The sequence below is a fragment of the Apodemus sylvaticus genome, chromosome 2, assembly GCF_947179515.1.
Source record: "Apodemus sylvaticus chromosome 2, mApoSyl1.1, whole genome shotgun sequence".
Classification (NCBI taxonomy): Eukaryota; Metazoa; Chordata; class Mammalia; order Rodentia; family Muridae; genus Apodemus; species Apodemus sylvaticus.
The window spans coordinates 77,578,247-77,700,142 of NC_067473.1; the positions used below are offsets into that span (position 1 = coordinate 77,578,247).

The 121,896-nt window shown below is 40.4% G+C and overlaps 1 protein-coding gene across 3 annotated transcripts; it reads right to left on the bottom strand.

Annotated features, from left to right (window-relative positions):
• Window positions 1–11,665: 11,665 nt before the first annotated feature.
• Window positions 11,666–117,129, bottom strand: Hibadh (3-hydroxyisobutyrate dehydrogenase). Of its 3 annotated transcripts, XM_052173753.1 has the most exons (9): window positions 117,034–117,109; window positions 113,287–113,340; window positions 102,436–102,596; window positions 93,569–93,678; window positions 90,020–90,141; window positions 23,468–23,601; window positions 22,023–22,099; window positions 14,457–14,613; window positions 11,666–12,514 (listed from the first exon to the last, which is right to left on the bottom strand). In XM_052173753.1, exons 3-9 carry the CDS (start codon window positions 102,580–102,582, stop codon window positions 12,356–12,358), a joined length of 906 nt encoding a protein of 301 aa, XP_052029713.1. In that variant the 5' UTR covers window positions 102,583–102,596; window positions 113,287–113,340; window positions 117,034–117,109; the 3' UTR covers window positions 11,666–12,355. The 3 variants fall into 3 exon arrangements, with proteins under 3 accessions (XP_052029713.1, XP_052029712.1, XP_052029711.1); XM_052173752.1 differs by lacking the exon at window positions 113,287–113,340 and having other exon boundaries at window positions 117,034–117,129; XM_052173751.1 differs by lacking the exons at window positions 113,287–113,340; window positions 117,034–117,109 and adding an exon at window positions 111,769–111,964.
• Between the last annotated feature and the right edge of the window lie 4,767 nt (window positions 117,130–121,896).

The following is a 121,896-nucleotide window of genomic DNA, read 5'->3' on the forward strand; positions in this document are numbered from 1 at the left end:
TGATCCTTGTAAACTGCTTAGATTTATGGAGTGCTCGCCTTCCTCTTGGGGTCTCCCACCTCCTTCTTAATGGATGAGGGTCATCATGCAGCTCATTTGCATATCGCTCAGCAAACCTCAGTCATGAGAGCTGGCCTGTGGAGGAATGGGCGGATGTGGCCTGTGCAGCCCAGACCTCAGCTCTTGAGAACAGAGGAAAGCAGGGACTGATGGGACCTGAAACCAGAAGAAGGTGATGATGGAGAAGGCGGCGGGAAGAGCCATGATGGGCCACCTGGAAGTCACAGCCATAGATGGACATGGGGCAGCAGAAGCCCTGAGGTACAGCCAGAGGAGTGCATACATTTGTTTTTGTCACCTTGACACAAGCTAGCGTCACCTGGGAAGCAGAGCCATCATCTGAGAAATCACCTCCATCAGATTGGCCTAAAGGCAAGTCTATGGGAACATTTTCTTCAGTTATGATTAATATATGAGGATACAGCACACACTGTGGGCAATGCCACACATGGGAAGGTGGTATTGAGTTGTCTAAGAAAGAGGCAAGCCATGGGGAGTTAGCCAGTAAGCAGTATTTCTCCATGGTCTCTGCTTCAGTTCCTGCCATCAGGTTCCTGCCTCAAGTTTCTATTGGGCTTCTACTGGTGAGGAACTGCAACCTGTAATCCAATAAACCCTTTCCCCGCAACTGGCTTCATCACAGCAGTAAAAAGTAACCAAGATAGGAGAGTGAAGCAGGGAGAAAAGTTGGGACAGAAGACATCCAGTCCTAAGAGACACCTACTTTGTGAATCCTGTCATGGTGAAGCCTTAGGTCTCTGAGATTTCTTTTTGTTTTTGTTTTTGTTTTTGTTTTTATTTGGTTCCTTTCACCACTAAAGTCCATCCCTGCCAAGTCCCTAAAGGCTGGTCTCTACACACAGCACTAGCTGCCCATTGTCAGAAGCCAGCTGTCCCTGGAGCCCACCACGAAGGGACCATCTGGGGAGTGAACTGTATTAGACTCTGAACTAGCATGCTCCAGGCCACTCCAAGAGCAAGAGGTTTGGTGACACCTAGCAGTGCTGATGTTCAACCGGAAAGAACAAACTAACAAATAACTCCCCCCCACCCCCCCACCCCCCCACCCCCGCCAATGAGAACGAAGTTAACAATCTGTCAAAAAGGAATGTAGTGAGGAAGTAGAACAGGTGAAGCTGCCAAGCTGTTGTTCCCTTTCCACGGCATCCAGGAGAGTAGAGGCAGATGTCAAAGCCACCTGATCAGACTTCTGAAGCTTATGGAGTCTGCAGTGTCTGAAAGTGATTTTTTTCTTTCCTCCCTCCCCTCCCCTCCCTTCCCTTCCCTTCTCTCCCTTCCTCTTTCCTTCTCATTTCTTTTCCCTTGAGCAGAACTCTTAGGTGTTTAAATAACTATATTCTCATGGAACCGTATCAAACAAGGCATTAAAAAAATATATGGTAACCCCCCCCAAGAGTTTGGTTTTGGCTAATTTCTATGGCTCTAAGATTTCACTACCTGCCCGGTGGAATGGTGAAAACCCTGGCAAGCATCTTAACTCAGTCATGGGCTCCCCGATAAGCAGTTCCCAGCAAGCTGCTCCTCATTGTGGCTGAAACCTCTCCTTGAAGTTCCTGGTGCATACACTGCTATTAAAATGAGGAGGCTGCCGGGCGGTGGTGGCGCACACCTGTAATCCCAGCACTCTGGGAGGCAGAGGCAGGCAGATTTCTGAGTTCGAGGCTAGCCTGGTCTACAGAGTTAAGTTCCAGGACAGCCAGGGCTACACAGAGAAACCCTGTCTCAACAAAACCAAATCCAAAAAACCAAAAAAAAAAAAAAAAAAAAAAAAGAGGAGGCTGACCCATGGATGAGTGCGGGTGCTAACATCATTTTCCTTGCAAATAAGTATTTCCCCCTTCAGACTGTAAGAACAACTGCATACCCCCCGTAAGAGTCCTTGAGCCCCTGTGGGGCAGAGGTAACGGGAAGGTGGGCACACTCCTGCATGCAGCAGGACCAACCTTAGGTCTGACCTGAAGACATATGAAGTATCATATAAAAATGAAAGCTCTAAAGCCAAACCCAACTGCCGTCATCCTCAGGGAGAACTAATAACAAATACCTCTTGTCAATGGTATCTTCTAAGTTAACCTCTCCGAGGGCGGCTTTCTTAGTGCAGTCTAACTTGCTATTATTTATTGCCTGTGATAAATTAGGAGTCTGCCCCTCCCCGTACTCTTTAGTGCCTCAAGTAAGCTGATCGCAGCCTTCCCAACTGTAAATTACTTTAGCAACTACTTGGGACCCTAGTTTAGAGGGCCATATTTTACTCTCCCTTCACTCTGGTGCTTGTGGGCATATAACACATGGGGGGGGGGAAGCAAGCTTCACCACACCCTGGTTAATGGCAATAATAATAAGAACTCCCTTCTCTCCCAGAGCATTCATTTTGTGGCAGACACTGTGCTGTGCAATGCATACATCCAAGTGTCCTATGGGCCACACCTTGCCATCACCTCTGCTGTGTTTCTCTGCATTTAGTAGAATGCAGGCTACGAGTCTTTTATACATAATAGCTTTTATTATGTTGGGATACGTTCTTTCTATTCAAAGTTTCTTCAAAACTTTTATTGTGTGTGTAGGGGGGATGTTGGATTTCGCTAATGCTTTTTCCATGTCTATGGAGGTGACTGTGACACCCCTGTCCTTGAGTACATTTATACAACTGATAGAGCCTAGAAATGGTACAGTCTAGAGGGCCTTGAATGGATTCACTTTCTTTGCCAATGAACTAACTAAAAGACAGGAGACACTCAAGGAAGAAGATGGCCATCTTGAAAATTGGATACCTCTATAACCTAGCCCAGACCCTTCTTCCTATTCAGCTGCCTACCTGGGATTCTCTCTGACACCTAGCACAGTGGTTCTCAATCTTCCTAATGCTGCAACCCTTTAATACAGTTCATGTTGTGATGATTCCCAGCCATAAAATTATTTCATTGCTACTTCATAACTGTAATTTTGCCACTGTTATGAACCATAATGTAAATATCTATGCTTTCCAATGGTCCTAGATGAACCCTATGAAAGGGTCATTCGATCCCACAAAGGGGTCATGACCCACAGGTTGAGAATGGCTGACCTAGTCTCTCATAACCATTCATATATATTAACTTCAGAAGACAAGATGAAACAAAGCCTCTGTCCAGTCACTGTGGGAATCTGTGCTTGAGCTGGGCCAGCACAGCAGCATACCAGGCTGTGTGACTCTAGGCAGAGTCCACCTCCCAGCACTGAGACACAGTCACATTGGCAGCAACAACAGTTACCAAATACTCATTTTATCTCAGAGAACATGTTAGCAGCCTTGTCCAATTATTAGATATTTGGAGGGAATTATCCTGATGGGCCTCGAAGAATAGCAACCTTATTTCTATCTAAAGGGTTACTTTCAAAGACTGGGGTTAAGCTTCCTTAGAGCTGGTAAACCTCACACATGCAGAGTTAAGCTGCCCCGTCACAAACACTTCCCTTTCCATCTGGCCACTTCTTCTCCAGAGCCACTTTGGCTCTGGCTCTTTTTCCTGGTGAGACAAAGATAGATAGATAGATAGATAGATAGATAGATAGATAGATAGATAGATAGAGGGAAGAGTGCCAAAAATTACTAATAAAAATTGGAGCTGCTATATGCATCAGGCATTATGTAAGGTACTTGTGAAACTTCAGTGATAAGACCATTGTCCCCACCCTATTGGAGCTCATAACGGCTCAGGTAGTTGGCATGCTGCTCTGCCTGTGGTGAAGATGCAGGTACTGCCATGTGAAGGTAGGTTACAGATTTCTTGGAAGTACTCACCTAGAGGGCTCATCCCAGGAAATCAGGGGTGGGGTAGGGTGGGGGTGGGGCATGGTTACAGGGCCGGGGAAGCAGTAATAGGCCTATAGCAAACAGGAAGAATATGAGAAAGATGAACAACAGAAACCTTCTCCACTAAGAAGGGGTGGTGTCAGAGAAGGCTCACCATAGGAACTGCAAAGCTTATAATAAAGACAAACTGGGTTCACTCCTGTTCATGATTAAACCTCTGTTTCTCAAGGATTGAGCTATGCTCTACCTGTAATCTTAACTACAAATGGCTACTAAACTAAACTACAAATGGCTACTAAACTATTGCCTGTTCCAGGAAACAGCAACCTCGACTCTTTTTCAGAAAGTTATGACACCTTGGAACTCTACCTTTGTTTCAAAAGTTTGTTATTCCCACCTTGTTATGGCTACCTGTTGTTGCAACTGCCTTTTTATGACCACCTTGCAATCATGCCTTTCTACAGGAGATTGTTATAACTAACTTGTTATCCTATGTTCCTCTCCTATAGACCCACCTACTCTGCCCACCAAATCCATCATGTGGAACCTACCTGCCCACAAGCTATAAAAACCTTGTCTTCCTCACTCTGATGCTGATCTCTTGATTCCCACATTTAGGGAGAGATAGACTGTGTACATAAATAAGAAAGCTTGCTTTGATGAATTACTTGCTATAATGAATTTGGCCAAGTTGTGTGGTCTTTCTCTTTGAATCTTTGGGATTAACACTTGGGCTATATAGCAGACCCTGCCTCAAAACCAAAGACAAATGACAGGGTGGTGAGGTTAATAGTATGATATGTCCTGGAAATACAGGCCTTGCCCCCCAAGCAAGACCTTGCCACTGGACAGAGGCTTCAGAGCTGTGTTTAAATGGGTCAGCTTCCATCCTCCAGCAGCCCACTTCTCATTCTGCAGGCCCGGGTGACACACACGACAGGGCAGAGGGTTGTCTGTATGTAGTACCACAGGACTCTGGCCTCCTGAACACAGCGTGAGTCCAAGGACAAGCATTTGTGTATAAATATTTGTGGACTGGGTCTGCAGTCCATTTGGCTTTTTCACTGCAATTCAGATTAATCCCCCTTTCCTTCTCAAACAATGAAAATTGTAAAAAGCCCTTGTTTGTAACCAGGAAACCCTTGTTACTCTCATTTTCCTTTGCTCTTTAGAGAACCAGGTGAGTCTTCTGTCATCATTTTGCTACTGGCTGGGGACAGGGATTTCTTTCATATACATATTCTTTCCCCTGCCACAAGGTAATTATCCAAGATTTCTAGCTAAAAATAAAATAAAATAAATATGGCATTCTTTCCTGATCTGAAACCGGCATTGGTCATTAAGGTTGAAAAAGTGACCGGGGCTCGTGGACTCCTATGCAAATCAGTCCTGATGAGACCTTAACTAATCTGTTTACAAACCAGACCTGCTAGACAGGCCTCAGTGATTTTCTATCAAAGCGGAGCAGGGCCCTTTATGGGCATCTGGCTCCCCTGAATGGGCACTTTAAACATAGACCCTTGCTTCAAAGTAAGATCAAAGGCTTTATTACTCCTGAGTGAGTGTGGTGTTCCACTCACTACCGGCTTGTTTGCAATTTGTGTTTATTAACAGCACTGTCTCAGGTTTACTTTGTGAATTACTAGTTTCTGAAAACAGCGTGGCAGTTTTATGGACCACAGTATGCATTTGTGGAGATTATGTAGCATATAACAAACAGAATGGCCCATCAGATAGGACATTAGGCAGAGAAAATTCCCTGCAAAGATGGCAATACCTGACCATGCAGAATTCACTTAGAATTTTTAAAAAAATAAAATAAAATAGGAAACCATCTGGCAAAATAGAGCTATCACAAGAAAAGACCCCCAAACTGAAGGGCTAGAGTTTGATAATGGTTTTGATTGCCTTGGGAAGAATCTTCTTTGAAGTTGTGACTTTGTTTCTCCCTGAGAGTCAGAATGTAAAGCTGTACAAGGGATGTTAAAGGGACGGTTCAAGAAGCAGAAGCTGGCACTGTAGGCAGAGCTCAGTCTGAGGGCCAGAGGAGACAATTCTGTCTTTGGACTCCTATCCCTCCACGGGTTCGTCTTTCATGGTCTTTTGACAACAGTTTTCTTCTGTGAACACACAGGCTTCCACCTCCCACCACCCTAGCACGGAGATTATTAGAGCCATGTCCTTCATACACACCCTGCCATTCATCTTAGGAGGATGAAGCTGCCAAGAAAATTGCATCTTTTAAGATTTGTGGTGACACAGGTGTACAAGCTTCAGGGTGTCACTGACCTATATAAGGAAATGGATGAAACTGCTGTGAACAGATGCAATGCAGCGGACCCAGCCTCCGAAGGGGCAGCTTTTAATGTCGCTAGATGGAAACGGGGGAGCCAGGGAAGGCCATGATCAGGGATCACACCACTGTTCAGAAACTATCAGTTTTTAATGGTTCCTTTTTTGACAGGGAAGCAAGCATAAATTCATGAGGATAAAGATACATTTATCAGAGTCCACAGACAGATCTGCACCAAGCCAAACGGAACTGGCCTGAAAGCAGCAACCCCACAGCAGGGAGAGCAAACCCAAGCCCACCGCACACTGTCTCTGTAAGAGTCTCCTTCTGCTGTCACCTTCTAAACGTCCTTGATGGCCCAGTTCTGTCACTGTGTGTTGGAGGGGAGTCAAACTGAGTTTAAATTAAACCCAAGCTAGGAAGAAAGAAAGAGAGAGAGAGAGAGAGAGAGAGAGAGAGAGAGAGAGAGAGAGAGAGAGAGAGAGAGAGAGAGAGAGAGAGAGAAGAAAGAAAGAAAGAAAGAAAGAAAGAAAGAAAGAAAGAAAGAAAGAAAGAAAGAAGAAAGGAAGAAGAAAGGAAGGAAGAAAATATCATTTCTGCCTCCTCCGGACAGGATTTGAAACTGCCCCTGAAGCAGAAGAGATCAGACATTCGGATCCCAAGTTATAAACAGCAACCATCAACCCAGAGAAGGAACGATTCTTAGAAAGCACTGGCGGAAAATGGTTGGGAGAGTCACGCCTGGAACGTCAGGCCCCGTTATTCCATCTCAGCTGCTACTCTCCTGCTTCCCTGCACTGTTTTCATGTTTCTGTCTAAATTTCGGACTTCTCACCCTGAAACCGGTCAACTCTTGGTAAAAAATAAAAGCCAAAATAAATGAGTTAGGAGTTAACTTAGCAGAACGTGCTTTCATTAGCACAAATAAGCCATTGGGTCTCCCTGGTCTCCTTGGCTCATTAAAGGAACTAAACTAAACCAAGCAAGGAGAATGAATCATGTTTGGCACTTATAGAGAGCAGGCCTCGGGTCAGGGTTAGGGTCATCGGGGGAGACAGAGACAGGGAGCCACAAGATGAAAGGTACATTTGCTCATAGCATCTCTGGGATTGGAACTCTAAGGTGAAATCTCTGGATAGTCAAAGAGTCTAAGATTACCCAAGAAGGCTTCAGATTCTATCCATCAGTGGGATGCACTGAACTTTGAGAGGCACAAGGCAAGCATTGGAGAGCAGTGAACATGTATCCTCTGCTCGCTGCTGGGCAGGGGTGGGGGCTGCAGGCGCCATGCGGATAGGCGTTAACTGTTTCAGGGCATAAGGCTATCACTAACAAAGTTAGGAGATGTCTTTCACTCCCTCCACAACCCAGTCTGTTCATTTTTTTACAAGGAGGATGAACAACAATTATGTCCAATTTCATCTGGCTAAAGGGAGGCTAGTGAAAGAATTTTTTAATTTCCCGATTTGGCAATTTTAATTTGAAGTTTTCTGCTCTGAAATACTGTTTCCTACTGAAACAATATTTGTTCTAACCTCCAACAGCCCAAATGCTAAAGTCTTTTAGGCATTTATCATTTTTAATAACTGTGGCAAATGCCAAATTTTGTCCTTTTGAAGATAAAATGCTATACTCAAAAAGTCACAGGATTTGCATATGTAGCCAAGGCTGAGAAACAGGCCCCAAAGCTGCCCTTTGGTTTTATGAGTCTGGCTGTGAGGAAGGTTTGCACAGCCTCGCCTCTGCCAATGTCATCATCTCTCTACAGAGTGCAGCTCGGAGCTAAGCTCGCATGTCAGGTCTATTCAAGTGGCCCATTCTAGATGAGCTCTCTTGCTATCTCTGTCCCCGGCATGACAGAGTATCATTAATAAAAACGTATTGATCTCTGAATCTATTCCTGGCTATAAAAAAACTTCTAATAAATGAGATGGCTATATGAGCAATAAATAATAGGTAACGAGAGAGAGTCCAAAAACTGTCAAGAAGACATGCCTCATGTTTTCTCAAATTCGTAAGTAAGAGGAATCAGAGTTTGAGAGCTTAAATAAACCTCAGGGAGCAGTGCAGCAGTTCCCTCGGAAAAGAGATCCAAGCACTACACAGCTCAGCGGGACCCAGGACCAGCCCGGAGGTCTCTGGTCCTCTGGTACAGGTTCTTGGATCTAAGACATTCTAAAGCCCTCCCCACAGGCTGCTGCAAAATGCTTCTGTTTTGCTATACTTCCCTATGAACGTCTTGAAAGACTCTAATTTCAGTTTGAAGAGGTCTTTTTTTCCCTTTTAGGTATCCTTGAATTATTAAATGATGAATATAATTACATAGTAAAAGGTCATCTTCAATCTGTCTGCTGCCAACAAAAGACAATTCCGTGTGCATCCAGGACGACGGAAAAGCTAGTTTATGGGTCTGACACCTAGCATGGAACGCTACAAATCCCTATGTTGTCCTTACGCTCCTTCGTCAATTGAACTGAAAGATGCCTAAAAACCCCACTGAGGTTGATGACCCCCCCCCCCCCCCCCACCGCTGGGCTAGCCACTGGAGCCCGCTCCAGGGGGCAGTTTCTGCTGCTGGGGCTGTTTTCCTGAGCACAGGCAGTCTCTGACAGTAGCCCACTTAAAATTTATAGGCGTGGATCAGGCTGCTGGAATCACCTCTCCTTGCAGTGTGGACAGATCCTACACACTTCCGCCGCTTAGAAAGCAAGGCAAGACAATAGCATATACAGTGAGAACAGCCAAGAAGGAGGCCCGTCTGCGGTGTGTTCACTACCATCTATGTTGGCTTACACGATATCACATGGGTAGGGCAGAGTCCCCCAGACACAACCCTTTAGAGTCCCTTAGTGAATAATCCGTGCTACCCTGAGATTACCTGCCTAACTACGTGAAAATCAAAGACTGCACACCTTTCACTGTAAAAACTTTATTCAGTTTTTACAAGGGTCAAAGTTTACAAAAACTTTGTGAATGCTCTGAGTTCTATAATTCAGGGGTGGGAGAGTTGTGCGTAATGAACTGTAATCTTTAATAAAAAATAAACTTGGCACTAAACAAAAGTCTTTAAGAAAAATGGTTTGTGCAGTTGGCTTACTTAAGATAAACACAATGTTCATAATCTCTACTCATTCACCTTCCAACACTCACCTAAACTCTGCATTGATGCTCACGGATGCTCAAAGAGGAGAGGCCAGTCTGTTCCTTCAGGGAGCTCCCGGAAGGCAGCCAAGGAAGCAAACAGAATGTAACAGTAGCTCCCCTGACGGAGGTTAACATGAAGCTACCTGGGGAAGTGATGGCCTGAAGCAACTATGGAAAGCTATTTAAAAGCACACTTTAATCCCAGCACTCTGGGAGGCAGAGGCAGGCGGATTTCTGAGTTCGAGGCCAGCCTGGTCTACAGAGTGAGTTCCAGGACAGCCAGGGTTATACAGAGAAACCCTGTCTCGAATGCCACCCCCCAAACCCCACAAAAAAAAAAAAATACTGGCACATGAGCTGGTCAGCCAGGAGGGGAGGGCGGGGCATTGGGGACACTGGGCAGTGGTGGGGGATGGCATGAGGAAAGGAGCTAACTACTAACTTAAGTGTGAGAAGCATAGAAGATTGGGGAAACCGCAAGTACTAAGGGAGGCAGCGCTATAGGAGGAAACCGGAAGCCAGAGAGAGCGCCAGCAGCATCCCACTTAACCCGCACTAGACTTTCATCTGTCTTGAAGCAGTGTGAAGAAGGAACTGAGGAAGAACCAGACCAGCGGCCAAGACTCTAGAGGCAGACTAGTGGCTGCCAGTGGCTTCAGGGAAAGAGACCACTGGACCCACGGGACTTCAGCAGAGGGTGGGAGTGTTCTAAACCAGGACTGTGGTGGTGCCTGACTTTACTAAAAGGCACTTTTAGAAAACGTGTGCAAAGGGAGAGCTTTTTATTTTATGAAAGTTCTACAGCAATAAAAGAGGTTTTTTTTTTTTTTAAAAAAAACAAAAACAAAAACAAAAAAACAAGACATAATCTGCTAAGAATCTGCAACTGGCACCAGGGATTGAGAATCAGCCATAGGATTCGTCGGAGTAAGGAGTTCTGAGATCTGGATGGAACGAGGGCCAGAAGAGCCAGGTCAGTTAGGAAAGGTGGGGACCGCTATCCAGGCTTTGGTTGTGGCCCCTAGAGTAAGGTTCTCTGAGTTCTGTGTTATGTGTATCTTGGGTATTAACGTCCTGTATTGCAGGATGCTTAGCAGCTTCTTTGCCCTCTGTCTACTAAATCCTAGGAGTGTGACAACTGGAAGCATCTCCAGATACTGCCTTATGTCCTACTGGGGATGGGGAAGAGTTGTTACACTTGAGAACCAATTACCAAATGCACACACACACACAGCACTTAACTCTCCAGTCCCCTCCACCTCCATCCTTGACGACCCTTGACCTACCACAGATCTCTATGGACGTGCTTTCCCGACATTTCATATTGGTAGAATCACAAAACATGGCTGCGTCTTTGCGCCCGACCTTTCGGTTGGCCGGCCGTCAAGCTCGCCGTGCTGTGGCTCGTTTCAGCACGCTGCTCCTTTTCAGTGGAGCAAATAGGAGCTCGTGTGTTTACTCAGCTCACGTCCACGATTCCTCAAAACGTCACTAATGACCTCTAATGTGCCAAGTCCACGTGATTAATTTCCAGCTCCTGTACCATGCCACTGTGAGGAGCAATGCTGTGAGGCTGCCCTGTGCTCTTGCACTTCCGTTCGGGAGCACGGAGGCCAGGACAGCGCTGAGGTGCCCACTCTGAGCATACCTTCAGGGGAACTTCCGAGAACTGCTTTGTAAAGTGCTGGTTCCACACAACACTCCCAGCTGCAGGGTTTGAGTTTCATCGTCACCACATGTCACCGTCACTCTTGCCACTGTCCTTCCTTCATTGCCTTCTACTTTCAGTTAGGCATTTTGTATTTGGCTAAGCCAGGTGTGACAGTGTCAGAGTTGCCCAAGGCCACACTAGTCTATCCTGCACTAACATTTGTCATTCATGTTAAAAACTGCAGTAGTAAAATTCCACTCCATGTTCCATGGAGGCCACTGGCAGACTGTCCTCCCAACTGCTTAGCCGTGTCTTCTCAGCCATCACCTTCCTCCCACCCCATCCGTAGCTGCACTCTTAGAAACCTATCCAGGCTTCCCCATCCTGACGCCGAGGAACCTTTCCAGCCCACGTTCCCTGCCAGGTCCATCCTGTCTCTCTACAGCAAATCACAGAAGGGTTGAGAAATGAGGAAAGTGCTCCGCAGCAAGGCAAGTCGCATCCAGATGGTGAGCCCTACAGCACTAACCACCTAACACACAAGCACACGGCCACAGAGTCTTCAGAAGGCAGCAAGCTGCCGGCCTGACAATGGCTAGCTCTAAGCTCTGGACCCTTTGACCTTCCCTCCTTTGTTCTTTTCACCTTTCCTCCATTAGCTTGTTAAAAAAACTTAAAGAGACAAATAAAAAGTTCCAAAAAATGTTATCAGGATAGAAATTTATTTAAATCCAAAATAATATGACTATAGTTAGAATAATGTAATAATTATCTAAAGGAAATATCATCATTGGCTCTGAAACAGTCTATAGGTGTCATTTTTCTGAAGTCAAAAACATGTAGTAAGAATAGACAGGAAGCAAGAATACAGAAGCAAGTGGCTGAGTGTGGAAGCTGTAACAGGAGGGTGCACAAAGACACTGTAACAACCTGAACAGGACGACAAGTGTCAACAAGCTGTCTTACCTACGCAGCCCTGGACAGTAAGTCAGTAACCCAGAATGAAGGAATATAGCACATGGTTAACAGGACAAATTTCCCTCTAATTTGTCTTTGTAACCTATTTCTTTCCTTTTTACCATGGGTTCCATCATGTTGACAAAGTGGAATAAATAAAATATCCTGATCAGAGTGCTCAATTTTGTTGAAGGTGCTCAAGGTTCAAACTTTAAAAAGGTCAACTGGGTTAGTTAGTGGAAACTATCGGGTGTGTTTGCTAAACAGATGAAAGCAGCAGCATTTAAAATGGATACAAATTCCCAGGGATTGCTGTGATGTAGACAATCAGAAGCGGACAGACGACCTTTGATTAAACCCATTAGGTCTAGAGTGAGCTAGAGGAAGCTCAGGGCAGAGTTTGTTTCCTAACAGTGTCCATGTCCACAGGGCACAGTCAGAAGGTCTCCTCCTCCCGCAGATACTGGAACACAGATGAGAAGTCTTTCTTTGAGTAGCCCTTTGAACACATCATCCTGTATATCTGATGGGCCAGGCTTCCTAGGAGAATTGGCGTCTTGGTGCTGGTGGCAGAGTCTTGAGCCAATCCCAGATCCTAAATCAAAGGCAGAAGGAAGCACATTGAGACTTGTGGAAGACTCATCTTGGAATTGGCCTGGGCTAAAGGGAGAAGTGGGCAGGGAAGGAAAAATAGAATCTGAAAAAAAAAAAAGATTCTTATACTCATTGTGTACATGCACGTGTTTTGAGCTTTGATGCTGAGGATCAAACCAAGTACTCTGAACTGTAGGCAAGCATGCTCCCACTGAGCCGCAGGCTCCCACTGAGCCGCAGGCTCCCACTGAGCCGCAGGCTCCCACTGAGCCGCAGGCTCCCACTGAGCCGCACGCCCAGCCCCTGTTTTAAGCACTTTTACCTTCACATAACTGGAAAAATACTATAAACAGAATTCTTGATTTGTCAATGTCTGAACTCCTGTTTCCCCAGGAGATGTATTTATTTTGTTTTTAGAAAGAATTACTGTGCAGGCAGAATTACATGTTTTTCAAGCCAGGTGTGGTAGCACATGCCTTTAAGCCCAGTATCTGGGAGACAGAGGCAGGAGGTTCTCTGAGTTCAAGGCTAGCCTGATCTATAGAGTGAGTTCTAGGACAGCCAGGCCTACACAGAGAAACCCTGTCTCAAAACAAAAAACAAACAAACAAAAACTTAAAAACAAAACAAAAATACCCCCACAAAATCAATCAACCAAATAAAAGGAGAAATGTTTTTCAAATCTGGAAATCTGTGTGACTGGTATAGAAACATACTCTACATAATATACACAGTGATGAATATGACAGCCGCAGCCTGCAGAGAGTCTACTGAAGAAAGACAACAGGGCTAGTATAGTCTGGGAGGAACAGGGTCAGTATGGGAGGAGCCCAGGAGGCACAGTCCAGGTGCTGGGTGAAGCCTTTTGGTCAAAGAGATGGTTGAGCACAGAGCTAAGAGATGTGCTTGTTCGTTAGGTAAAAGCACTTGGGCTGGGGAAGAGCAGCAAAGAAGAACATTCCTGATGGAGGGACCCGGACGTGGAAAGGTGTGCAAGTAAGGGAGAAAGGCCAGTGAATTCAGCATGGCTGAAGTAGAGAGGAACAGAAAAGGGAAGGGAAGCAAAGGCCAAATGATCAAGGCCTTGTTAGACAAGCTGCCATTAACCTACAAGGAATGTGAGCTATTACAGGAAGGTACCAGGAGAAGAGACACATCGTAGCCTACTCTCATCATGTGGAAAGTAACCAAGAGATATCAGAAGGATCAGCAGGCAAATCTGGTGGTGTATGGAGACGAGGCGCTGCTAAGGGATTAATGGAGGAAGAGGAGGCCTCTGAATGAATTCAAGACATCCTTGGGAAACACAGAGGACAAATGTCACTGGGAATTCAGCATCTGGGCGAATGTGTGTAGTGGGGCAGAAGGTGGGGAGCTCTGGGAGACCTAAAGATGCTGGCCTAAGTATGCTCTAGAGTAGAGATAGCAAACAAAATGAGGGCAGTGATTTGCCTTTTAAATGACTAATTTACACACAAATCCCTTCACACACTTAGGCAGACAGGTATATGTGAAACCCAGGTATACTTAACACAAGAGCATTCACAACTTAGTCCCCCTAAGACCCACTGCTCCCATTCTAAGAAGCTGGTAAGTTAATGTAAGTTTATGATGAACAACATTTTAATAGCTTTTTCTATAAATAAACCCAAGCCTCTGAGAAAAATCTCAGCACATCCTTACCCAGAAATAAAATCATCAAGGTAAAGATTTTTTTTTAAATCAAAGCCAAATTTACACTATTTTTTAGTAGAAAAATGATGCACTGTTGTAAAAATTTTGCCTTCTAGGATAGAAGCAAGTTTTGTTGAAAGTGTGTGTGTGTGTGTGTGTGTGTGTGTGTGTGTGTGTGTAATGGGGGCAGGGAGGGAGAGGGAGAGGAAGAGAAAAAGCTTAGACTATTACACATCTCTTCTCTCCCCCCAGCTAATCTCTGCATTTACCTTAGCCATGAGTGTTGTTCCAAATCCACCTTGGTAGTTATTAGATGAGGGGACTCCATGCATAACCCCAGGTACAGGGTTGTAAGTGTCGCTGGACCAGCATCGTCCGGAGCTCATATTCAGGATTTTAGCCAATAGTTTTGGGTCAAGGCCTGATCTGTCAAAGGTCAAAGAGAAATATTAAATGTCAGGATGTACAGGTGAAGTGTGACTCATTAGTGTGTGAAGGGCTTCTACCTCTTGTTCCTTCACTATAAATCTAAAATCCACACAGAGTGGGAGGCAGAAGAGTCACTCATCTGAGACCAGCTTAGGGTAGAGGGGCGTCAGACCAACCTGGGCTAAAGAGCAGGAGACTACCTCAAAAATCTAAAATAAAGGCCTGGAGTGGAGACACCTGCCTTTAACCCCAGCACTCTGGAGGCAGGCAGGTCTCTGAGTTCAAGGCCAGTGAGGTCTACACAGTAAGTGCCAGGATAGCCAGGATTACAAAGAGATACCCTGTCCTAACCCCACCACAGCCTGCAGAAAAATCATCACACCAAAACAACAATAAAAACAACAACCCACAAACAAACAAATCCATAAAATCAAAGCCAGGTGAAGAATCCAACCCTCAATCTCGCAGCATTAAGAGCTGCTGATTAACAGGGCACCCCTGAGAAAGCCTGCGCTGTCCACTTCAGAGAAGAACACCCACAGCCTTGTCACAGTACGTGTGGCTTCTCACAGTCAAGGATCCCGTTGTCTCTCAGATAGTACTGCTTTGTCATTTATGAACTTTAAATCAACCTGATAATCTAGATTCTACACTCACATACAAATGATCTATTTCAAAAAGATATATGACAACGCCAAAAAGTCCCAGGAGTCTGGAGGAAGCACTTCAATGTATGTTTTTTTCCTTTAGTTTTTATGAGAGTAAATGCAAGAGATGAACGATGAGCTGTAAAATCTGCTTAGGAGAAGTTATCATTACAAAGAAGTCTTTCCTGCACACACTCGTCCTTATTTATTAAGCCTTCATTAGATAATCTTGCTTATGAAGCAAGTCTGCACAGAGTGGTGACATATGCTATCTACTCAGAGACATGAGCTGTAGTTCTGGGTCACCTGCTGATAAGGTTACTGATCCTGATAAAACAAAGCTTGCCCGAGCGGAAACATCATTTGTTCCTCACGGGGCTGACGGCGTGCTCAAGACAACCCTAGGAACAGCAGAGAATGCTCGTCAGCCTGAGTCAAAGGATCTAACACGGTTTGGGAAGCCCAGGCTTATTAAGTATCACTGAATCAAGTTTCAAATAAAATCTTATACCCAGCAATTTACTGGTTTCTTTTATGCAAAGGACCATTATAAAACAACTGTCATAAACACTTTCTACTGTGTCTTAAGATCAATCTCTACTAGAAAAAAAAAAGATTGAAAAGTGACACTTAGATAAATGTTAAACAACCTGCACCTCAGCATTTATTACTGTATAGTCTACTCACTGCAAAATCTCAACACCCAAACTGCAAAGTGTTTTTCCAATACTAGAGGAAGGAAGAGAGCCGACAGCCAAGACGTGCATGGAACCAGTGAAACACAACAGGATGTAACCAGGCTTCTGAGGTGGTAGTAATAAACTGCACACTATGTGCTAGCTCTGTGCTATACAGCTGAGTTTGTATGGTGGCTCATATTATGAGGATGGGTCTTTTATTAAAGATTCTATCAAATATAAAGATTCCATCTAAATCAGCTCTCACACTTTCTCTCCAGTAATAGACAGAAGCCCAACTATTTGGGTCTTTTTGAAATATCTGAGCTTGGCAGAACACATAGTGTATTCCTGATCTTAGCAAGTGGGAGGCAGAGGCAGGAAGATTAGGAGTTCTAGGCTAGCTTGGGCTACATAGCAAATTCCAGGCCAATCTCAGCTATATTAGTCAGACACTGTTTTAAAAAGCCAAAGGGGAAGAAAAAGATCTACCTTTGCTGTGTGTGTGTGTCACTGCAACAGACACTTAGTTTTTCAGTGTAAATAAAATGAAGCTATCAGTATGACAGTGAGACACATGACTTGGGAAAAGATAAAGATACTGTTTTTAAACATGTATCCACAAAGTACACATTTTCAAAGGCACCAAACATTCAGGAGAGTCCTACCATCTTTGATTCAAAGATGTCATCACATTTAGAGCAGGGCCTTACTCATCTCTTAAGACCCTTCCAGGCTCTGCTGGCTAGTACTTCACAAGAATCTTCACTGCGAAGGAGCACCACACTAGCATTTGCCCGAATGGTGAGGTAAGCCTATTTCCCTAACTTTCTAACACCTTCTGCTCTCCCTGAGGAGAACAACCCAGGGAAGATACTGACACTGACACACAGAAGTCTGTTTTGCTGAGCATGTCACTGTCTAGAGGCATCTGGAGGGCACATGAACACATATAAATTCAGGTGGTAGTCATTTCTCTGCTCACTTTCCAAACCAAAATGCTGCCTGCCCTGCAGATTCCCTTCAGGAGCCTCCTGCTCCCTCCCTGCCCCCACTCTGCAGCAAAGTGTATCATTAAAAAGAGCAAGTGAGGAGTGTTTTGCATTTCCTCCTTCTGAGGCTCCTTCAGCTGGCACATACAGAACTGACAGTTAGAATTAGACAGGATATTAAAATCAGTTACTGAAGTCCTCTGCCTTCCTCTGTGCCCAAGGCTTGTAATGGTCTGAAACCAGCTAGAATACACAGTAATTGTCATTCAGAGAGTCTACCCTAGAACGTCATGCTTCACTGGAGAAGACTGAGTTTCCATTTGAAATCAACAAATTAATCCAAGACAGGTATCTGAAAGGGCAAGTTTAATAGGAAGCAGCTACTGGGCTCTCAACCATGATAAAATGTTATTGCTGCTTCCCTGTAAATTGGCTGGGAACATATGATACTTCTGCATAAGAGCCCCATTGCTGCTCAGGAGATATACAGCTCAAGCCATCAAAAGGATGACAGTCTGTCAGTCCCCATAATAACTTGCCACTGGACGTGGTTGGAGAGTGTGTGCATGCATGCTTGGGGCCTTACAATTGCTGGGATGTTCTCTGATATAAACAGAATGAATTCATTGCTCTGACTGCATATATAATGCAACTCAAATAAACGTCACTATGTCAAACCCACTCACCTCTAAAACACAAGAACATTTAATGAACTTTTGGGAGAAGTAAAAAATGATGCATCATAAACTGTTTGTTTTTTTTTTTTTTTTAAAAGAAAAGTATAAAAACCCTTTGCCTTCACCATAAGCAAAATTTTAGGAGCTGAAAGTCTGTTCACTCTCTACCTTTTACATATCTGTGCTGGAGTTTGGTAAGAGCAACTGGGTGTTTGTATAACTGACCTAAAAAGAAAACATCTAAAGCTATGTCCATTTTAATCAGTCACATCCTGATTCACTCCTGCTCAATGAGACCAGCTAGTGTGTCAGTTCCAGACAGGAACCAAGGAGACAACAAAGAGCCAAGCACAGGCTGCGTCTGCCTGCCTAGGGCAGGAGATCCACACCCAGGGACCATGCAAAGTACAAGTGCCACATCCTAGTCTCTTACCCATCCCCTTCCCCCTCTCCTCTTCCTTTCGTCTATGTTCTTAAGAGTTGGCCATGCACAAAACAGGCAATAACTAAAGTGCATGCTTGCGTGAGTGCAAACACACACACACACACACACACATACACACCAGCTAGTGAGACAGATTATGAGGCAAAACTCCGAATATGAGTCAATCTAAATCCTAAACACCTCACTACAACCTCAGATATCATTAAGTACTAGGTGCCAGGAACTACTTTTAAAAAGCAACAAGGATTAACTCAACCAAGACTATAACCTAGAGGGGATTGATACTATTATCACTTTATAAATGAGAGGGGTGGAATCAGTGTACAGCTGGATGCAAGTTAGACAGATTTACCAGGCTGAGACTCACTGTGTGACTGTAGGTGGTGACATGAGTCAGCAAACATGTAGCATTTTATCAGTTAAGAAATCCTATCAACATTGTGATTATTAACACCCTGCAAATTTTCTGTTGTCTAAGGTATAAAAATTAGAGTTTTGCCAGACAGTGGGAGTGAACACCCTTGATCTTAGTGCTGGCTAGGCAGAGGCAGGGGGATCTCCAAGTTTGAGGTCAGCCTGGTATAAACAAATGATCTTTAACTTCTAGGTGCATTAACCAAGAAAGCAAAAGTGAACTATCAGGGAACGCTCTTTGTCAATAGCTTTCAACTGTCAGACAGAAGTAGTAGTGCTTGTAGTCACTTTTGGTGTTACGACAACATGGCGGCTACAGGAGGGACCTAGGCTCTATCGACCATACAAATCACTTGTTATATCATCCATGTTTCTTAAGAATCAACTCCCAATGGAGCAAAGTTAAAAATGAAATAACAAACGCACACTGACGATGTTGTTTGTATGTGATCACGGATATACAACCTCGCCCATGCAAGCAAGGTGCTTTCAAGGCAATAAAACGACCTCAGAGCCCTAACTAGGAATCCAATTAGGAAGGAAAAATATCTAATAAAAAGGAATCTCAAAGTATATCATGTACCAATATTTTTTGCACTTTTTTTACAACATTTTAAAAATTTCACTAACATCCATAAAGACTCACTGTAAAAGAGTAAGGGTCAATACAACTTTTAAACTGTATGATTTTATTCTCCTATTAAAGAGAAACCATATTCTAGAAACAAAAAACTTCTTATGAGAATGAAATTAATGAGAAATGATCACTTCACCGGACAGGCGACTCAATCTGTACATGTTGACAGTAGCCCTCCAGAGAGCCCCACTGTGGGTGGGCAGAGCGTGAGCGCCTTTGAGCCACTTTCTGCTATACTGCTCGGTGGGAATGGACTGCTGGGGAATTCATGCCTGCTGAGGCCTTTCACCTTTCCCCTTGCAAAGCTCGATAAACCGTGGCCACTCTCTCCGTTCTATTAGAGAACAATCCTGTCATTTTAAGCCATGTCTGTAACCCACGATGGAAGGACAGCAGCAGACACACTCAGGTGTCAGAGCATCACGACTCCTGCGAGGCGACATGGGAAACCACAAGTAGCAAGACCAGCTTCACTCCACGTGAGACGTTTAGAGGGTGTGGTCATCTTAACAGCCGAGGGAACTGAGCAAGCTTCTGCTCTGCTTTCAAACTTTATAATGCACATTTTATTTATATTTTTGTCACTCTCTCTTCTCTCTATATACTATATCACACTTATATGTATTATATATGTATGTATATATAGAAAGTTTTAGAAAAACTAAACATTTTAAATTTTCCTATTTTTCAGAGTCTAGAGTGCTAAGTTCTGTATTCCATGGAACCACAGAAAAATCTTTCTATATTCAAATATTGCTTTTTCCATACCAGGTCACAACTAAAATAAGATAAACTACTTTTCTGCTATTAATGTCCTTGTGTAAGTTTTATGCCACTTTTAATATTCTTCTTGAGACCCAATGCAGTAGCCAGTGGCTTTCAGCTCATTATACGCTTTGTCTAGTTGATAATCCGATTGTTCTGTATTAGCTGGCATCAGGTAAATTTCTACAAGCACTTAACCTAGATATAATTTTCATTTTATTTTTTAAAATTACGCCTATTTGTGTGTGCGCGCGCGCCCCCGCCATGGCATCTGTGTGATCAGAGGACACTATGTGGGAATCAGTACTTGCCTCCCTCTGTGTAGATTCTAGAGATCAAGCTTAGGTTTTCAGGCCTGGCAGCACATACTTCTACTCTTACCTATTAAGTTATCTTCCTACCCTCAAAGCTTCATCTTATCTATTTGTCTGGCCTGAAACTCATTATACACACCAGGTTGGTCTCCAACACACAGAGAGATGTGCCTACCTCTGCCTCCCAAGGTCTGGGATTAAAGGAGTACACCACCACGTGCAACCCAAAGCTTTGTTTTAGAAGAGCAACTAATTATTGCGTCAGAGTTTTGACAGGAAAATTATTCAAGAACTATCAGAAGACACGATTGTGCCTGTACCATCCTGTGCCATTGCTAGGCTGGGTGAAGAGTAAAGAGCTAACTAGTGAGAACAGGGCATGTCATAAATCTAGGTGTGAAACTATGTTCACACAGGCTCTTACTTTCATGGTCTAGTCCCTTATTCCAGAAAAATAGTAATAAAATCATACATATAAATTTAAATGGATATGAATTCTGTTATAAGCAACAATTAACTTTACATGCAACTTGAGTGCCGGAAAGTTTTGTTTTCCTCTTTCATGAAACTGGTCTAGAGAACTAAGTGAAAATAAATAACAAGGTTTTCATTATGACAACCACCCACAGCCTGAAACTGGCCATAGCACAAATATGCCGCTCTGAAGGGCTCCCATGCACAGGAGTTTTATTAAGGTCTTGTACAGACATGCCTCACCATCTTATAGACATTTGCTTCTAAAATGTAAATGGTATGGGATATTGATAAACCAATTAGCGCTGATGCAAAGCAAATTCCTCTTTTATCTCAATTACAACATGACAACTTAATAGGTCAAGATAGTTTAACATCTGAGACGGGCAATTCAATAAAACAACAGCATCTTGATATGGTAATTAAGAGGAAATGTGAATCCATTACCATGTTTTAAAAAATATCTCAAGCACTTTGGCTCTTTTTATTGCTTTTATCAAAAGCTTGGGTCCAAGCCACTCTTCTCCTTTGTGCTGTGTCTGATACGCAGCCCAGGGTATGAAAAAAAGCTATGAATAAAGCAACTTGCACACACTAAGCAGTTCTCTAAAATTAAAAAATATGTATTTATTATATTCATGAAATGCAGACCATTAAAAATATTAACTAGGTGATTAATCATATGTAGCATTCCAAATCCAAAAGATTAAAGACTAAAATTAAGGCATTAACCTTAAGCACTCTAGAGAGTGATCATTGGAAAGAAAAACAGAATTTTGAATAGTAAACAATTAGTGAACATTGTATATTTAAAAGATACATCCTAATCTAGAATAACAAAGCAAGCTAAAAAAAAGTTATATGCATGAATTGTACCTTTAGGAATGGAAGCCTGGTTGTCCTGACAACAGACCACCTAGACCTTACTAGTACAGATTCTGAGAAATATGTTTAAAACAGGCATATAAAACTAGTCACATGGCAGCATAGCACTTGAATTCCTAACTCACTTGAAGTATGTTTCATTCAAATCTGTCCTAAAATTGCCAAAATAGATTTGAATTTTACAGTTTTTCCATTTCAGTATATAATAGAAGATATGGGGCTTCCATATAAAAAGCATAATATAACTTCAGTGCACAGCACAATACATTTTATGGCTGTGGCAAAGAGTGTTGATGTTCCCTAGAGTCCTATTGCTTGTCCAATAAGCAAAGTCTATCACAATTCAATAATGAAGCACTTTCAACATGCTCCTGAGCCAATTCATTTACTCTCATGAACATCATTCTTTTCACATAAAGAAATCAAATAGGGAAGACAATGAAAATTATTAGTATATGAAAATGTTTTTTTCAACAAACCTGATTCCAAGGTTCATAGCTTCAGCGGTTCCAATCATACTTATAGCCAACAGCATGTTATTGCAGATCTTTGCAGACTGAAAACAGAGAGCATTAGTAAGGATTTTTATTTTCCAGTTATAACTTCTAAAAAGGTTTCTTTACCTGATTCTACAGGGTTCTCTCCTAAACCAACCAACCAGCCAACGGTGCCAACCAATATTCAGTTGTGGATTCTCTCCAAGAGGTAAGGTAATGTGGTTCAGTGTATTTCCCTCTGAACCTAACACACTGTCCTCAGCAGAACCGAGGGGTCTCTTTCACTTGGTAATAAATGACTTTACTACTGTGGCCTCAGCACTCTAAGGATGAATGCTCCATAAGCACTGTTCTCTAAGGAATGGACTTACATTCTAATTGGAAGCCACAGGAAAGGGAACAGATGAGCAAATGAGCAATAACAGTAAAGGCCGTGGTAGAGCAGACAGCATGGTTCAGGAAGGATGGAGGCAATGTGAGCATGTGTTAGGAGTGGGGCAAGAAGAACCGAGTCAATCAGAGTTCCGTACTAGTCATCTCATCACTAAAACAGGGAGCACGAGGAGGTAGAACCAGAAACCATCTCTCTGAAGGTTAGGACATGATGTAACAGGTAAGAAAAAAGATGGACATCAAGATAAATGGTAACTCTATAAGAGGATTAAACACAGAGCAGTAAGGAATGAGCCTAGGGGTATAAGAGCATTACTCATACCTGTGTTCTATGGAATGTGGGCAAGTTTGATAGCTAAGACTGTCAAGTGGGGGAGAAAAATAAAATCAGACATGGTAGAACATAGGGATCTACTGGTCTTCTGATCAGCAAACTAGGTACCTGAGGTAAGAGAAGATCAGACCCAGGTAACCTGTAAGATGATCAACAGTGGGACTACTGAATCAAACCGATACAGCTTTGAGAATGGTCAATTCAGCCCAATAAAGAAACCTAATATGAGAGTCTCAAGCCTAGTGACTGGGCAAAAACAAAATATGAAATCAATTTTAAAAATTAATGTGTTTAATATTGAGATGTCTTTGTTCATAATTTTTTAAGTTAGATTATATTGTTCAAAAAAAGTAAGTATGTAGATAAGCTATATTAGCACAACTTCTGTTTTTGAGACATGCATGTATTAGGAACTGGAGAGGGGCACTTAGTTCTATTAAGAGTTCAGTACTGAAAGCCACCGAATATTTTTAAAGGAAATTATTTGTTATTCAAAAAGATTAAAGTGCACAGGGTACTTCTCATGGTTTTGACATCTGCCCAGACCCAAAAATAATGATGAAAATCCAACTTATTCCAGGGTAACCTAGACTCCAAGCACAGAATTCTCAGCATGAACCAACTAAAGATGGGTAAGCATGTGGTCAGAAGAAAGAAAGGACATTTCATACTGAGTAACGTTACTGTGTGGCAACATTACCTGCCCAGTCCCAACAGCTCCACAGTACACCACATTGGAGCCCATGCATCCCAGCAACTCTTGGGCAGCAGCAAATTCATCTTCAACTCCTCCCACCATAAATGTAAGGTTTCCAGACCGAGCAGCTCCTACACCTAAGTCATTTGGGAAAGAGAGATTAAAGCAAAACCACTCAAGTAAAATACCAAAATGTGAGACAGACCTCAAAGTCAAATTTAAATCCCTTGCCTCAAGCTGGGCAGGGATGTCACACACCGTTAATCTCAGCATTTGGGAGGCAGAAGCAGGTGGATTTCTGAGTTTGAGGCCAGCCTAGTCTACAGAGTGAGTTCTAGGACAGCCAGGGCTATATAGAGAAACCCTGTCTCAAAAAACAAAAAACAAAAACAAACAAACAAAAAATCCCTTGCCTCAAAAATGTCTTTCTAGCAGGCATGTGTATGATTCTACAAATCTCTGAAGGAATGTTCCAATAACCAAGTATCATGGAGGTTAATCACAACCCCAAAGCCATCCATAGCCATCCATATATGCTTAGGTTACTGGGGCCCCAACCAGCAGCATGGCATGCTGAGGACAGCATTTGAGGTATATGGCTCACAAGCTCCTTCACAAGTTCACCTACTGATAAGATCCAGAGACCTGATTCTTGGGCCACAAGCAGGCATTCAGGTAGCAAGGCTCTTTTCGAAGGGAGACATGGTTGCTTATCTAGATTACTCTTAGATACATTTTCCAGTACCATCTGACTTTTCTCATCAGTGAAACAACTTTTAATTTATGCTTGTCTTTCTTCATAGAGGGAGAAAGGCCTCAACTTTTTAATTAAATATGAAATAAAATTTAAAAATTAATGTGTTTAATATTGAGATGTTTTTGTTCATAATTTTTAAGTTAGATTTTATTGTTCAAAAAAGTAAGAATGTGGATAATAAGCTACATTAGCACAGCTTCTGTTTTTGTAATTATTTTACAGATTATTTGCAACTAGACATAGAAACCCATAGCTGTACCACAATTAGACCCGGCCATTAGAACAGACAGCTATGAGTGAGGACCAGCTTTTCAATTTAACTTACTCCATGAAATGCGGTTTTTAAACATTAAAATTAAATTGTCAATATTTTGCTATTGCCAAATCAAGCACCTTCTCTTTTCTGGTTCATATTACTTTTAACCATCACTAAAACCAAAAGTCAGTATGATATAAGCCAAACAATCTTAGGAGTGTATTCCTTACATGTGGAAGACTTCAACACTCACAGGAAGTTAAATTACCTCATTTCATAACAGCATTAGATACACTTTGGAAAGGATTATGTACAAAATCCTAATTATTTTAACGTTTTGATATAACATTTGAATGACTGTCATTTCGCTAGTTTCTAATTTACTTCACCTAGATGGTGAACCATCAATGTTTTAGAATTATTTTGCTCAATTCATTACCCATTCTTATTCTAACCACATAACTGCCCTGTCTCCTAATTCTGTTGATCTGACCTGCAGAAATTAAGTAGACAATTTAAGTCAAAGCTTACAAACAAATCGAGCACTATCCATCACAGGTTCAGTAGCTCTGTATCTAGATTACAGACGGCTAAATAGCTTCAGAAAGTCATTTATTGAAGAAAAATTAATGCTGACAATGGTTCTCAGATGGTTAATCTTTTGACAGGTGCACTTTCTCACTTGTTCAAACACATATTTCAAAAAGAAGAAATAAGTTACTTAAGCAAGAAAAGCTCACAAGAAAAAATAATTTATCTTTGATTCAAAGTCCCTGGCAGCCCCACTCTTTCTCTCTGTGTGGCGGTGTTTTTATTTCTGACCTTATCACAATGTGTGCCCCAGTGTAGTATCTGATTAAACGGAATAATTCTGAAAGCTCAGCAATTCTTGGGACCAAATCCTATCACCCCACACACTCCTTACCACCACCAAGCCTACTTCCAGTATGGGGCAGAACTAAGGTCTAAGCTGCCCTAACGGAAGTGTGGCCGTCTACAGATGGAAAGGGAGCAGGGACTCCAAAGCTTCAAAAGGCCCTGACTTCTGAAGACACTCACAGGTCTTCACATCTACCTCTAAGAAGCACTAAGTTTATGGCTTTGATGGGTCACGTGAATTCAAGTCCATTGTCTAAAATAGACTGACTTTTATTAAATTTTGCTTTCTGAAACAGGGTTTCTCTGTGGGCTCATGGCTGTCCTGGAATTCTAACAGGATGACCTTGAATTTAGAGATTCGCCTGCTTCTGCCTCCTGAGTGCTGGGCTCAAAGACATGTGCCTAGACACTGTCTAGAGGTTGGCCATTATTTTTTTTAAGATTTATTTTATGTATATGAGTACACTGTAGCTGTACAGATGGTTGTGAGCCATTATGTGGCTGCTGGGAATTGAACTCAGGACCTCTGCTCGCTCTGGCCCTGCTCACTCTGGGCAGAAGATTTATTTATTGTTATATGTAAGTACACTGTAGCTGTCTTCAGACACCCCAGAAGAGGGCATCAGATCTCATTACAGATGATTGTGAGCCACCATGTGGTTGCTAGGATTTGAATTCCGGACTTTCAGAGCAGTCAGTTAATTGTTGAGCCATCTCTCCAGTCTGAGGTTGGCCATTCTTAATTCAACAGTCTGAAATCAGATGTTTCTTTTAAACCTAACCCTTTTTTTTTAATTTAATTTAATTTTTTTTTAATTTTTTTATTCAATGTATTCTTTATTTACATTACAAATGATTTCCCCTTTTCTGGGTCCCCACTCCCCGCAAGTCCCATAAGCCCTCTTCCCTCCCCGTTCCTCCATCTACTCCTTCCCACTTCCCTCTTCTGGTATTCCCCTATACTGATGCATTGAGTCTTTCCAGAACCAGGGGCCACTCCTCCATTCTTTTTGGACATCATTTAATATGTGGATTATTTCTTGGGTATTCCAAGTTTCTAGGTTAATATCCACTTATCAGTGAGTGCATACCATGATTGATCTTTTGAGACTGGGTTACCTCACTTAGTATGATGTTCTCCAGCTCCATCCATTTGTCTACGAATTTCATGAATTGTTTCTAATGGCTGAATAGTAGTACTCCATTGTGTAAATATACCACATTTTTTTGTATCCATTCCTCCGTTGAGGGACACCTGGGTTCTTTCCAGCTTCTGGCTACTACAAATAGGGCTGCTATGAACATAGTGGAGCATGTGTCCTTATTACATGCTGGGGAATCCTCTGGGTATATTCCCAGGAGTGATATAGCAGAGTCCTCCGGAAGTGCCATGCCCAGTTTTCTGAGGAACCTCCAGACTGATTTCCAAAGTGGCTGCACCATCTTACAATCCCACCAGCAGTGGAGGAGTGTTCCTCTTTCTCCACATCCTCACCAGCACCTGCTGTCTCCTGAGTTTTTGACCTTAGCCATTCTGACTGGTGTGAGGTGAAATTTCAGGGTTGTTTTGATTTACATTTCCCTAATGATTAATGATGTTGAACATTTCTGAAGGTGTTTCTCAGCCCTCCGAAGTTCTTCATGTGAAAATTCTTTGTTTAGCTCGGTACCCACTTTTTAATGGGGTTATTTGGTTCTCTGGGTTCTACTTTCTTGAGTTCTTTGTATATATTAGATATTAGCCCTCTGTCAGATTTAGGGTTGGTGAAGATCCTTTCCCAATCTGTTGGTTGACATTTTGTGTAAGGCAAAGGACCCCCCTTTTTTTTTTTAAATTTATTTATTTATTTTTATTTATATGAGTACACTGCAGCTGTCTTCAGACACAGCAGAAGAGGGCATCAGATCCCATTACAGATGGTTGTGAGCCACCATGTGGTTGCTGGGATTTGAACTCAGGACCTCTGGAAGAGCAGTCAACGCTCTTAACCACTGAGCCATCTCTCCAGCACCCCCCCTCTTTTTTTTTAACACCGAAAATACAGCAGAAAATTGAACATCTATCCTTAGGTGATAGGATGCAGTCAAAATACAGGCACATTAAAAGTTCTATGTAAAATAACCTTCAGCTTATATGTTGCAGAGGTGGGGGGAACAGAAATGAATCTTTTTTTTTTTTTTGGATTTTAAATAATTTCTTTTTTTTTTAAAGTTTTTGTTTTTGTTTTATTTTATTGAATATAATCTTCATAACATTTCAAATGGTAAAACCTTTCTCGGTTTCCCCCCTCCCCGAAAACCTCCAACCCCTCCTCTCATCCTCTGCCTCCAAGAATATGCCCGACACACTCCCACCTCCCCACCTTGATTTCCCTTTGTTGGGGCATCTATTAAGCCTTCACCTGACCAAAGACCACTCCTCCCACTGATACCCGACAAGGCATTCCTCTGCCACATTTTTGGCTGGAACCATGTGTACCCCTTGGTTGATGGTTTAGTCCCTGGGAGTCCTGGGACATCTGGGTGGCTGACATCATCCTTCTTCCCATGGGGCTACAAACCTCTTCAGCCCCTCCAGACCACCTTCCAGCTCCTCCATTGGGGACCCCACACCCAGACCAATGACTGGCTGCTAGCATCTGCCTCTGTATGTGTAAGGCTCCGGCAGGGCCCCTCCGGAGACAACCATGACAGGCTTCTTTTGGTATACACTTCTTGTCCATAATAGTGTAAGGGTTTAGTGACTGTTTATAGGATGAATCCCCAGATAGGGCAGTCTCTGCGTGGCCTTTACTTCAGTTTCTGCTCTACACTTCAGAAATGAATCTTAAATGTGGGTTTCAATCGCAAGGTATTTCCATATATATTCAAATATTCCAACATCTGAAAAAGTCCTAAGTCTGAAACACTGGCCCCTACCATTTCAGATCTTAAACCTGTATTTTACTTTATATTTTAATAATAGCATACATAAAACCAATTATATTGTTTTAGTTCTATTACAGCATTTACCATGTATTATTAAAATCTTTGATTTTCTTTATCTGATTTTTTCTACAGGGTCAGCATGGGGTCTTGCTTATGTCAGTATTCTTATTATGTTATATACTGCATAATATATTCAATAGATGACTGTTTGGAAAATCAATAATCATGGTTCAGAGAATAAAGGCCCTAGAGATGTAATAACTGGTTTTGAGAGTAATACTTGCTGGTTGTGTGATTATAAAGAAGTAACTCAAGACAGTGTTTAAAATGGGAAAGGCATTAATACTTCTTTATAGAATAGCTGTAAATACCACTTAAACAGAAGGTCTTTATAATTTGAGTATGTGATGTAGGCATTTTCCCTATCTGGTTATCTAAACCATTGTCTCTTCTAGGTTAGTTTTAGCCTTGCTTGCTGAATATTAGCTGCTGTGGGATGACCCCATAAACAAGAGAAGCAGGTTGTGTGCCCAGGTTAAGAACTTCTATAGAAGTCCATGTTTGGTTAGTGTTAAGATCACAACACTGTAAGCTGGATGTATTAGCACATGCCTGCCATGCCACTTGGGAGGCTAAGGTAGCCAAATCATGACTTTTGACCAATTTAAGCAACAAAATGTGACCCTGTCTCAAAAAAGTAAGAGTGGGGAAAGGAAAAAAATCACCATGAAGACCTCTTAGAAAATCAGTGACAGCTGAGTATCTTATAGGAAGAAATGGGAAATCTGTAGTTGCTTATCATTCAACACAGTCTACTGGGTGCCTAGTAAGCATCAAGCTGTGTAGTCAGCTGGAGGGTGAAGGCGTACTCACATGTATCCTTGCTTCTAAGAAGTTATGCGCCTGTGACCTGGACACTCTTTTCTATAACCCTGCTCTGTGCACTTGGTCTCCAACATCCACTCTCAACACAGCAGCCAGAGGAGCTCTCCTAGACTATAAATCTAGCCTATGGTTTTCCTCTTCTCTCAGCCACCCCAAAGCTTCCCATCATGCTCAGCGTAAGATCCAAAGTCCTACAAAGCCCCTAAGGGGCCCTCTTTAAATGAAGGCACGGCTTCCTCTGTTGTCTTATTTCTACCCATCTTTCTGCCACTCATGCTTCAAGGCACTCTGGCCTCTGGCTGTCCCTGAAACAGACCAAGCACGACCTTATCTCATTTCCAAGCCTTGCACTTATTCTTTTCAGTTTGGCACATTCTTCTCCAAACTACTCGTGACTCATTTTCCAATTATCATGAACCAGGCTCAACATGCACCTCTTTAGAGAAGTCAGGCTTATCACTTGTTAACTTTCATGCTTTGACTTTATATCACTTACTGCCCCTACTGATTTCAATACCTTTATTTCTGATACACTTCTCCATAGGAACACTATTTCTGGGAAGGTAGAGATAGCTGGCTCACGAGGCATATACCCACAGAGCCTGGTATACAAGAGATGTTCAGAAGATGACAATTTTCCCAGAGAAAGACAGAGAAGGAGAGGCTATGCCTTAAATGTGTACTCTAGAGTCAGTCATCCCAGGACAACAGTGCTAAGCAGTGAGACCCAATGAGAGGTCACAGAACATGGAGGCTCCATCGTGCATGGACTCATGCAACTTCAAGGGAATGGCTATCTTATAAAAGGACAAGTGTGGCGTCTCTCATTCTCATCCTTCCCCAACCCCCAATCCTGCTCCTTCATGTCATGATGGCCCTTGATAAATGACAACCCTTTATTTTGGATTTCCCAACCTTCAAAACCATAAGAAACACAATTTCTGCCCCTTATAAATTAATTAGTCTCTCCCTTTTTCTTAGGAGTGCTGTTTCTGGTGATTGCTAGGCATCAACTCCAGGACCTTGAGCACATTAGACAAGTACTCTACCAACTCTACATACCAGGTTCCCAGTCTCTCAAGCACTGCTAAAGTATCACAAAGTGGACTAAGAAGGCAAAAGGGAAGAAACACTGAAATGCAGTACTTGGTGAGACCTGTTCTTACAGAAATGCTCAATGATGCTAAGGGTTTACCAAGCCTTCTTGTCACTACAGTAAGCCACTTAAATGCTACCTGCTCTATCCACTTCCAATCTATGAGGGCAGTCAGATAACATGATTCTATGATCATCTGGGGTCTTCAAATTCACACGAATCCACATTCAAACATGTATGATGCTAACACACAAAACCGGGGTACACCTGACTCTATGCAATAGTTCCCTATTAGAAAAAAGAAAGGCTGATTATGATAAATGATATAGTATACTACTTATTAAGTATGATGTAATACTTTAAGATATGCACACTTTGCAGAGTGGCTTAAGTCAAACTGTGTAGACAGTGATATTGTGCACACCTTTAATCCCAGCACTTAGGAGGCAGAGGCAGGAGGATCTAAGTTCAGGACAGCCTGGTCTACATAGTGAGTTCCAGGATAGTTAGAATTACAGAGAGAGAACCTGTCTCAAAAGTTAGTAAGTAAGTAAATAGATAAAATGTACTTCAGTTGATTAAGCCCATATCTACCCTATATAGTCTACTTTATTGCTTCTTGGCCTTTTAGCTAAGAACAAGTATAAAAAAAGAAAAAAATAACAGAGATTATATATATATATATATATATATATATATATATATATAAACTAAATCTAACAAGCCCAAACTCTTGTAGCTGCCTTTAAAGCTTCTAGCCATTTCTTACAATTATGTCTTTAGAAATTCTCTCCCTTAGTCCTAGAATAAAAACAATGAACTTAATTACACAAACAAATGAAACCTCGAATGTCCAAATCACTCAAAACAGACACTAATACTGTGATAGGTTGAATCTGCTTGGCCCATGGAAAGTGCTACTATTAGGAGGCATGGCCTTGTTGGAGGAAGTGCATGACTGTGGGGCCAGGGTTTGAGGGCCCCTAGTGTTCAAGCTCTTAGTAACACAGTCTTCTGGCTGCCTTTGGACCACAATGTAGAACTCTTAGCTTTTTCTCCAGAACTATGTCTTCCTGCACGCTGCCATGCTCCCTGCCATGATGACAACAGACTGAACCTCTGCACTGTAAGCCAGCCCCAATCAATGCTGTCCTTCATACATTTGCATTGGTCATAGTGTCTCGACACAGTAATAAACCCAAACTAAGACAAATACTCTGCTCTTAAAAGCCACAGGTATTTATCATATTTTAGCAGTATGAAGAGAAACATTCTTATGCCTACTCAATGTCTGACTTAGCCAGTCTTCCTATTTTAAAAACAGAGATTTACAGTTGATATACACAAAAATCCCACAACTGGAAACCCCATCATTCAATGGTTTTCAACCTGGTACTAAGAACCAGCTCTTACTACTCAAGGTGTACAAGATCCACTGTTGGCAGGGGGACAAGGGTCAAGAAAACCCACACAAGCCAATAAAAACCAGTTAAATGCAAGCTAGAGAAGTATAAATGTTCACAGACTCAAAGAAGAAAAGTACCATCAACAAGTTATCTAGTCAGTATTTTAATTGCTAGGTAAAAAGATTCAATGAGTAAATATAAATGAGATATGTTTCCTGGCATTTTAGATTTGAATATTCTAGGAAATCTAAAATGTAAAGTCATGGGAGGTACAGAATTCTATCTTTACCCTTTATTCCCCAAGGATATACCTATACACAATGCCTAAACCTAAAGCTCAGGGACCATTGTGGAAAAGGAACAGAAGGATTCTAAGTGCCAGAGGAACAGAGAGTTTGCTGTGAGATTCTATCTCCTAAGAGTATCAGAAGCTAAAGCCCAAGCCTCACCAACATGATTGCCTGAACATGAGCTGAACTGGATGATATGAAGAGCCATGCTAACACAGACAAGGGAAAGCTCAGGAGGCCAACCCTAAACAGAGAACAATAGGAAAACTGAGTGGGAGGAATAGTCTTCCCCAGGGAAGAGCACAGTAACTGGCTATCCAATACCAAATGGCCAGCCCTGAAAACACACATACGAGTAACATGCACACTGAGCATACTGTATTTAGGAAATGTATATATGCATTTATACAACAACAATTAATGAAAAGGAGCCATGGATTGGAAAACAAGCTATGCCAGATATTTGGGAGAGTTTGGGAGTGGGGAGATGAAAATGATACAATTATAATCTTAAAAGAAAAATTTAAAGATCTAAATCATAACTATAGAAAAGAGATAGGTTCAAAAACTAGCATCGTATGATACCAGGGTTAGATGACAGATGGCAATCACCACCAAAGCCTGGTCCTTCTTTTCTTCTTCTTCTTCTTCTCCCTTGGGGAGGGGGTACTTCTATTGTTGAAAAATGCAAAAGAGAAGTCAAGACATCTTCTCAAGTCAGGTACATAGAATCTGGTAACATGGTAAATATATTCCCTGAAACAAAAATTAAGATCTATTTCCTGGCGTATTTGGAGAGCATTTGAAGTATGAATATTCCAGGAAATCTAAAATGTAAAGTCATGGGGACAGAGAACTCTGTCTTTACACTCCACTCATCAAGGATACACCTATACACAACTTTAGCACCCAAGGCTCATGGACTCAGGGGTTTGTACCTTTAAATTTTTCTTTTGAGGTTATAATATAATTGTACCATTTTCCCCTTTTCTTTTCTCCCTCCAAACCTTTCCAAATACTCATATAGTGTCCTATATTCCAAATTCACTTGCAAATCAGACTGAAACAGTAAAGCAGTCATGACCTGAGCAGACAGTGTGGGAAGTCCAGAAGTGCATACAGAGTCCACTTGTTCCCCAACCGCACATAGCTCCCGCCTCTCTGCAGAGCCTTGTATCTGCTTATCAGAACAATATGTTTAGAAAACAGAAAGCCAGAAATATGGAGGGTTAAATTCAAGATCCCACTGAGCAATGTGCTAACTACCGTTAGTAATAGTGAATTGTATTTCTGTCAATTGCTGAGAGTAGATTTTAAGGAGAGCTCTCCTTCTGTTCAATGGGCACCCTTCCTCAACAAACAAACTGGAGAGTCATGAGGAAATGATGCCAGTGTTGGTACTCTGCATGCACATAATACACATACACATTCAAATGCAAACACACACACAAATACACACACCAAAAGGAGAAAAAGAAAAGAGCAACTCACCATTAACAAATACAAAACAAAGATTTCACAATAAAATTAAAAAGTTATATTCAAAGTAAGAACAAACTTCATTTAGAGAAGAATAAAGCAACCTCAAAAAAGGAATTTTTCCCTTGAACAGAGTTACATATCTTAAGGTTACATATTTTTTCATGCTCATATGGTAGTTTTCATAGGATACAGAACATGAAATAATGAATAACATTCTTCATATTTTTATGTTAAAGGATTGTTTGCTCAAAGTGAACTAAGTTAATACTCAGTCCTTCCCTTCTGACTGACTTGCTCTAACTTGGTAAACTAGTAAAAATCAACACTAATCACCTTGTTCTAATACTCATGCTAGTTAATCTGTCTCCCAATTTGAGGCAGTTTTGTTTAAGAGCCAGCACAGGCTGGTGTCTCTGATGATGCCTTCCTGTGAGCACAACCAGCTACAGACATCATTACTGTTACTAAGCAGGCCTTGGGGAGTTGAGCATGCCCCCACCAAGGCAGAGTTACTTTCTCTGAAGAACCTGTATGTTTGACTCAGCACAGGACTGTAACCTCCTACTGTTACCTCCCTCCTTTGATCTTAGAGGTGTAGGAAGGAGTGGATTTTTAAGTTTTCTCTCTTTAAATCACTTCTAATTTTTAAATCTACAGTTTTCTTGTCAATAAATGATAAATATTTCTACCCCTGCAACAAAAACTAGCTCGCAGTGTACTCTGAGAATTGTGGGTTTCTGTGCACACAAGCTCACTGCTCCTTCCCATGAGATTACCTTCCCAACCCCCTTCCCTGACCAGCTCCTCTCCAAGACTTCACTCAATGTGAGAGCCCCACAGTCTTGGCTTTCTTTTTCTATTCTTGTAGCATTCTGAGGGGCACTGGTAAAAAGCACTTGTAACTACACAAACCCATGTTTTTCTTGTGCTGTGTCGAGTGGGCATGAGCTCTTTGAACGTGAGTGAGATAAGCTCCACCTAGCTGCCCACAACATATCTTCATTACCTAACCAGTGCGTTATAAATAATAAATACCATGGCTAGTCATCAATTACATACAAAAAGAAAACCTCAGTTTTAGAGCAGTGTGATTCTCAGTATGTGGCACTGGTGTCTTCACAACGCCATATAAAGAAACCCAAGTGTCTGTGTATATACAGGGACATCATCATAAAGAGGTAAAAATGAAAACACATGATTCAAATTAAGTGGCCTAGGAGAAATCTCCACTCAAATCACACCAGTGGCTCAGACAAGTCCTAATACCATTAAATCATGGTTCCACCACCTAAATTTTAGACTCAAAAGGTGTCATGCCTATGCGGAAGCAGCAGAGAATATAAAGGAAAGGTATTTGACATAGTAAACCACAAATATCATAAAACTTAAATGTAGCAAGTCAATCTATTCAGCCTGATCTAAGCATGTCAAAGTCTTGGGCCTAAGAGTACCAAAGAGCTGAAATCTGGAAATTTGTCTTACTAAAAAAAGCTGAACCGAGGATGGGTAGGTAGGAATCACAAATGAACTTGTCTCACCCACGCCTATCGGAAGGAGGCCTTCAAACCCTGGGCCAAGACTAACCGATAAAATGTAAGCTCCAGCTATAGCTGCCTTTAACACTGTAAAAGCCAAGCTGCCAAAGCACTCTCAGGAAAAACGCAGTAAATCACCTAATTTACTCAAAAGAACTTAAATGTTTTAACCAGTCTGCCATCAAAAGAGATCAAGAAGAGGGCCAATGGGATTTGGGCTGCAATGTGAGCTGTCTTTAAAATGCAATTGTTCTAATCATTTTCTACAGATGCAGCCTCACAAGGGGCTGCTGTCACAGGGCCCATTTACGACTTGTTATGGTGTCTCTATTGTTTACCAGCGTCATTGCTGAAAAAAGGCGACAGCTGGGACAGAAAGCTGCTACTCAACGAACAATATAATCCCGTGAAAGTAATCAACAAATTTAAGGGTGTTAATTAACTTTACACTTTATCATGTTCAATTAGTTGTCCTTTCTAGAAAAGATTGCCGTGCACAATCAGTTTAGAGCGTGCCATGTTTGATTTGTAAGTGATCACTGTTTCTGTTTCAGAGCCCATGTCAGATGTTCTCCTGGGTTTTGGTGACACAGATGAATGGCTCTGCACATGTTAGGGGTGATCTGGTTTAACATAAGCCAGCATAACATAACCCCTTGTTAACATTACTTCTGGTATAATCCAAGCTGGAAGCGAGAAAGCAAAAATATTCACAGCACTTATTCTGGAGTCTGATATACAAAGTTTGGTTAGCCTTCCCTGAGATAAACAAAGACAAATACATGGCAAAATAAGCAATTTTTCATCATTATTTTTCAAAGTAAGATTCTCTTCCAGGGGCATGTTGGTATCATTTCCTCCCAGCAAGCTCTGGAAGCTCTGCCACATTATGCACAAAGCACTGCTGTGTCCTCGGGCTTTACATAGTGCAGACAGGCTTTTCCATAGCAATTGACTAAGTGGTAGGATGGTGCTCAGCACTGGCCTGTGTGAAATTCTAGACTGTAACTATTAGATCTGGAAGCTGCATTCTGAAGTGTAGGAAATCTGCAGGGAAGTACATCCATCTATGGATGCAATCTGTTCTCGTGCCCACCTTTAATGTACCTGTTCCTACTCACTAATAGGACAAGAAGACGCTCATTATGGAGCGACAATATATTCACTATTGCATTTTAATGGCAGGTACTGCAGCTATTCCGAATTGATAAATATAGCACATATCAAAATATTTCAAAGCCTCTGAAGAAGTGAACAAAACCTAAATCTGAGGTCTGGCAAGAAGTGTCCATTTTTATGAAAATAAAAACAATGGTCATGCGCCCGGCTCTTAACAACAAAAGCTATCTATGAAGGATTTTAAACAGCCACAAGCTGTCCCTTGCTGCTTTATACTACTTCTTGCATAATGTACAAATTAAATGCATATAAATAGCCACAGATAGTTAGCTGGTTATGGCATTCACAAGGACAAAGCCAAACTTTTTTAAAACAGAAAAGTTGTTAACCCTGAAAGCTAATAATGTCCTAAGTTAAATATTAAAGAAGGAAATTATAGGCTATATCTGAAACAGCTGAAACCACAATACACAGCAGCCGAAAACATTTGTTTTCTGCAGAAGATCTGCAGGGAGAAGAGAAGCGGTCGATAGATCCTTAAATTGGAAGCAATAGCCGTTCTTCTATCCCAAGTTGGCAGCTGCTACATTTGCAGACCTGGTTCATTATTTACCCATAATGACCATCAAGCCGCAGTCAAAGTCAGATCACAACAACTGTCAGCAGCTCTTTTAATTAGCCTTGTTTGAATTCAGATAAATATCACAATAGCCCTGCCTATGCTGAAAGAGCAACAGAACATTCTGTGTGGTGCAAGCACAGCCTAAGGAGAACCAGGGTGCTATAGAGAGCCAGAAAAATGCAAGTGGGGTTTAGCTGGTGGGCAGTCAAAGCATAGCATGGTTTACCCTCATTTTGTAAGTCACTTGGAGAACAATTCCCTGACATATGCCCACACTGAGACGGTGCTCAGTGCTGAACTGCAATGAAACTCCAGGCTCCTGGGAGCCACATGTCCCGTTTACAGAGAACCAGACAATCCCTTTGCAGAATATTCAGTTTTGAAGCTCTGTCTTTGGGCACAGAGTGGCAGAGCATATTATAATACTGTAAAAACAAAAACTCAGTGTGTAACTACTATATATTTCAGCTTTAAAAATAACTGATAAACAAAATAAGTCTATTATTAAGTAGCTTTGAACTTCAGTGCACTTTTATTTTACCCTTTAAAAACATCTAGCAACTTACCCTCTATGATAGGAACTGGCTATTTTCCTACACATTTCATAGTCTTCTCATCAGCATTAATAATCAAAGTTTAAAATGCTAATAATCTAAGTCTGGTAATCCGATTACTGCCATATTCCACATCAGCCTGGACCCCACCACCCCATCTTGCTACAAAAGAAAATGTGATAATTATTTCCCCCTACTTTGTCGAGAACATGTTGTAACTTTAAAGGACAGGAGAGAGTAGAGTGACAGCGGACAAGTGAGGATGACCCTGGAGGTGTAAGCGAAGGGCAAGACGACCTAACAGCAATGGAGTGAAGAGACCACAAGAAATGAGGGGACTGCTGAGCAAATCCCGCTCCTCCTGGCTAGCCAGGAGCCCGTCTCTGAGCCCCATTTGGAACTCCAGATTTCCAGGGGGAAGAAAGGACAATGAAAAGAAGCAGCTGCTTGTCATGAGATGCTGAGGCTCTGTCCGTTCCTGTTATCCTGCTAACTCCTCAGCCACCATGTCTCATTCTGTAACCATTTCTAATGATACAGGCAGCTGCAAGGAAGGAGAGCTAACCATATTTGCATGAGTGTAAAGGACACATTACTAGTTACAGTTTGCACCCACCAGGCAATCTCTTTATTGTAGTAAACTCCAAATACTAAAACTTTAGAGCAAATACATTTGCAGCATGCAGCAAGCCCATGTATAGGAAATAGGCAACTATTTACTTGAGTGCTGATAACTGTTAAGTGAAGAGAACTCTCCATCTGGTTTTGTGAGAATTACAGCAGTTCTATTTCTTGTCTTGCTTTCTTTAAAGTGGAGCCAGATGTAACAACCTGCCATGGAAAATGCTTTCATCCTTTAATACCTCCTGATGGCTACACACAACGTGCTTCTTATTGGCCCTCGCAGGCACATGTCAGCATGTCCTAATGCTCACACTGCATCTTCTCATCTAGTCACACCCCAGAGTGGTTCTTCTTCAGGCACAGCCATGCACATGTCCTAGGAGCTGGAGCAGCCTCATTAAGATTGGCACCTCAGATCACCAGTCCTTCAGGACCCAGGTGACAACCTACAGAGAATTCACAGTTGGGTTTTGTTTCTGACTGGTATAGTTTTCCATCCTCCTCCTTCTGATAACAAATCCAAAAAGCATGAACAGAGGACCCCATCTACATGACAACACAACCAAAAGAATTCTGCAGCAAGGAGGAAGGGCCAGAAACAGCACCAGGACTGAAACCTGGTTTCTTTCAACTTGAGAGCTACCCCAGAGACTCCTAACATGAATCCCCCCAATTGAAAAAGTTCCTTAAAGGTTTTGTAGCCAAATGCATGTTATGTTAAACTGAGAGTTGCATAAGCTTATAGTAATATGCAAATATGTAGCTTAAATTTTTCTACAGGCCGAGACCCTTTTCAACTTATTATATTTTCAAAACATTCTTACTGTTAAAGCTGGAGAGATGGCTGAACCATTAAGAGTGCTTTGCTCTTGCAGAAATCCTAGGTCTGCTTCCCAGCACCCACTTGGTGGCTTATAACCCTCTGTAACTCCAGTTCCAGGGCATCCAATGCATTCTTTTTTCTCTGCAGGATCTAGGCATGCATATGGTCCATATACATGCAGGCAGGCAAAAATGTATAAAATAAAATTTAAAAAACATCTAAAAATACATTTTAAAATTTGCCTGCATATATGTCTGTGCACCATGTGTGTGACTGCTGAGGCCAGAAAAGGGCATCAGATTCCCCTGGAACTGGAGTTAGATATAGACGGTGTGAGCCACTGTATGAGTCTGGGAACTGAACCTGGGTCCTCTGCAAGAGCAGGAGTGCTCTAATCACTGAGAAATCTTTTCAGTCTTTCCATTTCTTACTAAATTTTCTTTTCAAGGTAACTCAAAATTTGTCTTCTTTGGGGGATGTTTATGAAATGATATGTTAGAGTCACATGACTTCACATTCCCCTATTTAGCCACTAATTTCTGTCTAGTCTCATGTGAAATTTCCTTTTTAGTTAGTATTTTCTCAGCAAGTAATTTTCTCCTTGGCAAGGTTGCAGCTGCTCTCTCTGGGCTTGTTTCTAATGGAGTACTTTTTGTTCAATCCCCACTCCTTATTCCTACCCTCACCATGGATACTCAACTGACCCTCTATGTGATTTTACCATTGCCCTGGGAGCCTTGCAAGCTTCTAGTTAAGGATCAGTTCTTACTGTGTTGAAGCTCCTGCCTTGTAAGGATGCTGCAGATCAGTCAGGAAGCAAAGAGGTGCTTGGTTAGTTGGCTGGCCTTTCAACCACCATGTTTCTTTTATGACCAAGACGCTTAGTTTGCTGACAACTTCAGTCCTAGGTAATAGTCAACAGCAGACTTCAGCTCTTTTGATTAGTATTTACATAAATATTGTTCCTTTTAATTTTAATCCTTCTATATGATTTGAAAGTAGACCTCTCATAAACCACATACAGTTGGACATAGTTTGGGCTTTATTGCTGTGATAAACACCATGAGTAGCAAATTGAGGAGGAAAAGATTTATTTGACTTCTTCCCAATTATACTTCCTCACTGAGGAAAGTCAGGGCAGGAACGCCAGGAAGGAGCCTGGAGACAGGAACTGAAGCGGAGAGCATGCAGGAGTGCTGTTTTCTCTCTTGCTCTCCCCAGCTTGCTTTGCTATACTACCCAGGACCACCTGCCCAGGGGTGGCACTACCCACAGTGGGCTGGGTTCTCCCTTATCAATCATCAATCAAGAAAATGCCCCACCGACATGCCTACATGCCAATCTAATGGAGTCGTTTTTCTCAATTGAGAGTCTCTCCTCCCAGATGACTCCAATTTGTTGTCAAGCTGACAAGAAACTAAACAGCACACTGCTACTCCAGAGGGCCTGGGTTTGGCTCCCAGCACCCACACCATGCAGCTTAAAGTGAGCAGCCAGAACACAAGCCCCACAGAAAAAGAAAAGAAATGGAAAAGAACAGAGGATGGGTACAGGGAGGGGAAGAGCCAGGCGTGGTAGCCCAATCCTGTAATCCCAATATTTGAGAGAAGACAAGTTCAAGGCTAGCCTGAGCTACAGGGAAGAGATCTGTCAGAAAAAGGCAAAACAACAATCAATATTTAAAATAACAATTTCCATTTTTAAAGTTTTTATTTCTTAGAGTTGAGATTTTCTATCTTCTCACTTTCTGAAGCATGGTTATAATAGCTGTTTCAAAGCCGCTGCCTGATATAAAACATCTGTGCAATTCTGTAGTCGGCATCTTGTCTCTTCCCTGGGGAATTTATCAGCCTTTCCTGGTCTTTGTGTGTCATGTAACTTTTTAAGGCAACATGGACATTTGCAACATAACATGTTATGAAACCCTTAAATTTACTCAGATTCTATGAGAAACAGTCCATCTTAGATGTTGGGTGTGTGTCTCACTAGACCACCAGTCAGGTTAGAGGAGGGCTGCAATCCCAACCTCCTTTACAATCCTCTAAGTACTCTTTGCTTCTGTCTCACATGCAAATCTCCCAGAAGACAGTCTAACACCCAGGAGACAAGTCTTCGGTGCACGGTTGAGGTTCGGAGTCCTGCTATATGGCCCAGAAGCAGACCCAGAAATTCATATACAACACTGGTTTTGATGTTTCCTCTTGTGCCCCCTAATACTCCAATACCTATCCCAACCCTCCTAACCTTTGACTAGAAAGTCTTGTGTTCTGGTAACTAAGGCTGGCCCTGGGGCCAAAAGAAGGAAAAACCTACAATATAAATATAAATATAAACATAAATATAAAAATCCCTCTATCCACAGGTTCCTCTGAAGCCAAAGGAAAACTCCCCTCTCAGGTCTCCATGATCTGCTTGGCTACCAAGGCCACAGCCAACCTGAAACTCCAGAAGTAAACTAATGGAAGAGCTGTGAGAAAAGAGATAGGGAGACAGGGAAAGAGGGAGAGAGGGGGAAGGGAAGGGAGGGAGAGAGGGAAAGAGGGAGAATAGGAGAGAGAGGGAGAGAAATAATTTACTTCCCCACTTCCCTTTTCACAGGAATTCCCTTCGTGCTATTGGCTAGAACTTTCTTTTGTGGGGAGTCTTCCTTCATGGCCTATGTGGAGCCAGGGTCCGTGCTGTGGGGCTGAGGGCAGGCTGGGAGCCTGCTGCGGGGCTTTGATGTAAGTCCTGTTTCTCTTCAGTCTACCTGCTGTCCTTTCCTTTTCAGGGTCCTCAGGTAGTGGCTGCACGTCTGTCCAAGAGTTTCAGTCATATTCATTAGGAGAAAAGAGAGTGACTATGCTTACTCCATTGCACCAGACCTGGAACCTCAGCATCACCTTGGGGGAAGCTTCTGTTGGACTGTATTCTAAATTGACAGTTAACTTGGTATTGTGGCAGCAGTCTTCTGCCTTCAATTATTCTTATCAAGTTCACTACAGACACAAAAGACCACATGCACACATACATATTTATAAAATATATTTTGTTATCAGAAATGCAAAATTAAAGTCTAGTCAGTAAATCAGTGTTTACATAGGACTGGATAAGTGGCTAAGGAAAGAAGTAAGAGCAAACTTGCTGGGAGAACAGAAACTGTGTGTTAACTGAGACTGCAGCTACATAACCACATATAACTGTTCACATTCATCAGTCTCCACACTTAAAATGGCTGAATTTCATCCTATATCAATCAGCCGATGCATATGGGATAGATCCATGGGGTGAGGCAGATAGGCTCTTGCGACCAGTCTGCTGTCCCATGTAGCTGTTTTCTCTTCTTACTATGTTGTAATGTATGGGTTACTTTTCAATTACTGTGATAAAACACTATGACCAAGGCAACTGTAAACAGAATGGCTTTAATTAGGCTTATGGTTCTAGAGTCAGAGCCAGCCCCAGGTGATCTGCTTTTAACTGGGTTATACTAATATCTATCTGTAAATTCCGTAGTCCCAGATCGAGGGTGATTTTCTGCAGAGAGTATGTTCACTTGTTTTATGGTGATAGTTCATACTAACTCTACTAAGAAGCCCATACATTTATTGGTTGTTTTTCCAGTTGAGTGAATGGTTTAAATTTAAGCTCTCTGTGAATTCAGAGTTATTATAAAGTTTCTCAAACTTTGGCTAGGGTAGACAGACAGAGTTCCTAGTTGGCGTCCTTGACCAGCAGGCACATACTCTCCAGGTGACCCTTTCTCTTTGAGGGTTGGCCTCTTTGGAGGTGTTTTGGCTTCTGCTGCTACCACCACCTCCTCCCCTTCCTCCACCTCTCTTCTTCCTCTTCCTCTACCTCCTCCTCCTCTTTCTCCACTTCTTCCTCTTCCTCTTCTTCCTCTACTCCTCCTCCTCTTTCTCCACCTCCTCCTCTTCCTCCTCTTCTTAATATAAGGAGCAAGTAGTTAACTCCCTCAGTTTGTGTAAGCACATGTCTCAGTTATTGTAAGCACATGGCTTAGGTTCCCATTACCCTGTGATCTATGTCCAGCAGTAGTAGTTCCCAAAGTCCTTGGCTCCCTGAAGTAGCAACTGCTTCCAGGGCAGTTAAACTTCCTGTGTTTATCCATCATTTTGATTTCATATTACTTATCTCTGAATGTTTCCCTTCTCTCCTGAGGACTATGAACTGCATCTAAAGGCATGTTTAGGAAGTACGGTGTGGCAGCTCATACCTGTAACCCAGTACTCATGAGGAGGCGGAGGCAAGAAGACTAGGAAGTCAGGTCCGCCCCAGTTACATGAGTTCTTGTTTCAAAAATCCCCCAATCTTCAGGGTTGAGGATACAGATCACTGGTAGAACCCAAGCACAGCATGTGTGAGGCTCTGGGTTTGCCTGTATGGCCCCTTACCCATCAAATTTTATGGTGATTTGCTCTGTGCATGGCTACACTTTATGGCAACAGGGTATTTCAATATATCTAGGTAAGCTTACTTACATTCCTGTATATAATCCCCCACCCGTGATCTTGTGAGCAATCCTAATTGAATTCATCATGTCACCAAAACACCTTAGAGTATGTTTACATGTAAATGTGCATGCACGAACACACACAGAAACAAAAAAAAAAAAAATCAACTAATTGGGTAAATAAAGTCAATAGAATGATAGAGGGAACCAGATGGGGTGATGGGGGTGAATGTGATCAAAATACATTATATACATGCACAAAAATATCATAATTGGGCAAGCAAGATAGCTCAGCTGAGGAAGCCTCAATACTTGAGTTGGACCCACAGGGCAGGTGGAAATGGCTCTTACAAGTTGTTTTGCTGTGGTGCATACTCACACACACACACACACACACACACACACACAATAAATACACCTAATAAAATTATTTTTAAGTCATTAAAACTATTAGGTACATCTGATATATGCTAATAAGGTCTCTAACAAATGCATTTGGGAATCAGGGAATCTGGGTACCAGTTAAATGCACTTGCTGTGCACACCTGACAACCTGAGCTAAAACCCAAATGGAGACAGGAGAATAGAGTTGTCCGCTACCTCCATGTGCATGCCATGACACATAATTCATCCACTATAAACCACATGTGTACACACACAAGGACAGACAACATTAAATGGGTTTTGTCTGTTTTGTTTTGAGACAGGGTCTCACTGTGGAGCCCTGGCTGGCCTGGAACTCTCTATGTAAACCAGCCTGGCCTCCACCTTGGAAATCCACCTGTCTCTGATTCCCAAAGGTGTATACATTGCCCAGTTTTTATTTGAAGTCTTTAAAACTATTAGGTACAACTAATATATGCTAATAAAGATTCTAAACCGCTACTTCATTTGCAGTTTGTTGTTAAACACTGTGATTTTTGACCTAGTCTACCATACTGCTAAAAGCAGTACCATATACCGAGCTTTGTGAAGGAACAAGATGGGTTCTCTGGTATCAAAAGAAAGACTGGTTTCCCCTACTTTTATACTAGGATATTTTTTCCTTTTTGATAATAAAACAAGCTTCATCCTTACCATCAGGACAAACATCAATCTAAAACTTCACAAATGAATGCTTCTTTTATGGCCCCTACTTCAAATGAAATCAAGAAATTTCACCCAACTAGACACAGCAGTTAATCAATTAATGATGATTTTCTATGGATCAAAAAAGAAAAAAAAGATATGCTTTGAAATGCAAGATCACTTCAAGTTCATGCTCTGTTTGTGTCTGTTTTTAAAAATCTCATGTAAAAATATTTACTTTCTAGAAATCAAGTATTTACCAGATATTTTCTGTATACATACAACACACTTTTGGGTTTTTAGATTACACAAAAGTAATTAAGTCCCAATTTCGGTTCAAGTTGAATTTGTAATCCAGACCACAGTTAGCACACTAAAAAATAAGCCTCAAGGCAAAGAAAATGAATTGTCATTAAAAAAAAGTTTAGATGTTCAAAATTCAAGTAAGTGAAATGTCACACTGGGTTATAAAACTAAATGCCTGACTAAAAATATCAGACTAACATGACCATCAAAAATGATGCTGCATTGCCTGTAGTGTGCTGACGGTCTGACACGGGCAGAGAAGGAAATTCCAGGTAAAATAAACTGGCTCCTTTTTTCTATCATTCAGGAATGTACTAAAAAAATAGTTTTGGTGGCTCATGAAGCACATGGGAGGTGAAAACAGAATCACAAGTTCAAGGCCATTCTCTACTACAGAATGGCTTAAGAGGTCAGCTACATGAGATCTTGTCTCAAGAAACAGAATAGCATGGAAGAGGGGGTAGAAAATCTGCCGTTTCCTGAATAGATTCTTGGCTGGGCTGGCGTAAGAGAGCCATTTGCTCTTGGCAACAAGCACAGCTCCATGCTTACTGACAAGCATACGTCCTGCTGCTCGGCTCAACTGAAGCTGCCTGCCCTGAGATTCCTATAACAGACACGGTGAAAGGCATTCCAGGCATTCCATCAAGACTGATAGCTTGAGAAAAGAGTCACCAACTAACATATGCACATTTAAGAGGAAAAGGAATCCAAAGTAAAGAGAAAAGAGAGCAGGTGAGAGAGAAGAAAGAACGGAGCCAGTGCAAGGGAAAAGAGTGAAGCAGGAAGACACAGGAGAGGAAGGAACCCATCAACCTTCATGCTAGTCACACTAATATAACGGATATTTACACTTAAGCTTTATATTTAAGAGTGTTTGGCTCATGTAAGGTATGGAAGTATTAACAAAGCTAATTATGTTTTACAATTGGTAATTAAGATTAGAAAACAAAGCCTTTGATGTCTGCTACTCTAATGATAAGGACCAACATCTGAGAAATGTAACTGTGTATTAGCATAACCACAGCTGAAAGTACACAGAACCATTTCCAGTTACCTTGTCGTTGAATGATTAAATATGAATTCATAATTAGAAAAACCTACACATAATTTACTGGCTCCTCTGCCTGTTCTGGTTCATTAGCAGTTGATTACCAAACAGTGACCTCTAGTGGCCCATAACTTTCTAATGCTAAGAGCAAGATAGGAAGAACCCGTTTACCCTAAATAAGGCAATTACTTTTTACTATAAGGAAAAAATACTCATCTTTCCTGCTCAAAATACATTCTTTATGAGAATTAAAGTCCTCCCCAAACCTATGGCTTCTGCCCAAATGACACACATTATTCAGTAAATTATAACTAAGTATCTTTAGCTGAGTGCTTAAGATAGTTATTAAAACATCACAACTGACTGAATTCTTTACTCCAACCAAAAACTAAAGCATTAGTATAACCGTCACAGTACTATTTATTCACTGTGCACACACACAAACATGCTAAAAGCACACTTTAAAATTCAAAGATACCAGAAATTTCTGATCCACTGGGCCACAGCTCAGTGTTAGAGCAAATGAACAAACACTAACCCTGGGTTTAATCCCCAGCGTTAAAAATCCAGCTAATGTCTTAAGTTTTAGTTGAAGACTATGTCTATCACACATGTTAGCTTTCCATCTCTCCCCTTCTTCCCTGTCTCTCTTAAAGTGATCACACACCTTTAAAGGATTCTTACACTCACATCAATAGTTTAAGTAAAAATACAATTTATACATCTGTGAATGAACTGGTTTTTATTCCTGGCAACCCAAGTACATCCATTCATTAAGACAAGGTTTCAGAAAGGCTACTGACATGAAGAGATGACCTGGACTATGACACAAAAAGTGTTACATATTCTTCCATTCCCTCCTATCAGTCAAGCTATTGATTATGGTTCTCTAAAATAATGGCAAGGCTGCATCATCCTTTGATATGTGACTCAGCCTCTAATAATTCTAAGATGCAGAGAAAAGAGACATGCATATTTCCCTTACACACCCCTGCTGCAGAACACACGGGTGTGAATGCCAGTGGTTTTCCCTGATGATTTAATGTAACAACTGAATCACCATTTAATGCTATTATCAACAGTTCATGACCCACCAGCAAGAAATATCAACCTGATTAATCAAAACACTGATGACCTAAAAAACAAAAACAAAACTACCTTCCTCCCCACAGCAGAATACTATTATAAACATCTGCTGTTCCTGACTATGAAGATCTGTCAGCAAGACTGTTACACTGAGACAACACCTCGGGGCTAAGGAGCTATTTAACAGAGTGTACAGGGTTTGAAAAGAAATGGTGACATTAGTTAAGTGGGATTTTTTTCTACAACTAAAAGAAACATATTTTTGAAAGTACACATTCTCTAAGCTCAGCATATTATTTAAAGTATCTATTTTTCAACATGTATGTTTGTATTACAGTAAGATGTCATTTGATTATTAAATTCTTAAATATGTTTTAAAAATAACCAGACTTAACTCCAAAAATCTCCTTTTTCTAGACAGAGGTCAGTGTGAAGTGTTTCATTCCACCCACACTTGGAGCACACTGTCTTGCAGTTCAGCCTGTTTTTGTTTTACACAAGAGGCCACTCCTGAGAGGATGTAAATCTGAAAGTGGCACTTCAGAGGGAATCATTTAACACCATTTCCAGATCCTGCTGGGGACAGAAAAGCACAAATCCCACCACTGGTCTTCAGAAAGGAGAGTGCAGCATAAATCTGGGCAGCTGACTTTTACCCAAAGCGAAGTTCCTTATCACAATAGGTTTCTTTACCTGCAAAAATTAACTCAATTTCAGCTTCCCTATACTTGAATGAAGAGACTGAGACCCTTAAGAAAAATATCTGAGACAATGCAGAATAAGTCAAAAATTTCTACAATTGAATGGCAACGTTTTTAAAAATATAAAGCAGGTTCTTATTAGCCTGAACCTAATAAGGAAAGAAATAAATCCAGATTAAAGAGCAACCTATAAGATTTTATTATCATAAAAGATTTTTTTTTAAACAGATGAGGCATCAGAATGAAGAATCAGAAAACTAAATGCAATGCACTAACTACTGTCAGACAGGGGACGAAAGAAGACACAAAAACCCAGCTCTGCATGGGAACAAGTGGGCAATGCAAGTCTGAAGTCTCCCCAGTAACACTGGATAACCAGCGAATTCCTTGGGTATATCAGTCCTGTAGTTACACAGACCTCTTTTCAGAAAACACAGGCTTGAAGTATTTAAAATTAAAGTTTAGCCCAAAAGGGCGTCCTCCCTCCCTCCCTCCCTCCCTCATTCCCTCCCTCCCTCCCTCTCTCTCTCTCTCTCTGTGTGTGTGTGTGTGTGTGTGTGTGTACGTGCACCAAATATGGAGTGCACATAGACTAACAAAACAAACAAACAAAAAAAAAACAGAACAAATGACTAGCTAGCAGGAGCTCTACAGTGACTATTCCATAATATATTATCAACTCATAAATCATGAAATCTGTGTATAGATGAAATCTTTTGCTCATTTAGAAGGATTTCCTGAACTCCATTTTTACTGTAACTTCTAGACAAGCAAGATGTACAGGAAAAAGTTCTTACCCGAAGGTCAAGAGAATTAAGTAATTACCTCTTGATTTACACATTACTTCTGTGCAATATTGGAGTTAAATTTCCTGTTTTTAAAAATTTTTTATATACTCAGGGTGGTCTCGAACTATTGGTTCTGCTGCCTCAGTGTCTGAAATGCTGGGATTCCTGGTGTGTATCACCACATCTGGCAAACAGAAATCTCCCACAGGAAACTTTGTTGCTTTTATTAGAAGTCTAGTCTAGTCTAGTTATTTTAGCTTAGTTTAGTTTAGTTTTGTTTTTTGCCATGCTAGGGTTTGGACCCAGGAACTCCTGCACACCAGGCAAGTGCTATACATGTGAGCTACATCTTCAGCCTACTCTGAATCAAATTTCTGAAAACAGAGTCATTACTCATCAATTACCATCTTACTTTACAGATTTGTTCAGGAGTATCTATCTACCAGAGCATTACACAGAGAACACCCTCTCTGAATTCCATTTTATTAACAAATAAACGTCAACTACCCAACTACCAACTAAGAAGCTAGGTATTCTTATCATGGTGCTATTAGCTGACATAGTGATTCAGAGACAGAGTCTACAGCATACTGCTGTGCTGCTGAGTTAGAGCTCATGAAAATGCCGGCCTTCCTCTCTCCAACAGCACTGCACAATGCTCCATGTGTATGTCCTCAAGAAGTGAAGGAGCCTGACCGTATAACTACATCTCTACAAACTGGGACTTGTTGGAGACAGAAAGACTAAATTTAAATATATATGGCTATTTTTTTTTTTTACAATTCTTTTTTCATGGAACAGAAGTGTCAAGGAAACAAACATGCTTCCTGTGACTTTTTTTTGAGGGGGGAGGGGTCTTGCTATGTAGCCCAAACTAGCCTTGATTTCAAATTCCTTCTGCCTCTACCCCCAAGTGCTAGGATTATGTGTCTGGTACTACTCCTGGCTTCCTGTGATGTTAAGTAAAGAAATGCAATCCATTACAATGAGATCACAGTAGACATTTCTCAATACAAAAATGTCCATGCCTCGTGTCTTTCACAGTGGGAAACAGCTAATCCAGGTCTTCTAAGAGGCCACAGTAAGTAGAAAGGACAGAAGCTTGGGTTTGTGCAATCCAGACCATCAATGCACTGCATGAGAAAAGCTCAACTACTTAGAAAGCAGAAAAGTCAGCTCCCAGGAGCCAAAACCTGTCCTGACAACCAGAGGTGATATTCAAAACTTTCCCATGGTAATCTCTATAGTAACCAGGTAGACAGCTCTTCAAGGTAAAGAAATAATTTTTTCAGTTTCCAATTTGAGTATAGAATAGAGAAAAGACTATTAAGTATGCTTTATGCTATCTAAGGCGCATACTGTAATTTATGCCTTCTCTTTCTAGAAAGATTCACCCACTTACTTATGGGTGGGTATTGTTATAGGGATAGGCAGTACAGCAATCAGCATGAACAGAAACAAATCCTGAATTTACTAGAGCTTACATTCTAGTAGTGTGGGCCTCAATTCCAACTATGTAGCAATAGCTAGAGATTTTGATTAAACTGGGAAGACAGCAAGAGAGGTGACAATCCAAAGTAGAGGCTGATTTCAGAGATCACCGCCACCGGCTCTGTGGCAGAAGGCAGGCAGGGGAGAGGCACATAAAGGCAGGATTAGCAGACTTGGTGGAGGGATGCTTGGATTCTCTCCCTATCACGGGTATTCTCTAGTGAAAGGAGGAAGGTCACCAGCAACAGCACGAGAGGCCTGGAGACAGAAGACAGTGTGAGAACGTGCGGACACTAGAAGGAGGGAAAACTTATCCAGCAGCCCTATAATCCCACTTGAAACCAGGGAGCAGGAATTTAAAACAAAACCAAGTTGGCCAACCATTTGTCCCAATACAGCCAGTCATCCTACCACAAATAGGATGGAGCTGACTACAAGAGGGTTAGATTCAAGAGGCTCAGGATGTGGAGCTGAGGCTGTGTATTCATGTGGGATGCGGCACAGTAGGAGAGGAGCACAGGAGGAAGGCCAAGAAGAGGCTGCCTCACTTTGCTGCTTCCAATTTAGCTGTGTGACTGACTGGCTGCTTACTCTCCTAACACTCAGATTCCTTCCCTTTGAAACCATTCATTTTCCTTTACAGAAGGTAGGCTGCCTTTCTCAGCTTCATCACAGGTTAATTATCACATTTACAGTACACCTGTGTTATTGTGGTGAATATGAACACTTTGTATCAAATATATATCCTTTTCCCTGATTACTTTGTTCAGGAATGACTAACCACTATGTTCCGTGTGTCTATCAGAGATCAGGAAAATTCCATATTTGTGTATCTTTTGGAACTTCAAAGACCACAATACAAAATAGAGCATTTTTCTTTTCTCATTTGGCTTAGGATTAATATTCATATATTTCAGTGCAGAACTAGTGTGCTGATTACATAAGGCTGCCTGGGACTCTGTTGGAATTAATGTGTAAATACAATGAGTAAATACAAATGCTGCCTACAGTATAAAAACAGCTCCATGACTCTATAGAGATAAGTAAGGGAATACTATTCTACAGAGGCTATTTTTTTTTCTATTTTATAAACATAAATTTAGACTTCTGGCTTAGTGTTAGAATTTTTGTAATAACTTGCTTCTGATTACTAATTGCTTATGAAATACCAGGTACTCAGTTTTGTCCACATTATTTTAATTGAATATTTTGAATGAATCTTTGCAGTTTAGATATTTGAAAGTATAACATTTTAATCCAGGCCATTTCTCCCTCAAAATTCACTGTTTTCTAGGGTTAGCAGCTGAGCTGGTACTCTGCCCTCCTTATTCTGTGGGTTAAACTGTACCTCCACATTGACCAGGACAAGTACTTCACCCTTACACGGATCATTTCATGGCAGTGAGATGAATGGTATTTAACTCAAAAGCAGTTATGAGGACTACATGGGATACAGTTGGAAAAAAACACTCAACAAGTTTTTAAAATGCTGTATTCGCTCTTTGAGGATGTACTACAATATATTTTGATCATATTTACCTTCTTCCCCCAGCTTCTCTCATATCTACCTCATTTCCCCACCCACCCAACTTTGTGTCTTTTTTTAAATTTTTTAACAAAAAGGTACAATTTGCACTGTTCACAGTGTCTTGGATTTGTGGCCTTCCACTGGAATAGTCTACCCACCAGGGACCACACCCTTGAAGCAAACAGACTCTCCCTTCTTCCAGCAGCTATCAGTTGCCAACGTTCCTTAGCTAGGTACTTGGTCTAAGACTTACTGTGTAACTGAAGCCTATTAAATATTAGTTTACTTTACATTGATCTATTTACCTATTTATTGGTTTATTTAGACAGGGTTTCTCTGTGTAGCTCTGGTTCTCCTGAAACTCACTCTGTAGACCAGGCTGTCCATGTACTCAGAGATCTGCCTGCCTCTGCCTCCCGAGTGCTGGGGTTAAAAGTGCACCACCATCACCACCTGGCTGTTTTACCTTTATTTATAAAGAGCTCTATTTATATATTGACATTTCCTTTCCTCATTACAGTTACTATCCTACAAACTCTTCTATGCCTGTGGTAAAGTGAGCTTCAAATGTTTTCATGTTTTCAAAGGTCTCCCATTTTGACTTTAAAAAAAGCTCTGAGCCACCAAGTGTTACAAATTTATTACGTTCACAAAGAATTTTACAACTAAGAGACGATAGAGGAAAATATATATACTGAATGGTATCAGAGGCCTCACTTAATCCATCCAGTGAGTCTGAAGGGTAGTTATCATTGTCCTGGTTTACAAAGCAGCATAGAAAGGGATCACACTGAGTAGTCTAGCCAGTATCACAAAACTAATACAGAATATTATTGTCTTTGTCAAAGGCCAGGAGGAAATGGTACCCCATGATGCAGCCTAATATTCATTCATTCATTCATTCATTCATTCATTCATTCATTTGCCTTTTGCAGTGGTAGAGATCAAGCCCAGGCCAGCATTTAGACACACTTACTCTTATACACACATACCCTTTGCCCCCCCCTTAAAAAATTTTTGGACTTTATTTTGAAATAGGATCGTACTAAGTACCCTGCCTGGCCTGGAACTTGGCTATGTGTACCAGGCTGGCCATGAACCTGGTCGCAATCCTGCTTCTATTTCTAAAGTGCTGGAATTACAGCCATGTGCCAGGCCTGGCTTACAATGCCTTTTACTAAATGTTTTCTATCTTCATCACAGAAAACTAATATTATACATAAAAATTATGTACATCAGTTATGTGTATACTTAATATTACCATAAGCCTATTATATATTTACAATAATTATTTTAAATTGAAGTAACAAATCTTATAAACTATTTTCACAACCTAACAAAAAATACAGTAAAAAAAAAAATTAGGTTAATATTAGACATGAGTACATAGTGAGTCAGAGACCAACTGAGACCACGTAAGACCTGTTTCACAAAAACAAGTTTTTCCATGTCAAGTACTTATTTATATTATTTTAAGTCATAATGAAAGTGAATTATTTCCTTCTTATTGGATATTTGAGCTATTTCTAAGTCATCACCATGTTATATCAATGTTTCCTAATCTTCTGGTCTTCATTTTATTACGTATCAGTGAGGAGCCCAAAGCTTTTTTGTTCATATCCGGTCACAATTTACATTAGAAATTAAAACCAAGGAAAATTTAAAATATTTCTCTTTTTAAGTAAAGTTACCTTTACTTAAAATATGGTAACATGTTTTTATTTTTAAAATAAAATAAAAATCTCTACCACAACAACAGAAATATTTATGGAGAACAATATTTTACAACTGCAACCATCTTTAGCTCAGGCGTAATGAAGGGCAGCTGGATTCTTTAGGTTAAATGCGGATGCTCTGGGAGAGTAGATAAGGAACACAGATAACATTAGAAGAGGGAGTCGTACTTAAATAGCTTTTCCAAACACAGGCTATTCTTCTTTGACAGCAAACTAAAATCTGTAGAATGGTCTCTGCAGAGCTAGCCACAATATGCGATCTGAACATGCTACTAGGAAATTTCTGTACTGGTACATTAAAATCAGTCTATTTTACAACACTAAATAATGATCATTTGAAAAATATTAAGTTGGTGGGTTAGACAAAGCTTCAAAAACTCCTGGAGGAACTTGGGTTTTTAAACAACACTTCCCAGCAGGCCATAAACATCTTAGGACACTCTTGAAGTCACAGTCAGATACAAGAGGCCCAAATACTCTTTTACTTGGACAAATTGGATTTTACAGCTGAGAAGAAATATATCAACATTTTTCCCTTTGAATTAAAGGCTCTACAAGGTCTTTTTCTAGGATCTCATTAGTCATTTTTACAAGTAAAGTGATGTTCTACAAAAAAAAAAAAAAAAAAAAAAACCTCACCCAGTTTAGCTTGCAATTACATCACTGTATCAAGGGCAGCAGAAGATCTTGGTGCACATGTATCGTTTCATCAAAGAGAACACTGAACAGATAGATGTATTCAAATTCAAAATTTGATAAAATAATTATCAATCACCAGGACTACAATGTGGGGCTGGAAATGCAGCTCAGCTATCAAGTGCCTGTCTAGCATGCACAAAATCCTGGGGTTGGTCCTTAGCACCACATAAACTGAACACGACGGTGCACTCCTGTCATCTTGGCACTTGGGAGACAGATGCAGGAGGATCAGTTCAAGATCACCCAAGCTACAGCCCAATCCTGGGCTACATATGACTGTGACTCAAACAACAACAAAACCTACAAAATAGGTATCCTGATTCATGCTTCAAGGCAGTGGTACCTACTATTCCTTTCATGAGGATTACTGTCTTGTGAGGAGAATGGTTGTGACTTTATGGTCCATCTGAAGGAAGGGCTATGGTTAGCACATCATGAACCAGTATTCTCAGAGTTAGGGATAGTAGAGTTAAAGAGCTTGCCCAGTGTGTGTGAGTCCTGGGGTCTTAATGCTAAAAATTCATCCATATCAGTAAATATTTATATGCATTCCTAATGTAGTGATAAATTTGTTAGAAACAGAATTGCTAAGTCAATTATGTATTTGTATACATTTGATACATACTGTCAAACTGTTTTCTGATTTGGCTGAAATATTTTGTATTCCCAAAGCTGTCTATAAATTTATGTATTTCCAAAGCCCTTGCTAACAGCTAACACACACACACACACACAAACACACACACACACTTACTTTAGTCAATGTAAAGGTTTAAAAGTTGTGGCTTCTTTGGACCACCCCAGTGCCATCAAGTGCAGGCAGGTTGCCCCACAACAAGCCAGGTGACTCTGCATATGTGCCAGCTCTATGTCCCTATATCCTTCTATTAAAATAGAGATTTTACCTGCACCCTAATTCACTGAGTAACATAAGGACTAAATAAAATACAAGAAAAAGACTGCGCGCGCACACACACACACACACACACACACACACACACAGAGAGAGAGAGAGAGAGAGAGAGAGAGAGAGAGAGAGAGATAAAATGCTACTGACAGTCTAAGGACGTATACGAGCTTTTTTGTTTCACTATAATTTTGTTACACTAAAAGTTGTGGGGTTTAGATTAGCAAAACTTTCATTTTATTATGTAGTTTTCCTTCCTTAAAATAAGTTATAGTATCTTGTCACATACTTTAGAAGAAAAATGATATAAGATGGCAATATTCTCAACTGAAGCACACATGTAAAATTCACTGATGGCAGAGTCAAGGCCAGCCTTCTTCCAAGCTGACTCCAATCTGAGAAGATGGGTATTTTAATTCCTCCACACAAATGCAATCCACCTAGACACAGGGGTGGGGAAAGTCACCTGAATGAACTGATGACCAAGTTCACTCACCTTGTGTACAGTTTACACTGTACATGTTTTATGTGTACATGTTATGTGTGTTACGCTTTAAACATGTTTTCTCTCATGAATACTATGCCTTCGTTTCAAATATACATATAGCAAACATCGCAAGATGTGTCCACTTCTGTCCCACGGATCCTCAGTCTCCCTAGGACACTGGGCTATCATGCCAGGAGGTGCTAGCCTTGTGGTTGCAACGGTGAGCACCTCTACTTCCCTGGGACGTCAGCTCAGCAGCCCCCACCGGTGACTTGTGACATTGTCCTGCCAGTCCCTGCAGGTCCAGTACCCTGACAGGCCATTATAAAAAGGCTCTCTAACAGGGCCACTGGCTGTCAGAAGCCACCAGCTGGCCTGCCATAGCCCTGCAGTCGTCAGGGTCCAGCTGCCAGTCTGGGCGGTGCTGTCCATGCTGAGCAACATGCCACCCAGCTGCTGCGTGGTCACGTCCATCTGGAGCTCTCCAGCTAGACAAATCTCTACGCTGTCAGATCTCTTCGGCAAGCCTTGTTATGCAAATCCAATTACTCAAGTGTGCCCTGTAACTGCTGGCTAAGTGCTCCTAGAACCCATCTCACACTGACAGTCAGCTCACATTTTTTTTCTTCACCAAAAAGTACCTCATTTATTCTTGCTTTGCTAAGCTCTTGTATCATTAAAGCAGAGCAGCTAAACTGCACGGTACTCTAACCTCTCTGCAGTGGGTTCCTGTTCCCCACACAAGAGCTCAGAGGAAAATTAATTACAAAACAAAACCTAATCAGACATGAGAGGTGTTCAAACTGCAGAGTTCCTACATTTGACAGAGGTGATTTTACTTCCAGAAATAGGAGACTTAAATTTTAATGACTTGGACAAAAATGGAATTATTAAACTAAAGCTGCAGTAGTACTTTTTATTAATATCTAATTTTAAATTTTAGAATGAGGACAGACTTTTTAATCACACAAAGTGCATACTGAGACTCCTTCCCTTTCTCCCTGCGTCCTCTCCTGGACATGGACCCGACATATGCACCACACCTCACCCCTTAAAACGAGGTTTCTTCCTTTCTCTTTTGATAATTCACTCTAACCAATCGCTAATTTGAAGATTATTTGGGAAATAAGTTTTCAAAGTCATTTAACTATTTCTACTCCAGTCAAAAGACAATCAAGGGGAAGTTCCACAATGGTAAGGCTGTAACTTAAGAGTTTTACCCACCCCCAAAAAAGTCACTATAAAATTAAATACTTAAATATACTGAGAAGGGGGAAAGACAACTATATCAGTAACCTAGAAAATAGATAAGAAAGAACATCAGGCAAGGAATTATGATAAATTGGAATACAGTATCTTAAAATATGGCATGAGATCACTTTATTTGCTAAGACAGCTTCACTAATTTACAACTCTCTAATTTTGTTTCTAGGGATTACTGAAATTTCTTCAGATTACATATGCTACATATGATGAGCACAAGAGCTTATAATCTTTGCTTCTACCCTATCCTGATCAAATGAGAGAAATGCATAGTGCTCGATACTCAATCTTAAACCCAAACTACTTGGCAACTGCTTTTCAAGTGCTCATCTTTAAGTAATTTAGTTTGTTTGTTTTGAGGGGCGGTGCTCTTTGAGGCAGGGTTTCTGTGTAGCCCTGGCTGTCCTGGAACTTGCTCTGTAGATCATGCTGGTCTCAAACACAGAGCTACATCTGCCTCTGCCTCCTGAGTGCTGGGATTAAAGGTGTGCACCACCACCCATCTTAACTAACTTTAACAGTTAGCATCTTTTAACTCTTCAGAGACTAAAGTTTAGAAAGAATTGTGTAAGTTGAAACTGAAAGCAAAAATTTCAAATGTATTTAAAGCAATAAATGTATTTACTACCATTTGCATTGTAGGAATAAATATCTAGCCTACAGAGTGACATTTTTAAATGTGGGGATATGACTATATTAAGTAATGTGGGTACACTGAAAAGATGTGTCATTATTTAATGAACTGATTATACCAGCATGTGATGTTCCTACCTACATATTCAAAAGAGGGCAAAGTCTGTTTCCATTGTGGTAAATTATATTTTTCTTATTATCTTTAAAAATTACAAATGCTTATATTTCCATTAGGCATAATTTAGGATATTTTAAAACATTTCTTCCCAACACTTAATGGACAGAGAAGTCTCAGTAACTAAGATTAGTCTTTGAACTAGTCTGTTAGAGCACCCCCTTCTTTCTCTCCTTGCCCCCAGGATCTCACTATGGCAGCCCAGGATAGCCTTGATCTCACTGCTTAGCCTAGGCAGGCCCTGAACTAGCTAGTTATCCTACTGCCTCTGCCTCCCGAACACTAGGATTACAGGCAGGAGTCACCACACCCAGTTCCAGATTTTCAGTGTAGTTACCATTCACTATGCCTAATTTACTTCCTCACTGGAATATACTTTGCTGTCCCTTCTATAATCAGAATTTATTGCATATGTAACTCTTTCTACTTTAAAATAGAAAAATCAGAAGTCTCCTAATTTCCAAGCCATCTCAACATTTTCTACCTGATTGTTTCAGAAGCAGTCAAAACAAAGGTTTCCCATTCAGAACCAAAAGTCAGCAAAGAATAAACACTGTGTGCAACAAAGCCCAACGTTCGGATTTTAAAGCATCTAAACTACAACCCTCTACCTCCTTAGAGCTCTGATACTATAATTCGGATGTACAGCATTCCGAAGGCATCACTAATTCCTTGATAGTCCCAAATATAGGGCTCACTTAATTCTACAAACGGGAAATGCTACTTTCAAGTCTCCATAGAAGAGCAATCACTGAGGCCAGAGAGATGGCTCCATGGTTAGGAGCACTTACCAAGCCTGTGGAGGCCTGGACTTGTTCACAGAACCAACACTGGGTGCCTGGCAACTGACCTCCCATGCTCATGCAGGCAGATACATACATGCAATAAATAAATAAATAAATAAACCACTTCTTAAAATGGAAAACTTAAGAAAATAGCATAATGTATGGTTAAGTAAAATTTTACTTTCACCTTTTCTATGAGATACTCTTGAGTTTCAATCCCTGAATGTAACCTTTAAAAAACAATTAATGGGGGGGGGGGAACATAGTTCAAACCCCTACCCCACTCCCAAAATATACTAACATTACAAAAGATCCAACATAAAATTTTATTTTATTAATATATACCTTCAAATATAACATTACACACTCTTGTTTAAGTCTTAAATTGTTTAAGCTTAGCATTAAGCTTTTCTTACATGGAGGTGTCATATAAAATAAACTACAACACTATACAAATTGCCATTTTTTAAAAAGAGAGAAACTCACACAAGTCAGAAGTAGTAGTCCATGCTCTTAATCTCAGTACCAGGAAGGCAGAGGCAGGAGTATCTCTCTGAGTCTGAGACTAGCCTGGTCTGTGTAGTCAGTTCCAGGAGCCAGGGCTATGGAGAGAGACCCTGTTTCAAACTCCAAAACTAAACTCTCACAATAATGTGGAAAGTGATAGAGTAGAACACAGGACTTCTGCCCTGGCCTCAACGAGCAGGAGTGAGCACACACATTCTCCACAGTCTCAGACTTCTCTCTAGAGTAAGTATAGTTGACTGCGGACCACGGCAGAGCCACGTAAGTCACCTAGAGAATTGCTAAGTCCACCACAAGTGTGATTACTTCACTTCCGCCTAGCAGAGGCAGCATCGTTTATTTTTACCATTTGCAACTACTTACACATACATAAAACAGAAGGCTGTATTTTCTTTTAAAGATACAACGAAATCTGTTCTCTTAAAATTTAGCACATCAATTTAGTTGCTGAACTGACACCTTGGAAGTCCATTCATTTCTTTGCCCAGCACCCAGCAGAGCATAAAAGCTGAAGGAGGACGATGAGGAGAGGGAGGGAGAAGGGAGAAACAGGGAAAGAAGAGGATAAGGACAACAAGGAGGAGGGGGAGGAAACTTAAGGCATTTTGAGGTGAGGTCCCTAGGAAGTGACCAGAACTAGGTAAGGTGCCATTTCACCGCTGGCATGACTGAACAATGGCATGAAGTTTTCTGGGAGGGAGAGAGAACAGAAGAGGTGCATGTGTCTGCTTCCTGACTTGTCATAAAGTAGCTGACAAGCTATAGAACTCAGCCAGCAAGAAGATAGTCATCAGATATGGCCATATACAAGATATGGCTTCCAAGGACCTGAAGAGCCATGAGTCAAAATGAAACCATTCAAATAACAGATTAAAAAGGATTATTAATCCTCAGTAAGTGTTTTCTGGATGAAAGGGTGTTGAATAAAGAACAGGGCAGCAGAGATGCCTTGGTGGTTAGAAGCCCAGGTCACTCTTGTTGAAGGATGCAAGTTAATTCCTCTCACCCAAGCCTATGAGGACTCAGAACTCAGAACTGCCTATGATTCCAGCTCAAGGAGTTCAGTGCCTCTGGCCTTCATTGGTACCACCAACCCTAATGTGGCATACACACAAATGCACACTGATTAAAAGTACATCTTCAAAGGGGAATAAAGAACATAAACCCAGGGAGAAAACAGGTATCTGATACTTCCTTGGGTCAAGAATCAAAAGGAAGAGAACCATAAGCCAACAAAAAGCAATGAATGACAGCTGGCACTAACCTGTGTACGGACACCAGGTCTATTCAACCTGCAGTAGCCCTGGGACACTTTACAGGCTACCTTCTTGTAATACCTACCAAACTTCTAGGAAGACAAACAAATGAAAAATCACATTATCACTTTTCTCTCCCTCCCTTCCCCATGACTAGTACAAACTAGTATGCGTGGACTATTGCAAGAGCTTCCCCAGGTACCCCAGATTTACTCTGGCCCTCTGTCTGAGGTGTTTCCCACTCTATAGATGCTATCATCTTTTAGAGATCTAACATGGTCAGTGCCCTACTGCTTACAAGTTACAACTTCTCGCTGTTCTCTCCACGGAGAACAAAGTGAGCAGTGTGTCTAAGGCCTAGGCTGGCCTCCCCTCTGACTCACTCTACGGTAGGCTTCAGTTTTGTAAACATGCCCATTTTCTATAAAGTCCATGTAATCCCAACAAAATTGTTAACAGAATGTTTTTAGAAGAACATAATAAAATTACTCCTATATTTCTTTGGAATAATAACCAAGTAAAAGTTGTTTGGAAAAATTCTGAGTTTCAAAGGGTGAGGGGTGGGGGGCAGGGAGAGACTATCCCTTCCAGATAATAAAAGAAAGCAATAGAAAATAAAACCGTCTTCTAGGAAAAGAGTCAGCCGTGATCTATCAACAGAATCATACAGAGAGCTAAAGCACATATATATGGAAATTGAGCATGAAATTAACAGAGCATTTGAAATTGATGAAGGAAAGATTTTTATTTCATTAAGTGGATTTTAAAAAAATATTTATTTTTATTTTATGTGTACAGGTATTTTGCCTGCATGTATATCTGTGTACCACATGCATGCCTGGTTTCCCAAGGAAGCCAGAAGGCAGTGATGGATCCTCTGGAACTGCAGTTGCAAACAGTTATGAGCCTCTGTATCTATGCTAGAAATTGAATCTGGCTCTTTTGGGAGATCAGCCAGTGCTCTGGACTGCTAAGCCACCTCTCTCCAGCCCCCAATAAGTGGATCTTTAAAAGAAAAAAATGTAGTCTACATCCCTACTAATATTCCGTCTATCAAACCACATATAGATCAAAGAGTTAAAGTTTTACAAATAACACCATAACTAAGATAATATACATATGAATTTTAAAATCTTATACTCTGGAAAGGGCAAAGTCTTTTTAAGTAGGTCATAAAACTCAGAAGCCATAACAGGTAAAACAAAGCAAAAAGTCCAGTTATATAAATGATTCAAGTTTTCTGTTTTTGAGAAGTACTATAAATAAAGGGCAGACTGGCAGTGTCTATTTTTGACACTTTACATATTCATATCTACCTCAAGAGAGCCTCCATAGAGAAAATATGTGTGTGTGCATATGTCTGTGTGTGAGTCTGTGTGTGTCTATGTATGCATGTGTGTCTCTGCGATATTCCTAGGATTCTAAGCCTAGACTAATACTAAGTACATGGCATATACTCTGAATGAATGAATGAATGAATGAGCATAAACACTCTTAAAATACCAAATGATGTAATTTTTAACCCCTGAGTAGAAATGTGAAGATAGTTTTCCACGTGTGACTAAATACTCTATTACTTTGTACTGCTACAACAGATTATCCAAGACAGGGTCACTTTTACAGGAAAACACTTCCTCAGATTTCTGGAGGATAGAAAATTCAAGATGACAGCAGCAGCAAGTTTGTGGTTAGTAACAGTGGATCTCTGCATCCTACAGAGGGAAAGAACACCATTCCTCAACTAGGCAGAAGCAGAAAGTCAGGAGACCAAGAGACCAAACTCCCTGGGTCAGAGCCTTTCATAAGGGACTAACCAATTTCCAAGGGCAGTGGCCTCACAACCCAAGCATCCCCCTCAGGCCCACCTCTCCACACCGCTGCTCTGGGAATAAATTTCCCAGAACATGAAATCTGATCACATTCAGATCAGATCACTTCCCTATACCACTAGTGTGTAAACTGCTGAAACACCTGACAACCTCCACCAAATCCAAAACACAGATCCTCTGCTGGCTGTGGCAGTGCAAGCCGCAGGCCCAGCACCCGGACGACAGGCAGGAGGACTCCAAGTTCAGAGCCAGACAGATCTACACAGGCAGCTCCAGGACAGCCTGCACTGTATGGCAAGACCCTATCTCAAAAGACACCAAAAAAATAATCATAATTTTTTTGTTATTTTTTTTATTCGATATATTTTTTATTTACATTTCAAATGATTTCCCCCCTTCTGGCCCTCCACTCCCCAAAAGTCACATAAGCCCCCTTCCCTCCCTCTGTTCTCCCACCCACCCCTTCCCACTTCCCTGTTCTGGTTTTGCCTTATATTGCTACACTCAGTCTTTCCAGAACCAGGGGCCACTCCTCCATTCTTCTTGTACCTCATTTGATGTGTGGATTATGTTTTGGGTATTCCAGTTTTCCAGACTAATATCCACTTATTAGTGAGTGCATCCCATGATTGATCTTTTGAGACTGGGTTACCTCACTTAGTATGATGTTCTCCAGCTCCATTAATTTGTCTAAGAATTTCATGAATTCATTGTTTCTAATGGCTGAATAGTACTCCATTGTGTATATATACCACATTTTTGCATCCATTCTTCTGTTGAGGGATACCTGGGTTCTTTCCAGCTTCTGGCTATTATAAATAGGGCTGCTATGAACATAATTTAAATAAAATAGATATATTTTTTGACCTGGCACTTCCATTTTTAAAGAAAAATACTTGAAACCATCAATGTTCATGAATATTTAGAGTTGCCTCTTTTGTAACAGTAAGACTGTCTATATAACAAAACACTTTATAGTATTGAAAACAATAAAGCATATGTACTTCATACTACAAGACATGTTAAATAGAAAAGGGAGTTGTAAAAAAAAATAATCCAACTTTCTTCTTATGAAGTGTACATAAGGCAATCCTAAACTACAACATACAGAAATAATTTTTGGGGGGGATAACTTGGCCTGGTCTCAAATCTGGTGTTAGTGGAGGATGACTCTGAACTTGAGATTCTTGTCCCCACTCCCTGAGTATGCCAAGCTTAGATGACACTGAGTCTGAATCAAAGGCTTCACACACGCTAAGCAAGAACTATCCACGGACCCAGAAGCTTTAAGACAGAGGTAGAAATCCTTCATTCCATTTAATAAAGAAAAGAAAAATATTAGCAAAGAGGAATTTTAAAAGATAAACATTAAACTCAGTGGCTATGAAACCATGTTTATAATGTATACCTTGATTTCTGAATAAGATTTTAAGTTAGTTTCAAGATAACATAAACACATGAACTACAGCACTGATGAGAACAGACATCTCTTGAGTTCACCAGCAGAGTACCAAAACCTGGCAGAAAGTGACCATGGCCATTTACTTTTTAAAGCAATATTTACATGTAAAACTGAATTCATACAGAAAAGGGAAGGATGGGAAATGGTTATTATTGAGCCCTGAAAATGCAGCAGGCCTACTGAGACCCCTGTAAAAGCTATTGTGATAGAAGTCACTAATCTTCCAACAGATTGAGGGGCTACAGTACTATGAAGAGAACTGCCGGAGCCCACCAATCAGATGCCTCTGCATGCTGTGTCTCTTGTGCTATAACCCCAGTCAAGGAACCACCTTCTCTGTTCTCTCTTTCCTGTCTCTCCTCATCCCTCTCTCCTCTATGCTTCAGAATGACTGAGCATAGAAGCTAAGGCTTTGGGCCTGGTAAGCATGTCTACCAATGAATTATACTTCCAGATCCCTCACCTGTTATTATGAACACAGATTATCATCTTCCCTCAATACAGTTTCTAAAAAGAAGATTCCAAGGTCGGGGCAGCTCATGATACACAATGATACCCAATCTGAAAAAGACAAGATGTAGCTCAGGTCTATGAGCTTGTGCAGCATGTACAAGAGCTCTGGGATTGCATCATAAGCACTAAGAAAACCAGCTACTACCACCAACAAAAACAACTATGAACATTGCTATTATCTTTCTATTTTGATATCTATCACCAGCAGGAATTCATAGAAGCTAGAATATAAAATATAAAGAAGTGGGAAGAGGGAGTTACAGAGCCAGGAACATGTTGCCTCTGTTAAGGAAAGGAAATACTAACACATATAAATGAAATGGAAGTTAACAATTTGTAGATCACCCCATATCCTCAGCTCAAGCTATACATTTGCCCTCACTTGTATCAAATCATTTGACGTATGAACTACCCAAGAAGAAAAAAATTACTGGGTAATTTGATCAAACCTCTTAACTGTTTTTAATAACAAGTTTACTTGTTGGAAGAATTCAATCAAAAATGTATTACAACCCAATAGCTGGATAAAAGCTAACATCTACAACCTATGCCAATAAACCATGATTGCATAAAAGCTACTAAATGTACAGTTAACTTAAAATACCACTAGTCAGACTAATCAAAACTAAACAACAAAGACAGACAGGGAACATATCCCAGAACATAAGAAATGTTCACATAGAAAACTTTTGGGGGAAATAAACTAAGAATGGCTAGGGTGTATGAACTAAAGACCTCGAAGTTTTGTCCCTGGACCAATCTTTCTGTGATACAAGAGACTGAGTAACTCTCTGCTTTTCCTTCTTAGACAGAATAAGACAATCTCTAATCATTTCTCTTTGGAAGTTCTGGTAGAAAAGGTCTGGGTATCTTTACCACTGCTACTGTCTCAGACAAAACTGGCTGCCATTTGGGGTTTGTATCCCTGAACTGCTTTTAAGGACATTAGAGTATACACTCCTGCTGATCAGATGAAGCAGCGTGTTTGATGATTTGAATGCTGTGATTCCATTTTCAGGAAACAGAAAGAAGCAGTAATCCTTTCAGATCAAACTTTAACCGAGGAGTTTTAGTACAGCATTTATCATACCTAGCAAACGCCAGAGAACAGCTCCATCTGAGACAGCAAAACAGAGGAAGATAAAGGTCTCCAAACCCCTAATAGCACTTTCCCAAAAAGGGGCCATAAACTTAACACTACTGACAGCGAAATGCAATCTGCTCTTTGCAGACCTGCACAGGAATTGCTCCAATACTATCTTTCCCCTCTTCCTCACCATAAAAACTGCTGGTGTGGATGCACAGAGCATCCTAGGACGCTTAGGAGATTAGTAACCCACAAATACAAACAAAGACAGGAAACCAGACTTTGTTCTCATAGCTTTACCACCATGTCACTTCAGAAATGACACATCCACTGAATACTGAAAAGCACAGCAGCACAGTATGCTCCAGCACAGTCAGGACAGACCAGATGCAACATCACCGTCTCTTCCAGATAAAGGTTCAGTGCAGAACACCTTAAGGGGACATTTACTTGATACTCTTCATCCCTTTAGCTCATTACTGATAGGGAATAATTGAAGAGCCCTTCAGAAAGCAAGCACCCTATCATCAAAGATGTGCTCATACGTCAACTCCAACTTCAATCCAGTCAAAGTTGTGGTCCTGCAGTCCAAACAAGTACGTGTTTTAAATGACTTCTTCATACATAATCTAATATAATTTAAGGAAGGGCCAAAAGGAAAGAATATTTACAGGAACTGTTCTTAAAGAGAAAAAAATTATATGCAATGAGATATATTTTCTATCTTAAGCTTTATCCCAAATTCGTTGTGCTTAAATTCTTTATTAGTTTTAAAACTTCATCAGGAGAAATTAAAATACAAACAAAACAATATAATATAAATAAAATTAAATAGTATTGACTTAAAAGCTTAATTCTTTTTAAATAAAGATTCTTCTCCCCAAAATAATTTGCATGGAAGATTACAAGTAAATGTCTGGTAGTTCTTCATATAATAATGTATATTATAATGGCATCAGAAAAAAATCAAGAACATTTAAAACACAGATATAAATAAAAGAAGGGTATGCTATTCACATTTTAATTGCCAATGAAAATTAAATTCAGAGTTACTATGGAATGAGAAAAAATAACAATAAAACCAATATATTTCTTAGACAATAAAATGTTTTTGTGGTGTGAGAGAAGAGCCAAGTCAAGAGGTACAGTCACAGTAGTGGGGAACAGGGAACTGCCAGGCTGGGAAACCAGAGAGCTCATTTCCACAGAAACCTTCCCAACTTCAAATTCTGAGTCATGTGATAGACACATTCTACAAATTAACAGTAGTGCCAACATTTTATTTTGGTGTAGTGCCAAAACTGTCATTCAAAAGAACAAATGTGACACATGTGATCCCAGAACTCACGAGAGACAGGCAGAGGATACCAAGTTGAGACCAGGTTAGTCTACACAATGAACTCTAGTCCAATCTCTACAAATAAGTCCATCGTAAATCATAAATGATGATGCTAATGGTGATTATGATAAAAACAGCATTAAACAGTCAGGAGTGGTGGTGTGTAGGTGCATTCCAGAGCTCAGGAGGCTGAAGCAAAAGGACAATTTCAAGGACAGTCAACACTGTGTGATGAGGCAAGTGTAGTCTATATGGTGAGGCACTATGTAATGGGGTTGCTGTGGTCTATATGGTGAAGCACTATCTGAAGGGGAAAAAAAGCCACTCTATGAGCAGTTTTCTTTTTCTCCCAATTCAGATTCCCCAATCTTCTCCTTTATTCATTAAAAACAGAATTCTCCTGCATTCCTCGCTGTTTTCATCTTTATCACTAGTTTCCTTACATCATCTTCCCTTCCTGGAAACACTGTCTGAGGAAACATTAACACATCCTCTGTAACTGTGAAAATCACAATTCACCTTCTCAAAAGTTGTACCCTTTATCTTTTTTAAAAAAAAATCACATTTTAAAAAGATGTACTCATATGCCATAGTGTGTAGGTATCTGAGAAGGCCAGAGAGCACCAAATCCCTTGGAACTGGACTTGTGAGTGCTACCAACACACAGAAAGATCAAGAATTGTCCCCTTCTCCATCCCATTAAAGAAACTTGCTATTGTAGGGCATTCTTGCAGTAAAAGATAATGCCATTAATGTAGTCTTCACTCTTGGTATGGTTATGAAAACATAACCACACAACCATTAAAGGCTTCTTACCATCCTGCAAGAAAGAACAACACCACACAAAAGCAGTCCCAACTGAATTTCAAGTCTCCTTACAACCAAATGAGGATCTTCTTTTTTATTCTCTTACATAATACATCTTGACCACGGTGTCTCCCCTGTGTCCCCTCCTGGCTCCCTTCTCCACTAGGTACCCCAACCCCTGACTGCAGAAAACAGCAGGCCTCCCAGGGACATCAACCAAACAGGTCATAACAAGCTACGATGAGACCAGACACGTGCCATCACATCAAGGCTGGACAAGGCAACCCAGTAGGGGAATAGAGTCCCACAAGCAGACAAGAGTCATGGACAGTCCCTGCTCCGGTTGTTAGTATTCCCACAAAACCACCAAGCTACTCAGACATAATAATATACGTAAAGGACCTAGGTCAGACCCTACAGGTTCCCTGGTTGCTCAAGTTCCCATGAGTACTGGTCAGTTGATTCTGAGGGCTGTGTTCTCATAGTAAGTCCCTGGCCCCTGCGGTTCCTCCAATTCTTCATCTCCCTCCTCAGCAAGACTCCTGAGCTCTGCCTAACGTTTGGTTGCTCTTCTCCCATTGGTTGCTGAATGAACTCTGAACTTTCTACCCAGTAATAACCATTATTTCCTTGGTCTATCACCCTAGTAAAAATCAGTCAGAATATATCTATCTGTATTTAAGGGCTGGCAAGCTGGCACTGTGGTTAGAACAAACAAACAAACAAACAAACCTTGCCCTGAAACCATGTGATCTGTGATCATCAGAACCCATATAAATGATGAGATGAGTAGGCTTGAAACTCAAGGCTGGAAGGTGGAGCCAGATGATCGATCCCCGGAGCAAGTCTGTTAACGAGCCTTGCCACGTCAGTGAGCTCTGACCCAGGGACCCTGCCTCAGGGAGTAAGGTGGGAGAGCAATAGGTTCCCAACCACAGCAGTCTCGGGCCTCTACACACACACACACACACACACACACACACACACACCAGTAACCACACAAGCATACATATACATGAGCACACACAAAAAAAAGTGTTTTCCTCTAGAAATGTTTTGCTCATCCCCTCTCATCCTTTTCTTTCATGTCACAACATTTCAGGAAACAACTTGATATATTGTAAGCAGAAAACTAGAGAATGAAAAGCCTGCATATGTTATTTCCAAAGAACCTAGGAACTCATAGCAGGTTTTTTTTGGTGCTCCAAACTATAAGAATATTACTGGTTTGTCTCCTTTTTGAACACGCAACACAAGGAGAAGAAGGATCTTCTCACTCTTCATTCCAAAGTACTACGGTGCTTCATGGAAAATCCATCAATCACAAAAGTAGACATATCAGGATTATTAAGCACCCTAAAAGTTGGACAGTGGGGCTGGAGAGATGGCTCAGTGGTTAAGAACACCAACTGCTCTTCCAAAGTTCCTGAGTTCAGGTCCCAGCAACAGCATGATGGCTCACAACCATCTGTGGAGAGATCTGACTCCCTCTTCTGGAGTGTCTGAAGACAGTGTACTTACATATAATAAATGAATAAATCTTAAAAAAAAAAAAAAAAAAGAGTTGGGCAGCAGCCGGGCAGTGGTGGCGCACGCCTTTAATCCCAGCACTTGGGAGGCAGAGGCAGGTAGTTCTCTGAGTTGGAGGCCAGCCTGGTCTACAGAGTGAGTTCCAGGACAGCCAGGAATACACAGAGAAACCCCGTCTAGAAAAAACAAAAAAAAAGGGGGGGGGGTAGTTGTACACCTAACTCAACCCCAAGGAGTGAAATTATGACAATCTTGAAATAAATTAAAATTCACATTGCCGTATAATTTAAGTATAGTTAAAATACTTTTAATCACCTTAAAAGGTTTCATAGATGAGTCTAATACTAACCTTTTTTTATGGGGCTCTCAAGTGGAGTGATTTGTGCACTTTTAAAATTTAGTCTGTTTGTAGCCTAGGCTGGCTATGAGTTCTTGGCAAGCTTCTGACAACAACCTCCTGAATGCTAAGACTACAGATGGGAATCACCACATGAAATATGGATTCTCACGTCTGAATGAAGAGGCAGAGGCTCACTGCAGCTTAACTCTGAAGAGACATTTTAGGGAGAGCATCTTCAAACATCAGCGAAGGACTAGCACACCTATTTTCCTTTGAGACAATGTCTCAGCCTAGGCTGGCCTAGAACTCACTATATAGCCCAGGCTGGCCTCAACATCTTGACAATCTCCTTGTCCCAGCCACTGGTATTCTAGAATTACAAATGTAAGCCACCACACTCATTTTAGAATCTGTGTGGTTACTAGAAATAAGAAAAGGTTTTGTGGTGTTTTAGTTACATAGTCAGCAGAAATACTATTTCATCCTCTATTTATACCACCACTCTGACACCTGCCCTCACAGTTCTGCTATCAAAACATGATCGTTACCTAACTAAAAACCTCATACAGGGAGTTGAAAACATTTTTTTTAAAGTGCTTGAATTTGGTCAGTTGAGGAGAGAGGGGTAGCCTCTATGAAGCATCAATGAGAATTTTAGTGTGTGAGATTATAAAGATACACTCCAGTATCCAGCAATACAACTCATCATTAACAATGATTTACATATGCAAATGTGAACCTGAGTTGCAGAACTTGTAAAGACTAATACCTTTACCTAATATTTTACATGCCAAAAAAGTCCACTGGTTAACCTTCTACATCCCAATAACTTCTTAAAGACCCATCCCCCAACACCCCACACCCACAGAGCCCAGCACTGTTTACTCCATCTTGCAAACAATACACTTCCCACTGCCAGCTAACTGCATCAGACACAGCCAGGCCCAGCCAGGCAGTTTTGTTATTTTAATTAACCCTCCTTCTTCCAAGCAAGTGCACACAATCACATCTTTTAAATTATTCCGTTTAAGTTTAAAACTTTTAGTTGTTTACTATCTTGGCAGATTTCCTTTTTCTCTGGACAGATTAAAAGATAAGTTTAACCAATCTCTGCCAGCCTTCCACCCCACCCCGCCAGGCTCTATGTTTGTGATGAGGAGCACCCACAGCACAAGCACAGCGGTAAGGTTCCTGTTTCCTTCCCTAACCCCCACCACTTCCTTGCTTTTTGTAATTTAAATAGATGAACTAAAACATTTCTTGGAATAAAGTTAAGGTTGGTTGGTCTCTAATCATCTTTCCTAGCACTTACACCTAATTATCCTACATCCTCAGAATCTAAAATTTAGTGCTTGGTTTTACTGTTGTCATTACTTGTTTTATTTTTACTCTTATTATTACTAAACACACAGGTGCAGCATATTATTATTTTCTTGTCTAATACTTAAAAATTACTAAAAGTGTCTAATTTTAAAAATCGAGTATTAAAACTTCTATAAACCTATATGCCAGTTTTCCCTCCACAGCCACACTAACTGTCTTCTAAGTAGTCAGTTCATCATCTCAGACATCAGAGACACAAGGATGGGCATCTTCAATTAATGTTTCAAAGACCAAAATGCTAACTTTTAAAGTAACAAATTTAACTGAGCTAAACATTTTTTCTTAAATAAATACACTTCTCATGATAAGGTTTTTAAATGAAGTATGGAACACTCACAACATATGCAAATGAAAATTTAAATACACTTCATGTCCTGAAATGTTTCCTTTCACAGACCGGGAAAGGATATTCACCAACCCTAAATCCGACAGAGGGCTAATATCTAATATATACAAAGAACTCAAGAAGCTAGAACCAAGAGAACCAAATAACCCCATTAAAAAGTGGGGTACAGAGCTAAACAAAGAATTTTCACATGAAGAACTTTGGATGTCTGAGAAGCACCTTAAGAAATGTTCAACATCATTAATCATTAGGGAAATGCAAATCAAAACAACCTTGAGATTTCACCTCACACCACTCAGAATGGCTAAGGTCAAAAACTCAGGAGACAGCAGGTGTTGGCGAGGATGTGGAGAAAGAGGAACACTCCTCTACTGCTGGTGGGATTGCAAGATGGTGCAACCACTTTGGAAATCAGTCTGGCGGTTCCTCAGAAATCTGGGCATGACACTTCTGGAGGACCCTGCTATACTACTCCTGGGCATATATCCAGAGGATTCCCTGGCATGCAATAAGGACACATGCTCCACTATGTTCATAGCAGCCCTATTTGTAGTAGCCAGAAGCTGGAAAGAACCCAGGTGTCCCTCAACGGAGGAATAGATACAAAAAATGTGGTATATTTACACAATGGAGTACTATTCAGCCATTAGAAACAATGAATTCATGAAATTCTTAGATAAATGGATGGAGCTGGAGAACATCATACTAAGTAAGGCAACCCAGTCTCAAAAGATCAATCATGATATGCACTCACTGATAAGTGGATTAATATTAGCCTAGAAATTTTGAATACCCAAGACATAATCCACATATCAAATGATGTCCAAGAAGAACGGAGGAGTGGCCCCTGGTTCTGGAAAGGCTCAGTGCAGCAGTGTAGGGCAATACCAGAACAGGGTAGTGGAAGTGGTGAATGGGGGAACAGGAGGAGGGAAGAGGGTTTATGGGACTTTCAGGGAGTGGGGAGCCAGGAAAGGGGAAATCATTTGAAATGTAAATAAAGAATATACCGAATTTTAAAAAAAAAGATTCCGAACATTTGCCTCAATGGCTTTAAGACCGCAGCTGCTCTCCCCACCACCTCCTTCCTCTGCTCTCACTGAGCAGACCACCGCGCCCCATCCCTGCCATCCAGGGCCACAGTATTTCAGTGCACTGCCTCTCCTCCGACCTTACACAGCCTTCTCTTTTATATCTACATGCATGTTCCCATGGTAACATTTGCTCAGACCAACAGTATTTCCAAAAAATGAGAGCAGAAAAAATCCAAATGCTTCATTAAAAAATAACACATATGCTAATGAGTAAGGATTTTCTCCCATCACTATTATTAATGAAAAAACACTAATTTCTAGAATTTCAGCAAAACAGTTTATCCAATAGAAATAACTAGAAAAATATAGTCATTGAGAACAATCATTTTTTAATTATATGAGATTTGCATTTACTTGTTCTTAATACATAAAGCTGTGTGATAAGCCAAGAAGCCTACTTTAATTATAGCCACTATGTATGTATGTATATACATATATATGTGTGTATGTGTGTGTATATATATACATACATACACCAATATTATATATAGTATTATAAGTACAGTTTTTGTTGACCCAGTTTACTGTATCAAATATGATTTTTTGAAAATGTTAGCTCACAAAAGCCTGGGTAAGAAATTCTGACAAGGACTGGAGAGATGACTCAGTGGTTAAGAAGAGCACTGACTGCTCTTCCGAAGGTCCTGAGTTCAAATCCCAGCAACCACATGGTGGTTTACAACCATCCTTAATGGGATCTGACACCCTCTTCTGGTGTGTCTGAAAACAGCTACAGTGTAATTACACATAATAAATAAATCTTAAAAAAAAAAAAAAAAAGAAATTCCGACAAGCCAAGATATAACTCATGGCCAGCAGAGACAATTCCAGAACACAGGCATAAGCTACAGAGCAACCAGCACAGCAGCTTCCGGTGTTAAATAAGTAGAAATGTCAGCATACAACAAAGCTAAGAAGCAGATTGTTGTATCAAGTTAAAAAGTAAAATATGCAGGTCGAACGTCAAATGTGAAGTTATTTTAATGTAAAGACAATCTCTAATAATATGGAATAGACTTACTTTTAGTGCAGCACACATGCTTACCAAATAATTCACAGTATAAGAGAAAGACAACAGTAGAGGGAAGGGCTTTAGTCATTTACCATGAAGAGGGAAGGGTTTTATTTTGTTGCTAAATGGGAACATCAAGGCGGGAGGTCAGGCATTTAGTTTGAAAACATATACATTTCTTAAATAGGCTTTACACATCAAGAAGCCTCCAAGAAAAGGCAAGTGTAGACTGTAAGTAAACTTCATAAAGCAAAATGATCAGAGCTAAGTATTAGCCACATCTGCATAGCAAGTACACATTTTTTTATTTGATATATTTTTTATTTACATTTCAAATGATTTCCCCTTTTCTGGCCTCCAACTCCCCGAAAGTCCCATAAGCCCTCTTCCTTCCCCCTGTTCTCCCATCCACCCCTTCCCACTTCCCTGTTCTGGTTTTGCCCTATACTGCTACACTGAGTCTTTCCAGAACCAGGCCACTCCTCTGATCTTCTTGTACATCATTTAATGTGTAGATTATGTTTTGGACATTTTTAAAGTATAAAAATCAATATAATGTACAGGGAACTGCATTTCTTCCAACTGGACATTTATATAAAATAATTCAATTGGTTTTGGTCCCATTTATTAATTTATATTTAATGGCTCATAAAAATACAACATGGTATTCAGTTTAATGAAAACATCTCACTTTTATAAAATTTATAATGAGGTGCTTTTTTGTTTTATATTATCACCTTTTTAAAATGAGCTGATTCAAAACAGCTATAAAGATTCACTGAAAGCCAGTACAGGAAACTTAAGAACTTATTTTCCTAAAGCAGCTTTTAAGACATGAACATGAACGGCCTAATGAGTCCCACCGTCAGGCTTGGGTAAAGGGCCAGCCTGCATCTTTGAAAGGTCTCTCCTTCTTCTCAAAAAGGCTCATCAGTGCAGCCTGCCAACAAACATTTTTAACAGGTGTGGTATGGTGTGTGTGTGTGTGCGTGTGTGTGTGTGTGTATACGTACAAAGCACATGTGTGCATGAAGGTGTGGGTTAATTTGCAGCACTAAGGGTTTTTGCAATATTTTTGAAGGATTTTTACAAGCAGGATCCCTTCGCTTTCTTAGAACAGTTTAACAATAACGACAACAAATACTATATTCATCTTATTTTCTTTTAAAAACAGGTATTCTTAGTAAATATCCACTTTGATTTACTTTCAGAATCAACCTAAAAATAAATTATCTGTAAAACTCACAAGTCTTTTCAACTCTCTGGGGATGCTTAATTAGCCTTACTATCAGATATAATTTTTGAGCCAACTTCAAAAGCAAAAATCTAGGAAATATTTTATATCCTCTCAAACAAAAAGTATCTTAAATCCTCTCTTTAAGACAAGCAGGTTTGCATGCAATGCCCCCTGGTGGCCCAGATGAACTCTTAACAGGGTATGTGTCCAGAAGTTGAGCATTCCTTGAAATATCAACTACATCTTTCAACTATTCTACCATCCTCCCAAATGAATTTTTATCCTACCCTTGAATAAGAATATGTATTTAGAAATTTTAAATCCTTTAAGCAATTAAGTGCATATATGCACAGGACAATTTCCTCAGTCTTTAAATCATAAAAGAGGCAAAACATTTTTTTACAAAGCAATTTTGTATTTAAGTTTTCATTTCAAATAATAGAATGTTTAGGGAGGGGGATAAAACTGGAGCAACCAAGTTGCTTTGTAAAATTACACTGTATAATTAATTCCATGGTAAGAATGTTTTTATGGTGTGTTTTGGTGACCTTTTATTACCATCAAGTTCACAATGCTGGTGGGCTGCCTTTTAATCCCCCCGCAGACAAAAGCCCTAAATAAACACAGATCCCTTCCTGGGAAAAAGTCCACTCTGGTTAAATAGTAAGGAAATGAGTAAATCATTAGTAATCTTTAAAGCCGAAGCTATAAACTCAAGTTACCTTCAGCTGAAATGAAAGTGTCCTGCAAGAGTTTCAAAGTTCTGTCACAGATAGACATCTCCAGCTCTTGACTCCAGACTAGGCGCCAGCTGATAAACAAACAATTTAAGTCAAGAGCTGGAGAATTCCCAGCTTTTTCATTTAATGGCCCTGGCCAAGAATATTTATTGCCTCCAGTTTTATTCTCACTTAGCTCTAAGAGGGAATTTAAGCTCATCATTATCTTAAAGCCCCATACAAGCATCAGACAGCTCACCTGAGGCAGCTCCTCTTACTGGGTACTACTAGTTTGAGCCTCTATTAGAAGTGATGTAATAATATAAGCTAATTAACCACAGTTTTATGTTGACTTTTTAACAAGCTAAATAAATTTTGTTCAATATAGTTTATATTCCCACTTGGGATACTAACGATTCCAAAAAGTTTAACTTTACAGTTTTCAGTACAAAGCCAGCAGCTGAAACAGAGAAAGGCAAAGCTTTTCTCTACCTTCCCACAAGCTTGGGGTCCTGGCCACTGCCACCCTACTCAAGCCATTCAATGAGCTGCTTCTTCTGACTCCATATGCACTCCTTCCCGTTAGCTTCCCTGTCCAGCACAGTCTGTTACTTAATGGAGCAGAGTGCACGGTCTAAGATGTAGATGTTGGATCATGCAGACTTGTTTTTATATGAGTACTAATAAGAATATAAATAAGAATATCAAAGTTCAGCCCAATTAAAGACCATGAGATATCATCAAATATTTTTAAGTGCTGATGTAAAGTTTGCTATTACAAATTCCAGGTCTCAAAGTCAGTTACATGGTTACTCTTGTCTTTCTTAAAATTATTTCTGAATTTTAGAAAAATCTCATTTCTACACAGGATTTTAAATCAAAATAGTTCTTTCAACAATCAGAGTGTTTACAAAAAATAAACCCTTTTTGAGATGCTTATCTAACAAAAATGAAGAACTTCTGTAGCCAACAATGAAGGGTTAATATGAAGGGTTAGTGAAAAAGAAAAATTACTTTCTTCTATTTCCTAATTTCCAGAAAGTTTTACAAACCTATCTTGGCAAGAAAAGCCAATTACCTATTACAGTGTCTGCCAAAACTGTTTTTCTATTCTTAGTATATTAAAAATGTTGACTGTTTGAAAACAAGTATTACTCTCAAATATAAAAAGAATTAGAAGCAATAAAATTAATTAATGCTAAAGTTACTTGTATGCCAGGCCTTATACTGCTTTATTTTTAAAATCTCTGTAAAAATTGTGCCCTCTGAGAGGCAGGGAGGGATAAACAAGTGGGTGACAACAGCTTGTAATCCAAGAAAACAGTGTCAGCTGCCATGCTTACATTCCCAATGAGTGCATCAAAAGGAAACCACACAAAGCCTCTACTTTTCATATCCTTGATGGTAGTTTGAGCTAAATACAAAACAACAGTCCACCATGATGTTCAGGTTGAAATCCCTGTGAGGCAGGAAAGAGCAGGCATGCCCACTGCTGCTGTCCCAGCAGAAAGGAAAAGAACTGTCATGAAATCCATAGGCAAATGTAATATGTTCCCAAATGGATACCCAAACATATACCCAAAGTAATAAAGGAAAAAAATACAATTGTGTGGCAAATACAAAGAAACTAATTTAAACTTAACTTCATGTCCTTTTTATCTGCCAACATTATCAAATTACTTTAATAAAATCAGACATCTGAAGAAAATAACTATTTTCATAGTAACAAGGCCCTTATCAAATTCGCAAATCCATCTTTTCTCTCACCTTTCCGGAGTCAAGTGGTACACCCAGATCTAACAAAATCAGGCTATGTAAAGCATAATACAACTGATTTAATGCTGCTTAGAAATCAATAATGTCGAGGAATAATATATTATACACAAGCAATAGCTCCAGATTTATTTGCTAAATCTACTTCAGTTTTCCACAGACAGAAGTAGGAACTCCTAACTGTGTGACCAGACCCAACTGCGTCTGGTCTGACTTACATCCTGAATGGCAATTAAGAGACATTAAAAATACCCCAGGATTACTGCAGGCAGGACCCCTGCCTTACTGATGTGCTTTCGACCACAGCAATGTGAGAACGGGATCCCTCCACCACAGGCAAGTGCTGGCCAGGAGCAACCTCTGCAGCGAGTGGGTGCTTAACTAAAAATTACAACACAATTAAAACAGAGCCTTCAGATTTAGAGAGGAAGGAATTCTGAAATGCGAGAATAAGTGTACGGAAAGGAAGCGGAGTGCTAGTAACAATCGTTGTAATGTACTAGTACATTGTAATAGTAACTAGTACATTGTTGTAGCAATGGAGAGTGGCAGCAATGATGGAGAGTGAGCAACCTCTGCTGTCAACCTCTCCTCCCATTCTTCTCTAGGGATACAAACTATCCGCGGTGCCTCCTGGGCCATCACACACACAGTCAGCAGTCCTGTTTCACTGTATGAAGAACTTCAAACTCAGAGGGGAACCTGACTACACCAGCTGCTGCAGTGATCTCACAGTATGCCAAAGAATATGAAAAGATTTTTATGAGCCACTTCAGAGCTCATTTCAAATAAACTCTTGAAATGTATTTACAAATATTTCTGAACTACCTGTGCAAATTGTAGAAAACCTCGAGGCACAAAAAGGATACTTAATGGACACAGGGTTAACATAAAAATTTCAGGGAATTAAATGACCAATATAATTAACTCAAGTTTGTGTACTCTGTTAAAGAATCTTAAGCCATTTTTAAGGAAATGGAGTTGGTTACCAAAGTTTCAGTACACGTTAATTATCTGAGCTACTAAAACATGAAGTATCAAAACATGACCAAGAACAGTATTATGATTTTATTTAGTATTTTTGAAGAGAGTAACTCAAGTCTCTCATTCAAAAGTTAAATGCTACAACACATTTTTACATTTAGTTAGTAAAAGTAACTTTAAAGAAACTGCAACAATAATATAACTCTGGGGGTCAGAAGCCTGGTCAGGTGTGGTATGTCATACCTATAATTCTGGCACTCAGGCTGAAGCAGGATGCAGGAAATTGAAGGCCAGCCTGATCAGAGCAAAGCACCATCTTAAAGAAGAGTGAAAACAAGAGACCTATGTAAATTTAACCTATTTATTTCAGAATAAAACATATAACTTTATTTATTGAGTGATAACTGATATATCAAAACTCACACTTACCGTATAAACTGTGAGCAGAGTGGAGCTAAGCTCACGCCATGAACCTATCCCTATCATCACAGTAAGGAGCACTTATCTCCCAAGGCCGCCTCATCCTTCTGCCTTTTGCCGCTGGATTTATTTTTAAATTTATTAAAAAGTTTTATTTTGTCTTCAGAAATTATATCAGAAACTTATATCTGTATATACAGAACTCAAAGTAATTTGTGGTTGAGTTTAAAAGGATAAATTAGAGGTAATCAGAAATATTTAAACAAGTACACCAAACCATTACACAGGGTTCTTGTAAGCCTCCTGTCAGGAGAAAGCCTCTAGGGTTTCAGAGTGGAGAACAAGAATGGGTGCCGTGCTGCTGAGTGCGATCTAACATTCCGGACTCAAATGATCCTCCACTTCCCCTTCTAAAGTGCTGAGGCTGTGTGTGTGTGTGTGTGTGTGTGTGAGAGAGAGAGAGAGAGAGAGAGAGAGAGAGAGAGAGTGTGAGTGTGTGTGTGTGTGTGTGTGTGTGTGTGTGTGTGTGTGAGTGTGTGTGTGTGTCACAACTGGGAGTAGCAACACTGAAGGAAAGACCTGCCTTTCAATCTTTTTGTTTGGATGGTGTTTTTGTTGTTGTTGTTATTGTTTTGTTTTTCAAGACAGAACTTCACTGTACAACCCTGGAACTCACTGTATAGACCAGGCTAGCCTCTAACTCAGAGATCCACTTTCCTCTGCCTCTGCCTCCTGAGTGCTAAGATTAAATGCATGCACTGCGATCATCACCACTGGCTTCTTTTGTTTTTATGTCTGTTTTTGTTTTGTTTTGTTTGAGTTGGGGTCTGATATGTAGCTGATATGTAGCTTGGGCTGACCTTAAAGTCACATCCTCCTATCTCTGCATCCAGAATGTTAGAATTACAGGCCTAAACCACTAAATCTTGCTCTTTAATACTCTTTTACTTATTTCTGTATGTGCGCGTATATATGTGGGGAAAGACATGAAGGCTCAGACACAGGGGAGAGTGTTGCGTGTCCTCCATCTCTCCCTCCTTGTTTCCTTAAGACAGGGTCTCTTACTAATCATGGAACTCACTTTTTTTCCCAGCCAGCAGGCCCCAATAATCATGCCTCTCCCTCAGCCCACAGGACTGACTGAGCAGGACTATAGCCAACTTTTATGTCAGCACTAAGATCTGAACTACAGTTGTCATGCTTTTACATAACACACTCTCTGGTCCCCACTTTAACAAATAACTACAAGCACTGTAATGTAACAGCAGATTACTAGAACTCATTCATCTTGCATTATGAAACTTCTTACTGAGTAGGTGAGAGAGCTCAGGGGTAAGAGCGCTCATTGGCAAGTCTCACACTCTGTGAGCTTCATGCCCTGGACAACTCTCCCAAGTGCTCTAAGCTCCCAATACAGTTGTGCACATACTCAAACATGCACTCACACAAAATGAATAAACAAATGTAAAACATTTTCTAAAGAAAAGACCACCACCCACAGCACTCCGTGTAACTAAAGCATGTGAGAGGGCATCAGGGAAAGAACTGCCACGATCGTCCCTCTCCCTCAGCACATCAGACACATTCAGGTCTATGAAATTTGATAAAAAGAATTTGCTTTGAAACATAAATAGCAATGTTTCAGCCTAAAGCCAAGAAAGACTGCCAAATTATAAACTTTTCTAAGAAAACGCTGTGGCCGAAATGCCAACAGACACTTAACTATAATAGCACTAGGTGCCAAAACAGAAATGATTTTTGGTTTTGTGGTCCCTTTACTATAAATTAGATACAGATCTAGTGGAAAAACAGTAAGTATCCAGTTCAGTAAGAGTAAAAGCCAAGACTGCATACTTGATTTTTAAATAAGAATGGAGACTATATGAAACTTTCATTGAGATACAGCCTGCAAGTCTGGTACTTTAAGGGCAACTCCTTAATAGGCTTTTGTGCTTACTATTTCACAGTCTAAGAACACCTCAATTACTAAAACAGAACCCAGGCAAGTAGAATATAAAATCAGGTTTCCTGGTAGGGAACTGTTACACAAACACACAAGTGCAGTTATTTAATTTTGACATTAACTCCTAAATGAAACAATGGAGTTAAGTGTGTCAATCGGGCTTTGCAGCATTGGGAAGCCTGGAGCTAACTACAGGTGCCACTTCAAAGCTGCTCCAGCTTGAGCTCTCTCTGCAAACCTACAGACACCGCATACTAGGCAACAGTGAGTTTATCTTTAATTATTAAGCACAGTTAAGTACCATAATGATGCTGGTATAGCAGCTTGTGAACCTAGTCATTAGTGATAAACAATGACTCTAAATTTACTTCATATCTGGCATATAAATGCCAGAAATGAGTTGATTAAACAGGAACCAAGACTGTGACAGCAAATCCATTCACCTCACAAAAAGATACTCACATACCCACAGTGGTGTGACATGACACTGACATGACATGTGACTCCAAGTCTCATAAAGACATGATTTGCACAGAATAAAGGATTACAGTAGCATGCTTGAGGTAATCATGGTTTAATTAATTAATAGCAGTCCTGGTTAGCTTTACTTTAATATCCATAAAGTGTTAAGTAAAGGCCAGTGTAAGAAATGATAATCAAATAAAAGTTACTATTTAACCCATCAACCAAGTACCAGTAACACCCTAATGCTAGGAAGATAAAGACTCTACAAACATACCAACCAGCTTGTTGACACACAGGAACCTGTATAGAGCAGTTTCCTCCCCTCAAACACACTACTCTTCTGGGTCTCTACACTCACTCCACTGATTAAATGTGACTTTCGGAGAAAGACCATCCATCACCCTACAGAAGGGGCCTCCCATTAGTCTCTATCTCCCTAGTTAGTACTTTTATTTAGAGGCACTAATTACTGAAATTTCCTTTATTTGCTTACTCCTATTCCCATAAACATAGGCTCCAAGAAGAAAAGCCCAAGCCCTAGTATCCAAAGCATATCAAAATGTAACAAGAACTTACTAAACAGTTTCTGTACGAAATAGAAAGTAGATCATGCCCCTTGAGGTCAAAGTATTATCATATAATACAGAGCAAGAATATGCAAGCATAAAGCAATATACGATCATATAAAATTATATAAACACATTACTTTGAATTGCAAGCTATTTTGTTGAAGGAAATGCAACCTTTTCTTTCTGTGTGCATGTATATGAGAAGTGTAAATTTCATGTGTTACTGTGTGTGCGGGGTGGACCAGAGTTGACATTCTTCACTCACTTTCCGCTTTCTTTTCAGTGTGAGTGTGTGTGTGTGTGTGTGTGTGTGTGTGTGCTTGCATTCCACAGCATGCATGCAGAAGTCAAGAAGACATCATGTGTCAATCTTCTACTTTCACCTTCTTTGAGACAGGGTTCCTGGGCTAGCCAGCCCATGAGTTTCCAGGGATTCTCCACCTCCCATCTTGTTTTAGGTGTTCTGGGATTACACACATGTGCTACTGCACCTAAATTCTATGTGGGTTCTGGAAATTCAAACTCTGGCCTTTGTGCCTTTGGCAAGTGTTTTACCTACTGAGCCAGCTTTCCAGCCTCTGGTACTAGGATTTATCCTTTCTTAAGACAATTCACTAACAGGGATAACCGTGGTAAGACATGTCTTGCCTTAGCACGTGCATCTGTCTCAACTGACATCTATCTGCCAATCTGCCCTAGTCCACAGAAGCAGCAATAAACTACAGCACACCACCAGAAATTTTTTGGTGTGTGTCTCTCTATGGAGTCCCAACAAATGTTCAACTACTCAGTGTAAGGCAGACAAATACACGTGTGTTGTTAGTATTGTTAGCAAAGACTCCTTCATCACATGCCCTTTCACGTGATGGGCTTGCTTTAGCAACACAGCCTTTAACCTGTGTCTGCTTCAGTAAAATGCTCCTTCACGAGTCTGCCTTAGTCTTTCACCTGTGTCCACATCAGGAAAATACTCATTTATGTGTTTGCCCCAGCAAAGCACCATCCAACACAACTGACTTTCCAGAGAAGCCTTAACTTCTCACTTCATTCTTTCTGCATATGGAAATGGTCAAAACCCTCAATTCTCCAGATTATACAATAATGTTTTCTCAACCAACTTCTCCTAAGTGATGAGAGAAGAAATGGAAAACTCTGCTCAGGTTAGAAGCTGGCCTCTAGGGGTTAGAAGATAAGGCAGTTCCCTTTAGGTTTTTAAGATGTGCCATTACCTACCAGAGTAAAGTAGCAGACACAAGTAGCTGTGGGGAAGACAAATTGTCAGAAATGGAGCTATCAGAAGGAGACTCCCATGACAAGGACAAGGTGCTGGATAAAGAGAAGACACACAGACGCCACTACAAGGAAGAAGCTCTGGCAAATGACAGACGAGCCAATCTGAGCTCTAGCTAGAACTAGAACTAGCTAGAGACTAGAACCCTGCTCCCAGGCTTGCTAACAACCTGGAAAGCCCCAGGCAAGTCAGTGTTTTGAACTTCAATTTTCCCATATACAAAGTAACAGAGTCAGACTAAAGCCATTAATAAGGTTCCTTCTGATAATATATTTCCATTCTAGGAGCAGAAGAGACACTTAAAAGCTGGACATACGACTTGACCACAATGCTCCATGAAAAAAAGTAACCTTTACTGAAATTTACCAACTACTTTACCAGATCTGAGCAAATGTGGGTGTTTCATAACAACTTGCCAAGTAACATACTCATTAGTAATCAGAAATATAGAGACTTAAGGTTAAAGAACTGCTTTATTGCAATCAAATAGATTTCCATACAGAATCACTTTCTCCAGCTTGCCAACAAATCCTGGACAAGAATCTTGGTTATCAGTATTCACTGCCCACACCAAACCCCTGGCTTTTACTTCCTCACAATTCTACAGTAAGCAATTTAGGTTGGGCCTGTTGGACAGCGTATATGCTGGCCAGGTCCTGGTAACCAGTGAGGCTGCAGTCATCTGGCACACTGACTGGAGCAGGATGGGCAGGATGGTCAGACCCACACTCAACTGTCTGTGTGCAACTATACAAGCTGGATTAGGCTGCTGTGTTGAGGGAAGAATCCCACATAAAAAGAAAGCACACTTTGTCAAGGTGCTTCCAAATTTCCTTGTCTAACACATTTAATGAATTACTGTCCAGAGCATGTCAGATGGTTAAGCCCACTCCATTTGAGGAGTGGAAACAGAACAGATACTGGAGACCAGTCATTCAAAGTCATTACTGTAATAGTATACCACATCAGCTATTAGCTGTTATAGCCAAGAAGAGTTCACACTCCTAGGGGCAATCTTGATTTAACAACTATTTTACTTGGAATAAATTAATAATACTGAGAAACAAAGTTTCTTAACACAGCAAAATGTGAAGCAAATGTCCCACTCACAATCAGCTCTCCTACCAAACAGGTAAGAGCTTGAGCTCAGTAACCCAACATCTCGGTGTCTTCTCTTCGCCTTGGTAAGGGGGACCACCACTATCCTGTCTGTTTTTCATAGTTGTTTTTCCACTTGAGTTCAACCTAAACTTTTAAACATTTATTGAACAATAACAATGTTCCAGTATAATACTAGACAGACTGGAAGAACAGGCTCCTGTGATGTATAAAAAAGTGTGTAATTCTTTAAAGCCCTGGAAGTAATCCAAACGTTCATCATAGTAGAAAGACTGGAGTGTGGTTATTTATATAGACTATCACATAGCAGTTAAAATTAATGAACTACATGTAGTATTTAATGGCAAAACATTCATGTATTATATGTGGTCATTTAACCGAAGGGGTAAATAGAGACTGACATTCAATCCACATTGTTTGACAGACCACAAACCCTACTGTAGGGTGACATTTGTCCAAACAAGAGTGGCTTTTTAAGTACCTCTGGAACTGAGTGTGGTGGTACAGCATGTGCCACCACTAGTAATTCAAGCCACAGGTGACAGAGGCAGGAAGTTTCCAAGTTGGAGGCCAGCCTGGATTTTATAGCAATATCTTATTTCAAAGACAAACCAGACTCCATTGGCTTACCTAAGAATACTTTGGATCATTTGAATAAAAACCTTCAATTTCCTCTTCCATTGCATCCCATGCTTTATAGCTGAATTAGAGGCTGGAGATTGATTTTTGGGTAGTCAGTCTCCTCTATTGTTCTTTATTGATTTCATTTATATTTGTTTGGTGTGTGTGTGTAACACTGAAATGTCACAGTACTCCCATAATTACAAACAAGTATTCTATTAATTAAAAAGAAGACTTATTTTTAAAACAAGAACTTTGAGGGTAATAAATAATGAGGTTCTATCTCTTAAGCTGAGTGGTATCTATCAGCTAGCTCAGTGTCTACTTACTCTTCCTAGCTTCTCAATGCCTGATAAACACAATGACAGGAATGGGTGAACATGAATATATATGCAATATTTAAAAAGAAATTGTTTTTTTTTAAGAAAAAAAAAAGACTTGATATTAAAAAAAAATGAAATGAGGAAAAAGCCCTCAAACTGGGCTTAGTAAACACAAAACCCAACCTAGGAAAAACCTTCACCCTGCTGCTTCCTGGGGAAAGGAGAGGGGAGTGAGCTTTGTTACTCCTCAGAATAGCACTTAGTAAGAAATAGAAGGACTGGGTGGGGGAGATTACCTGCACCTCTAAACACTACTCTATTTCAGTAATCTGAGCTGCAAAAATTCTCTTTTATTTAAAATGCTAATAGAAATTGTGATAGTCTCATTTGTATTTGTATGCTACTATATTTATATCTTTATATAAATCTATTTAAATATATTTTAGTTAAAACGTCCCCCATGGGGGAATAGTAATATGGCTTAATGGATTAAATGGTTGCTGTGGAAGCATGAATACCCAAGTTCTAAACTCCAGCATCCAGGAAAAGTGAGACGTTGCAGTAGACATCTATAACTCAAGCACAGAGAAGCAGAGACAGGTGGCTGCTGGGAACCTAGCCAGTTGAAATGCAAAGATCTAGGTTTAGTAAAGACCCTGTCTCAGGCTGGATAGATGGCTCAGCGGTTAACAGCACCGACTGTTCTTCTGAAGGTCATGAGTTCAAATCCCTGTAACCACATGGTGGCTCACCACCATCTGTAACCAGATCTGACCCCTCTTCTGGGCTGTCTGAACCCAGCTACAATGAGTGAGCAGGGCCAGAGCAAAAGAAAAAGTAAAAGCACCTACCACCTGACCTTCTCAGATATAAAGCATGGGATACAATGGAAGAGGAAATTTAAGGTTTTATTCAAATGATCCGAAGTATTCCATATGCCAAAACTGAAGAATACAAAGCCTGCATAAAACTGGATCAATATATGGCTCCTAAGCTGTACTTCCCCTACATCCCTATCCCTCATTTTATTTGGTTAAAACAATGATTTTTAAAGCTGTCTATTTGACACACAGGGAGATAATCCTTTATTTAACTGAGAGGGCACAATCTTTTTGCTGTTGTTTCTGAGACAGGGTCCCATGGCAATCCTCCTGCTGCAGGTTCCCTACTGATGAGATTACAGGTGTGCTCAGTATAGAGCCATTTTCAACAAACCATATTTATATATAAAAGTAATAAATATGAGAATAATCCATCACATTAATGCCTAAAAGTAACTGTGAAAGGACCATATAAATATAAATAAGCTGCTATTATATAGTAATTAATCTCATAATGATCAAGTGTCAAACCAATTAATTATCACAAACTATACCTATGCAAAGCTTTTCATCAATACCAGCACAAGTTCAGATGCATTCACAGTTGTACTAGGACTTAAACACTGTTTCATGAGATGACAAGAATGTTTCTGACTATTTCAGACTGAGGAGACAGCATGAGGCTCTGACTTGTGTCCCCAGACCCATGTAAAAGTCCAAACGCTGAAGAGGCAAAGACAAGTAGATTCCTAAAGAGTCATGGACAGACTAGCTCAGAAGAATAAGGTTGAATGAGTTGGCAAGATGGTTTGGCGGGTAAAGGTGCCTGCTGCCAAACCTGACCACTTGAGTTCAATTCCCAGGATCCACACAGTGGAAAAACTGACTCCCACAAGGTCCTCTGCCTTCTATACATGTGCAGCATACAGGAAAGTGAACACACACACAAAATAAATAACAATGTAAAAAAGATTAAGTGGAGGGCCTGCAAGATGTCTCAGCGGATAAAGCACTTGCCACCAAGCCTAGTGACCTGAATTCGATCCCCAGAGACCACATGATGGAGAAAACAGACTGCCAAGTCGTCCTTTAACTTCTATATGCATATTATTTCTAAATAAAAAATAAATAAATACAGAAATACTGTACTGGCTGGTTTTGTGTGTCAACTTGACACAGGCTGGAGTTATCACAGAGAAAGGAGCTTCAGTTGGGGAAGTGCCTTCATGAGACCCAGCTGTGAGGCATTTTCTCAATTAGTGATCAAGGGGGGGAGGGCCCCTTGTGGGTGGTGCCATCCCTGGGCTGGGATTCTTGGGTTCTATAAGAAAGCAAGCTGAGCAAGCCAGGGAAAGCAAGCCAGTAAGAAACATCCCTCCATGGCCTCTGCATCAGCTCCTGCTTCCTAACCTGCTTGAGTTCCAGTCCTGACTTCCTTTTGTGATGAACAGCAATGCAGAAATGTAAGCTGAATAAACCCTTTCCTCCCCAACATGCTTCTTGGTCATGATGTTTGTGCAGGAATAGAAACCCTGACTAAGACAAGTACCAAAAGCTTTTTTAAGTAAGAGAGCAATAGAAGAAAATATGAACTATCAACTTCTGTCCCGGCGTGCACACAAACACGTGCACATGCCCCTCCCCATCTCCTCCATCCACACTCCTGGGTTCTGAGGCTGTGCACCCAGGTCCTTTACACACCTGACCTCCCTGAGCCTTTGGGCAGCTGTGCTCTGCTTGTGAAGTGTTGATATGGCCCATCGCTCCCTTCTCAATCAATGGCTTTTCAGTTCTGAGTCAGAATGCACAGCTCTTTTCTCCCATCCCTGTTGACTGTTTCCTTCACCATGTGATTTTGCAGCTGACTGATCCAGGAAAAGCCACACAAGGTGGCAGACAGCTCTAGTGTTACTGTGTTACTGTGGCACCATGGGAAGAAGACAGGAGAATCCTTGGCAAGAACTTGTGTATCATCCCATTCAAAGAAAGAATGGTTTGGTTTATTAATTTTGTTTACAGCCCCAATATAATTACTATTTTACAACCAAAATGCCTGAATCAGGCTGGGGAGCTAGCTCAGTGCATAAAGGTGTGCAAGCCTGAGGACCAGAGCTCAGATCCCAGCACTAGTAAACACCAGCTGAGCATGGCAGCTCACCTGTAATCCTATCGCCTAGACAGAAACGCATCCTGGCTAGCCAGACTCACTCAGAGGGTTCGTGAGCTTTGGGGTCAGTGGAGACTTACCTCAGTGAATAAGGTCCTGATGCACTGAAGAAGACTCCCAACATTAGTCCAGGGCCTCCACATGTACACACACTCATGTACCCACATTTACACACACACACACACACAGCATACACTAACAAACCTTTTTTAAAAAATTAGGCCCTAGAAATGGCTCAGTGAGGAAAGAATTTTTATATCTGCCACATAGCCTGATGACATGAGTTTGACTGAAGGAATTCACCTGATGACAGAAGGGACAAATCGACTCCAAAGCCATCCTCTAACCTACACATGTCATACACACATACTAATAATAAATTTTAATTCTTAAGGTGCCTAAATACTACTATAAATCTTTATACCATAATCTTACATAACTAATTCAGTATAACAAGAAGAGCTAATAATTATTCCTTCACCTACACTCAAAAATGACTTGAAGCTGAACATGACAATGGATGTCTGTAATCCCAGCTTGGAGGTAGAGACAGAGGAATCAAGGTCATCCTGGTTAACACATAAGACTCTATCACAAGAACAAAAAATGGCAACACAACAAATAGTAATAAGTTTGGAATATAATTTTTTATAGCAAAAATATTAGTTTGTAAAAAAATAAAATCTGGATTAAATTATATTTTACTTTTCATCTTTTTAAAGTCCAAAGTTACATCTAATATAATTGGAACAAAATCACTATTGTTGCCTACTGCTACAAATGCAGACTTACCTTTACATACGTACAAGCAGAAATATACACAAGAACACTTCTGATTACACAGCAATTTTGAAAATGACAGAAAATCACACCCACAATCCTACCAAACCAGCAACCCTGCTGTCCCCACATACCCACCATCCTGCATACCCACTCCTGCTATTATTTGATACAAAATTAAATTTTAAAAATTTCATTAGTGAGTCCTTGACAAAGATTATCATGTAACTTTCATCATGTTACATAATAAATTACATTTGCAAATTTTCTAATGTTAAGCCATCTCTACATACAAGCAACACAGAACTTGCAATGTTTTATTTCTCTTATTTATGGTTTGGATTTGCTAATTATGTCTTTAAAGGTTGAACTTTTATACTCCAAACTGAAATCCAACTATCATTCTCCCTGCTGATTCTATCTGCTTTAAGAGAATTGAAAGGTCTCTGATGTGGAATCAGTTAGAAAGTCGTTCCTTATTTTCTACTTATAAACATTCACATGAAAATCTGATGATCTTTGCTTTATTTTTTGTTTTATTTATTTATTTATTTTCGATATTTTTTTATTTACATTTCAAATGATTTCCCCTTTCTGGCTCCCCACTCTCCAAAAGTCCCATAAGCCCTCTTCCCTTCCCCTGTTCCCCCATCCACCACTTCCCACTTCCCTGTTCTGGTATTGCCCTACACTGCTGCACTGAGCCTTTCCAGAACCAGGGGCTACTCCTCAGTTCTTCATGGACATCATTTGATATGTGGATTATGTCTTGGCTATTCCAAGTTTCTAGGCTAATATCCACTTATCAGTGAGTGCATACCATGATTGATTTTTTGAGACTCACTTAGTATGATGCTCTCCAGCTCCATCCATTTGTCTAAGAATTTCATGAATTCATTGTTTCTAATGGCTAAATAGTACTCCATTGTGTATATATATACCACATTTTTTGTATCCATTCCTCCGTTGAGGGACACCTGGGTTCTTTTCCAGCTTCTGGCTATTATAAATAGGGCTGCTATGAACATAGTGAAGCATGTATCCTTATTACATGCTGGAGAATCCTCTGGGTATATGCCCAGAAGAAGTATAGCAGGGTCCTCCGGAAGTGACGTGCCCAGTTTTCTGAGAAACCACCATACTGATTTCCAGAGTGGTTGTACCAATTTGCATTCCCATCAGCAATGAAGGAGTGTTCTTGGGGAATCAGTATCCCTGACTTCAAGCAATACTACAGAGCAATAGTGTTTAAAAACTGCATGGTATTGGTACAATGACAGGCAGGCAAATCAATGGAATAGGATTGAAGATCCAGAAATCAACCCACACACCTATGGCCACTTGATCTTCGACAAAGGGGCTGAAAAAAGATAGCCTTTTCAACAAATGGTGCTGGTTCAACTGGAGGTCAGCATGTAGAAGAATGGGAATTGATCCATCCTTATCTCCTTATACTAAGCTCAACTCCAAATGGATCAAGGACCTCCACATAAAACCACACACACTGAAGCTAATAGAAAAGACACTGGGGAAGACCCTTGAGGTCATTGGTACAGGAGGAAAATTCCTGAACAGAACACCAATAGCTTATTCTTTAAGATCAAGAATTGACAAATGGGACCTCATAAAATTACAAAGTTTCTGTAAGGCAAAGGACACCATCAAAAGGACAAATTGGCAACCAACAAATTGGGAAAAGAACTTGCTTTATGTTTTAATAACAGTCACTTGTAAAGCCACTTGAGCCTCATATATACCTTGAGAGGTTAGATGGGTTTGTTTTGTTCTTTTTAAAATAACTTTTTCAATTTCTTGAACAACAGAGTCAGCCAAGCAGGGGTTTTGTTTTGGTTTGTTTGTTTGTTTTTGAAGTAGGACATCAGACATTCTAGGCTGGCCTCAATCTGCCTATGTAGACTTCTGATTCTCCTGCCCTGGCCAACCAGGTGCTGGGATTCTAGGCATGTACCAGCCGTGTAGTTTACTAGGGATCCAACCCAGGGCTTCATATGCGCCAAGCAAGCAAGCACTCAACCAACTAAACTACAGCCCCAACCCCAAACTAATTATTCCCTGAACCAGTTCTTAAACTTCTAGGCAGTTAACTGTCTTTATCACCCAATAACTCAACCCAAAATGAATGGTTCTTCTGAGCCTTTTACAGGAATGTACAGGTAACTTAGCAGTGCTGTACACGGGAGCACTAAACATCATGCCAGTTTTGTTGTTATTTTAATGAGAGATTAAGAATCTTTACAAATCTAAAAACAACTGTCAGTACCTTGAGTGGCACAAAAGCAGCACAGCTACTTTAGACAAGCAGAAAACTACATGGCACGGTGCACATGTGTTTTAGACAGCACTTACCACCAGAAACAGGGGCGTCCATGAAAACAGCTCCCATTTTCTCAACTTCTTTTGCCAATTCTTTTGAAACTGAAGGATCAATAGTACTGGAATCTATTAATAATGAGCCTTTCTTCACTTTTCTAAGTATAAACGAAAAATATTTAAGTTCACAACTTTGAATGAGTAATTTTATGCAACTAAATATATCATCAGAATCAGCTCAAAATTGCTAGTCCACCAAAGCTTGGAACTGAAATAGTTGAAAACTTTCATATTTATTTACTCAAGTTCAGAACAATCACGGCTCAAAGTAAAGCCATACTTGTTCAGATAAACAATAATAAAATGAAACTCTAATAAACAATTGGTAAAGCCTAGTATCAGGTGAAATGCAGTGGCTGTGCTAATGCAGTGCAGCTAACGTGTAAGCAAGTTTGAAACCTTATTAACTTCATAAAGGAACTGGTGTATTCACTGGATCTTTAAAGCTTAAGTCTTTAGTAAGCTATACCATAAATTTCCCAAATCTATATCATTTTTACCAAGAATAAACATAAGCAACTAAAGTATAGCTATTTGCTTCAAGAGGGTATATTCTTTTAACAATGGAAACATTTTTTAAAATAACATTTTATTAAGACTTTCAAATAACTAATTTTGACAATACTCACTCCTCCAACTCCTCCAGACCCACTCCCTCTTCCCCATCACTCCTCCAGACCCACTCCCACTCCCTCTTCCCCATCACTCCTCCAGACCCACTCCCACTCCCTCTTCCCCATCACTCCTCCAGACCCACTCCCACTCCCTCTTCCCCATCACTCCTCCAGACCCACTCCCACTCCCTCTTCCCCATCACTCCTCCAGACCCACTCGCACTCCCTCTTCCCCATCACTCCTCCAGACCCACTCCCACTCCCTCTTCCCCATCACTCCTCCAGACCCACTCCCACTCCCTCTTCCCCATCATTCCTCCAGATCCACTTCCACCTACCTACTTCCTGTCCTAATAAGATACTTTTTAAAAACAGGTAAAAAAATGAAGGATTGAATCTAGAAATTTGACAAGATTTTTTGGGGGGAGGGAGGGGAGGTTGTGGCAATAAAATGCATACATTGGTAAAGATGGAAACAGGATTATAGATATTTTACATAAACCTATATCATCCTTATTATAAAAGATTTCTGTTTATACTATGAGTGCAGAACACATACCTGAAATAGTTCCCTTTTATCTATAAGGCAGTGCTTCTCCTAGTGGCTAGGAAATTCTGACCTACTGTACTGGCTGGTTTCGTGTGTCAACTTGACACAGGCTGGAGTTATCACAGAGAATGGAGTTTCAGTTGGGGAAGTGCCTCCATGAGATCCAGTTGTGGGGCATTTTCTCAATTAGTGATCAAGTGGGGGAGGGCCCCTTGTGGGTGGTACTACCTTTCGGCTGGTGCTCTTGGGTTCTATAAGAGAGCAGGCTGAGCAAGCCAGGGGAAGCAAGCCAGTAAGAAACATCCCTCCATGGTCTCTGCATCAACTCCTGCTTCCTGACCTGCTTGAGTTCCAGTCCTGACTTCCTTTAGTGATGAACTGCAACGTGGAAGTGTAAGCTCAATAAACCCTTTCCTCCCCAACTTGCTTCTTGGTCATGATGTTGTGCAGGAATAGAAACCCTGACTAAGACACCTACATTGTAACTTAGCTACCTGAGCGTGTGTCCCTACAATCTTAAAGACTCAAGAGGCGGAGGTAGGAAGATCCCAAGTTCAAGATCTGTCTGGGTTATAAGGTGAGCCCACGGCCACCCTAAGCAATTCAGTGAGAGCCTGTCTCAAAAGAAAATAAGGGATAAACATATAAATCAAAAATGACAGCTAACAATTGTATACAGATTTCCCAAAGTTCTTACTTATTATTAGTGTGTGTTCTGGTTGTATACACAGAGAACAAAAGAGGACTCTGTAGAGTCAGTCAATTTATACAGCAAGGGTTCTACCTAGAGCCATCTTACCAGCTATACATGTTCTCAAGTTCTTCTCACAGGTCTACTCACCCAGGGGATACACAATCAAGACTTGAAAATTAGAACCCCATATATAGAAATATTAAAACAGAAAATGGGGAAACACTGTTTAAAAAAATAAACTATTAAAGAGGAAAACAAAATATTTCTATTAAAAAAGGCAGTGCATAGAATTATTCAAGAAAATTTTAGACGGAACCAATAGAGTATTTGGGTGGACTCCACTGAAGAAAGATGCCAAATGCTACTAGAAAGCACCTCAGTACAAAGGCTTTGCTTTATGTAAAAGAAAAAAAAATTAATAAAACTACCAGTCTTCCAAGGTATTATCACCTTTAACAATCTTAAAAACAAATGAAAATTCATATCAAAAATTACATATGCACTGGGTATAGAAAAATAATTCTGACATGGGGTGGGGAGTGGAAGAGGTCCATCACTGAGAGTGCAATTAGCTACTCTTCCTAAGCACTCCCTGGACAAAACTGGCCTGGTAGCTGGCCACCATGCTACAAAGTAAAGGATATTAGTAAATGTTGTGTCACCACACACATTTTAGTAACTTTCCTGGAGACATAAAGCAGGGCCACAACTGGAGCAGGCTAGGTATCCAGTCAGCCAGGCCTCCTCAAGACCACCCACACTGTGGGTGTGCTGACTCCATCCAAATGAATGCCACTCAACCCCCTGAAATCTAAACATTTATCTTATCAGTTTTCTGTCTAATATCCACATGTCTTTTCCTTACAAGTTTGTTAGTTTTCCAAACCTTGAATATCATTGTATTACGGTTTTCTCAAAGTAAATCTTACTTTCTTTTAGCAAGCATTATTAGAAATCAATGCCGGTGACTCAAGTGTCTACATGGCACATGGCCTTGTATCAGTTCTCTGTTGGATTCAACAGCAAAGCCTGGAAACTGGAATGCAACCACTGTCATTCTGACATAACCACACCACAAGGGTTTGGCAGGAGGTGGCAATTCAGCAGCAGGCTTACAGTGCCAGGGGAGACAGACACTGGTGGGAAATGCTGATGGGAATTACACTTCACTCAGAGAGCTACTGCTAACGCTGGATTCCAGCTTCCCCATGTCCTCACTGCAGACCGACTAGCCCGGACGACAGTCAGGAACTTTTTATTATATAATAAAATCTTAAATTAGTGTTCCTTCCAGTGTTTGGTTTTATTTTTCACAGAATCCATTTTCTGGATTTCTCTACACCAGAAGAAAATCATGCTTTAAAGAGTAGGTACAGCTTAAAAATACAAGCTTAAAAGTCTCTTAACCATTTTTGCCAATGAGAGAGTAAGTGTAATGCAAGAGTTAAACACGGTTGGAGGAAGGAGGGTTACTCCCAAAAGTCACATAGTTGATTGGAGTGAAAAAATTAACTCTTCACAGTAAGCAGGAAATCACACTGTTCACTTTATGAAATTAGAAAATACACAGAAGATTTTAACCAACAGAGCTTAAATGCCCTAGCAGCTTTAACAAATGCAAAACCCAGAACTACAGCAAGAAAAACATATACTTGAGAAATACGTACTTTAGAATCCCATTTGCTCCAGAATAAACTTCTACCGAATTCATACTGGAGGGCAGCATTGTGATAATCCTGTCAGCCTTTTCAGCTACGTCTGCTGGGGAGGACGCTACCTTTAAAGAAATCACAAAGGAGAATTGTTTAATTCAAATTTAAGCAGTGCCCAAGTGTCAAACAGGACAGGATCTGCAACTATTTACTCGGAAACAAGTTCAAGATCATGACCAGGAACAGCTCAGTGAAATAAAGAGCAAATGGAGTCAGAGTCTTTATCCTCTACTGACCTGTCTGGAGAATATGGGTTTCACAGAAAAGCCCCCATAAATGTCCACTTCCCTGAAGTAAATACAAAGCAAAACAAAGACAGGTTGTCTTCCTAGTGACGCTGTCTCAAGATCACTCCAAGATATAAGCCTGGAAGTCTATGTTAGAAAACTTCAGGTGCCCCCTTAGAAACAGAGTTCTCTTCCATGGAAAGAAATTTAGTTCCATCCAGATAACTCCTTCAAAGGTCCCTTACAGGGAACCAAAAATTAGCTCACAGACCTTAGGATACTACATATCTCCAAGCTTCTCATGCCCATGAACTGGCAACACCAAATGATCCAACTGCCAAGTCCATGGGGTGGTTGTCAGTCGCCTGCACCCCAAGCATCTGCTTCTCGGGATGCCTGGCTTGCCAGAGCACTGGTAACCCCTCAATTATATCAAGGGGTGTCAAAGCTCATAGGTCTGGAAAAAACACACACTGATAGTGATAGCCGCACCGTCACCACTCTACCGGACACGACTGTTCTATGGCTAACGACCACATACATTTGGTATGTATTAACAATGTCTGATTTGTACAATAAAGGCATGTTTCTTAAATACAGCCATTCAAATATTCTTACCATTGCCATGATGACTTTAAAAGTACAATGACTGGCAAAATTTGGAAACAACTCAAAAGCAGAGGGAAAGAAACCAACCTCATTTCCAATCTGATACTAGCCACAAAAGCCTTTAGCAGCCAACTAATTAGAATCCCTCAATTATGTCTGCTAATTGAGTGGATAAGCAAAGACAGAATGATGGAACAAAGCAATACTTATTTAGGGAAGTCAGAGACGAAGGTTTAGTTGCAGCTCAGCCAAGTAGTATGATTTTGTGCAAATCATTTAACCCTTCAGCTTCCCAAATATAATGACCATTATATGTATTAATTCCTGTAATCCTAAAACTCAGGAGGACTGTGTTTAACAAAAGAGTTGCAAATTTGAAGCCACCCTGGGATTCAGAGGAAAACTCCTAACAAATGAAGACTGAGACTCTGCTTTTTAAAGAAATGATACATTTGTTCTCATTCTTATTCTGAATGAATCCTACCTACTCTTCTGCCCTTACCTCCAGAGAACCCTATGTGCCCTCTTACAAAACAAAACAACAACAAAATACCTAATTTAGTTTCTACCTCCAACAATTTATTAATACCCAGTAAGCTTCAATTTCAGGAAAGCTGGTCACTGTAAAATGAGACTGACATCACCATCTCTTTTTTACCCACTTATATATCACAAGGAAGTAGAAAGGAGAAAACCTGGTCACTGAATCTGTCCTGGGACCTTCTAAGTCTCAGAAACCCTGTTCTCACAACTTTCATTTCAGATGACATCACTTCTGTTGAATGGTAAGCAACGATTATACACAACAGTTCTCTCTGTAGTTTTCTATCAGAAATGAACTGTTAAGTGTTACCTATCTTTTTCTCCTCAAAAACCGCCTTGGCATTTTATTACAGTCAAATTTTAATTTTGATAGAAAGCCACATGAGACAGATGGTCAAGCTTGACCTGTTGGCCAAAAGCAGAAACCCCCTACAAATGAAGACTGAGGCTCTGCCTTTAAAGCAAAAATTCCTCGGGCTGGAGAGACGGCTCAGCGGTCAAGAGCACTGACTGCTTTCCTGAGGTCCTGAGTTCAATTCCCAGCAACCACATGGTAGCTCACAACCATCTGTAACGAGATCCGATGCCCTCTTCTGGTGTGTCTGAACACAGCTACAGTGACAGTGTACTCACATATATAAAATAAATAAATCTTTAAAAAGAAATTCAGATTCCTTCTTGGGGTGCTACATTCCTTTCAGTTGGGAACAATCTGGAAGCTCATAGCCTGAATAAAGTTTCAACTTAAAAAAAAAAAAAGAAAAAAGAAAGAAAGAAATGATCTCTTTGTCCTCATTCTTACCGTGAATAAATCATTCATACTCTTCTCTCAGCCTCCAGAGAACCCTATATGCCATCTCCCAAACATGATACATCTAAAGCAGACTAATGTCTCTTTTCCTTTTACATTCTACTTCCCTCCATTTGGAGTCATACTGTTTGTATGTTCTGACAATCTAATACCTACTACTGGGTCCCAAGGTAGTAAAGACTGTGACCTATCCAGGAAAGAGTTCCAGTTGCTGGCACACAGAATATCCTCAAGAAACAGCTGTTCAATCAGTGACTTATCAAAGTTCCTGCCCTCTGATTTGCTAAGTAGCTCACAGGAAGCTTGTACTTAACCCATAGTAATCAGCCCCAAAAAGTAACTTGTCTTCACACATGCACACACCAAAAAAACTATCACTGTCACCCAAATGGAGAGCACAGGAACAGGAATAATAGATGTGTATAGCAGAGATGGGAACCTGGCTCACATGAATTTTCAGCTAAAGCTAAAATAGTATTTATGTTCTAAACTCTGTTTTAACAGCTATCTGTTGTTATTCTATGCATTAGGAAACAAGAAAAAGAAAAACCAAAAAAGCTTGCCAAAGTCTGCACAGCTAACTAAATGGCAAAGGCAGATTCCAGGCCAATGCATCTTGTAGGCTGCCAATATTCTATCATGTTCCATAGATTCCACCGTAGAGTGGCAGAAGAACAGTAGCTTAGAACAGAAATGTCTTCTCACAGAGCTGGAAGGCGGAAGGTGGAGTCTGAAAACAAGGTGTCGGCAGGCCCACCCTCCCTCCAGAGATCTAGGACAGGCGCTTTCTTTGCTTCTTCTGGCTTCGATGGCAGGCAGCACTCAAAACTGGCAGCAGCACATGGTAACATCTGCCCCCTCTCTTCCCAGCACTCTCCTCTGTCTGTGTCTTCTTACTTGCTGTGACCCTTAGTCCTGGTTGCCAGCTGCCACTAGCTACACCCCTGCTCTTATTTTTAAATGGCTTCACTGATACACACATCATACAATTTTTCCCATTTAGAGTGAATGATTAATTGGTTGACTTTTATTATATTCCCAGATAAGAGTAACCATTACCAGTCAAGAGTTTAATCTCTTCCGAAAGAAACTGTATATCCATGAGCCACCACTCCTCTATGCTCAATGCTGCTTCTCTGCTCCAAGTACTAAGCAGCTAGTGTACTTAGATTTCCTTTTTCTTGATTTTTTTCAGGTAACAGGAGATGCTTAGGGCATGGTCTTTTGCAACTGGCTTCTTTAATTTAGTGTGCTTTCTTAGTTCATCTGCAACATAGCAAATATCAGCACTTTCTTCCCTTAATTCCTAAATCACATTCCAGTACAGATGTGACACTTCACTTACCCACTCATATACATGGGTGTTGTTTCTATTTCTTAGCTATTATGAACAATACTGTTCAAATTTAAATATTTCATTGATGAGAGTATTATGAAGTATAAGATACTTCTCAGAGAACAAGTGTTACATGACTATTATCTCATTAGATTGCTAGAATCAATTTTAATCTTTCCCACTCTTTAAATCAATGTTTTAAACTAAACATTAAAGATTGAAATATAACTGGACAGATTAATAGCATCCTCTAGGGAATATTTAAATATTAATTATAAGAAAAATAATTTTAATTTATCATAATATTAAACCATAGATTTCATAGTAAAAGTATATACAGAAGGTTCTTTATAAATATGTTTTCATTCTCCTGGGTATAGACACAGGTTTGTTTTGTGTTGCTGTTATTTTGGGAGGGGGTTGTATTGTTTTGTTTGTTGATACAGGGTCTGATTATGTAGCTCTGGCTGTCCTGGAGCTCACCTTGAACTCACAAAATTCCACCTGCCTCTGCCTCCGAAGCGCTGAGATTAAATGTGTGCTCCCCTATGCCTGGCTTAGATCCAGGTTCTCTTTTATTGCTAAGTCAGGAAGTGGGGAGACAAACAGCTAAATGAATAAAGTTCTTCCATACAACTGTATGTCCCTGGGTTTAGATCTGCAGTAGCCAAGTAAGAGCCAGGTATTCCAGGATGCATCTAAAACCCCAGCATTAGAGAGGCAGAGAAAGACAGATAAATCAGTGACCTCCAAGTCTAGTGTAAAGACCTCATCTCAGAAACAAGGTGGGGCAGTGACAGAGGAACACAGGCAACATCGACCTCTGGCTTCCACACGCACACATGAAGATGCACACAGACACACTAAGAACTCTTCAGTCACGTCATAGTTCTATGCTTCATTAACTGAGACACTCCCCAGACTCGCCTTCCGAAGTGGCTGAGTCATTTGACACTCTGCCACCATTGTTGAGCTATCCAATTTCTCTGTATTACCACAATAAAAAGGTATTTTGCTTTGTTTGCTGGATTCTTTATTCTCACGTTCACAGTGCCCAAGGTTCTCTTCCTCATGACTAGTGTATCCTTTTCAGGTGAAGTTCAGATCCTTTGCCCATTTAATTACTTGTCTTTAATTTTTAAGGTGTAAGACTCCTTTGTGTATTTTAGATACAAGTCCCTTATCAAATATATGATATGTAAATATTTTAGACCTTTCATGGTAAATCTTTTTAGTTTACTGGTATTATTTTGAACAAGCAAATTTTAATGCCAGTAAATTCCAATTTACCTATTAATTTTGTTAAACTCATGCTGTTATAGCCAAGAATCCTTTGCCGAATTCTAGATCATAAGATTCACTATCGCACTCTTTTATTTATTTATATTATCGTATCTCATTATGTGTATAAGTCTTTTGCTTACATCTATGTCTGTGCACCATGCATGTTCCTAATGGCCAATGAGGTCAGAAGAGGGCATCATATCCCCTGGAACTGGAGTTTCAGACAGTTGTGAGCCATCATGTGGTTGCTGTGAATTGAACCTGGGTCCTCTGTAAGAATAAGTGCTCCTAAGTCTACGCCGTCACTCTAGTCTTTATGTTTCCTTTTGATTTGTATAAGACACCTTTCTGGGGCCACTTTTCAACCACTGCTATCCATTGAACAACTTATTATGATGAATAATTATTATTTTATTTCAACACTATTCAAAGTACAAGAAGCATGTGGTAAAGAGGATAGGCAAAGCATATATAATTTATGATTCAGTATTACTGGTGTTTTAAAAATTCAGGCAATTTATGCCAATTATCCAGTTTATAAACAGACTACAAGTAGCTAGCTACATTTCAGAGCAAAAACAAAACCATGCTGCATACTGACAAATGGCAGATACATTAACTTTTATTAATTAGCGGCTGTGTATCGTGTAATTCAAGGAGCCAAAGCTCTGGTGTCAAAACTACACCTTTGTTCAGTCCTTGGCTCCTGCTATGGACTCACTGAGTAACCGAGGAGAGCTTTACCAAGTATCGGGTCTGACGCCACGCCTCTCTGAGGTCTCTGAGGGCATTGCACTCTCTCACACAGAGACATACTTAAAAATGAATAAAACTTAAAAAAAAAAAAGGTGAGAGTGCTGAGCTGCTCTCTTTGTTGTTACAATCCCATAATCCAAACGCTCAGAAGGCTGGGAGTAAGGCCCAGACATAGTAGTTTCTCACTAAATATTAGGTTCCTTGTTTTTCCTTCTAAAGTGCAAATGCCTCCCTTATTCCTGGCCAAGCCTATTAAGGTAGTCTTTCCTCGGGCCTACATAAAATCAGTAAAGAACAAGAATGTCATTGGGGAATAGAGTCAGAGGGGTAACTTCAGAGAAAATAAAATCCCAGGCAGAACACCCGAAAGTTCTGGAAGTCTAGGAAAAACTGAAAGATATAGAATGTAGTGACAACCACTTCAGTTGTTCCAAAAGTAAGCTATAAGTTCTATAGGCATGAGAGAGGGACAATGGTGTGGGCATTTTAAAGCCCCTGAGTTTATACTCTGCCGCCACTTCTTCTTCTACTACTACTACTACTACTACTACTACTACTACTACTACTACTACTACTTCTTCTTCTTCTTCTTCTTCTTCTTCTTCTTCTTCTTCTTCTTCTTCTTCTTCTTCTTCTCCTCCTCCTCCTCCTCCTCCTCCTCCTTCTTCTTCTTTTTTTTTTTTAAGATTTATTTATTTATTATATATAAGTACACTGTAGCTGTCTTCAGACACACCAGTAGAGGACATCAGATCTCATTAAAGATGGTTGTGAGCCACCGTGCGGTGCCTGGGATTTGAACTCAGGACCTCTAGAAAAGCAGTTGGTGCTCTTACCACTGAGCCATCTCTCCAGTCCCAGTTTTTACTTCTAATCCACTGGAGGGTCTCCATTCAACCTCTACCTTGCTTTCTGCCTAAATTCTGTATTTAACTTGAGACATTCCCTCAATTTAGAGATCAAGCAGCATTTGCAAACACATGCCACCATATAGTGATGAACATCAAATATCAGTGTTATCCCCAAAAATTAATACTATCTCCTTCAATCAATTAGCTACTAAGTGATTTAACTCCAGATAAACCAACTTGGAATACTTATTGTATTAAAGATAATAAAAGGTCACCTTCTTCACATTCTCTTAGTAAAGTAAGTCATCAGATTGTTCCAAAAAGTTATACTAAGAGTCTAGGTTATTTCACTTTAGCCCATAGCCCCTAGGAGTACAACGTCAGTCTCCTCAGACCACATGGGCATGAGTAGCTTCAGCGCAACGTGACACTAAAAAGTCCCAAGACCTTAGTCACTTTCTCATGCAGTACCACCAGAGCCAGACAGCACAGACAGGACGGCCAGGAAAGAGAAGGGCTCTTCAGCTCTAAAACGGCTTCTAAGTCACAGAACCTACTTTCTTTCTCAGGACTGCTTGTCTCAGTGTCTGCTTCCTATAATAATCCACGCGCCTATTGCTCTGCTTTATTCTCTTCTCACTGGCTTCTGTTTCTTGGAAACTTTTAGTCTTCCAGTCCTGGGATCATATCTTGCCCTTATCATTAAGTAGTTATCATTCTACAACTTGTGCAAATTTTCCTTCATATTGTAGAAAAAGCACATCTGTTAAATTCAGAGGCTAAAAAAAGGTCTCTTATCATCTGAGTTACTAATAAATTTTCATAAATCCAAACAGAACAAGACTTACCTGGCAGATGCTATCATAAACATGATAAACTCTAGTACCCCAGTTCTTGAAATGTAAATGGCAGCCTAAAAGCAACACACTCCTGCTCAATCATAACTCAGCTCTGTATTACAGCCCACAATGTTTTTAGGTTGTCTCCTGGTTTACAGCCAATAATTAATGATGGACTCATAGACTGCTGTCATGCAACATTTATAAAGTACATTCATATATATTTTCTCATCTGAGTTTGATAATCTAATGACACAAGTAGTTAGTCATCATTCACATTTTACAGATGTGGGAACCAGCTGAGGGAATAACTTGTCCCATTAAGACAAAATGTAAGTATCTGATTGGGGACTCAGGCAAAGCTTTAAGTCCCAAAGCAGATTCAAGTCCTAAGACAATTGTCCCTGACATAATCTAACGAGGTTATTTCCACAAAATAATTGCTTCATCAACAAAATCAGAGATGATATTATCTCAGGAACTGACCGACCAGGAAATGCCCAGGCCACCTAGCAGAAAATAGACCCCTTCCAGCAGCTATGCTGCTCTTTCGATGTGTATCCAAATGTTGACCTGATGTTAAATTAAAATGAAATACAGCTAGCAACAATTAGGTGTTACATGCTGTTGGGTATGCTTCTAAGAAGTGTTTGCTTCAATCAAAACAACCCTGAGATTTCACCTTACACCAGTCAGAATGGCTAAGATTAAAAATTCTGGAGGTAGCAGGTGTTGGAAGGGGTGCGGAGAAAGAGGAACACTCCTCCACTGCTGGTGGGGTTGCAAATTGGTACAACCACTCTGGAAATCAGTCTGGCGGTTCCTCCGAAAACTGGGCACCTCACTTCCAGAAGTTCCTGCTATACCACTCCTGGGCATATACCCAGAGGATTCCCCACCATGTAATAAGGATACATGCTCTACTATGCTCATAGCAGCCCTATTTATAATTGCCAGATGCTGGAAAGAACCCAGGTATCCCTCAACAGAAGAGTGGATGCAAAAAATGTGGTATATCTACACAATGGAGTACTATTCAGCCATTAGAAACAATGAATTCATGAAATTCTTAGGCAAATGGATGGACCTAGAGAACATCATACTAAGTGAGGTAACCCAGACTCAAAAGGTGAATTATGGTATGCACTCACTAATAAGTGGATATTAACCTAGAAACCTGGATTACCCAAAACATAATCTACACATCAAATGAGGTACAAGAAGAAAGGAAGAGTGGCCCCTTGTTCTGGAAAGACTCAATGAAGCAGTATTCAGCAAAACCAGAACGGGGAAGTGGGAAGGGGTGGGTGGGAGGACAGGGGAAGAGAAGGGGGCTTATGGGACTTTCTGGGAGTGGGGGGGGGGGCTAGGAAAGGGGAAATCATTTGAAATGTAAATAAAAAATATACCGAATTAAAAAAAATTTAAAAAAAAAGAAACCAATGACAATGTAATCTAAAGGTAAAATTAAAAAAAAAAAAAAAAAAAAGAAGTGCTTGCTTCTTTGATTAAGAAAAGTTATTTTTAAAGAACAAAATCTAAAGCAAATCCAAAGACAAGCCTTACCTGTTCGCCAGCCTCTTTAAACTCTTTGCATACATCAGGGAACACATCATAGACGATGAGTGGATAGCCATGTTTCATGAGATTTTTTGCCATTGGATTGCCCATGTTTCCCAGACCAATGAATCCAACTGGAGTCTTAGAAGCCATTGACCTAGAACACACTGATTTCAATACATTTATAAATAAAAAAAATAAATTTGTGGTATACATATGTAGGCAAAATATTAATGTACATTAAAAAATAATAATCTCAAAATTTGGCTTAACCTCATAAGCGAGTGCTTTGGAGGATAAGAAAGCTTTGCCTCATCTTCGAAACATTAGATACACTTTCTCCATTTCATAGTGACATTGGACAAATACCACTCACTAAAGATACATTGCATGAAATACTGACAGGGTTTAAAAAGACACAAGACACAGTACTTGCCCCTGAAAAGTTGAAAATCTACTGAAAGAATTAGAAAGAACTCCACCTTCCCTTGCATTTACAGTTCTTATTCTTCCTTTTTCTTTCAGTGACTGTGGTTTTGAGACTCTGTGACAACTAAGCTTAGCCATTTTAAAGTTTCCAATCCTCTCCAATGTTCCGACTCATCATGAGCCTGTGTGAGTACAATGAGATCCTAAATGTAAATTATTTGAAGTTCTATGCTTAAGAAATAAAGCTCAACTGTGTTATCAGCTTAGTTCCTCTTCACCACTGACCCTACCACTTCCATCATACATGTCGTTCTGGTGCAACATCAAGGCACCAATGATGTTTACTGTATGTGACAGGAACCCTTTGTCTTTATAGCCCATGAAGATTCAATGACAGAGAAATGACACCTAATTGAAATTTTAACTTAAAATGAAATAGAATGAGAAGTACATTTTATGTAAGAGCTCTCGTGCCCATAAGCAAATTAACAAAAAGAGAAAATGGAGCACTATTACATTAAACCACTGTGTTAAAGTTAGAAAGGTGCATTTAACAAGGTACAAGCAAGGAACACTACATTTTAAGGACAGTTAATTTAACAGCAGCTACTCTAAGTGAAACAGGTAACAAACATGACAAAAAGAGTGAGGACTCACATATGCCTCAAGCATTAAGTAGACACCTCTATGTGCTATGCCAGAGGGTAGCCTCAAACTCTGATCCTCCAACCTCAACTCCCAAGTGCTGGCATTACATGTATACACCACTAGACGTAAAACCATTGAACACAAATGAGATACAAGCCTTGCCTTGCAATAATCTTAAAATCCAAGAGGATATAAACACAATAAAACATAAATACAAGACAAGTAAGAATAATATGTAAAAAAAATAATGGTGGTACAGAATTCATAGTTTGAAATTTTTAAGAAGGAACATTTAAGTTGTGTATTCTAGAGTAGATTAAGTTTCAAACAGAATAGGGAGGGATTTAAATAAAGAAAAGGGAACAGGACATTCAAGAAACAGGGAAAGCCAGAAGACATGAACAGTAACAGTTAATATTTATGCCAGACACAGTTACCTAAGCTCCTTATTGGTAGGTGTAACCATCTATCATCTTTCACTTGGGAACCCAGATGCTTAGCAGGCTTAAGGAAAATAAATGGCCAAGGCCCGACTTAGTTTCTGGGTTGGTTTGAGCTGCTTTTGATTTTGCAGTGCCAGAAGTGAACTCATGCTATGTGTAACTTCTGAACACACTTGTGTCTTATGGCTTCACAGAGGTTTAATCTTAGGATTTGAAACTCTTTATGATCATTTGGTTGAGTAACATGGAGGAATGTCCTTACTCTTCTGAGATGCACACTGAAATAGTAGAAAATATTATAGTGGCTGCTATTGTCTTTCAAGCGATGCAAAAATTCCCATCTGGAATTTTTCACAAGGGGAAAAGTAACATATTAATACATAAAAACTATTATAGACAACAAAAACCAAGTAACTAAGGAAGGGCTGCTAGCACCTGATATAAATAGCACTAGTCATACCTGAATAACTTAAAAATCCCAATCACATCTATGAATGACTCCAGTAGGCAAAAATCACAAAATGACAACAGAAAATGTCAATTCTCTTCAGAAAAAATACTATGGAAACATATTCAACTTGTTATAATTAGAGACAAGAAATATGACACTATTCTAAACACTGAATGAACCGAAATTTGGACAAAAACTATCATCAGCAAGTGAGGATTTATGGAAATGAGTGTTCTCATACATTATTAAATATATCAGATCAGCCTTTTTGAAAATCTATCTACATTTTAATTTAAAACCATTTTTTACCCAGTAATTCTACTTTCTAGAAATTTACAAGGGTTATAAACTTTGTCTTAAAAGCTGTAATTACTCTCAGCTTTGCAAGCCATAAGGAACTGTTCCCTTCATCTGTTCTAGCTTGAAAATAGCCATAAATAATAAACAAATGCATGGCTGATTCTAATACACTGTTTTGTGAATATTGTGTGTGAATGCTCACACATGGATGCACATAATCGTGTGTGAATGCTCACACATGGGTGCACATAACCATGTGTGTGTGAATGCTCACACACAGATGCACATAGAAAACAGAGATTGATGTCTAATGTCCTTCCAGATCCCTCTCCACTTTATTTATTTATTTACATATCTCTTCAACTGTGAGCTTTTGATTAGGCTAGCCTAGCTAGACAGCTTGGGGTGAAGGGGAGTCCAGGAGCTTGTTACAGGTAGGCCCCACATCCATGCAGCTTTTATGTATGTGCTTCTTGGAGTCCAAATTTGTGTCCTCAGCCTTGCATGGCAACTGCTTATCTACTAAGCCTTAGCTCTCAAATACATTTTAGTTATAAATCAGATACATGAATATGGACTATCATATTTGCAGGGTCCTGCTATACAGTAAACTCTGAACCACACAAACAGTTTATTACAGCACTGTTTATTACAGTAGAAAAAATGTAAATAACTAACAACATATTAGTAGAGTACTTAATTCACAATAATTCACACTAACCCAAAGCAATGAAATATTACTCCTATATTTAAAAGAATGAAAAGAGTGGGGTGGGGCTCCACATTTGCACCTGCTGCAGTCTGAGTTCCTTTCATAACTCTCAGTTGGGTGAAGCTTGATTAGGATTCTTGATAAGAGAATTTAACATAAATCCAAGCACAGCAGTTATTAGAGAGGCACTCAGAGAAAGGACAAAACACACTAACCCACAGTTGTCAAGTGTATGATTTTGGTGGCTCTAAAGTCACATCTCAAAGGTTAATAACATCCCTCCCCCTTTCCTTCTTTCCATAAATGAGATTCTAGACTGGCTCCAGAGGTGGACTGAATAGGACTGAAATCTGGTAAGGTAAAAACCAGGGCCACAAGGCCTGCATACAGGGGTCAGCACATATCTTTCACTGTTAAGTGAGAATTCTTGTGAATTCCCAATACAATTAAAAACTGCAGGTTTACAATTGAGAAAAGGTGAAAGACCACATGTGAAAGTTATTAATATGTTTAGGCTTTAAACATGTCATCTTAAGTCTTATTTGAAACACTTCTACATAAAAGGAATATTGTCTCTTAAAGGTAACCATCACTGAAAATGTTAATTATGCTGTATTTCTCTTTTTTTTCCAGAAAGTAACATTTTCAATTTTTGAGAATTTTATATATGAGGACTATACTTACTTCATTTCTACCCTTCCTTCTCCCCATCTCCAGCTCATGTGCCCCCCACATTCACTCAAGTTCATGATCTCCTTTAATTACTGTTACACACATACACATGCATGTGTGCACACACACATATGTAAGTGCAGCCTGCTGACTCCAGGTGTTAGAGTTGACCACTTGGGACTTGGTAACCTATCAGAGGGCTGGTCCTAGAGAAGATTGGTTCTCCCTCTTAGCAAACTTCCACCATCTTGACTCATCTGTCAAGTTTTAACCAGATTCCAAAGTGAGGAGATCCTTTTCCTGCCACATTTCCTTAACTGTCTTTCTGTCCTTCCTACCATGGTCTACCTGTCTAAGGCAGAGGGAAAGCCTCCTGGATAAAACCCAAAGAAAAACAGCAAGATGCAAAACATTAATACAAGAATATGCAGTGAAAAAAATACATGGGCTTATTTTTATGGGTTTTGTATGAATATATTTTAAAAAACAGTCATCATAGTTCAAGTGGTGAGAGTCATGTATCTGATTTGAAGAAAAGATTTTTATTAAAACTCTTCTGTTTTTACTATATATATGCATTTAACTTTTATAACTACTTTTGTAAAAAAAAAAGAAAAGAAAAGAAAGAAAAGAAAAGAAAAGAAAAGAAAAGAAAAGAAAAGAAATAAATATATTGGCACAGCAGATGTTAAGTGCTATGTGGATGAGTTCTCGCTCTAGAGAGGCTTCAGTAAATGGGATACAGGCAGGTCTGAAGCAACTACAGAGTAACAGTGGTGATAAAGAAGACTCAGCAAATGTGAGCTGGGTTGTAACCATTACACAGATTAACTCTCTGATGTTCCTCATCCCAGATTCAGATGTCTAGCCCAGGGCTACCAATCCTGCCAATGGCCTGGAAGTGCCATGAAAAATGTAATAAGAAATGAACCAAGGGATTAATGAAAGCATTGGAAATAATGAGCAAACTTCTATAATTCTCAATATTACTACCTACGTGGCAGAGAGGGGACAGGACAGACCATAGGTAATTCTCAGAATTTGAGCAAGAGATTAAAAAAAAATTAAAATTAACAAAAGATTCCTGTTTATAAATAAGTTTCAGACTGGATAAAAGCTAGAGGGGTACTTAATGGAATGAAGGAACAAATCATTTGACTAGTGGTGAACAAGGTCAGTGTCAAAGGGCTGGGGGTAAAACAGGCAACAGCACAGATGCCAGCAGGCAACAGTCACAGTCTTATCTACCAAAAGACTAGTTCTTGTGAAACTCCAAGTGACAGGATCCAAGAGCTGAGGGGACGGTGCTGACCTTTGCTGCAGAAGCCAAGGAGCCAAGAACAAGAAGGCCTATGTTATCCGGGCCACTCTGAGTACCAGTCAAGACAGGTTGTCAGTGATGGGCTCAGCCCTCTTCATCTCATCAGTGGGGCAAGACAAGAAATGAATGGTGCGAAGTTGGTACAAGAATTGCCCAAAGGGAAGTTGCTCATTGGTTATGATCACATTTAAATTCTGACTTTAGGAGATCCATGTAAAGTCACCTTTGGTTGTATGCCCTTGAAGCATAAAGTTATTAACTCCTCTAGATGTTTTTATCAACAACAGTACCAACAACATCAGAAGGTTACTGTAAAGATTACTTGAAATGAGATACGTAAAGCATTAAACAATGCCTAGCACATGACAGTCAGTAAACAGTAGCTACTTGTATTAAAAGGGTCAAGAAGTGCCACTATGGAACAAGTCCTACACGCATGGCCTTTTTAACCTAGTGAGTTACAAGGAAGAGACAGATTAAAGGCAGCAGAAGTCACTTAGACAATGACAACTTCCAATGAAGATGGAGCTTCTGATGGAGTATTTGGTGTACAGAATTGGCTCCCAACGTATAGGGATCCCAGGGAGTTTAGTGGGACTCTAAAAACACCTTCAAACATACAAGAGAAATCCATCTATCTTAACAGTAATGTGTATAGACAACAATGTCAGATGACAGATAAAATCAAGCCAAAAAAAAAAAAAAAGACAGTCAGCATAAAGGTGATACTGGCTCATTGGTGGAGAAACTGGTTAGAAAACTTGGCAACACTGGGTTTTAAATTTACAGATTATGTAATAGGATCAAAGTTATATATATTTTGGTAACTTGACCTGCTACCAGAAATCAGTCTACTATCTGTAAAAAAAATTATTTTATGTTTTCAAAAGCTACCTAATCAAAGGAACATATGTATTGTAGAATATAAACTATAAAAAACTATAAAGTCATAAGGAAAAGTTTACTTTATTACACAAAAATAATCGCTTAAAGCTTCTAAATGGATTTTTCATTCTGTCATAAGATCAGTATTCTTTATCTTAAGGAAATAGTTTGAAATTAGATGTCTGAAATTACAGACAATGTCAAACTCTATACATGTTTTCCTATATGCATGTGCATATATGTATATGTGTGTGCAAAAAATTATATATTATATATGCAAGAAATAATGTATATTATATATATATATCCCACGATAAATCTTAATTCATATATATATATATATACATATATTATATTCCATAATAAAGCTTATTTTTGGCACAGTAAGAGACAAACAAAAATAATAATATAGAACAATTATAACAATACACATTTTAAAGTTATGCAAATGTGGTTGGTCCCAAAATATCTTTCCATGTAGTATTTTCAGACTATGTTTAATGGTGAGTAACTCTTGGAAGTGAAGAAGGCAAAACTGGCTAAGAAAGGACCACTGGATATACAACACGGTGTCCTATGTTGCATACAATAATATAACAAACACTGTTTGCCTTAATAGTAAAAGTTTCTCAACTAAGAATGATAACTTACTCTAGGAAGGCCTTATGTTATTTCAGCAATAAGTATTTCTGGTGTGTAATCTTGTAAAGTGAAGGTCAACTTTAGTCCCAAGGCCATGTGTAACTTCTCTGACCTGAATGTGCCAATATAAGTGACGCTAATGTAAATGGAAAACAATATCATTATATACTTGATTACTCTAAGGTTACACTTTGAAGTTGGAGTTGAGGTTTACTTTGGAATTATTTTAAATGCCAGTGTTCATATAAACTAATATTAATGGTAAATAGTAAACTAACTACAAAAATGTTAACTTTTTTTGAGATTCAAATCTTCAAAAAAACAAAGGAGTACATTCCACAAAACCATTATCACTCCTCCTCCCCCAAGCCTCAGGGAACATCATGGACAGTGGCGCTTAAGAATGAAAAGATGGTGAGGAATGCCACAAAACACAGCCATCCAGACAGCACACAGTTACAGTCGTGAACACTTGACCCTTCAACATGCCATCACACACAGAGGAGGCCTCATGAGGAATACTTTTGCCTGCTAATGGTTGTTGCTGGGTTATCGTTTCGGGAATGGTGTAGCCTCTGGGAAACGGGCTGGAAAGAAGGGGTTCAGAGGGAAAGAAAGAGGTATAACAGAGGGTAATGTGGGCGAACATAATCACAAATTGCTGTATTATGGATAAAACTGTGAGAAAAAAAAGCTTAAATCTAAACATACAAGAAGTACAAGCATATATACAAAAGACATCAGTAGTTTTTTTAAACTTAGCATTGAAATTCTATATACAGTGCTATTTAATTTTCCCACCCCACCTTTTGTCAACTGGCCTTTAAAAATGTCCTGATACAATTTTTCTATGTACATGTTGTGGAGTCCCAAAAAGTAAGTTGAAGAATATGTGTGTGCATATGTCCTCTTCTAAAAATAGACCTAAAGCTAAATATAATTATCTTTTAAAATAAAATACAAAATTTGCTTATTAAATGACTTATGAAACAGAAAATTATTTTCTCTGTTTCTTCTGGGATACATTAAGTATATTACAGTTGCCATAAATTGATACCTTGTAGGTCTCATTTTTTAAAAAGTATATGAGTCTTTATACCACTGTCAACTATTGGCTATAAAAGCGCTTAAACATATGATGGAGACAAATAACCTCAGAATTCAGAACACTGAATATCCGTAATTGAACATGATTCCTTTTCTGCATTTTCCTACAATTCAAAGTTGTATGTAGATGAGGTATTTTCCCCATTTTTAAAAAAGATTTAAATCTCAAAAAACATTTTTGTAATTAGTTTACTACTTGTCCTTAATATTAGTTTATATTAAACACTGGCACTTAAAATAACTTCAAAGTAAAACAGGATTGCTTGAGTGTTTCAAAGATATCACTAAAGAACTCCTTCTTAAAATTAATTATTCACAGACACATACCTTTGGGCCAAAGCAGCCCAAACACAAGATGGTTTGGTAACTAGCACTGGGGAGTTAGATCCTTCCTGCTGTCAGTGCAAAGTATTATAGTCTATATAGGAGAGCCTCAGACTCTCCTATCATGAATCATAAGAACTTTCATAACCCTAAAGGTACATCAACAGTTCATGAAACTATCATTAGACAGCTTGTAAAAACACTAAACAGCAAATATACATCGACTTGGACTAATCAGATCTCAAAATGTTGTGCACTGATGAGAAAACTGAAAGAAAAAAATTATATCCAAATTCATATGTGTTTGCATCTGGCTACCACAATTCCTTATCTGTCATCTGGTACCTGTTATCACATAAACACTCTTCCAAAGCAGAAAGAAAATTCATAGGTTTTTCTGAGGACAAAGACTGGGAGCTGCTCAGAAATCAATTTCCAACCTATTTCTTACACAAAAATTAAAACAAGTGAACATAAGCACCCTGAATCCAGAGCCTCCTGCATGCTAGGCAAAGTCAAAGCTGTTTTGTTTGCTAATCCTGTATGTGATAGTGCTAAACAGCACATTGTTAAACTTTTACATTTAAAAAAAATCCTTCGGTATCTCCCACAAGTCAACCAATTCTTAAATAAAGAAGTGTCTTGATGTCCTAGGAAATCCAAGAGTTGGGGGGAAACAAGGGGTACTTCCTGGATCTTGGAGATGTCCCAATTTACTTATTCTAAGGCCTTGGGTAGTTCTCAGATATTCATGTAGCTCTAAACAAGCTTCTTCCTAAATCTCTGCTCACTTTCCATACTTGCAAAACAGCATAGTAGTCAGTTAGGTTATAGACACAATTTTGAGGCAAAGAATTGTGGTTAATAATTTGACAAAAGTCCACCACTTTGAGGCAGCACAGCTCCATTTCATAATGGAGTTAGCTCTGCTTGCTGGTCAAGGGTGACAAACTTTCCTCGATTTCTAGGATACGGTCATGCCACCGACTAGAGTGGTTAAACACAAATCAGGCCTTGAAGTCTGAGGGAGCGCCCGCTTAGGGTGAAGCCGGGGAGCTGAAAGGCCAGGGGTCCCAGAGGTGGATGCGGTGGGGTCACTTCTGGAGCTGAGCCCTCCAAATGTCCTAGGAGCCCCAAATCCAAAGCATACACGCCAGGAACCCAAACATTCCTCCCTCTATCACAAGCTGTTCCTGGGTCCCGAAGAGGAAAGGCTGAACAATCTGGAGCCGGGCTTAGGGCAGGAGAGGAAGGCTGACCGCTCAGGAGGCAGTTACAAGGGGCCCAGGCCTAGGAGACGACCACAATTGTCGCTTTTACCCTCAAACCAACCGCAGCCCTTCGGGCGAAAAGCCCTCCTCGGATGGCCAGAAGAAGACGAGCAGATGGGGCGCGAGGTCCTTACCCGCTGCAAGGCTGCCCACGGGCCGCCGCCGGCCGCTCCAGTACCAGAGGCCGGAGGCTGCTCCCCGGAACCCCAAGGAGGCTGCCATGCTGCCCCCCGCCCCGCCTCCGCGCCGTGACCTCCGCCGCCTCACACACGGCCTGTGGGTTAAGAGTGTGCGCAGCCGGGATGGCCCGCACCACCAAGGACAGCTCGCGCACGCGCTCTCCTTGCTCTACTTGGGCTCCGCCCAGCGCGGGGCGGAGCACTGTGTTGAGAGGCGTGGCCGGAGAGTCGAGAACGGGCCAATCAGGATTTCCAAATCCACAGACGCCCAACCTTGCCTCTGGCTCCTGCTGAGTTTACAGTCTTTGGGTAGGAGAATTCTTGTTTATCCGAAAGCTGAGGGGTGTGTGGGAGGTGGTGGCTGTCGCTCCTACCGCCTCCTCCAAGCACCTGCAACTGGCTCTTCACAGGGCTGCTGTTTTTCTTCCTCACAATCAAGAACCGCAGCTACTACAGTATTTAAGGAAAGAGCAGAAACTTCGTGTTTCCTAGCATAGAGACTCATTTTTAACTTCGGTAATAAATACATGGATCTCCCAGGGTTAGCATACATATTTTCAGCGTCTGTTGCAACACAATCACAGAATCTACCGTGTGTGTAATAACTGATATCTATGTGATATGACTCAACGGTTTTTCCAATCATATTTGAAAAGTAGTAGGGAAGCAATTTTATTACATTGTTCTCTTTGAAGAGTAGCATTTCTAGGAACTTACCGAACCCATAATGGGTCATTAATGTTTAAAACTTTTACAACCTGCATCTTTTGAAACCAGAATCTAATGGTACATTTAAACCCAGGGAGTAGTATATATGTATATTATAAAAACAGATATTTTGCTTCTCTCTCCTTATTTGGATATTCAGTATATTTGGTGGTTTAAATAAGCATGGCCCCCATAAACTCATATGTTTGAATGCTTGGCCCATAGGGGGTGTTACTTTATTGGAGTGGGTGTGGCCTTGTCGGAGGAAATGCATCACTGTGGAGACCAGCGTTGAGGTCTTACCTATACTCAAACCACAGCTAGTGTGTCCTCTTCTGCTGCTTTCAGATCAGGATACAGAGCTCTCAGCCCCAACTCTAGCACCATATCTGCCTGGACACGACTGTGCTCCCATCATGACAATGGACTAACTCTGAAACTGTAAGCCAGCCCCAGGGAAATGTTTTGTTTGTTTGTTTGTTTTTATAAGAGTGGCCATGGTTAAAGTGTCTTTTCACAGCAATGAAACCTTAAGAAAGACAGTATACATATTTGAATTTTTGTTTCTTGGGCATAATCACAAAGCATTCTATTTCAGCTGAAGGATTTTCATCTTCAGTACACCAAAACAACACTTGTAACCTTTGAAGAAAAGTAGGCCAGGAAGAAAGAATGGGGATTGGGGGAGGGCGCAATAGGAAAACCAAGAGGTCTACTTTCCACCCTCCCCCCTCCCCCCCCCCCCGCAAAAAAAGACAAAAAAACCTGTGTTCGTTTTGTTTTGTTAATCCATTTTTCCTTGTGCTGTATTCATCCGACCTAAAAAGCAAGATCAAGGGATTCAAGTTTGACCTTTAAAAAGCAAAAAGCCTCTTTCCAGTTAACCATAGGGCTGATAAAAGGAAAACTAATATTGCTGGAAATTTCTTTGCAGGCTCAGGGTTCTGGCATGGTGTTAATGTTCCCAGAAACCCATACAGAGTTCGAGGACCCATCTGTAGCTATAGAAAAACAATTCCCTTCTCTGGTTGCCCTTCCAAACAGTACTCTGCCCCACACTAAAAACAGGAAAGAAAGTCAAAGGGAAAGGGAACAAAACAAGCATAAACAAACAAATAAATAACATTGTAGCTACTGGGCAATCTCTTGGATGCGGTGCTGCCATCCCTAATAGGGCTAATTGGTTTCTGCAGCATTTCATGTCTCTCTATTCTGGTTTCTTTAGGTTTTACTGGAATGGATTTTCTGCGAGCAATAAATGTGTCCCTACAGGTTTCTATATTTAACTGCTGAAGTGCAGTCTGCTTCCCAGCTCTGTCGACCCCCACAGCAGAGCTGTTTACGACACAAGACAACACATCAATTCATCTCTGCAGCTCCTTGAGTTAATATCCCAGCCCTCCTGAGATTTTACACCCAATCAGATTGCTTTTGTCATTTTTATTGTGGGCTACTGTTTTTGTTTCTCTGGGTTGTTTATGGGGCTCTTTTCTCGAAAATGAGTTATTTCTTACAAAAAGCCAACTCTTGTGAACACCATCCTCCTAGGAGTAGAAAGAATCAGGGGCCGTGGGGGAGCAAGCGGAGCACCACTGTGTGAGGTTTGGGTTAGTTTGCTTTGGTTTTGCTTGCTTTGGTTTTGCTCTGGCTATGGAACTTGCCCAATATGGAAAGTTTGATTCTATTTGTTTCAGTGTCACAAAGGGGTAAGTCATAATTTTAATTTATTCCCATATCATGTAGACCATTGTCTCTTTCCAGAAGCCCTGAATTGCTTCACAAAGGATTTTCAAAGATGGCTTTTCCTAAGTGTTGCGACTTTGTTAGCAATTCTTAGTATTTGAAGGTGTTATTATATTTGAAAGGCAGTTTACTGTCTATGGTTAGACTTGGGGGAGTTGGGGAGGCTAGGATTTAAGACAGGGATCAGCCTGTAACATTGGCCTGGAACTTGCTTTGTAAACTAGGATGGCCTTGATTTCCTAGAGATCTGCCTGCACCTGTCTCCTGAGTGCTGGGCTTAGAGGTGTGTAGCCCCACAGCCTGCCCATCCCATGATTCTTTATGTACCTTATAGATCCCAGACCAAGAACTGGAGAGACCAAGTGAGAGAACCAGAGGAAGCCTTGTTAGGTCTCAACCCCGGGTCAAATGGCCAACTGAGGTGCTCAGGGGCCTTTTAACACCAAAGCAGATTCTGGCCATCAAGTTCTTCCAGATCTTAGGATCACCCTGGCTGGTATACCTAGCTCTCCACCTTAAAGTCTCCAGTCCAGGGACTGGCTGGGCTGCCCTTCCCCCAGCTGTTCTTCCTGACATAACATTTTGATTACACAGTCCTTTTTTACCTCTCCCTTCTGCCCTCTCCCCTCTCCCCTCTCCCCTCTTCCCTCTATCCCCTCTCTCCCCTCTCCCCTCTGTCCCCTCTCCCTTCTCCCCCTCCTCTCCCCTCTCCCCTATTCTCCCCTCTCCCCTCTCCTTGCATGGCCCTGCTCAGTACACTGGTCATGTCCACTCTGGGCTCTCCCAGATGTCTCTGCCTTAGCCAGTGCTCACCCTTATATCTGTGATAAAAATCTTAACCCCTGTGAAGTAGTCATATTCTCCTTTTATTTCTTTTTTTCATTCAGCCTTAAGTAAATAAAGTTCTGAGTGGATGTGTGCTGTTGACATGGGCGCAGCCAAGTCAAGGACCCTTAGCCTCAGACCCATGGGAAGGGCAAAGCCTTCCCAGGGTGAGAGCCAGAGGGAAAGACAAAGTCTTACTCTGAGGTCCAACTGTGGGTGTTCATATTACATCCAGAAAATGTCCATCATAAGTTTCTCCCCTGGATATTTATGGCCTGAAGCCCACACCCCTCTGAGACTGCTCCTGCTGAGATTATAGATTAGCAAGATCCATTTTCTTGATCCAGCTGTATATCATAAAACCTGCACTACCTGTATTATCCTAAAACCTTGTTTATCTGTATGTAATAACCCCGCCTCGGTTCAGCTGTATGCAATAGCTCTGCCTCTCTGTTCAACTCTACAATAAACACAGTGAGCTTCTGGGGTGCTGCAGTTTCTCCATCTGAGAGCCCAGGCCACCTGATCCCTGCTTCCTACACAAGTGCTGTTGTCTCTGTCTTTTCTTCCTTCTCTCACAGCCCCCAGTAGGCAATGTCCCTAAGACTGAGAAAGGACCTTTTCTATTGTAAAACCTGAGACATGGGTATCTTAGCAAGACAGAGAACATGTTAGGGTAAAAGATAGCTTACACCCAACTGTAGACACACACATATACATGCACATACACACCACAAACACACACACACCATCCAGTCATAGAAAATACAAATGCATACATACATACATATACACACTACCTAATTGTACATTCATATATTTACATGTACATACACATACCACACAACTGTATATACACACATATCACAGACACTCACATACACCACACAACTGTAGATATACACATGAGCATACCCACTACCCAACTGTAGAAACACATATACCACAAACACACACCACACAACTTTAGAAACACACCCGCACATACATAAACACATACACTCTCTCTCTCTCTCTCTCTCTCTCACACACACACACACACACACACACACACTACCCAACTGTAGACATACACACATACAAATTTACATATTCTACTCAATGGTAGACACACAGCACACACACAAACACATCACCACTGTAGACACACACACCACATACACACAAACATACACATAAACACAGACGCACAACCAAGCTGTACACATACACACACACACACACACCACATACTCACACACATACCACCTGATTGTGAACATACACACTTACACATACACACCACACAACTGTACATACATACATATACCATCCAACTGTAAACACACTCATACCATTCACTCACACACACACACACACACTCAGGCACACACCCCACAATATTAGGTAAACAAACTCACACACACTACCCAATGGTAGACATAGCACACACACAAACCCATCACCCAACTGTAGACACACACACACCATACAACTAGAGACATGCATACATACCACACACACACTCACACACAAACATACTCACATACCACCCAACTGTAAACATACACACATACACACCATACAAATATAGACACATATGCACTGCACAACTGTACATATACCACCCAACTGTAGACACACAACACAACACAACATACACACAACACAACACTCACACATACTCACACCACACAACACTCACACACTTACATACACACACACACACACACCACACAACTTTAGGCATATGCACACACAGGCCAAATGATAGACCTCGGCTTCTGTACTCTCCAGGCTGTGGTGAGACCTCCAGGCATCCTAATACCACACAGCATGCCTATCCGCTCAGCCGGTCTGCCATCTGCAACAGTGGACAACAATCCAGGCCTTCCTGTGAGCATGCTTCTCCACACACTTGGTGTCATCAGAGACCAAGGGAAGGAGGCCAGAGCTCCACCTTACCTTAGAGCAGTGCTTCTCAACCTTCTAAAGCTGCAACCCTTTAATACAGTCCCTCATGTTGTGGCAACCCCCAACGATAACATTTTCTCATTTCTACTTCATAACTGTAATTTTGCTTCTGTTGTGAATCGTAATGTGAACATCAGATAAGTAGGATAGCTAATATGCAGGACCCTGCGAAAGGGTCGTTTGTCCTCCTAAGGGGTCACAATGCTCTACTGCAAGAGAGTGATAAGGCTCCCCGCCACTCAGTCGTTCAGCTGCTCAGCCCTCAGCCAGGACAGTATCTGAGGAGACCTAGTAAGGAGACAGGACATTGACCTCTGCTCGGTGATAAGGAAGGCTTGTGGGGAACAGCAAAGAGGTACCCCAGCACCCACTGCCTGCGGAAGTGCACTGCAAGCCTCATGGGGAGCTGAGGCCAAACCCACCGGGACTACATAGCAAGGAACAATGGACATGTTAGAACTGAAAAATGCAATTATTGACATTATAAAACCCAATTAATAAGGGCAACAGTAAAATGGGGGAAATCGACAAACTTAAAGATAGAATCATAAAATCATCCAGCCTAAACAGGAAATAGACTGGAGGAGGGGATGGGGAAGAGAGCTGGTAACTTGTATAAGATCTAAATAATGTTCCTGACATCAGACTCTGGAAAGGAAAAGAAAAAGGCTAACTTTTCACATGTCCCTAAGATGGTGACCTCCCTATGGTAACAGGATGCTATCTATCTCCCTTGCTCCATTACTCTGAGTTGCCCGCTTCTCTTTTTCCTTCTCTCCCTCCCTCCCTTCTGAAACAATTTTACTTCCCAATTTTCAAGACATCCTTGAAGGTGACCTTCCAAAAGAAGTCTTCTGTTCAGGTAACAAATAAGTATCGTGAAAGTAGTTTAGTCTGTTAAGAAGCTGTACCTAGATGATCACCTAGCTCAGCAGGGGAACCGGTGGGTGTGTGAGGTTGTGGACTGAGCACCCAGCACTGAGCTGGGAGGCAAGGAGAAAGAAGGAAACCTAAAGTCACCTGACATTTTCAAAAATATGCGAACTTGGCATTAGGTTGGGCTGACTGAAACCGAAGGCCAAAGGCCAGGAATTTGTTTTTTCCATGCATAGAAGAAGCCTGGACTGGAAGTGTAATTCAGAAGTACAGTATGTATGTATGTACGTGTGTATGTATGTATGTATGTATGTATGTATGTGCAAGGACCTGCACTAGCTAATAACAACAACAAAAAGCTTTCGGTAGACTGACGGTCCCCAGGGTGACAGCTTCAGGTTATTAAACTCTAAGATCAGCCCCCATCTGTTTCTAATCTGGTCTGGCACTGCTTTCCAGCTTTTCATCTTGTCCTAAGCAAAGGAAAGATGAAAGAGGCCAAGACTGTGCCCACTGACTGTGCACATTATCAGTATCAGTTTATAATCCCCACCCTACAATTTCTCTTTCTATCTGCAAGAACTCAGGCACTTAGCAACCCTTAGTTCCAAAGAAATATTAAAAATATGGTAGAGAGAATTGGGATTTTTTTTAAAGAGTTGATTGTCATGGAGAGATTGCTCAATGATTAAGACCAGGTATTGTTTTTTTCTGAGGACCTGAGTTCAATTCCCAGCACCCACACCAAGTGGGTTACCCACACCTGTAACCCCAGCTCCAGGGTAATCTGACACCTGTGACCTCTGTGGGCATTTGCTTTCATGTGCACATACGCACATGCATACACATAGCCCCACAATGCGCATACCCCCACATATGCACATAATAAAAATAATCTTTAAAAGAGTGCCAGGCAGTGATGGCTCATGCCTTTTATTCCAGCACTCTGGAGGCAGAGGCAGGCAAATCTGAGTTCAAGCCCAGCCTGGTCTACAGAGTGAGTTCCAGGACAGTCAGAATTACACAGAGAAACTCTGTTTCAAAAAAAAAAAAAACAAAAACAAAAACAAAACAAGACAGAAAAGTGAATCTGGATGGGCATGATGACCAGTCTTTCCTATAATTAATTTTAAAAATGTTTTGGAAGACAAAACATTGATAAGAACAGTGAATTACAGTCCAAACTGAGAGATAATCTGAGTTCATATTATTGTGTTTATTTAAGGGGATTAAAATTATAATAGTATAAATTCATGTTTAACAGGGATGTATACACAGGTTAGTGTCCACATACCTCCTTGGTCTGTCATCGAAGCGGGCCTAGAAACACCTAGTGTTATATATTGTCTAGTTCCATTTTCCAATCTTTGACCGTGGTGGTTAACAATTATCTAATCTTGTAAATATAAATTATAAAAGGTTACTAAATGAAAATGATCACAGTGTATTAAAGTTCAAACATGAAATGTCCTCAACCTGTTCCCTAACTGGGAACAGCTGTTGCTGTTGTGAGACACCACAGAGCCTTTAGGAGGCTGGCCGAGCTGGAGGAAACAGGCTTAATTTGTATCATCATTCTTTGTGTTTCTTGTACACATCAGTAGTAGCCAAGCATGACTTTAAAATGGAACTGTGTGTGTGTGTGTGTGTGTGTGTGTGCGTGCGCGCGTGCACGCGCGCGAGTGTGCATGTGTGTGTGTGTGTGTGTTTACATATATAGCATTGTTCCTTGAACACCGGCTATTTAACTATTTAGAAACTTTATTTTGTTGTGCTAAACTTGTATCCAGTGCATCTCAGAAACGACATAATGATCTTTGAAAAAGAAAAAGGAAAAAAACAACAAAAAAAGAGGTCATTAGCAACTTTTAGGCCTCCAGTGCTGCACAGACAGCTACTTCAGAGACCAATGCCACAGTCTGCGCAGAAGCCCACACCCACTTCCTCCACTAATGCCTAAGTTTAAAGTTCAGTTAAAATCTCTTTTTAATGAACTCCAAGTTACTTTAAAAAGCACAAGAAACTACAATAACTCACCAAACAGAGAATAATTAAAATAGTAGGAAAATGAAATGCTGACTTCCACTTGTGGACATAGCCAGCACATTCTAAGTGCTAAGGCTACATGGAAAACGAAGTCATACTCAGAAGCCAGGCTCAAGTTCACATGCCAGCCCATTCTCTCCCCGGACAGACCCACCCTGCAATTCGATGGCAGCTTCATAGCATGAAATCAAAAGAAGGGGACACAAACCAGATGTGCAGCAGTTGTGTCCTCACTTACGTGACCATGCTAACTGAAGCACTCACAAATCAATGCCTACATCACCTGCGTTTCTTTTCACATTAAAAAGGATGCTGCAGCTGGGCAGATGATGTCCAAGTTAGATGATGGAGTTTCCTCTCATCTAGACAACGACTATCACCACAGTTTGCTCCTGGTTTTTCTTATCCAAAAGGCTGGACCAGAGAGTGTTGCTTATCTTTAAGGAGATTTCACAATGTTTTTGAAGAAAATATTTTCCTAGGTCAGTAAACTTTGGGGGGAAAGCACTGTATTTATTCTGAGACTATGCTATATCTTTTTTTTTTTTTTTTTGGTGGAAAACATCTTTTCCTTTAGGGTTTGATGGCATCCATGGTTTGTTACATCTTTTAATGCCAGTTTTTGTCATTTGGAAAGATGACAGCCATTCTTCACTGGGTTTTCTGGTATTTTCAGGCAGTCATAAAACAACAAGTCCTAGAACTACCTTTGAACCAGAGACAGGCAAACAGCAGTTTTATAAAAAACTGTCAGCTTTCTGAAGAGATGACAGCTTCAGCCTGTTTACACTGACATGGGGGCCTTGCACCTGATCTTCAGAGTATTTCTCTTCTTCCATTGTTTAATGAGCATTTATTATTTCTACAAAATAATGGATTTCATTTTGACATTTCTTTTTTTGTCTCTTACTATTGTTTTATTTGTATTAATAGTAATCATTTCATTCATTTACATCTCAAATGATTTTTGTCTCTTACTATTGTATCTATTTTTTATTTTTTTTATTTTTTATTTTTTTATTTTTTATTATTTATCCTTTGTCTTTATTTTTACTTTTTATCGACATTTCATATATGTCTATAATACACCCCAATCATCCTCAGCCCTCCATTTTTATATCCTGTTACCCCACACACAGTTCTCCTTCCTCCAAGCCCTTTTTCTACCCTCTGTAATTTCTTTTATTTATTATTGTTACTTATAAATATACACATACAACGTGCTGGTCCATTTAGTACTCATTTAGTATCATTCATATGTACATGTTTCTAGGGATGGCCACTTAGTATTGGATAATCAGTTGGGGGGCTAGTCCCTGGAGAAGACTGCTTCTCCCTGTCAGTCACTGATCGCCTATAGCGATTCTCAGATGATTTTTTTTTGTGTGTTAGTCATGTAACAAAATTCTTAGACGACCTCGTATTTGATCTCATTACAAATAATAAAGGCATATCATTATAGCCCTCACGTTTTTACAGTGTCCAAGAGGACTACTTGTGGTGGTTTGAATGAGAATGGCCCTCATAGGCTCATCTGTCTGAATACTTGGATTAGGAGGTGTGGCCTTGTTGGTGAGGGTGTGGCCTTATTGAAGGAGGTGTGTCCCTAGAGTGAGCTTTGAGGTTTTCAAAAGCTCCCCTCCCATGCTTACTGCCTGGGGTTCAGGATATAAAGCTCTAAGCTATTACTCTCCAGCACCTGGCTGTCTTCTAACTACCATGATGACCACTACTAAAGCTATAAGCAATCCCACTGTTAAATGCTCCTTTTAATAACTGTTATCCTGATCATGGTGTCTCCTTGCAGCAAAAGAGCACTGACTAAGACAAGCACCAACAATGCCTCTCATTTCTTGAACCTATTCCTATTCCAGGAACCAGGAACCAAAGAAATTCTTTTGTTGTTGTTGTTGTTGTTAAAGATTTATTTAT

Excerpts from the sequence above, each read along its gene's own strand:
- Hibadh (XM_052173751.1), bottom strand. The coding sequence starts at position 111,856 with ATGGCAGCCTCCTTGGGGTTCCGGGGAGCAGCCTCCGGCCTCTGGTAC. Across the intron at positions 22,100-23,467 it reads GAGCTGTTGGGACTGGGCAG|TCTGCAAAGATCTGCAATAA; the intron begins GTAATGTTGCCA and ends CTCTGTTTTCAG. Across the intron at positions 12,515-14,456 it reads GAACAACACTCATGGCTAAG|GATCTGGGATTGGCTCAAGA; the intron begins GTAAATGCAGAG and ends CCTTTGATTTAG.